The 144,179-nt window shown below is 40.3% G+C and overlaps 1 protein-coding gene across 1 annotated transcript; it reads left to right on the top strand.

Moving 5' to 3' along the window:
* The first annotated feature begins 32,950 nt into the window (after window positions 1-32,950).
* AHR (aryl hydrocarbon receptor) lies at window positions 32,951-130,592 on the top strand. The gene is made up of 11 exons (XM_065397653.1): window positions 32,951-33,006; window positions 45,219-45,406; window positions 92,476-92,591; window positions 102,315-102,404; window positions 104,388-104,511; window positions 109,813-109,943; window positions 110,369-110,571; window positions 112,832-112,941; window positions 122,570-122,711; window positions 123,533-124,793; window positions 130,437-130,592. The coding sequence occupies exons 1-11, from the start codon at window positions 32,951-32,953 to the stop codon at window positions 130,590-130,592; spliced, it is 2,577 nt and encodes an 858-aa protein (XP_065253725.1).
* Window positions 130,593-144,179: the final 13,587 nt, after the last annotated feature.

Below are 144,179 nucleotides of genomic sequence, written 5' to 3'. Positions count from 1 at the left end.
GTACAGCAAGGGAGTACTGTCAAGAGTAGGAAGTACCTCCCACGAGACCCAGAGTGTGACTGTACCCTGCGGCTCTCTGATTGGCCAACTGCCCCTACTTAACCCCAGGGGTTGTCCCAGGAAGTTGTCTGGGCAACTTTTCAGACCTGGGCCTGCTCCAATGCTAGACTTTACCTTGTGTCCTGATCTCTGACCCCGATTCCTGCCTCTTGATTCTAACCTGGTACCACCCCTGATAGTCAGTCTTCCACCCTGGCCTGACTCTGACTCTTGTTTACGGGACCTGCGTTGTGACTCCTCCCACTGTTGCCTGTGACTCCCGTGCCTATGCCATGGTCCATTACAGTATAGTATGTTCATTGTGACAATTGACAAATTATTTGGAACACTATCCAAGGTATTGCAAACTTTAGATCTAAGTCAAGAAACACTCAAGCATGTTCTTCAGTCCATCCCTGTTCAGGAAAGCATGTACTTAAGTACCATGGTCTTCAACAGAGCCAAAGCATGCACTTAGAGATAACAGCATGTTTAAGCACCCTTCCTGAATAGGGATACTTTCCTGAATCAAGGCCTTGAGAGGTGGGGTTGTGGAATCTATTTTTATTAAGTGACAAGGCTAACATTTTAGAGTTCAAATAACCATTAGATTTATATTTTACTAGAAATGGGCCTAAGCCACAAAATTCAGATCCAATTTTCCCCTAAGCATGAGCATGTTTGGAGCCAGTGTTTTTGGTGAAGTACATTAGATGTATAGAACCAGCATTCATTTTTCAGATCTGGATTTGAATTTCTCCAAAGTTTGGGTATGTTTGGATCCAAGGTTTTCATCTGAGCCTTTTCTAGCTGTTATGTCTTGCTAAATGGTGTGTCTGTTTATCATCTTGCTGTAACATTAGATCCTTTTGGACCGTTTTACTATTTAAATTTTTTATAGAATTCTTTCCTACTTGGCCTTTTTCTTTGTTCCTAAACATCTTCTCAGTTTCTGGATATTTCTGTTTTTCAAAAGAAAAATAAAGAAACCAAGGTTGTGGCCTAGACATGCGCTAACATTTTTCTTGAGACACCAAGTCAGATGCCTTCAATGAATTTACTGTGACCTGAAAGATTGAATCTCTTCTTGGAACTTTTATGAATTAAGAATCTGTAAAATCATAACACAGTAACTACTGGCATTGTTGCTGAAGAAAGAATGGATGTGGATCTGAACTGCTAACTAGGCTTGCCAATCTTGTCAGAGTAAAACAAGGAAGGATAGAAAATGAAGAAACCTGACAAACTCCCAGAAACAGAGCTCATTTAATTATTTTTTCTCATTCTTTTCCTTTCATGTTTGTTTGTTTTCCCCTGGTTTTGTCATAATAATAAATAATTGAATGAAGGGTTTACTCTATTTAAATTATGAGGAGGTTACACAGTTATATTTTCAACCTTCCTTGTTGAGTAAGAGAATTACTAAAATAAGAAACATTCAGAGTAAACTTAAGACACTGTAAAGGTATGTAGTTAAAATACAGCCTCTTATTATGACATAAATTGCTGAAGTGGAATAGGAGAAGATGTCACTGTTATTGGTAGATTGACTGCTTTGGGACAGAGATTTTTTTTGATCCTAATGAAAGCCTTTGCTTCCCTCTGTTTCAGCTCTCTACAGAGCTGAAACCCAGGGACACTGTGTCCCTGTATATCTTATTCATTCTTCCTAAATGTCTATCATAAAGAAAGCACCCATCACCCTGCTGAGATGTTAGGAGACAAAATGAATGCTCAATATTTCCCCTGAATACTTTCCCTACTGTCCCATTGCCACATATAGCAATCAAAGGGGACAGCACCATGGTCTCCAGCTTGGGAACTGTCAGTGGCTGAACAATTCTATATCCAGTGTACTAGCTTACCAACTCAGAGGGACTCCCCCACCAGAATTTGCATAGATTTCCTATGCTGTGGATCCCTGGCAGAACATGAAGCTTCTAATGGCTTCACATTACAAGAGTAGGTGGGTCCAGGATTTAAATTAAGATATTTTTAAAAAGATATTATCACATTGTTTACACCTTAAAAGGTAGGATTTTTTTTAATATAACAGAATTTAATACAAGTAAAATAGTGTATTTTTTCCACACAGTGTCATTGACAAACACAAGACACAGACTAAAAAAGGGTCATGCTAATAACTGAGACCCTGAAATGTCAACTCACATGCCCTAGCACCGTGTTTTTTTCATGGTACGGGCTCGCTGAAATGTAAAAAGAGTAGAGAGACTATATAAATGATGGAAAGTAAATTAGCCTTTAAATATATACTTTCACTTCTAATAATCTAACGTCTTATTGCTAACACACATAGCAAATTTTGTTTTTAACGTATTAATCTCTCTCTTGGAACTGTCCCATTGGAGCATATAACGGAATTTACCTGCACAGGAAAAGAGACTGTTTTTACAATCTCTTTAAGATAATTAATCCAAAATTAAGTGAGAATTTGCAAGTTTGTTACTAGAATGCCAGAGCTCATACAACATTAACAGATTTGTTTAATGTATTCCACTAATGCAAACATTTATTGTTATGATTATATTTGTTTAAAAAAATCAGGACTTTCTTTTCAGTTAGATACTCCACAACTCTGAATTGTTTTAATGCACAGTAGCTTTGATCAACATGTTGATGAATTACCATAGGTAAAGAAATGTAAGTAGAGTCATTTATACCTTATCTTGCTATTTACTGCATAATAGCTACAAATGCTTCCTAAGGCATCATATGCAAACTCATTTTATGAACTCTTTTTGGTTTAGAAAGCATGATTAGCTGTGCAGGTTTCTATTTCATTAATTAATTTTTTTCTTATTTGTAACATTTTCTAATACTAATTCTGAATTTTATATTCAGAATGTAAAAAACCCCTATAATATTATGATAAAGAACCCAAAATATTAAGTCCACTTTTGGGTCGGAGTGTATTACAGTAGCTTTTTGCAAAGGGAGAACTTTGCATCGGTGTTTGAAATTGTATTTTAAGTGATTGTAAAGGTTACTGGGACAAATCTTGTTGCCTCTTGACATACTGGTACCTTTGAAATATACTTAAAGAACAGAAGTTACCACCATTGTCTAAATGAGGATATTTACGCATCATGATTTATATGAGGAAGAATTAATCTTCACATTTATAGGACTATGTATAGTAGTTATGCCTAGCAGTGCTCTATTAAGCATTCAGCTCATTAAGCCCAAGGGAATTACATATTATGCCAAGGCAATTTGATTAGATGTAACCAAAGGACAGCAGAGACCTAATGAGCTAAGAGCTTGAAGTGAACATTGTTAAATCTGTAATGGACCTTAATTAGAGAAAAATGCTTTTTAGGACACTTTTTTTCTTCTTTAAATCTTTTTATAAACATTTTGATGCCTATCTGCTCTTCTACTGTGAGACTTTTCTACCAGTTAAGTCAAAAGTATGAAAGGTGAATAAACTTTCCAGGCCAAGTTGAATATTCAGACATTTCATTTTATGCTTAATACTCAGTTCATGGTCTCTACCAGAAATTGTGTTTCCTGGGTTATATGCAAAATGTTTAGTTAAACTGAAGCCATCTGAAATTTAAATTGTTTGGGACAATTGACTTTAAGGCTATGCATGAATTGCTATATGACAAATAACACCTACTCACTGCAGTCTGGCATCCTACTATAGCATGAACTATGAACAGAAGCTGGCTCTGATTTCCTCAACGTAATCTGAACTTGAAGCAAGTGCAAAACCTACAAGCCTGCTATTGGTCTGCTGCAAGTTGAGGAGACAACAGACGTGACAATTCCTTACAATAAGTTGTAGTAGCATCACTGAAGTAATAAGTAGGCACAGAGAACAAACCAATGAGTCCCACAGAGGGAGCTGGGTGAACTGGAATCAGCACCTTGAATTCACACAGAATTAAAAGAGCAGTGTGGTCCAGTGGGTAGGGCATCACACTAGCTACAGTACATTCACTTTCAGTATCCTTGCTTTAAAAAAAAGTAGATAACCATTTCATCCCAACCCTCTATGCCATATTTATTCCTCCATAGACTTTAATATCTCCTGAAAAGAACATTTCTGCCAAGACTTTAAGGATCATCACAATTACAACATTACACACCCTCTTTTCTTGTCCACTCTGCCCTTCATGCCTTGTTCTACATGGGTCTTCTCTGCAAAATTTTGCAAATAGTGCTCATGTACTCATTTTGAGACTAAAATCTACCTTCCTTTCCATTTTAATGGTATCCTGCTATCTATATTAAGTGATCTCTTTCCCCTCCCTCCCCCCCCCCCTCCTATTTTGTGGCTTGATTCTGCTTCTATTAAAGTGAATGGCCTGGGTCTCGTTAACTTTAATGGTATCAGGATGTTACCTTTAATATTTAGTGGAACGTTCCCATCTTATTATCACTTTCCAGAATGTCCTAACTGTACAGTAGAATATAGGTTTACATTAATCATCATTAAGTTAACCACATTTTTTGCTTCAGTGGGAAGTTGTTCTAAGGCTTCTTTGGACATTCCCCTCCCAACATTAATATTGGAAGTTAGTTATATTTAATGTTGTCAGTCTTCCTTCTGACTCCTAATTCCTATCATTACTTCACTATTGTGTATTTTTCACTTTACAATAAAATTGTATAATATTTGTAGTTGTTTATTATACTTAGATTTTTATTTCCTCTAAAGGACTTTCCAGGGACTTCAGTTGGTAAGGATACATTTACTTTGCACTAAAATATGACAGAACATCCTTTAGCTGTAGGGCTGTCATCTCTTAGACTTTGTTCTCCAAGCCAAAATCACTTCACCATAAGCTTCGGATATTTACTTCACAAGATGCTTACCCTGTGTTACGGTATGATGGTATTGTTGGTGATGCAAGTCTCATTCTGACTACATTGCAACATTTTTGAAGATATTTTGGGACTGTGGTAAATTTCATGTATACTAGGCTTGTAGGACATGGGACGACCCTGACAGAATTGTGACATCCCTAGGTATCCAGTTGATGCAATTCACATATGACCACATCTGTTCACTTTCTCTGATGAGTACTCTTCTCTTTCTGCATGCAAGAGCTCACAGAGATGCTGTGGAGCAGATCCTACACTGTGGGAACCATCGGATCTTATACTATGATTCAGTGGCAGGTTGGCAGGAAAGAGAAAGGAAAGACTGTAGTTCAAATGAACATAGGACACTTGAAAGGTATGATGAGAAACCACTGATGTAAAATCAGCCTCTGGACAAAGCCCACTCAGTATGTACTGAAAATATAAGAGGTTTTTAAAAACAAAATTACAGCTTTCATAAAATTTGAGCTCAGTATCACTAAACTATACAGCAAACACATCCCCTACTTTTCCCCCTCATCCACACCCCCACACACTAGATTAACCAACCATTGGTTAATACTAGAGCTGTGTGAAATATTTGCTTTGAACCTCAGGCCGACTTTAACTTCACATTGGGTTTGAGGTTTGATGAATTTGCAAATCTTAGCTAATTCTTACATAAGCCTGAAAACATCAGCTGAGGTTGTTCAAACAGATGGGAAACCAATGAACTTCCCTCCATTTTGCCTGATCTCTCAAGCTCCCTGCAACACCTCCTAGAACCTCACCTCCTCTTAACACCTTAGATGTCTACAAGAAGCACAAAGCATCTCTATGCTTCTGCTTCCATGACCCAAAGGCATTCTGACAACAAAGGAAAAAAGGGAAGGGATTTTTTTTTTGTGGGGAGGGTAAATTGAGAGGGAGGAGTTGACTAGAGAATTTCTCTTGGAAGTGCAAAATTCAGTGAATGTGAACCTAAAGCAAACCCATTTAACTTAGAGCGCTGTTCTCCGTCAGAGCTTGTACAATACATTTCTCTATCTGGATTTGATGATTATTTTATTACTGTTGTTGTTGTTGTTATTATTTGTATTGTGGTAGCAGGAACCACCTTGAACTAGGGCCCCATTGTGCCAGGCACCATACAAACACAACAAAAAAAGTTGATCCATGTTAAAGCCAGGTGAAATTTTTTATCTGAAGCTTTTTGGGAGGGGGAGGCAAAAATGCAAATACAGCAACACTGAAACATTTTGCAAATTCAGGTCAGTTTCACCAATATGTTTGTTTTTTTTAAATATTCTGAAAACTCCAGCCGATTCATTTTGACATTTTTGACATGACACATTTCAATTTGTCAGTGTGAAATGACTTTTTGTTTAGAAATTTCCTTCAAATATATATTTTAAATAATTAAAAAGTTAAATGCTCTAAATCTAAACAAAATGTTTAATTTCAAACAAAACTTTTTGTTCAACACTGAAACAAAAAAAATCCATTTTTGATTAACTGAAAATTAAAAAAAAAAAAATTTTGGTTTGACCCTAAAGGCATTTTTTTTTTCAATTTTTCATATTGTCCAGTGAACCAGAAAATCCTTTATTTGCACAGTCGTATTCCTTGTCCCAATGAACTTACAGTCTAAGTAATTGATGGTGTCTACACGTTTCATTTGCTTTCCCAAGTTGATTAGTCTTGAGTCCTGACCTATGTTGAGATTTTCCGTGGCCTGGTGGTACTTTCCCTTACAGTTTCTGAGTACCTGTGATTTCCACAAAGTGCACTGCTAACAGAGATCTTTAATTAGGCATCTTTGCTGCATGCATTCTTGTAAGTTACTTAATATTCAGCCTGAAGAGCATGACAGTTTCACTAGTTGAACATATAAGTTGTTTGCATTGTTGAGATACAGCTTGTAGAGCTTACACACTCTGCTGGCTTTGCCAGTGTATTGTAATATCCCATCCATAGCAAATGTTTCAGGAAAACAAGTTTTTTAAAAAAGAAAGAGGAGTTCTAGTGTGTAGTCATGAAATTACCAGCTTTTAACATTCCTTCCTTTAGAACTACTAAATAATGCACAACAAGATGCTGGAAAGAAGGATTTTCTGGTCTCACTCATGCCCCCTTCTCCTCCCATATCTCATTCACTCAAAACATATCACCCAGTCTCCTCTTCCGACCACATCAGATTTAAATATCTTGTCCTCCCCTTCAAGGCCCTTCATATCTCTGACATTTCCTACTTATCTGAACCTGTTTCCTATTGCATCATTATTTCCCCTTCTTCTCTGCCAGCCTCATCTACAGTTTCTCACGCTTGTCTCTGTACCTTCTTCCATGCCACTGTTTACTTACAGAATGCCCTCTCTGAACTGATCCATAAGGCTGCATTTTTACTCCTTCAAACATAATCTTGTCACTGTCCAACATGAAACAGTGTTAAGCAGGTTCAGGGTTTGGTGTACAGAGACCTTAGCCTGCTTAGGGCCACAGCAAACACATTATGATATTCATGCCAAAGATTAGAAATCTATTAATTGAAACATTAATCTATTAATGGAAAAGAAACAAAACAAGGCACAAAGCATTGAAACTGGAATTGAGTGATTATGCAAAACAAGCTTAATCAAACCCCTTGGAAGTCTCTTGTTAGAGAGAGTGAATATTGGATCAAGTCTCTTATTCTGACAAACTTATTTGGAGTTGGAAACGATAACCACTTTCCTGCTTTAGACAAAACAGACAGACACAGAATGGAGAGAAGAGATAGGATAGTAAAGATGGGGGAAATACAGCATTTTGTTGATGTTCTCAGGATACAGTGTGGCTGATCAGTCATGGGTGGATGCTTTAGGCTGGTAGGTCAGCCACAACAGCTATTGCTGGGGACCTTGGCTAACCTCCCATTTAGGGACATCATCTGTTTGGTCCTTCTAATGACAGGCTGTCTCATCTCACCATGCTGGTACCATACAGTGCAGTTGATTTCTGGATGAGGTGAAAAGCGGAGAGAGATAGGGCAGGAGGAAGATTGTGTAGGGACAGAAAGGAATACATGAGAGAGGTGAAGACAGAGCAGGATCTCATATGTACCAAGCTGGTGCAGCAATGGTGGGCAAGCACAGGAGCAGCGGAAGCGCCCTAAAAGTGTGTGTATGTGGGGGGGAGGCACAGGCACCCAAAACGTGGCCCCGATCCCCTGTGCTGCACTGTGCTGTGCAGCCCCCGAGGTGCCACCCCTACACCACCCTTTCTCCCCAAGCCTCCGCCCTCACACCACCCATTCCCCTTGAGGCCACGCCTTCGCACCACCCCATCCCTCGAGCCCCCCCCCATTTCTTGCCCTCACAGCTGGTAAAAAGTGGGGGGCACGGTCCCCCGGCCCTCCCTGTTCCAGCGCCACTGGTCAAGGATTCCCACTGAAGTATCGAAATCTGGTGTCACAGCAACCATCCTTCAGCTGCAGCTGCAGTGATGGTAAAAAGTTCCCCTTTTCTCCCTCTTTTCAAGGGTCCCCAGAAGGGCAATGGATGGAATGGTCCATCTTCTTATTATTTTGCCCATCAATTGGGCCTAATTTCTGAAGCACCAATTTTAAATAAAGAAATAAATGGAGATATCCCATCTCCTAGAACTGGAAGGGACCTTGAAAGGTCATCGAGTCCAGCCCCCTGCCTTCACTAGCAGGACTAAGTACTGATTTTGCCCCAGATCCCCAAGTGGCCCCCTCAAGGATTGAACTCACAACCCTGGGTTTAGCAGGCCAATGCTCAAACCACTGAGCTATCCCTCCCCCCGAGGGAGGGATAGCTCAGTAAATTTTGATTTACTTCCATTCCTCTTGTTTACTAGTCCTAATCTTATCAGAGTCTTTGAGTGGTATCAGTAAAACCCATTCTGTTTGTTATTTCAGTCTTTGCCTCCTTCTTATATCTTTTTTTAAATAATTTTATATAACAGGTCATTGTGACAATTATTACAACATCACTAACTTGTCACAATTAAGTATTGCACTCAGATTATTACTAGAGAACAGTATAGAATGGCAATATGGTGACTGGCAAGATAAGAGGTTTTGGACATTTTAAAAAGTTAACACTGAAGCATTGATGCTAAAATGTTTTGAGATGAACAAATCTTAAAATCTCAGTTGATGCAAACTCACATGGATTTGGGAGCTGTTCTTCCGCAAAAGGATTGTCCACTTGCCAAAACACTGCCTAAAACACAGCAAAACACTTCAAATCACCAGAGCCTGATGAAATGCAACCTAGAATACTCAAGGAGCTGACTGAGGAGATATCTGAGCCATTAGCAATTATCTTTGAGAAGTCATGGAAGACGGGAAACATTCCAGAAGACTGGAAAAGGGCAAATATAGTGCCCATCTATAAAAAGGGAAATAAGGACAACCCGGGGAATTACAGACCAGTCAGCTTAACTTCTGTACCCGGAAAGATAATGGAGCAAATAATTAAGCAATCAATTTACAAACACCTAGAAGATAATAAAGTGATAAATAACAGTCAGCATGGATTTGTCAAGAACAAATCATGTCAAACCAACCTGATAGCTTTCTTTGACAGGGTAACAAGCCTTGTGGATGGGGGGAAGCGGTAGACGTGGTATATCTTGACTTTAGTAAAACTGTTGATACTGTCTTACATGATCTTCTCATAAACAACCTAGGGAAATACAACTTAGATGGTGCTACTATAAGGTGGGTTCATAACTGGTTGGAAAATCATTCCCAGAGAGTAGTTATCAGTGGTCCGCTGTCATGCTGGAAGGGCATAATGAGTGGGGTCCCGCAGGTATTGGTTCTGAGTCCGGTTCTGCTCAATATCTTCATCAATGATTTAGATAATGGCATAGAGAGTACATTTATAAAGTTTGCAGACGATACCAAGCTGGGAGGGGTTGCAACTGCTTTGGAGGATAGGATTAAAATTCAAAATGATCTGGACAAACTGGAGAAACAGTCTGAAGTAAATAGGATGAAATTCAATAAGGACAAATGCAAGTACTCCACTTAGGAAGGAACAATCAGCTGCACACATACAAAATGGGAAATGACTGCCTGGGAAGGAGTACTGTGGAAAGGGATCTGGGGGTCATAGTGGATCACAAGCTAAATATGAGTCAACAGTGTAACACTATTGCAAAAAAAAGCAAACATCATTCTGGGATGTATTAGCAGGAATATTGTAAGCAGGACACAAGAAGTAATCCTTCCTCTCTACTCCGCGCTGATTAGGCCTCAACTGGAGTATAGTGTCCAGTTCTGGGCACCACATTTCAGGAAAGATGTGGACAAATTGGAGAAAGTCCAGAGAAAAGCAACAAAAATGATTAAAGGTCTAGTAAACATGACCTATGAGGGAAGATTGAAAAAATTGGGTTTGTTTAGTCTGGAGAAGAGAAGACTGAGAGGGGACATTATAACAGTTTTCAAGTACATAAAAGGTTGTTACAAGGAGGAGGGAGAAAAATTGTTCTTGTTAACCTCTGAGGATAGGACAAGAAGCAATGGGCTTAAATTGCAGCAAAGGCGGTTTAGGTTGGACATTAGGAAAAACTTCCTAACTGTCAGAGTGGTTAAGTACTGGAATAAATTGCCTAGGGAGGTTGTGGAATCTCCATCATTGGGGATTTTTAAGAGCAGGTTAGACAAATACCTGTCAGGGATGGTCTAGATAATACTTAGTCCTGCCATGAGTGCAGGGGACTGGACTAGATGACCTCTCGAGGTCCCTTCCAGTCCTACACTTCTATGATTCTATAAACAGAACAGCACATGTATTCAATCATATGATTCTATGATTCTAAAACACAACAATACTATGCTCAGACTGAAGAAAAAAGAAAGCCAGCAGTTGTTTTCAGTTGTGAGTGTTTTCACAAATGTTTATGGGCAGAAATCAGTAAAGGAAGAAACAGATGATGAAACTGTTTCAGAAACCATTAAGCAAAGCGCCAACTAATGTAATTAAACTCCAAAAGTACCTAGATCCTGCCACCTTTACACTGATTAGTATCTTACTCCTTAAGTAGACCCATTAACTTCAGTAGGACTATTGGCAAAGTAAGATACTACTACTCACTGTGAGCAGGAGGAGCAGAATCTGTCCTTAAATAAATTATTTCTTGGAATGAGGGGAATTAGAAGTAAGGAATTAGAAGTAAGATACTATAGGTTTCTGCAGAGGGATAATAGCTATGCTTTTTCACCTCATGTCACCTATGAAATGATCTCAGCTACAAGAGAAAACATGGATAGGGCCACCCACTTGGCCTGATTATTTTTTTTAAGCAACAAGCTTGAAAAGGACAGATTTGTTTGCACCTGTGTGCCTCTGTACTTATGTTGGGCTACACAGATTGAAGGGATTGAGAAATACTACTGGACTAAACACAAATGATTTCTATGCTTTTTATAGATGAATGTGATCTAGGTACTCAGAGTGGAATTCTTTTGCATGCAGGAGATTAGTGGAATGTGGTGTGGGTTATAATAAGGAATACAGTTCCAAGATCATTTTATCATTTCTCTCATTTTCATATGTGAGTTTTATAAATATTATGCACCTGCATCTGTATACGTTTCTGTATGTATGCATATGTCATGCCCTCAGTGTGGAAGAAATGAAATTGAAGTTGTACAACATACTAAATACTGGTAATACTGCCTGCTCTTAGGACATTTGAATACCAAGGAAATCAATTAAATGCATACAAGTAATAATATTATTAATGGCTACAGATATATTATAGGTTTCAGAGTAGCAGCCGTGTTAGTCTGTATCCGCAAAAAGAACAGGAGTACTTGTGGCACCTTAGAGACTAACAAATTTATTAGAGCATAAGCTTTCGTGGGCTACAGCCCACTTCTTCGGATGCATATATTATATTTACTTCTTCCAAAAACTTTGGACATAAACTAGGAATGCATTGGCAATGAGGGGATGTCTATTTGTTGAAAAGTCTGCTCTAAGTCACGTCTCTATACAGAATGCTGGTTGACATTAGAAAGAGTTCAGATTATTTTTTCTTTTCCGTTTGAATGTCAGCACATATTAATCAGTGAAGTATGGCTTGTTACATCTACATCATGCAGCTTATACTGATTACAGGCAGCAGTTACAATAAAGCTGGAATGGACCAGAAGAAGTTATCTGACTGCCATTAATGTAAGCAATCAACAGTTTCATAATCAAGATTAATGTCACTAATCACTTGTGTAAAAAATGTTGTTATTGTAACAACTACTGGGTAGGCCATAGAAGGATATCCGCTAGTCACAGCCAGATCTTTATTTAGGCCAGGGTTATACTAGGAAACTAGGTCTGTTTAACAATGTCGCTCTGGGGTGTGAAAAATCCACAGCCTGACACGACACAGTTAAAACAACCCAACCCCTGGCGTAGACAGCACTAGGTCAATGGGAGAATTCTCCCTTCAACATAGCTACTGCTTCATGGGGAGGTGGAGTACCTATGCTGATGGGAGAACCTGTCACCTGTCGGCTTAGGTAGTGTCTCCACTGAAATGCGACAGTCGCACAGCTGCAGTGATGCACAGTATATGCAGAAAATAACCCCACCCTTTTAGTTTATTCTCAGGTTTCCTTTAAAACGAAGCCATTGTTTTTAGCTGGTTGCAGGGGGATTCACACCTGGGGAGAGACACTTATTTTTCCATGTGAGCCTTCCCCTGAAGGTTCTAATGAGGGAGGCAGTTTTTAAGTTTCACCAGGTGGTCTTTGCCATTAAAGGGCCACTGATGGATGCTACCGAGGGAGATCGTCCCCTGAACACCAAATTATCGTCCCTCCTCCCCACAGCCTCCATTTTTTCTGGACTGCACTGATTGGCTCTGGAGATTGGCACAGCTTGTGTTGCTACTAACCACCCTACTGCAGACTTTCTCTTACTGGAAGCCTCTATCAGGTCCTGTGCAGGCGTTCCTGTTTGAATCTAGCTCTGTATGCTTCTACTGAAACTATGTTATATTCTCTTTTATTTAGTGTTTGTTTTTTCTTCCTTTTCTGCCTCCTAAGGAGACAAATTTCTCTAAATCCTCAACTACTGTCATTCCCCCTCCTCTCTTTCCCAATCACCCTTCACTCTGACTCCATGATCACTTCTCTCTCCCTTGTCCTCCATGCTTGTTTTCTTTACGCTTTGTCTACCCTATACTCTAAGGTCACTGGATGAAATTCCAAACCTATACTGACTTCCTGCACTGGAAGTTTGTTCTTTCACTCTTTCTTCATCTGTGCTCTGTTCCTGGCTAGGCAGTTCCACTTCTAATCCCTTATCCATCCCCAGGCTTCCACCCCTTCTCCATTTGGGTCTCCTCCTTTATCTGTCCTTATATGTCTATTTAGGCTTAAAAAAAAATAGTGCCTAACACAAAGGTATCTGTATTGTCATTTGCACCATGCCACTAGTAGTTCTTGTGGCAGAATGGAAATTTTCTGTAATAATTTGTTTGAATACTGTGTATGCCCCAGTTTCCGCTATATGCTGCTTTGTTAACTAGGTGGTGGGAAAAGGTTGTTTACTCTCTGCAAAGATCAGAGATACAGGTGTGACTGATGCCTAGCTGACTGCAGCCTAGGCCCCATGTCCATGGAGAGTCAGAGAAGGCACTGGCCACTCCAATTGCCTGGACATTTGGTACCTAGCAACTGATGATACTGGATGGCCAACCCCTCTGCAGGAAGCCAGCCATGTTTGCCCATGAATAATAACAAAGGACCGTGGAGCGGCAAGGTGGGGGGTTGTTAAGTGTGGGCTGCTGGAAGGTTGAGTGTCTCCTGAACTGGGACAAAAGAGGGGTCAGAGGGCTGTGGGTTGACCAAGATAGACCATACTGTAACTTACTTCTCTCTGTGCTAACCAAGGACTTTTTACGCTCTGTTCCAGACATCTAATAAACCCTATTGCTTTTACAACACTGGCTGAGAGTCACTACAGATGCTGAAGGTGGGGGTGCATTGCTCCCTGTGGGTGTACAAGTCTCTCTCAGGTGCCCAGTTCAGGAGGACTTGCTGAAGGGGGCTCATAGTGTGAAGCAGGGGTGCTGAAGGAACTTAAGTTCAGTCCAAGGAGGCTGTGAAGCAAAGTGGCTAACCCTAGTGAAAGAGTGATACCCTAAGGGGGGGGTCTGGAACACTAAAGGGGTCCTCCCAGGGACTGTCCCAGAGTAACAGACCAGTGGATCCATGACAGTTCCAAATGCTGTTTCCCAATAATTAAGCAGTTGAGACAATCCTAAAATATGAGTTATACATATAGCATATTAATCAATTCTGAAATATTAGATCCATTTTTGAGTCTAGTATTTGTGTAATACAGATCATGTGCTGACCTGTGTTTAGTAGGTATGAAAATCTTTCTAGTTAAGAAAAAAGGTAACACTTATTTGGGGAAGTAATATTGATTGGGAAAGCAGTTCCCTCTGTGGCACAGACATATGAGCTTTTGAGACATACATTCTTGAAGAATGCGGTGTGCTGTTGCAGCATTCTAAATTGTTTCAAAGAGGTTCTGATTATCAGGAAAGTCTTATTGGATCTTATTCCTGTGGATGAAGAGAAAAGTGGCCATACAATTTTTCATTTTTAAGTAAGTGCTGAAAAAGCTGTTTATCCAGCAAACATTAATCTTTCAGTGAGTTGATCAAAACATTTGTCTTGAGACGTATATCATGAAGGAATGTGTGGTGGGTTCCCGGGTCTTAGTTCAAAGAATCCAGGACACAAGATGTTTAGCCAACAAACACAGACACTTTATTGGTGTTACCAACACATAGACATAGAGATAATACTGCTGTTATACATGAGAGTGTAATCAGTGGCAGATTAGACACTGGGCCAATGGGGCCCGTGCCCAGGGACCCAGCCAATTGGGAGGACCCAGAAAAATAGGTGCTTCCGTGCTTGGACCTACTCCACACTCCCGGCGCTCCTGCCGGGGAGCAGGGTCATGGCACAGGGACTTGCCTTGCTCCAGCTGCCCACCCGCCCAGCGCTTCTGCCGTGGAGTGGGGTCGGGGCACGGGGCTTTCCCCGCTCCACCCACCCAGTGCTGCAGCCATTCCCTGGCAGGAGCACTGGGTGGACAGTTGGAGTGGGGTAAGCCCCGGTGCCCCAACCTCTCTCCCCAGCAGGAGTGCCGGCAGGTGGATGGGGCAAGTCCCCATGTCCCAACCCCGATCCCCGGCTGGAGCACCGGGAGAGAATGGGGAGGGGAGCTGCAGGCAGAAGGGGTGGGGAGGGTCCCCCACTTGCTCTGGCCCAGGGGCCCCACAAAACCTTAATCCACCCTTGAGTGTAATTTATCCTAGCTTTCTGGGGTCCAGCTCCTGGTCACTATTTTTTTCCATCAGGGTCCCACCTTGCCACAGCTACAGCATATAGGAACTCTTTTCCTTCTGGTAGACTCCCCAGCTTTTTATCAGCCTCTCCCTGACAAGCTTCCATAGCCATATGAAAAGGTCATCTGTCTTTCAGCCAGCTAGTCAAAAGGTAGCTCCCTCCCTAAAGGTGCTCCTAGTTTCTCTTTCCCAGTTGCTTTCTGGGTACCTCAGTAGTCAAGGGTTTGTCCTCCAAAGGTCTATGACTGTCTCAGTAACTTCCGGAGGTAAATTTATACTCTGAAGTCCTAGGGTCTGAATTTTCTATTCTGCTGCATGAAGGCTTTGACCTTTTATCTATTTATATACACACACAAACTCACTTTCAATGTAATCCATCCTTGAGGGCAGGAAACCTCTTGCATGACAAAATGAATTTTAAGGCTGAATTCCAGACTGTAGTTATTGGGATAGTTTGGAATGTTACAATGCACATGATCCTAGTTACTTCTTGCCCCTACTCAAAGGTGGGGCATCTTTCTCTCACAAAGTCACTCCTTTCAACTCCCATCCCTTGAATGCAACTTTCTGAAGAACTTCAGGAATGTTAAAAACTTCTCTCCTTCATAGGAGAATCCTAAGAGTGGATCCATCATAAAAGCAGATATAATAGATTTAAGTGCTGATAAAGTTCCTTACTAGTAAGTGTTTTTGAGAAATTTCTCATGATTGTGTTTTTACATGAATTTATGAGCATCCTTGGGAAAAATGATCAGGATTAATATATTGCAGTAACTGAATGACAGTGCATTTCTGAGAAAAGATGAGAGAGGTCTCAGTCTACTGGTCAGAAGCAGCCATGAAGGTATCCCACTACTTCCTTGTCTGCTTATGTTGCCAAATTGTCACAATAGATCACAATAGAAAATAATGCTATATATTGTATACAAGTAGTAGACTCATATAAAGGCAACCATTTGGGCAACATAACCATTTGGAACTCCTTACCTGAGGAGGTTGTGAAGGCTAGGACTATAACAACGTTTAAAAGGGGACTGGATAAATTCATGGTGGCTAAGTCCATAAATGGCTATTAGCCAGGATGGGTAAGAATGGTGTCCCTAGCCTCTGTTCGTCAGAGGATGGAGATGGATGGCAGGAGAGAGATCACTTGATCATTGCCTGTTAGGTTCACTCCCTCTGGGGCACCTGGCATTGGCCACTGTCGGTAGACAGATACTGGGCTAGATGGACCTTTGGTCTGACCCAGTACGGCCTTTCTTATGTTCTTATGTTCTTATATTCACTTTATCACACTGATACATCCTAAGAAGGGAAAATTGAAGGTGGGCCTATCCCGTGAGATCTTTGGTTATTGCATATATTAACTGTTTTGTAAGTCATAATGTTTAGATAGAAGTGATCACAGATCTATGCCCAATTATCTGAAAGGAGATTGTCACTTATAACAGGAAATCAGTGGCATCCTCCCGAACTGTTAAAATAATCTGTTTTCTTCAGTTTGTCTTTGAACTAAAGATCTTGCTGAATCTGTTGTCTGTGGCTAAAATTTCAGGACAGAAGATATTGAATTAATAGAGCTCTATCAGGAGCATAAAACAAAATATGATGAACAGACTCATTATTTGTAGTTCCACATATTTATATGGCCATTGGGTGAAACACTATGGCAGGGATCGTCAACCTTTGGCATGCGGCTCGCCAGGGTAAGCACCCTGACGGGCCTGGCCGGTTTGTTTACCTGCCGCGTCTGCAGGTTTGGCCAATCACGGCTCCCACTGGCCGCGGTTCGTTGCTCCAAGCCAATGGGGGTGGCGGGAAGCGGCAGCCAGCACATCCCTCAGCCCGCGCCGCTTCCCATAGCCCCCATTGGCCTGGAGCGGCGAACCGCAGTCAGTGGGAGCCGCAATCGGCCAAACCTGTGGACGCAGCAGGTAAACAAACCGGCCCAGCCCGCCTGGTGGGCTGCGTGTCAAAGGGTGCCAATCCCTGCACTATGGGCTACAGTGTTGTCAATATACCTATGACTCCCAGATCTACATCATCTTCTCATTTAGCATGGATAATATTGTCTTCTTGATTTTCTAGTCTGAGGGAATTAGGGGACCGGATGAAAAATAGGAGGCTCACACTCAATTGTCAGAAAATAGCATTGACCTTGAATAGAGAGAGGAAGTATGACAATCTAACAGTGTTGAGATGAGTTCCTGTCTGCATCCTGTAAAACTTGCCCATACCGGTATTGCCCTGGCCTCTTCTTTTGTCATTCAGTGTTGCACGCATTCTAAAGCAATATGCATTTCCTCACCTTTTGGGGGCGAAGCCAGACTTTGAGGCACCTGCTCCCCTACTTGGTGTAAACTTTGCTTGTGCCAATCAGAAACGAACACAAACAGGTTTTGGGCCCCGTCCCCTATGACACTTCTATGATGTCATAGTTGGTACTTTATGGGCTGCCTGCCATGTACAGGCAGGGAGAGGAGAAAGAAAATCGAATCCTGTGTATCCTGTGTACACCCGTAACCGAGCCTGATCACCTCGAAGCCTCTCTCTCAGCTCACGTGTTTCAAACAGAGTTTCTACGTTTGCCGGTCGTTATGCGTTGGTTTGTATTTGTAAGTATCAGTTATTACTAATTGCTGCATCTTTGTTTATAAATATTGTTAGTAGATATTTTAGTCATTGTGTATTTTAAGTTTCATTAACTCTATTAGCTAATCAAACGCTGCTCCCTTACCCCTTGTAATTATCCCCAATAAAACTTTAAATTGATTAATTTTAGTTGTGTGTGTGTGTGTGTGTCTGCAGTTTGCATCGTGACCCATACTCTCCTTGCATCCCTTACCAATATAGTCTATTGCCACGTGCAGCCTGGTAAATAACAGGCCTGCATTTTCTTTCGCCCCTGCGTGCCCGTGGCAATCCACATGGCGTCACGAACAGGATGCAAGGGAGTTGGGCCATGCCCGTGGCACGCTGCAGACCGCGCAGATGATGAAACTGAACAGTTCCAACATTTGCAGTTTCACCTTTTTACTAGCCAAAATTCGACTGATCCAAAAATAGAATGGATCTGTTCCCTTGGCTCGGGTAAAACTCTAAAAGGCTATACTGTACCATTAACTCTGGCAGATATGGGATGCCTCCTTCGGTGCCACCCGAGCTTTAGGTGTCAGCCAGCCGATTGTTCCCTACAGCCTCAGTACACGGAGACTGTGGAGAACCTCGGTGCTGCAGATCCCTCTCAGCTTTGGAGAGAGTGTAGCCGCATTGTTAGAAAATCCGGAGGTACCGTTTCCAAATTGATTCCCCCACCTCTGGTAATACCTGCTGATCCGGCACACAAATTATTATGCCAGATGATAAAAGAATTAGATTTAATTAAGAAAACCAAAAAATTGCGACCCGATGAATATAAATCTGAGGATGTTTCTACCGTCCTGTTTAGCATGATATGCAAGGCCCTCGATCTGTGCTCTGTCCTCCACGGGGGCACAATGTTTGCAGTTAAACAGGCAGCCCCAGGCTCTCCTAAAGATGATAATGAGGAGAAGACAGAAAAGGTAGAGCCCATCACTACCTCCCCCTCCCCAAGTCCCTCTCAGAAAATTTTGCCACCCCCATATGAAGCTTCTAAAACTCCTCTGTATCCAGCTCTGCCAACAGCCCCAGAATTTACTGAATCTGAAACTGTAGCAGAAGCTTTGCCTATTGCAATAACTAAAACTAAAATAGATGCACAAACAGGCAACACCACGCGGGTTACTGAACTGCGAACACGTACTAAGGCCGAACTTAAAGAGTTTTTAAAGGAAACGCAACGAAAAGCCGATGAGGCACCTATGGTTTGGGTCGGGCGGCTAGCCTTAGAACACGGAGCAGAATTGGTGGACCGTGAGGAGGCTGGCATCTTAGCCAAAACGGCCAATTGGGCACGAGGCTTCCCGGGTCATGCTTTATTAAATAATCGCATTTGGCTTACAGAACCTCAAGCCTCTGGCCATCGAGAACCTATAAAAGCCACCATTCTCCGGGCCGGCAAGTACCCTAACACCTACTTAGTGGCTACAAGTACCCCCGGTGACAAGCTAGTTCATCATAACTGGCTCAGCAAATGTAGTTCTTAATAAACAAACTAATGCCCCTGAGCAGGGCTTGTATTATTCTGTTTTACAGGTTATGCTGCTCTCCCTCACAACATCTTTGCCCACGGAGCCCTTAGGAGAAGGTGGACTACAAACCTGGTTCGCCGCCTACTGGGTGCAGGAGGAGGTCAGCGGAAACCAGTCCCTGTCCGCACTGAGTCCAGAAGATTGTCTTGTTTGCTCCACTCAGTTCTCACCTAAATATCCATTACCCTTTCAATTTGTACCAATAGTTTATAATTTTTCTTCATTTAATATTTCTAGTGTGAATTGTTCTTCCCCCTATGTGCAGCGGGCTGCTTCTAGTGTTTGGAATAATTGTTCTTCACAATTTAATTCTTATGTGTTTCCAGTTCTTAATGCTTCAGGTCGAAGTGATCATAGCTTTCCTTTAATTGAGAGTATTAGAGTTCCAGCATCTCATTGTTGGGTTTTTGTTGGTAATAGTTTAACCCCAGCCCCTACTTGGGTTGGTACTTATTCTAATTGTTCTATGTGGAGTTTCTCTTATGCTAATACCTCCCTAACTAAACCCACTCTTAATTTTACCTATCCCCCTCCCATTAATTGTTCTTATCGTCTTAATTATAATATTTTTTTTGGAACCTTCTATACTTCCATAACACATACATATCTGTTTCATGCCCAGCATATGCATCATGCTGAGGCTGCATGTATCAATCGTGCATCCAGCTTTTATTCTGTAACCAATAATGGGTGGAGCCATACCACAGTTTCTTCCTTAAGACCCGGTCATTTTTGGATTTGCTGTAATGTTGCATTTGCTGTGCTTCCTCCCAATCCCCGGGGTATATGCACCATTGGCACCCTGTATCTACAGGGCGGAGGTATTTATACCTTGCCATCTAGCCACCGACACCATCGTAGTACCCACTCTTTTTGGACTCGTTTGCAAACAGCAGCTTCCTCCCTCGCCTCCTCTATTGTTAGTTTTAACCCTGTTGGTTATATGATGTTACGTGATCAAGTGCTGTTTCAATCCCTTGCTATTGAAATGCTTGCTAATACTACGGGCAAGGGCCTCTCCTTAATTAATCAGCAGTTAAATTCCCTTGTTCAGTATAGTATTCAAAATAGATTAATGATTCAATATTTTACATCATCTTCTCATTTAGCATGGATAATATTGTCTTCTTGATTTTCTAGTCTGAGGGAATTAGGGGACCGGATGAAAAATAGGAGGCTCACACTCAATTGTCAGAAAATAGCATTGACCTTGAATAGAGAGAGGAAGTATGACAATCTAACAGAAGCTGTGACCTCCCTGTTCAGAGTACCTGTCCTCTGGTTTTCTAAGGAGGAGGAGCGCAACCTCAGGGTTTTTTTGGACTCATTCTCAAAGATACCCAGGGACAGAAAAAAAAAAAAGAAAACAAACAACCTCCCCCCCTTTTTTTTTCATCTTTCTTCCTATGCTGTAATTTAATTGTTAACAAAAACACTGTATGGAGTCTGTAAGCGAGGTAGAGTGAGACTGAATGATGCAATATAATAATTAATTACAGAACAGACTGAATCTCTTAACTGTTCATTTCCAGACATTCTAATATTTGGATTTTTTTGAAAAAGAAGTGTAGCAATTGCTTTGGTGTATTAGCTGGATGCTAGCACATTTTCAATCTTAAGTCTCTTTTAGTTATTCCACCCCACACCCCGCAATATATAAAAACTTTGATTATGGAACAAAAGCTTTAACAAATAGATGGTTCTCACAGTGTGTTTTCAGTATTTCTTTATATATCATATAGAAATTTTTAAAAGGACAAAACATTTCTTTTCCTTTTTTGGATCAACTTTAGAGGCCTGGAATGTGATTAGCTCATTATGGAGTTTATGGTTTACTTTACTATATAAATTACTATACTTTGGAAATTTCACTACTAGTGAAATTATGTGGATTAATAAATGATAGACTGGACTCTTTATTCTATTTTGAATTCATAGACTGCTGCAGAAACCTTCAGAAAATGATAGAAAAGGAGACACTAACTTCACTAATTGATTAGCACACGTTAGTCTGGACATTGACTCTGAGATTAAAGATAGTTTTGAATTAGCAAGTAACAAAATAGTCTGGTTATCTGCTTCACTATATATTAAATCCTCTCTTAAATGTTAGTGTCTAATTTCTACTGTACAGCTAATTCTTGAAATAATACTTCTCAAATAAACATTGAGAGTCCACATTGAAACCAATACAGCTCATTGTCCAGTGGTGCAAAGAATCAGGAAAATCATTTTAGCTGCAGCTGAGCAGTTGAAAATTCCTCTGCTGTAGAGATATGTGGATTAGAAGGCAGCCAGTGACTGATTACATGGGAGAGAGTCAAAGGACACCATAGGTAATGAACAAACTAACCTCAAACTACACTAACTGAACAGAAGGTATGGTATTATAAAGATACTTGTAAACACCCATTTGTGATAAAAAATTTGGTATTAATGTAAAGCTTTTGGGGGATAAAATTTTTGACATGGATGTTAAACCTTATGATAATACTACTTTTCAATTACTACCTGTAAACAGGTTTAAAGATTATCACAACAGAGAAACCATAAAAAAACCTGGTTTGCTGTGTGTGAATGGGGAAACTGAGGCACACTGCTTCATGGCCTTAATGGCTGGATGCCAAGAGAACTATAACACAAACTGCCTTTGAGCTAGTCAGTGACTAACCCTCTTGCAGTAAACTAAGGGGGGAGGTGTGACGTTCTGTACCTCGTGGGAACACCCTATACCCCCATGTTCATCCTTATAATATGATTGTGTGGTATCTAATGCAAAGTTTGTCATGTCGGGTGTCTTTGGAAGGCTCATGATGTACTGAGCATTGTTGTTATGGTAATGTTATAGTAATTGTTGTTAAGGTAATGTTATAGGTTGTAATTTCATGTATATAATTATGAGACTGAAAATGTGTCCTCATGGCTTAAAGCAAATCCAGGCAAAAACTCCCCAAGAGCAGAGGGGCAGTTCAGACCTCATCAGGGCATGTATGGGACAAACCCAACCGCCTCACAGGAAGAAAGAACACTGGCCTAGGCAACAACAACAACAGAACGATCTGTTGGACTCTCGAGTGAGTCACTCCCCTTCCTTTGGTCAGTTTTGGACTGAGATGAGGTAATGCTCACCTGACTCTGAAGGGGGGGAGGACAAAGCCAAGAGGGAAGAAAGAATATGATAAAAGGGAGAGATGTTTGCCATCTTCTAGACGTCTTCCACCTCCATCTACAGACATCATCACCAAGCAACTGAAGCGCTGATCAAAGGGGACAGCCTGGTTGAAAGGCAACCAGCCAGTCTGTGGTGAGAAGCATCTAAGTTTGTAATGGCATTGAAAGTGTTAAGATCAGCTTAGAATGTGTTTTGCTTTTATTTCATTTGACCAAATCCGACTTCTTATGCTTTGACTTATAATCACTTAAAATCTATCTTTGTAGTTAATAAATCTGTTTGTTTATTTTACCTGAAGCAGTGTGTTTGGTTTGAAGCATGTCAGGGACTCCCCTTGGCATAACAAGCCTGGTACATATCAATTTCTTTGGTAAATTGACAAACTCATATAAGCTTGCAGCGTCCAACGGGCATAAATGGACACTGCAAGACGGAGGTTTCTAGGGTTGTGTCTGAGACCGGAGATATTGGCTAGTGTCATTCGGCTGCATAATCCAAGTAGCTTACATGCCAGAGGCTGTGCGTGAACAGCCCAGGAGTGGGGGTTCTCACAAGCAGAGCAAGGTAAAGCTGGCTCCCAGAGTCAAGGATTGGAGTGACCTAGCAGATCACCAGTCCAGATAACACCAGAAGGGAAGTCACAAAAGGGAAGCTGCATCATCTTTATTTTGTCTTCAATCCTGCTCTTCAACTCTGAAATAACTTCTCTGCAAACTGAAACTCTGAACAAAGGACTGAATGACCCATCCATGCTTTGGATTTGTTCCAGAGGGACTGTCAAGCCAGCACACTCACCAACATTGCTAAGAACCTGATATATGGACTTTGAAGTCTTATGCATGTATCTGATTGCTTTACCATTGAACAACTCTCTCCTTACTCTTTTCTTTTTTAATAAACCTTAATTTTTAAATACTAAAGGATTGGCTGTCCGCATGCTATTTTGGATAAGATCCAAATTCATGTTGATCTGGTAATGTGGCTGGCCCTTTGGGACCAGAAGAATATTTTGTATAGTGAGCAGAATTTTTAAATAACTTCTCACTGTATTAGACCTATTGGCTGATTAGGAGCCAGAGAACTGGAATGCAATAGAGGGAGTGTGTGATTCCTTTTTTAGCTTCTTAATAACCAGTGTGGGAAATCAGGAGCATAGTTTGTGATTGATTGGTGAGTCTAACTTCACTGTTAATCACCACGTTTGGGAGAATCTGCTCTCCCTTTTTCAGCCTGCCCTGACCTTGGCATTTTCAGTGAAGGCTATCCCAGGCACCCCGGATCACAGTACTCACCATCCAAGCTGGAAAGTATCCCTATTGTACAAGGTACTACACATACCCCAAAATACCCAACCCCAAAAAGCTTACTATCTAAAAGGTATCTTCTCTTCTGGATTCCCAGTTATCATCTTCAAAAGTTCCAATCACACCTGCCTTAAAACAAAATAGTTGTTCAGACTTGACTCCATGGTGACTCTGATACCTAAGAATTGTTTTTCTCTGTTCCTAAGCAGGCTGTTTCCTCAATTCATCTTCTTCAAGTCACTCTTTCTGGGCACTCCTTTCAGGTAGGTAACACACTGAGTACACTTACCATATTCTAAAATACCAATGTTTGTAACTGTTTAGTTAGGTTTTAGGGCTGGTCCTTATGGATTACATCTTTATATCTATATCTATACAGTATGCAGTGTTCTAGCCATGGTTTCCCCAGGATATTAGAGAGACAAGGTAGGTGAGGTAATATCTTTTACTGGACCATCTTCTGTTGGTGAGAGAGACAAGCTTTCAAGCTTACTATCTAAAGCTTGTTTCTCTCATCAACAGAAGTTGGTCCAGTCGGAGATATTACCTCATCTGCCTTGTGTCTCTATGTCTATATTGTCATTTTTCCCATATTCTCACTTTGGATATTTACTTGTTTGGCTTCATATGAAGTCCAGTGGAAAACAGACAGTGTTTGTCATTCATACATTACCTGCAGTTTGTGATACTTCAATTAACAAAATTTTACTATCATGGTAATCATGGGCAGGTTAAAATTCATGAACCTATAGCTATAATTAGTTAAATTAGCTCAGGTTTGTTGTTACAGAAATGAAACACCAGCATATTAACTGACTTGTCATTTCCAATTTAGATAATTCTTTTTATATAATTAATCTTGCTGTGTGTTATACCCTTGCCTCTTAATGAGAGCAGAAAGGAAACTGCAGCCCACTAGTTGGACATCATAAATGTAAGCTTGTGTTAAGCTCTCTAAGACACATTGTGTTAAAGTTAGAAGCCTACTCGGCAAGAAAGACATTTTAGTCAAAGTAATTCAATTTTAAAGCACATGGAAAAAATAATTGCCAATACTGATGTATCTTGTTTTACAGGTTTTTGGTACAGCAGTGCCTGAATCACATGTTGTTCATTATTTGTTGACAGGCCTAATGATTTTACTGTTGTGATCAAATGCTTCTGGTTTCCACACACAACTAAGGCAGTTGTCTTCCTCCCAGTGAGGATTCTTCAGCCCCCTTGTTCAGGAGTCCTTAGGACAGATCTGTCTTCCTCCCCTTCTGAGCTGAGTTGCTCACTTTTAAGGTTCCTTCCCAATTGGCACATGCTCTGCGCATCTGCAGGGATGGGGTTATCTGGGCTCAGTATTTAATTCCTTCAGGACTACTGAAAGGTTTATACATCCCGTCGCACTCTCACATCCTCTTACCCCATACCTCTCCTCTCCATAAGTATACCACTTAGGGCTTGTCTTCACTACCAGGGAGATCCACGCTGCTGCATTCGATGCAACAGGAGTTGATTTAGCGGGTCTAGTGAAGACCCACTAAATCAACAGCAGAGCGCTCTCCAGTCGACCCCCGTACTCCACCTCTCCGTCTCCTGTCAACGCAGCGCAGTGAAGACACCGGGGTAAGTTGACCTAAGCTACGTTGACTCCAGCAACGTTATTCATGTAGCTGGAATAGTGTAATTTAGGTCGATTTACCGCGATAGTGAAGACAAGCCCTTAGTTTTGAAGACAACAGACATTATTTTAAATATTGGCATATGGGAACAGCCACGAGGGTGGGGGGAAAAAAAGGAGTAAGCTGCTTTTCTCCTGTGCCCACAAAAGTGTGATTGTCTTAAAAATTGGTGATTATATAACTTAACCAACTTTTGTGTATTTTGCAATCTAACTAATAACTATTATAAGAGATTCTATAAGGGAAATAGTCATAGAGCAACACAGTACAGTGTAGTAGGCACAACATCAGTAAACTTGTTTGTTCCTTCACTTAGAGAAATTTTTCTATCTTTAGATACACATCTTTTTCCTTTTTAAGTTTTAAAGAAGAGGGAGGCAGATGGTTCTTTCCACATCCCAGATGCCTCAATAAGCTTAGAGCTTCTGGGCCTTGCTCTCGGTTACATTAAGGGCCTTTTACAGTTTTGGGGAGCATAAAAGGAACTAAAAGTGTTTGTAACTGGCCCTTGAGAATTCTCCTTGCACAAAGGACCTCCATGGCTAGTGCAGAAGTGGCATAAAGGTTCTGGCCTGGCCCTGCTCCCAGCCCATATCCCTGCTCCTTGAGTTGGGTGAGTGTCAGGGGAGTGACCAGAGCACACCGCACTACAGAAACTCTCTGTTTCTTAGGTTCCATGAAGAATAGAACATAAGTCAGATCTGTCCCAAGATAGCCCCAGCATACAGGGAGCACAAAGGTGGCTTAAATTCACCGTGGACATCTCTCCCCTACCCCTTTCCTATGTGCTTAGTTCTCCCCACCATGGCTGAGATGGATTAATTTCTGTAGGTTGCATGATGCTAGCTGGCAGAAACAGAGATTTGAATGTGGCTTGAATAAGTAGGACAAGGGTTACAGATGAGTCAGTTGCAGGTTTGAGCAACATGGAGAGTGGTGGTGATACTGATGGTGACAGAGAAAGCACAGTAGACAGGGTTTAGGAGGGATGGTTAGGAGTTTGACTTTGGACATTTTAAGCTTAAATTGATGGTGAAACATCCAGGCAATGTCAGAGACAGGGTGAGATGCCAGATTGGATGAAAGAGGCAGGAGTATACAGGTAGATTTGAGAGTTGTCTACATGGAGATGGCAGCTGATACCATATGAGTACATGAGATCATCCAAAAAGAAAAAAAAATGAAGAATGATAAAAGTAGGGGTGCACGGCAGAGCTCTGTGATACCATTACAAACAGTGGGTGAGGAGGATTCACTCAAAGAGATGATGAAGGAACAGTCAGATGCAGGAGAACCAGGAGAAAACAGAAATGCAGAAGACTAGGGTGGAGGATGATATGGATGGGGTGATTGATGGTGACAAAGGTAGCAAAGAGGTCAAGAAGGGCATGGATATAGTAAGACCTTGGAACCCAGCTGAGAAGAGGTTGTTAGAGACTTTGGTGAAAGCAGTTTAAATGGAGTGGGTGTAGAAAATGGACAGGAAGAGATCAAGGGAAGAGTTGGAGGAAGAGAGTTCAAGGCAATGATTGTAACCACGGCTTAGCATTGAAGAGGAGAATGAAGACCAAGTGGTAGTTTGAGAGGTAGGTTGGGTCATGGAATTTATGTTGTGGATGGGGGAGATCACAGCTTGCTTGTATTTAGAGGGGAAGGAGTTAGATAATAATGAAAGGTTAAGGATGGAGGAGGCTGTAAGGGGGATATGGGAGTTTATTAGGCTGAAAGGAACGGGGGGCTCATGATAGATGGAGGGTTTAAAGGACAACGGGCAAGAAACCTCAGTTTTGGTCACAGGGGTGAAAGAGGAAAGGGTATAAGAGGTGAGAGACAAGGAAAGAAAGAGATTATAGTGCATCATGTTGATCTTTTCATTGAAAAATCTTGGGAAGATCTTGTGCGGAGAGAGACATGGGTGAATGGGTTTGAGGAGGGAGTAGAAGGTGGTAAATAGGAAACAGCTATCATGGACATAGCAGTCAATTTGAGTGGAGAAATAGGTCTGTTTGGCCAGGAATTTGATAAAACTACTGGAGAAGAGAACAAACTTATGCTCAGGAAACACTTTTTCTTCTGTTATGCTTCATTTAAAGTAAGTTTCTGCAAGCTTTATTTGCCAAATATATATTTTTCTAAATATAATTTTATAACTTACTTTGGAATTTGCTGCCTCTTTTTTATTTTATTTTAGCAGTCAAATCAATACAGTGGCTTCACTATATTTTGCCTCAGACAGATTGAGAGGTAAAGCAATTGAGCCACCAAAAAAGACTGATGTGTTTTGTGCTATTTAGATCGCAATTTCCTCCGTACAAGGACTATATCTTCTCTGTTTTGTACAGGACTGAGCATACTGTCAATACTGAACAAATATGGTACCAACAATCAGCTACAGGGAAGCTGAAGGATTCCTGAAGCATAACTGTACAGTTTTGCAGTTATGGAATTCCATGCATTGATTGGTTCTGGCTATCTGATTAGCATAATCATTGTATCGTTATCTCTCAGTAAGTACACAGCATATTAATACCTGTACTAGCTAATTACATCTATCAGCAAATCCAAAGAGAAGGATTTGCATAATCTTGTATTGTTTTTAATAACCATTGAGTGAATATGCAGATGTTGTTACTGGCTGTTTTTGCCCCTTATACTCTGGCTGTCTCTTGTAGTCAGATTTAAGCCATTTAGCCAGCACCAAAGACATTGCCTCAGCTTCTCACTCCTTGTAGCTTAAGTAGAGAACTCCAAAATGAACAATGCTGGGGAAACCCAAAGGCAAAGAAAATTTCCCTCCAAACTGCTGAAAGGAAAAATGTGTTTCTCTTTGACTCATTTCCCTCCTTGGGGCCCAGTCATGCTTCCATTGAAACTAATGAGAAATTTGCAGGTGATTTCAATGGAAGCAGGATTGGACTCCTTTTTTCTCTCACTACAGGTCAGCAGGGCTCTTGTTTCAGCAAACACTTATATATATTTTGTTTTACATTGGGAGATTCCTGCCCCTGCCTCAGAGTTCTGACACAAACTGTGTTGTTACCTGGGAGGAGAAGAACCTTGCTGATCTGTAGCAAATGAAAAGATGAAAATGAGGAGGAGGGAAGAAAAAATTATCAAAGTTAGGGCTGTCAATTAATTGCAGTTAACTCAAGCAATTAACTTGATAAAAAAGTTATTGCAATTAATCACAGTTTTAATCACACCGTTAAACAATAATAGAATACCAATTGAAATGTATAAATATTTTGGATGTTTTTCTACATTTTCAAACATTAATTTCAATTACAACATAGAATAAAAAGTGTATAGTGCTCACTTTATATTATTATTTTTGATTACAAATATTTGCACAGTAAAAAGATAAACAAAAGAAATAGTATTTTTCAATTCACGTCATACAAGTACTATAATGCAATCTCTTTATTATGAAAGTGCAATGTACAAATGTGGATTTTTTGTTACATAACTACGATCAAAAAGAAAACAATGTAAAACTTTACAGCTTACAAGTCCACTCAGTCCTACTTCTTTTTCAGCCAATCGCTAAGATAAAGAAGTTTGTTCAAATTTACGGGAGATAATGCTGCCCACTTCTTATTTACAATGTCACCTGAAAGTGAGAACAGGCATTTGCGTGGCACTTTTGTAGCCAGCGTTGCAAGGTATTTACATGCCAGATATGCTAAACATTTGTATATCTCTTCATGCATCAGCCACCATTCCAGAGGACATGCTTCCATGCTGATGACACTTGTTAAAAAAAAATGTAATAATTAAATTTGTGACTGAACTGCTTGGGGCAGAATTGTATATCTCTGGCTTTGTGGTTTTACCCACATTCTGCCATATATTTTGCACTATGTCAGTCTCGGATGACAACTCAGCATAGTTGTTCAATTTAGAACCACAGAATCATAGAATCTCAGGGTTGGAAGGGACCTCAGGAGGTCATCTAGTCCAACCCCCTGCTCAAAGCAGGACCAATCCCCAACTAAATCATCCCAGCTAGGGCTTTGTCAAGCCTGACCTTAAAAACCTCTAATGAAGGAGATTCCACCACCTCCCTAGGTAACCCATTCCAGTGCTTCACCACCTTCCTAGTGAATTTTTTCCCCCTAATATCCAACCTAAACCTCCCCCACTGTAACTTGAGACCATTACTCTTTGTTCTGTCATCTGGTACCACTGAGAACAGTTTAGATCCATCTGCTTTGGAACCCCCCTTTCAGGTAGTTGAAAGCAGCTATCAAATCCCCCCTCATTCTTCTCATCTAAACAATCCCCGTTCCCTCAGCCTCTCCTCATAAGTCATGTGCTCCAGCCCCCTAATCATTTTTGTTGCCTTCCGCTGGACTCTTTCCAATTTTTCCACATCCTTCTTGTAGTGTAGGGCCCAAAACTGGATGCAGTACTCCAGATGAGGCCTCATCGATGTCTAATAGAGGGGAATGATCACGGTCCTCGATCTGCTGGCAAAGCTCCTACTAATGCAGCCCAATATGCCGTTAGCCTTCTTGGCAACAAGGGCACACTTTCGACTCATATCCAGCTTCTCGTCCACTGTAATCCCCAGGTCCTTTTCTGCAAAACTGCCGCTTAGCCAGTCGGTCCCCAGCCTGTAGTAGTGCATGGGATTCTTCCATCCTAAGTGCAGGACTCTGCACTTGTCCTTGTTGAACCTCATCAGATTTCTTTTGGCCCAATCCTCTAATTTGTCTAGGTCCCTCTGTATCCTATCCCTACCCTCCAGCGTATCTACCACTCCTCCCAGTTTAGTGTCATCTGCAAACTTGCTGAGGGTGCAGTCCACGCTATCCTCCAAATCATTAATGAAGATACTGAACAAAACCGGCCCCAGGACCGACCCTTGGGGCACTCCGCTTGATACCAGCTGCCAACTAGACATGGAGCCATTGATCACTACCAGTTGAGCCCGACAATCTAGCCATCTTTCCATCCACCTTATAGTCCATTCATCCAGCCCATACTTCTTTAACTTGGCGGCAAGAATACTGTGGGAGACTGTATCAAGAGCTTTGCTAAAGTCAAGGAATAACACGTCCACTGCTTTCCCCTCATCCACAGAGCCAGTTATCTCATCATAGAAGGCAATTAGGTTAGTCAGGCATGACTTGCTCTTGGTGAATCCATGCTGACTGTTCCTGATCACTTTCCTCTCCTCTAAGTGCTTCAGAATTGATTCCTTGAGGACCTGCTCCATGATTTTTCCAGGGACTGAGGTGAGGCTGACTGGCCTGTAGTTCCCCGGATCCTCCTCCTTCCCTTTTAAAGATGGGCACTACATTAGCCTTTTCCCAGTCATCCGGGACCTCCCCCGATCGCCATGAGTTTTCAAAGAAAACGGCCAATGGCTCTGCAATCACATCCGCCAACTCCTTTAGCACCCTCGGATGCAGCGCATCCGGCCCCATGGATTTGTGCTCATCCAGCTTTTCTAAATAGTTCTGAACCACTTCTTTCTCCATAGAGGGCTGGTCACCTCCTCCCCATGCATATTTGACAAAATGCAAAGAAGGTGAATGTGAGATTTCTAAAGACAGATACAGCACTCAACCCAAGGTTTAAGAATCTGAAGTGCCTTCCAAAATCTGAGAGGGACGAGGTGTGGAACATGCTGTCAGAAGTCCTAAAAGAGCAACACTCTGATGCAGAAACTACAGAACTTGAACCACCAAAAAAGAAAAACAAGTCTCTGTTGGTGGCATCTAATTCGGATGATGAAAATGAATGTGCATCAGTCTGCACTGCTTTGGCACATTATCGAACAGAACCTGTCATCAGCATGGAAGCATGTCCTCTGGAATGGTGGTTGAAGCATGAAAGGGCATACGAATGTTTAGCATGTTTGGCACGTAAATACCTTCCATGCTGGCTACAAAAGTGCTATGGGAATGCCTGTTCTCATTTTCAGATGACATTGTAAATAAGAAGCGGGAAGCATTATCTCCCATAAATGTAACCAAACATATTTGTCTTAGTGATTGGCTGAAGAAGAAGGACTGAGTGGCCTTTTGGCTCTAAAGTTTTACATTGTTTTATTTTTGAGTGCAGTTATGTAAAAATAATAGTGCAACTTACAAATGTAGAATTATTTTCAGGATAAAGAGATTGCACTACAGTACTTGTCTGAGGTGAATTAAAAACGACTATTTCTTTTGTTTATCTTTGTAAAGGGCAAATACTTGTAATAAAACGAATAATATAAAGTGAGCACTGTAGTACACTTTGTATTCCGCATTGCAATTGAAATCAATATATTTTAAAATGTACAAAAATCCAAAATATGTAAAGAAATGTTATTCCATTATTAACAGTGTGATTGAAATGGCAAATAATCATGATTTTTTAATTAATTACTTTTTAATTGTTTGACAGCCCTAGGCAAAATGCATGATGATTCTGCCTGAACAGCTGGACTTAGCAGCACTTTAGCAGCCCATGTTGCTTGTAATTTCCCCCGCCCCTTTAAAATGTAGGCTGATAATGGCTTCCCCCCCTTAAGCACAGTCTGGACTCTTATCTTTCAGAATTTCATAGGTGCAATCACGGGTCGGGGGGGTATGGGTCCCACCCAGTGCAGGCCTAGGCTCCACCAGCACACTGCTCCTTCCTCCCTGCGGTGGCTCACACCTGCTGTCCCAGCTGTGGGCGGCCCTTGAGTTAATGTAGGCGGGGGCGAGGGGAGGCGATGGGGGTGCACAGCTCTCCCCTTACACACACAGGCAGGGTGTTTCCTTGTGGTTGTCATTGACGGCGGTAGCTATTTTGTTGGGCGTCTATCACCTCCCCCATCTCGGCGGGCCGGGCTCCTGCTGGGTACCTGGGCTGCCGGCTGGCCATAGCAGGCTCCGTCCTGGGGCCTCTCGCCGGGCGTGACCTACCCAACATGGCGGCGCACGCCGCCCCTTCACGTAGGCAGCCGCCGGAGCCTCCTCCGCGGGGCGGGGAGAGCAGGGGGAGGCTGGCTCCGAGACCGCGGCGGCAGCGGTGGACGGTGACAGACGTTTGCCCGGCCCGCGGCGGCCGCACAGGGACAGAGGGATCTTCGCACCCGCCCGCAGCGGCAGCAGCCTCGGGGTGCGCTGGCCCGGCCCCCACCTTCCCGGGCAGGAGAAGCCGCCGCTGCCGGGAGCCGGGCTGCGGGAGCTGGAAAGCCCCGGCCGCCCCCGCCCCTATCTTCGGGGGCGCAGCGGGGTTGGTGGGTGACGCCGGCGCTGATCACCTGGGCTCCCCGCCCTCCCTTGGCTGGGGGAGCAGCGCTCGGCGCGCTGCAGACGGGCAGGGCCGGGCAGTTTCGGGCTGCGGCGCCGAGCGGGGTCGCTGGGGACTCGCGGCGGCAGCAGCAGGATGAACCCCAATATCACCTACGCCAGTCGCAAGCGGCGGAAACCCGTGCAGAAAATGTAAGAGACGAGCTGGGGCGCGGGGGGGGGGGGGCTGCCGGGCCGGCTTCGCTACTGGTCATTGCGGGGCCGTCAGCGGCTCACCCAAACCGGCGGGGTTGGTGGGTGACGCTGGCCGCGCTCTGCGCCCCCAGCCTCCTCTCCCTCTGGCCCGAGCGTCCGCTCTGTAGCGGCTCCCCACTTCCCCGGCGCCGGGTGGGTGTCTGCAGCCCCCGGCGCCGGGTGGGTGTCTGCAGCCCCCAGACTCCCCGGGGCTCTGCGCTTCGCTCCTCGTGGGCCTCGGCAGCTACGGGTTTGCCTGGTTTGTCTGGGGCGCTGTTTGGGTTTTGCCCAGGGACGCAGCCCCAGAGGCAGGGGGCACCCGGGGCCTGTTCGCTGCAATGCCTGGTGCCCTTTCGCGGGGGGCTTTTCTTCTCTGTCGGCGGCTTTGGGTTGGGACCCCTGGCAGCAGTGCTGGGTGTGCGCGTGACTTCTGGGGAACCAGAACCCCCCCCCCACCCCCGCAGGGAAGTCTGTAGTTAACTATGTTAGGAGTCCTGTTGTGAACAGGCACCGATGACCCAGTTGTATAAGGATGGTGATTAAAAGGCAGAATGAGGGCTTGGGGGAGGGGAGGAAGGAAGAAGAAATGACTTTAGGTTTTAGTGTGGCTGGGTTACCTGATCTAGACGAGGCGGCATTTAAGGTGGCAGTTCCCTAGGGATGGCTACAAAGCCCCCACCAGCTAAAATAATTGTTAAATGACAGATGCAGCTTTTTAAATGTCTTATTGGTCACAGTGCAAAGATGGAGCAGTTTCTTAGCAGTGCAGTGCTTAGCTGTGCTGCTTAGGACTTGTGGCATGTGTATGTGCAGAAAGGCACGTTGTGCTGGGTGCACGGCTGACCCTGGTCGTCCCCATTTGGATGGGTTTGTAACTTACCATTCACTCCCTGCAGTAGAGTATTTCACAGTCGGTACTGTGATTTTTAACTAATAAAGCACATTTTATTACTTCAGCTATGTATGAAGTCTTACACATCAGATCCTGGACACCGCCTCCCCCCCCCCCCCCCCCAAATGTAGTAATCCTGAATGTGGATGTCTCTGACAAGGTGCCTGGGACATTTCAACAAAGGGCATGACAGTAGATTATGTATAATTATGTTATCCTGTTTGGGAATATTTAAAAAAAACAATTTTCCTTAATATTTTTATTCTGCCAAAAGATTGATTATATTTTATGGTACTTATTCATTTAGCTCCAAACAAACACAAAAGTCAGAAATTACTGCCACATCTTAAAAAGAAAAAAATACCTCTTAATATAGGGCCTAATCCTGAAAACCCTTAGTTGCATGAGTAAAGCTAATTATATCACGCAAGTATAGATAGGATTGGGCCCAAGGTTGTACCTGCTTCACTAAAAGATTACTTTAATCTGAAATGACTTTCAGCCTAGAGGAAATTGTTAACTTTTACATTTATCTATTACATAAAGATGCATATATTAACTACTTTTATAAGTAGTCTGATTAGCTGCTTTTTTCCCCCCTGGCAGTTTATTTCTTATTGACTCATGGCCAAAACAAAATTTTTACTCTTTTTTTTTTTTTTTTTTTTTTTATTGCACTTGTTTTCAAATAGCATTACTGAAAAAAACTATTAAAAAGTAAAATCATACACTAAGTTTAAAAGAGTTGTTCCTTGTAACATACTAGTAAAAGAGAGAAACATTTTGGGACACTGCATGTAAGCAAGTTCCTTTATATCATTCAGCTCCCTGTTTTGGATCAGTTAATTGAATGCATATTCAATCACAGCTGTTGTTGTTAAAATATTTTTACAAATGGATATTTTGTTTTAAATGAAATTTTACTATGTTTGTGGAGTGAATAAATCAGTGAAAAGCAATATATGTGATGATTTCTACCAACACTCTGCAGAAGCGGCAGTAAATGTGAATATAACTTAATGTAAATGTGGCTAGCCTCTTCCATGCTAAAATATAGAAGTGTTAAAACAGTTCAAAACTATAAATCTATATTTTTGAAAGAAATAGTTGCCCTATTTCAAGATATACAAGTATATAGGAAATGCTTTTTTTCTACAGTTATGCGCAAGCGCAAATAACTTCCCTGCTCTGTTTACATACTTTCTTAGACTAATCCTTTAAAGTACACACAAATCTTAATTTAAGGAACTATTGTATAGCTATTCACTCTTTCTGATTAGAGTAGTCTTAATGCTTTGTTTCCTAATAAATTCTGGTCAGATCTGAAAACTGTTTCTATTTTTGTACCTCTATATAAAAATGTCTGACTCTCAAGCTGCTTAGTCTTCCATATTCTTTATTTTCATTTGCCACACTTACCTTATTTGAATCTGAATATTTTCTTTTTTTATGTATATCAGCATATGGATGGAAACTAAGTTTAATATTGGTCTTGAGGTGTCCTTGTCATAAAAGAACTTCTCTTTTTAGGACTGAAAGGGAAAAATAAACCTTTCTTAATTTAAGGTAAACATTTTTGTTTTTAATCTAGCCGTAATTTGGGCTTCACCTATAACAGGTTTAAAAAAAACCTCCTACTAATCATATTATTTGCTACCCTGCTGGACTGACAAATAATTTGTGCAAGATTAATTTCTGTTTGTTCAGTGTACCATACTTATTTCCCTCTCTTTATGCTTAATTTTACATTCATTTTGTATTTATACTCTGATAGCAGTCTTGGGAGACACATTATCTGCAGGCCTGAGGGTTCTGATTTTCCCAGTTAAAAACTGATCATAGTTCATACTCTTGGCCAAAAAGAGAGAAAATGCTAGAGTAGCAGCAGATTATCAGATCTGACTTTTAAAGAGGTTATGAAGCTTGTTCGTTATTGTAAAAAGATCTAGCTTGCCTCTGATTCTCCTCAAATTAATATGTAGGACATTTGTAGGATAACTGCCTTGAAGTTAGCTTTCTTGCAGGCAAATTTAAAACCTCTTGAAAAAATAGTTTAAAATAGAAGAGCTGACATACTATTATATGTAGTGAGGTAATGTAGCTTGTTTTTTACATTCCTTTCATATAAGGAAGAGATGAAATTTTTGTTGAATTGTGTATTTGTGCTTCACTTGCCATATTCAAAATTCTGAGTGGAGCATGAGTGATGTATTGTCCGTAATACAGACAACCCATTTGTGTGAACAACTTTTTTCCTCATCTATATAATGATGTAATGTTCACAAGAAAGTCTAAATGGGAAAAACTCTGATTTTTGTATGGAAAATAACTAATTGAAAATCATGGTAGTAATTTGAAGCCAGTTCAGAAAAAAAACACTCCTATTATCTACAGTGTAGAGGACAGAACCCCACAGGAAATCTTGGGCTATTACCCTGACAGTACAAAGTATTGGAATATTATCCTTTCTGTAGAGAGCTACCCTATCACTGTAATATGTATAAAAGGAAAATATACTGACTGCATTTTTGGAGAAACACAATACCTAGTTTAAATGTAGGAATATCCGCGTCTTTTGTTAAAGAAGAAAAATGCATGGTAAACAAAGAGTGATTTCACCTCCTACACCCAACTAAATCTTGCTATGTATTAGGGAACACGCACTTTCTTGGAACCTTTTCTACTTTTATGTTTGTTTTTCCTCCATGTAATTCTTTCTATTTTATTGATTGAATGATGTGGACTCCCCCCTGTGGTCATTTTCCTATGGGTGTTAACAAAGATTTATTGAGGCTTGTATCTTTTTAAAATTTTTCATATGTGTTAAATTCAAATTCTCAAGTTTTCTGGGTTTTTATTAATCACTGGAATATCATTAATATATAACAAGCCATAGAGTTCATTTAATGCAAAACAGGATGGAATGCAAGATCCACAAAGTTAGATTTGTTGTAAATAGATTACGTGCATTTAATCCCCTTCCCCTGATGTTAAGAATTTATATGTATTTAATCCTTATGATGTCTTTAGATAAAAAATATTTTGTATTTAATATACTTTAACATTTTGTTGTTGTTGTTGAAATAAAATACACAATAAACACTAAATGGGAAAATGGTGGTGGGGGGCGTTAAGAAGTTTAATTGCCATATACACGCAAACTAGAATGCCAGTTAAAGCTAATTGCATGTTTCTTAGATAATGAAAAATGAACAAAAAATATAAGTGATTGGTTTTGTCCAATGCTTACTTACATGGATTCTCCATATACAATGTACCTGAAAAATGTTTGCTTTATTTGGCTGTCTGGGTAACCCTTCAGGCTAGGATTAATAAACAGTGGTTCAAGAGGCAGCGTAGAGATAATTTCCCTGTCATTGCTTTTTCTTCATCTATAGATAGGTGTTCACTTTCCAGGCTCATTCTGGTACCATTCATTATCTCTAATTGCACTTAATACAAAGAGTTAGTATACAGTAGGTGTGGCCAAACTTACTGGCCCTCTACGTACGACAATCTTCAGAAGTTCGAGAGCCAGAGCATGCCTGCTGGGAGCCTGGGGTTTCAGTCCCACTCCTGCTGAAGTCCCGAGCCGCAGCAGGTGTGCCCTCGCGGGGCTGAAGCCCCGAAACCCTCCTCCCCGCTGGACAGAAGCCTCCACCCCCACCACCCTACTGCAAGGCAGAGGTCCCGAGCTCTTCCCCCCCCCCCCCCACCCCCAAACCCCCCAGTCTGGTAGGTGGAGAACTGAGGGTGGACGGGGCTTGCGAGCAGCACTTTAATGGTAAAAGAGCCACATGTGGCTCGCGAACAGTTTGGCCACCCCAGGTATACAGTCTTTCTTTTTAGAAACAATGCACATTCATTTATAGTTTCGGTACTTTAGATGGATGGTTTGTAGCAGATAGCATTTTAAGATGCTTCATATTTTTAATTTCAGTTTTATTATGTACTCTGCTTCTTTCAGAGAGACATTAAAAAGAAAACGTACATAGCATATTAAGAATGTTTTCTAAATATAGCGAAAGACACTATCTTGGGAAGCAAAGAAAATTCTTTCCTTCGTGCACAACCATGGTATATGATTTTAAAAGCTATATATTGCAATCTGTTGGACTTGGCACAAAACTTCATTGTCAGTGCTCTAGTAGTCTCTCCTCTTGCTCTGGCTGTTGCAGGCAGTCTTTAAATCAAAATGAACTGTTAAGAGGAAGCCAACAGAGTGGGTGGGTATTGAAACATACTCCCTAGTGGAGGACAAAAGGTTACAGCAGTGGTTCTCAAACTTTTGTATTGGTAACCCCTTTCACACAGCAAGCCTAACCTTGTGACCCGCTGAGGGGTCATGACCATCAGTTTGAGAACCCCTGGGTTACATAGTCCTACCACACCATTGACAGAAGAGTTAGAACAGCCTGGTCCTTTAAAGCTACTTGGAAGCTCATTGGTTCTGTCACACCTGAGGGCAAACCACAAAACAGGTTTGCTGCACCATTGAGAAAGATGTGCCCCAACTTCAAATCAAAGGGGTCAACAGTCTACAGAGAGAATACCCATCCCATCATCCTTTACTCCTACCCCGCACATCAGAACTAGAGTGTAATGTTAATGTTGAATATGGTGGCAGGGAGAATAAAAGAAGTAAATCATGCTTAGAGTTTTTAGTTCCTCTGAGTGGAGTGGTATTGTTTGAGAATGGTGAACATGCATCACTTTTGGTAATAGACAGATGTGGTGTAAATAACAATTTTAGGGGAAAAAAACATGTCTTTGCATATGTGGTTGAGACTATAGGGAGACATCATCCTATTTTAATTTAGAAGGGCTTTTTTGTTTAAATGTGAATTTTTTCAATGACCATGCATTTTATGTCCATTTCAATGCCGTTTATTCACGGTCCTTAAAATGTTATGTTGCTTTGTTCATTTCTAAAATAAAATGGTGTGTATGTACATGACACATTTCTTACACATCTTGAATTGTCTGAACTAAATAATAATGCACAAAAATAACACCCCAATTTTTGTAACATTAAGGATGGGTTGAAAAACATCTGCAGCACATACTACCTCAAGGATTAAGACTGTCAGCTATGTGACAGATGCCTGTGCCACCAATCTCCTCAAAGGCCCTCTGTTTTTTAGAGGAGTAAAACAGTTGTGTATTATATTCAGGGATCCCATTTTCCATGATAACAAAACAAAATTCTCCGATAAAAATCCAGGGTTTTTTTTTTTTTTTTTTTTGCTATTTAAAATGAAACACTGAACTTTAGGTTCCATAGCCACAACATACATAGGTATCCCTTGAACACAGTGTTTTACTGATATACAGTAGAAGCCCAGTTATTCGAGCCTCCATTATCCAGCTCTCCGGCTCCGGGCTAACAGCAGCTGGGACTCTGGTGGTCAGCCCTGAGCAGTTGCGGCACCAAGTCCCCCCACCCCTCATAAAATAAGGGATCGAAAGTGTGACAGCGTACCCCATAAGGCTTTATGGGTGGGTGTTTATAAATGTATGTATGATATAACTGAAATATGTTTTGTGCTGTATGCTTGCTTGATTTCTAAGTAAGCTTGGTGAGGCATTTGGTCAGCTTCTTTAGGAAGGAATTTGCCAGGTTAAGTACCTGATCGGGAAACACTTGGGGAACAATGCATCTTGGAATGCTCCAATCCACATAAGAAGTCTTCCTGGAGACATGCAAGATACCATGTGGACAATGGCGTCGGCCTGTAAAGACTGTCATGCAGGGGCATGTGACTTGCCCAGGTGTCTCCAAAACTCCATCTTGGAGCTGGACTTTGCATAGGAGGGAGGAGGGGGGTCTCCTCCCACAAGAGAGAACCTATTTAAACCTCATAGACTCATAGACTTTAAGGTCAGAAGGGACCAATATGGTCATCTAGTCTGACCTCCCGCATGATGCAGGCCACAAAAGCTGACCCACCCACAACAGAATCTTCCAGCCTGCGACCCATGCCCTATGCTGCGGAGGAAGGCGAAAAACCTCCAGGGCCTCTGCCAATCTACCCTGGAGGAAAATTCCTTCCCGACCCCAAATATGGCGATCAGCAGAACCCCGAGCATACAGGCAAGATTCTACAGCCGGACCCTCATTTTACCCGCGATGGCACGTTAATGCCTAATTGACTAAAATCACGTTATCCCTTCAAACCATTCCCTCCATAAACTTATCAAGCCTAATCTTGAAGCCAGAAAGGTCTTTCGCCCCCACCGTTTCCCTCGGAAGGCTGTTCCAAAATTTCACCCCTCTGACGGTTAGAAACCTTCTTCTAATTTCAAGCCTAAACTTCCCCACGGCCAGTTTATATCCATTCGTTCTCGTGTCCACATTACTACTGAGCTGAAATAATTCCTCTCCCTCCTTGGTATTAATCCCTTTGATATATTTAAAGAGAGCAATCATATCCCCCCTCAGCCTTCTTTTGGTTAGGCTAAACAAACCGAGCTCCTCGAGTCTCCTTTCATAGGAAAGGTTTTCCATTCCTCAGATCATCCTAGTAGCCCTTCTCTGTACCCGTTCCAGTTTGAGTTCATCCTTTTTAAACATAGGAGACCAGAACTGCACACAGTACTCCAAATGAGGTCTCACCAGCGCCTTGTATAACGGAAGCAGCACCTCCCTGTCCCTACTAGAAATACCTCGCCTAACGCATCCCAAAATCGCATTAGCTTTTTGGAGACCCCTCCATTTTGTCTTCAGCTGGCTAAAGAAGGAGCCTCTCCACCCCCCCAGGATACTTGAAAGAAACTGAAACAAAAGACAGAGACTACAGGGGTTGTGAGAGATTGCTGGACCCAGGCTAAAGGGAGATTAGCCTGTAAAAGGGAGCATTCTGGATCTGGTGAGGAACTTATCTGTATTTAGTTTGATTAGGCATAGATTTGCGCATTTTATTTTATTTTATTTTGCTTGTGACTTACTTTGTTCTGTCTGTTACTACTTTGAACCACTTAAATCCTACTGTCTGTATTTAATAAAATCACTTTTTATTTAGTAATTTACTCAGAGTATGTATTAATACCTGGGGGAGCAAACAACTGTGCATATCTCTCTATCAGTGTTATAGAAGGCGAACAATTTATGAGTTTGCCCTGCATAAGCTTTATGCAGGGTAAAACGGATTTATCTGGGTTTAGATCCCATTGGGAGTTGGGCATCTGAGTGCTAAAGACAAGCACACTCCTGTGAGCTGTTTTTGGGTAAACTTGCAGCTTTAGGACAAGTGATTCAGACCCTTGGGTCTGTGTTGAAGTGGACTGGAGTGTCTAATTCAGCAAGACAGGGTGCTGGAGTCCTGAGCTGGCAGGGAAAACAGAAGCAGGAGTAGTCTTGGCACATTGGGTGGCAGCTCCCAAGGGGGTTTCTGTGATCCAACCCGTCACAGAAAGCTCTTTGCCAATTCTCCTGATTATCCCAATTTTTGATTATTCGATCTGGCCTCGGTCCCAATTAGAACGAATAAACTGGGTTCCACTGTAAATTTAAAGTGCATTCAAAAATAGACCACAAGAGGGGGAGTTTGTGAGCACTGAATAAGTGACACTGGTACTTTCAGTAAAATGTAGTTAATAGTTATGGTTTTATTTTTTCACAAATGAAAAAGTAAAGATTCTCTGTAAAAACGCAATTTCTGTGTTTTTCTGTGTCAAATGGATTTTTAGGATCCCTGCTAATATTCACTTATCTTTAGGTGCTCAGCAACTGATCTTATTCAAAACTGTATTTTAATTTACTTTTATTTTTAAGTCAGGAATGTGTATATCGGAACCTGCTTTGGCCTCATGGTATAAATTAAGGCTACAGCCCTTTGGTTTTTTGTGTGTGTGTGTGTGTGTGTGTGTGTGTGTGTACACAATCTAAACTCACACATAGTAAGGTATGTGATTAAAGACTATGCTGCATAGAAGAACAGTGAAAATACAGTTCAAATAATACTTTGACAACTCTGTTTTTATTTTGACATTCTATGACCGCACTTGTTTGTCTCTCAAGTATTGAAATATTGAAAGATTTCCGTTCAGCTGTAATAGATATTAACAAAGCAAGGAACTCTGGCCGTTTGGTTTATTGAGATCTCTCACAGCTGTACCTAAACAGTAGAGAAGCAGGACTGGAAGGGCAGTCTACTGTTAAAGTAGTTTTAACAATCTTAAAATCTGCCCCTGCTTTCTGGACTGTTTTTGTAAAAAGCACATATACAAGGATTAATCTTGACATAGCATTCAATTTTCTTCAGGGATAACTTGCTGTAATGCATAGAGGGTGCAGCACTCTATCTAAACGAGGGGTTCGCGGACTTCATTGCACCATGACCCTCTTCTGACAACAAAAAATACTACATGACCTCAGGAGGGGGGGGACTGAAGCCTGACACCACCTGAGCCATGCTGTGGTGCTGCCCCGGGCAGGGGGGGCCAAAGCTGACAAAGCCCTGTTCACACCAATGTTTTTTTCACACCCCTGAACGACAGATGTTTTACCGACAAAAGTCCAGTGTAGACAAAGCCTGACTACCAGGAATCGGAGGCTACAAACTATTCCACAGGAATAGCAGACCTGGTTGACTGACTTAAAAGTGTACGAGTGGGGTAGCTTAGTCCTGCTGTACTTGCAATGATTGTACTTCAAGCAATAGGTTTTTTAATCTGGCTCTGTATTAACTGGCAGTAATGCACGTTAACAACTCACTCAGTGAGGCTTAGTGTTGCTAATAGGGATTGTTAAGGAAATGTTGGGTGACTTTTAGTCTGTTGTTTGGCCAATATTAAAATCCAAACTTTTTGTTGTGTAGTCTGTTCCTCTCTTCCCCCCCCCCCCCCCAAGAATTATGCCAGTTGTCATGATTTGGGTACACGAATGCTTCCCTAGAATAAGTAAACATTATTTGGTTCCTTTTATCTGAACAAAAGCTTTACAGAATTATTTATAAACTAATATTATCTGGGGTTGTGGTGAACTGCAGGTAGCCTGACATCAAATGGCATTAGAGAGATATTGGGCTCAGAGTGGCCCTCAGAAAGTCAGGACTCCTAATTGAGGTAGTTCTAATACTGCCCGTAACCAGATATTTATTTCACTGTGTATTTTAATTGATGACACACCCATACGTGGTGTGCTGGTTTTGCTTTGGATAAGTTTCTGTTTAATAGACATAATTTTCATAACCCTTTTTATTTCTCCATCACTTCCCTCTTGCCCATTTCTGTACCATTAACCTCCATCAGAGCAGTGGGGAAGCAGATGCTTTATTTCTGCAACAAACTTAGCTTTAATGGTAGTGAATTTATAAGTGTGATGGTGGTTGTTATTCCTGGGGCTTTCGTATGTGTTGTCAACATTCAGTACCGTAGCCCCTATCAGATTACAAACTCTGCGTAAGAAAAGGGGTGTGTGTGTATATATACACTCCTTCAGTGTATAACAGCAACACATCATCATTTTTATAGCTAGAGTGAACAGTTGAGACAAATTTAAGTTTTCCCCAATCAAGAGGTAGTGGACAAGTGATACTGGTATAAGAAGACATGGTCCTTAAAAGTAGATTTGGAAGGCTTAGATTTAAATTAATAAATATTGACAATTTTATGATTTCCCCCCCCCCCCCATTAAAAAAAAAAACCTACCCCCCTCCAGCGGATACTTAGTAGTTGGAACTGGAAGACAGAGAAGTCTAAAAACACATGATATATTTAACTATTTGATGTCAGTTCTGTCTGTCATGTATTTAACTGGAAGTGATGAAATTGTTTTACAGTACAAATCATGTTTTCACAGTGGTATCTAAATTTCATTACAGGAGGTTTTTAAAATTTCTAGCCAGTGCAGAATATTAATTTGATTGAATGCAATACTTGGAAATAAATACTGCCAAGACTACTTAAACTAAATGAAGCACGTAGGCATGAACAGAGTTTGCAGACAGCATGTCACACACAACCAACATTCATGTAAAGGTAATCTAAGTAGTAGCAAACTGACTTTACAAACTTATTACACAAAAATGAATCAATGATTGATCCCTCTGTAATTAGAAAACTTTATTTTAAGCATACATGGCATGTGAGCGAAGCTAATCTGTTGAAAGACTCAGAATTTATTTTTCTAATAATAAAATATAATTTCATATAATATAAATGTTCCCTATTCACAACCTTGCGTGTAGGAAATTTTGGAGTGAGCACTGGGAATTTAAGGTGGGTGTTAATGGAAACTAGAAGCAAGATTACATAAACACCATAATATAATTCATAAAAGAACACTATTGCTTTGTTTTGGACGGTATACTTCACCAATTTGTCATGCCATACTTACTGTAAATGTTGAAGAGTATGTTAGTGCTCAGTATGTTGTCAACTGTAAGTGGATTTAATGAGTTGATTTACGTATTCCCACCCCCAAAAATCTCATTACAAGCATTCATAGTGACTCCTTCCTCAGGAACTCCCCAACATATCTTCACCTGTCTCTCTCCCAGATTGGAAGATATCTGGGGCAGGGGCCATCTTGATGTTTTGTGTCTTGGACACCAGCAAAGTATTCAGCACTGTACAACAAGTTGTTAGAACTCTTGCAGTGTTAAGCAGAAAATAAAACACTGTATAAAAATTAAGCATACATTGAGATATGTTGCACTAAAAGTGAACAAGTGTAGATGCAAGAGTACAATTTTACACAGAATATTAATATACTGAAATACCAGTGTTGATGTATAATATAAAGTACACCTCTACCCCGATATAACGTGACCCGATATAACACGAATTCGGATATAACGTGGTAAAGCAGCGCTCCGGGTGGGCGGGGCTGCGCGCTCTGGCGGATCAAAGCAAGTTCGATATAACGCGGTAAGATTTTTTTTTTTTTTGGCTCCCGAGGACAGCGTTATATTGGGGTAGAGGTGTCTTTGGCACATTGAGTGACATTTGAGTTATTTTTTTCTGAACAATAGAACAGTTTATTATTAAGTATCTCTCAACTTTCAAACACTTAAATCTGCTGCGCAAACAGGACTCTTAGATGCCCACCTGACTTTTGTTTTTCCTAGCTTCAATCTAAGTAAATTTTTGCTGAGGAATGTGCAAGTCATGTTGGGGAAGCATATTACATGTTAAAATGTAAAAGATTTGTGGTGGTGGGCATCAGCTTAATGGCAGAGCTTTACTACCTTTCTGTTTAAAAAAAAAAAAAAATTAAGACAATATAATTTTGAGAAAAAATATGCATTTTTACTGTGTTTTGTTTTTGCCACAGAGTAAAGCCATCCCCATCTGAAGGAGCCAAGTCCAATCCATCCAAGAGACACAGAGACAGATTGAATGCAGAGTTAGATCGCTTGGCTAGCCTCTTGCCTTTCCCACAAGATGTTATCGCCAAACTGGATAAACTGTCTGTGCTTAGGCTTAGCGTGAGTTACCTGAGAGCCAAAAGCTTCTTTGATGGTAAGAGATTAGGATTAAATTTTTCTTGGACTGCTTTTAAAATACTGTTTGGTGCTGTACGTTACTTTCACCTGTTTTAGTATTTAAAATTGTTGACTGTATCTATACTTTAATGACATGTCAAGTTGTGTAGTGAGGTAACTGTACAACATCAGTTGTCCAGTTTCTTGAAAACCAAATGTATCTATTTACATTTCACTTAACTCGTCATCTTGCATTTGGAAGCAATATTGCCTTTAATGAGTCTTCCAGACCTTTTCCTCAAACTTGCAAAGGTTTTGAGGAGATGAGATAAAATTGTTGAACTTTTTCAGATGGATTTCCCATCAGTTGGATGTTTTCCTTGATGCTGCAAAGATAATTTTGTTATGAATAAAATGAATGAACACCTGCAACCCCATCACATAATTGGTTTATCATCTAACGTGCTTGAGGAAGCTAATTTCTGAAACTAATGGAGGCAGATTCTCTCCTGTGCTCAAGCTGTGCTTGGCAAAGGAAAATGGAGGGGGGGAGGGAAACGTAAGGAACCAGTTAAGGTTCCCTAGTTCTGTGGGCTGGTCTGCATTGACCCTGGTTCTGGTTTGAGTTATAGCATTCTTGGAGCTATTCTGTGTTGGGCCAACAACATACGATAACCCCCACACCAGCTGAGAATTGGTGGAACGAAGCTCTGTGCCGCCCTTTCATTCCCTGGCCTGCCCCCTTGGCTGAAATGGAGTGGTTGGCTTAACGCCAGCTGAGAGCTTCCCCTACTGTGGAAATTCTTATCTGACCAGTTGTGGCCAGAATCTGGCTCTCTTATGACAGTGCAAAAGAACCATGCCCACAAAAAAAATAGTTGATTATTATATCACTTGCTGTGATAGTATTGAAGTTCTAATTGCATGTATAATTAAAGTTTATCATCCATATTAGTATAGGAATTGAGCTTAAAATGACGCTAATCTTTTAGTTGAAAGCCTTTTCAGCAAAATTGTGTGACATCATTTTAACCTCCTCTGTCTTTAACACCACACTACAAGTGTAATGTGGTCTGATATGATTGCTCACTACCTTTGATAATCATGCTACTGAAGTCTATCTTTCAGATAGTTTTGCCTTTTTCTTTTCTCCAAAGTACTTCCTCTAGGTCAGTGGTTCCCAAACACTTTCTCTGTATAACCTCATTTTCAGTTGTATTATTTTCTGCAACCCCAGACAGCATTGACACCATTTTCAAATGGCATCCTCCATGCAGCAAGACCTTGCACGCGCTGTACACCTAATATCACACTGCATAAAGGGTGCCGTTTTGTTTTACAAAATGGTGTCTTCCTCACAGCATTACCTTGTACACGCAGTGTGTGCGAGATCACACTGCATGGAGGGTTCCATTTTGTTGAGCAAAATAGCATCCTCCATGTGGCATGACCTTGCATGTATTTTGTAAAATGCTGTTCTCCACACACTTGGAATTGCTGCCACCCTATCTGCTAAGGGAGCAACCTCACTTGGGGTCGTGACACACAGTTTGGGAACCACTGCTCTAGGTTGCCTTGACTGGTTGTTAGCAGTCAGCAGTCCCACATATAGTGTGTGTATTTTATTATTGATAACTAATTTTGCAAAGTGTCTTTTTTTTAAAAAGTTGAGCTTCTTTGTCTTTCTCTAAGTAAACAGTTGATGCAGTGCTTTTTGTGGTAAATCAGGATAGTACAGCATGTGACATTTGTTCAACACTACAGCTTGTCAAAAAGTTTGGTGGAACAATTTCTCATCATATCACAGGGTGGCTGGCCCCTTTAAGGGGAAATAGTGCCTCAACCCATCTGTGTTAAGATTAGTTCAGCTTTCCAGGTAGGCACGAATGAGGTCATGCAGTTAACTCAGGTGAGGGCTGGGGAAATAGAGGAGGAACAGACAGACTCCAGAAGGAGTCTTTGTGGAAGGGAGCTCAAGTGGAAGCTGGTAGCACTCCAGCTAGGAGGCCCAAGCACAACAGAAGCCTGGAAAGCTGTAGCTGGCTTGAGGAAGCAGTTGCAGGTGCGTGCTGCAGGGAATGAGACCGACTCTAGTGGAGAGTAAAGGAAGTTGGATTGGGTCCTGGAAGACCAAACTCCTGACTCAGAAGAAGACACACTGAACTGAGAGACAGACTGAATTTGAACCCAGCACTGTGAAGAAGGGCTGGGGACTCCTGATTCAAGGAGAGGGACACTGAACGTGGGTGGGGGCCTAGAGGGCCACTGTTTTAGGACTAAATAAATTAGATCCCCAGAAGGAGTGTGTGTTTATTACCTTTGGACTGTGATCGTGAGTTATTGAGGAGCCCTGTGAGAGAAGGGAAACTGAGACATTATAACAACGAGGAGTCTGTTGGCATCTTAAAGACTAACAAATTTATTTGGGCTTAAGCTTTTGTGGGTAAAAAACCCACTTCTTCAGACCATGCATCTGAAGAAGTGGTTTTTTTACCCACGAAAGCTTATGCCCAAATAAATTTGTTAGTCTTTAAGGTGCCACCAGACTCCTTGTTAGTTTGTATCCACAAAAACAACATGGCTACCTCTCTGATACTTGAGGCATTATGTCATCCTTGGCCATGAGAGTGTGATTGGGGGCAGCCGGCCTGTGACATATCAGAAAATGCTGTTTAGATGAAATCAAGATCTCATAGGACATACCAATTTTCATTGAAATTTTACAGCAGTTTTTTTGAAATACTTCATTTTGATAAGATAGAAATGCTTTGTTTTGACTTTTGTTATAATTTATAATATAAAAGTTGAAACAAAACACTTCAGCCTCATCAAAACAACAAAATGTTTCTGAATATTTTGTTTCACCCAAAATTCCAGGATTTTGACTTTGTCCTGACTTAGGCCAAAACCAGATTTCAGAATTTCCCATTACAGTTTTTGCAGTTTTCAGCCTGCTCAAGAACATTATGTGGTCTTTCAAGGTCCAGAAATTGCCCAGGGTTTTTATGAATCCTGCACAGACTTATGGGTCTTAATCCAAGTTCACACTGTATAGTAATATGCCAAAAGCCTCATATTCAGCCCCCTACTTTTGTCTCATATATGTTTGTGTCTGACTAGCTTGGATGTAGAGGTAGTTTCCATCCATTTAAAGTGATTAATTGGAAATAGTTTTCTTGGCACCAAAAAAAGCCTGCATGCACTTTTGGATGTAACATATCTATAAGTAGATCCAGATTTGTAGCAGGGTTGTATAGCACTGAACAGAAAATCCCATCTTTTTGGTTGAAAGCCATTTCGCACAACAATATATATTCAGCACATTGTACTAAGAGATGAACAGTTGCAGCTATATGCTTTGTATTTAATCTTGTTGCATAGTAGTGAGCTTTTTAGCAGAGTTCTGATTAATTTGCCTGTCTGTAGTGAATATGAATTGTTTGTTTTCAAACTACAAGAAATATGTGCATGTACTGCAAGTTACAGCAGTAACTTTGAATTAGTGTGTTCATATTCGGAACTAGAATTATCTGAGACTTGAAAAATTTGTGCACGTTGTACAACACTAAGGTGTCTTGAAGTCTTGAAAAAAATGATAATGGGAGATAAGTTTGAAAAGAGGAGTCATTTTTGGATATAAATTGGATTTATTAAGAACAAATTTAAGGATATCTGACTATACTATAAGGAAGGTAACATTGAAAAATGGTACCTGGATTTCATGAAAGATAACTCCTATTATTTCTTATGCTGGTGACTTACTGTTGCAAACATTTATTTTTATCTTACCCCCTCTTTTTGCTCACCTTAGCTTAACGTATGGTTTATCACTGAATATCTTGCGGCTTCCCAATAAAGGAATAGAGTTCACACTATCAGGATTTTAAATCTTTAAAAGGCTAGTGTGGCTGCTATTTGGTGTATTTGATATGTTTTTTTAAAAGTTTTCAAACTCCTTTCTCCTTTCATGTATTGTTAGACTTTAGGTAAACTCCTCTGGCTCAACTAGTTGGGTATTTAACTCATTGTCCTAATTGAGGAGAATGGAGCGGTGGGGGGGGAGTGTCACCTGAACAGTGTCTGATCTAATTTCTACTGAAGTGTGTAAATCTCTGCTCATTTGGAATGTTCATGACTATCTCTGGTGACAAAAATAAGTTGAAATTTTATTTAAATTTCTCCTTGTTAGAGAAGACTATATAGATATGTACATGGCTAATAAAGCATTGTCTTTAATCAATCTGAGTAATAAACACTTTTTTTTTTTTTTTTTTTTTTTAAGAGTCCTACAACAGGGCAATTAGTGTTACTTTTATAACTGAAGGGCTTTGTGATATGTGAAATGGAGTGTAGGGTGTCTTGTACGTTTTGACAGAAGATTAATTATGCATACATTTAAAATTGCGTGTGTGTGTTTGTGTATGTGTGTGTAATATATAAAAAAAACAGTTTCTTAAATTACAGGATTAAAAAAAATCATTTAAATTTTCATCCTGTTGTGCTTGGCAGTCTGTAATTTCAGCAACTAAGTGAAGAGCAAAGAAATTCTGACCTTCTAGTCTTCAACACAGTTGTTTGTAAATATGTAGCACCCATTTATGCTATAGTTTAAACTCTGTTAGATGTGAAAAGAGAAGCATGACCTGTGTTAAAAATATTGCTCATCTTTTGTGGTGGTTCATCTTACATTGTGACTAGTGTCTTCATTTATTGCTTCGGATGGAATTGTGAGCATAGGGCTTTTTGTACCATTTTTGTTAACTCACTACCCTACTGACTAAATGTATCTTTAAGACATTCTAAGAGCATTGTGTGGTTGGTAACTCAGAATCTGTCTCAAAGTTTTTAAAGATTTACATCTATAGTGTTACTAATAAAAGTGAAGAGTACAAATAAATCTAAATGTCTAAGATTCAGACAGATGCAATATTAGGAGTAGGGAATAACCCTAATCTTTTCACTGTTTAAAAGACGTTGTGTATTAATTATAGAAGTTGCAACAGAGATTGATCCACCAAAGGAAAAGGTCTGGATTTCTGTACCACGTGAGTTTTTCTGACATAAAGTGCAGTTTAAAACAATGGTGCCCTTTATAGTGTCTCATATAGAATATGAAGAAGAACCATACTTTGTACAGTGAGCTGAAATACTCTGTATATAAAAGAAACCTGTTAAATGAAAAAGTTAGCATTGTGATTGTCATGTTATTAACACAGCATGCTGAAGGGAAGGGAAACGTTAAATGAATAACAGGATGCAAATGGGGGTGTATGTGAATTCCTGCGGAAAGTAAAATATAAACGTGTAATCATATGATCTTGCTTGAAAGGAAACCCAAGTTTTTGCTGTAACAATAGATATTTTTTTAAAGAAAACACTTGCATTTTTCCAAGTTTAAATAATCCAGAGTGGATGTCTGTTTTCTGAGTCATCTTAAGTTGAAATAAAGTGTATTTTAATAGATCTTCTTATTTAACTTTTAGTCTCTCAAAGCCATGGTTGAAGAAAGAGTGAGCGCAAGAAGCTTTTAATGTACTTGTTTGCTTCTCAGATATTAAGGAGATGCAGTAGTGCTTCCATAATTAAAGTTGTAGGAGTCATTTCAATAGTCCTGAAATTAAGAAACCATTGAACTCAGCAGATTTACATAAAAACGTACTCTGTTACAGAACTAATTGAGAAGATGCACTTAATTTCTACAGTATTATAATTAGAGGGTAGTCTCCTGTGCCTGCCTCAGTGATGATGATTATATTTCATCTAAACAAGTGACACTGCAGGTTTGTAAATAATACAATTAAGTCTGATGATATTCAGCAGTTGGTCATATTCACGTAATGAGCTGCCATCAATCTGAATGGAGTACAAGTAACCCACTAATCATAACCAAAAATATCCAAAGGCAATTGTTGACTGCATTATCTATAATTAAATTCATTTTTCCTCCACAATTATAAGGGTGAGACAGTTGCATAACTTGGAACAAGCTGCCTATGTTGCCAGCATAATACAAAAGAACTGTGCTATTGGTTGAATTGTAATTTTAGATATGTATGTCAAAAGATCTTAGAAACATTTAGCATGTTGCTTATATGACTGGTGTCTATTATTTCATTTTCCTATAAATTCCTGTGGTTTTTAATAAGCACTCTTCTTTTTGTTGCTATTTGGACAGTATTCTGCTGTCATTGAAGAAAGTTTCTATTCAAAAGTAGTGTCTTATGTCATATGCAAGTGACTTTGGCAAGCCCAGCACAACGTAAAGTAATTACTTTTTTCATTAAAGTTGCACTTCCTAATTTTACTCTGAAATGTAACACACATTCTTTGGTGTAGTATGACTTCATTGCGCCTCTTGTCAGCACATAAATAATTTTTTGTTGTTGTAGTTTACCGTTTGTACTGTGGTAGGCACCATACAAATATAAAAACAGTACCTGCTCTGAAGGGCTTGCAGTCTAAGATGAGCCAATAGATGTGTACAACAGATGGGAAGCACAAGGTCACAATGAAACTATTCAGAGCATTGTGATGAGCAGCGATCTCACCACATTAGCTGCTTAACTGGTAGATGTAACTCTTTTGTCAAGTGTTAGACTGCATAAAGGGCTGATTTCAATATGATGTCCAGGATTACTGCTGGGGTCCTTTTGAAAATATATAAAACAATTGGTTCAGGTCTCCTTTCCCACACATTCATAGGGTTTAAGGCCAGAAAGATCCATTAGATCTTGTCTGACCTCTTGTATATCACAGACCATTACATTTTACGGTTATCCCTGTATTGAGCTTAATAACTTGTGCTTGATTAAAGCATATCTTCCAGAAGGATATCCAGTCTTGATTTGGAAACATCAAGAGATTAGAGAATCCACCACTTCCCTTGGTAGTTTGTTATAGTGGCTGATCACTTTTACGGTTTTAAAAATGTGTGCCTGATTTCTAATTTGAATGTATTTGGTTTCAGCTTCTAGCCATTTAGTAACCAGTATTATCTCATGTAAAGGTACTTGCAGACTGTAATCAAGCCACCACTCAATCATCTTTTTGACAAACCGATTGAGCTTGTTAAATCTGTCTCTAAACCCGTTTTCTCTAGCCCTCAAATAATTTTTGTGGATCTTTTCTGTACCCTCTCCAATTTTTCAACTTCCTTTTTACAATGTGGACACTAGAACTGGGTGCAGTGTTCCAGTATTGGTTTCACCAATGCCATATACAGAGGTAAAGTCATCTTGCTGACTACTCCAGTGTTTATACATCAAGGATTTCAGTAGTCCTTTTTGCCACAGCATGGCATTAGGAGCTCATATTAAGTTGCTTGTTTACTATAACCTCTAGGTCCTCTTCAGAGTCGCTGCATTCCAGGATACAATCCTGAAGTCTGGAGGCTTGGCTTGCATTCCTTGTTCCTAGCTGGATAACTTGGCATTTTTCTGTACTAAAACACATTTTGTATGAATGGGCCCAGATTATGAAATGATCATATTGCTCAGTATGACTGCCCTGCCCTCATCATTATTTACCTCTCCACCAATCTTTGTGTCGTTGGCAAATTTTATCAACAATGTTTTTATATTTACCTCCAGATCATTGATGAAAATGTTGAATAGTATCGGGCTTGGTACCAATCTCTGCAGAACCCCACTAGATATGCCCCTATTTGATGATTTCCCACACTTCAGGTTCAGGAAATCAAACGCTAAAACTTTGGCCACCTTTAATAGTGTATCATTTACGCTCTTACAAGCACACAGAAAAGTCTTTGGGAACCTGAAATACAACTACTTGTATTTGGGCTAAAATATTTGAATTTTAAAATGAAATTAAGCAACACCACAACACTTCTGAGCGAGAGGAGTTCCTCCAATTCCATTTGTTGTTCATTATTAAGGCTACGTTTTTATCATGGAGATTGCGGAAGTCACGGAATCCATGACTTCCAGAGACCTCCATGACTTCAGCCCATGGCAGTGCGGAGCTGCGAGGTGCCCCGAAGCTTCCAACCAGGGCCCGCAGCTGCCCAGCCACTGGGGCCATGGGTGCTGGAGCCTTCTCCCTCCTCATTTTGTCAGGGATATTTTTAGTAAAAGTCACAGACAGGGCCCGGACTTCCGTGAATTTTTCTTTATTGCCATGACATGTCCGTGACTTTTACTAAAAATATCCCTGACAAAATCTTAGCCTTATGTATTAGCTATTTGTTAAGGCACTTATTCAAAGCACAGCCCTCACAAACCTAAACCACATTCTCAAATATAGTTTAACTTGATAGTAGTCAAAGGGGTGCAATATGGACAGTCTCTCCCTCTGGTCCACCTCTACCAAGTACAGCCTAGCCTACTGGTCAGATTTTCTCTAGCCTACAGCAATCAGCTGCTATCCTCTACTGCCAGCTCCTGTCCAGTCTGCAGCTGCCATTTCACCAGGTTGGCTCCAATCCAGACAGCTTTAATACGGTGCTGGAGTGGGATAGAGCCTCTCTCACCAGAGCAAAAGTCTCCAGAAGAAGTCTCTCCTCTAACCGTATTGTGCCTGACTTCCAGATCAGGGTAGTCATTTTCCTCATTGAATAATGTTCATGAATTCCTACATTCATTATATCATGCCACATATATGCAGTTACATAACACTTTTAATACTATTTAAAAGAATGAAACACAAATTCCAAAATAAAAAAACGTAAAGTGCTTAATAATAATAATAATAATAATAATAATTAATGGAGATATCCCATCTCCTAGAACTGGAAGGGACCTTGAAAGGTCATCAAGTCCAGCCCCCTGCCTTCACTAGCAGGGCCAAGTACTGATTTTGCCCCAGATCCCCAAGTGGCCCCCTCAAGGATTGAACTCACAACCCTGGGTTTAGCAGGCCAATGCTCAAACCATTGAGCTATCCCTCCCCCCCTAGCTTCATAAACTCCTTATGTAAATTAGACCTGGAAGTAGGTAAGTAGCCCCTCGATTTCCTCTTTTTAACCTAGAGGGGAGCCAGAGAGCCTAATGAGCAAACTAAGCTGGTAGCGGGTTTTTTCCTTCTCACCATAGAGGAAGCCCCAAGAGCTGTTCCTAGCAAGCACCTAGTCCTGGGGCTTACATTAGCATCTGTTCATCTTCCTTTCTTAGCCACAGCTTTGGATTTTATTTGTAATTCTGGAAATGTTTTAAAAATAAACACTTCGTTTACAGACACTATTCAGGTTTTTAGGTCTAAATTCCCATGACCATGTTCCCCTTTTTGAAAGTTAATTTCCTGGGTCCATTGATTCAATTTAAAGTTACATCCTAAATTCAAGTTGATTTGTTTCTTATTATGAGTCTGACATTTTACTGCCTCTGACATCAGCACTAGCATATGCTGCTGCCCTCTTAAATCCAACATTGTAAAAACTAGAGCTTTCCATTCTTTCCACAACACTTCTTTCATTATTGGTGACAAATTAAGTATTCTCCCTTTCACCCAAGCTTACAACCTGTTTTCTTTCCTACTCTCTTTCCTCCCTCAAACATCCAGCCTCTCTCCAGCTCCATTGTTCTTCCAAAGTATCGCCTCTTCAGGCACAAACAGCCTTGTCTATTTCTAAGACATCTTCTGCATCAACTACTGCAGTCCCCTTTCTTGCACCTCACTTCTCATCTCGCCTCAATCCAGTATTCCAAATTCCATGGCATTGATGATTATAGTAGCACCTAAAAAACACAACTAGGTTAGCCCCCCCCTTGTGCTTGTTGGTCAAACCATAATTGACAGCCCCTGCTCCAAAGAGGCGTATAATCTAAAATGTCATGGTACATAAAGATCTTTGTTGAAATCCTGGTCCTATTGAAGTCCATGCCAAAACTCCTCATTGACTTTGGGACAGGATATCACCCCTTGAACTTTTTCTTTGAACACTGTTTTAAAAATAATTCCTTGTAATTCTAAAGATCACTCTTTGCAGGGGGTGGGGAGAGAAGGCAGGAAAAACACTTAATCGTGTTAAAAATGCAAATATCTTACGTAATTTTAAAGATATAATAAGCAGTTAAGGCTGAAACACCTTTTCATGCTTTGTGTTTCTGTTATGACTCAGCATTTTCCTGTTACATATACTTGTTAACAGAAATATCGGCGTTTTCCTGTTTGATTTTTATCTAGTCTCTGATAAGGAAATAAGATTTGCTTGTATGGTTAAGCTCTGTAGATGTTTATAATTCTGGCCATTTATAACATAATCTGTTTCATAGGGAGAAAGAACTTCAACCATTAAAACTACTGAGTAAATATTTTAATGAAGCTGTTACTGTTTAAAAAGTGGTTGCTTTGTGAATAATTTTAAAAGTTTAGAGCAATCCCAGACAAGTACTTCATTAAAATGGAGTTAATTAAGATGATCAAAGACATTAATAAACACTTTTAAATCAATTTATAGTATAGATTTTAGAAGTATTAGTTTAGCTAATGGGTTAGTTCATAACATGTATCTTATCCGCAAACCTCAAGGGAAAAGATTTCAGCTATCCAGGACGTCTAAAATAGTAGAAAAAAAATATTAAAAAGTGCTCTTCCAGTATTTCTAGACTAAATTTTGTGTTGATTAGCCTTGATTCATTTGTTTCCTACTGCAGAGATTATAAAAGGAAGTCTTCCATCCTTGTGAGATAATGGATTGGATGTCAGAATAGCTACAACTTTTTTCACAAGACATTCTGTTCAAAACAAAATTTACCATTAAGCCTGAAGTGAGATGAAGTACAGTAACTCCTCACTTAAAGTCATCCTGGTTAATGTCGTTTTGTTGCTGATCAATTAGGGAACATGCTCATTTAAAGTTGTGCAGTGCTCCCTTGTAATGTTGTTTGGCAGCTGCCTGCTTTGTCCATTGCTTGCAGGAAGAGCAGCCCCTTGCAGCTAGCTGGAGGGGGCTTGGAACCAGGGTGGACCGGCAGCCCCCGCATCAGCTCCCCACTCTCCTAAATTCCCTGTGCAGCAGCCACCAGCAGGCTACCAATTGCTGGCAGTTCAGCATCCCTCCCCCCCCGCCATGTGCTATTCCTGCCCTCTGCCTTGGAGCTGCTCCTGGGAGCCTCCTGCTTGCTGTGCAGGGGAGTGGGGGAGCTAATGTCAGGGTGTCCCCCTCCCCCCTACTCCTGCCCCCCGCTTACCTCTTCTCCATGTAGAGCAGGGTGGGGACAGGATAGGGCTCAGGATGGAGAGAGCTTGCTGCTGTCTCAACTTCCTGATCTGCTTCATTGTCGAACACTAGCAGCAATTTACATTTTCCTTTCTACAAATGGAAGCATGTGGAAATTCACCTGCCAAAAATTCTGTAACGTTTCTCAATTATTACTCAATGGAAAGAGAAGCCCAAATTTAAGACATTGTTTCTATAGTTGTTAGGCATATTTAATAGATCAAATCCATCATTTTTTTTTCTATCAAGACATTGTATGTCAGACCTTTATATTTAAGGGCTGTGTATTGAAACTATCTGAAGTTTTTTTAAAAGATGCTGAAAATAACAATTACCAAGTGATTTGGGGGAGAACTTTTCTGCTGATGGAAAACTAGAGACCTAGAGTGGAGGATACTGTTAGTGACATGCTAAAGTAGACTTCATGTCTGGCAAGGTACATAAACCACATCCTCCAATGGTTCTAACACCTCCCCTCCCCCCCCCACAAATTCTTTTTAGTGTCTGAAACACTTATTAAATTATGTAATATAGTCTTAACATATGTAACGTAGTCTTAATATAGTCTGATGTTAACAGTTAAAAATCTTAGTCCTATTAACTCAGGCTGATATTGTCGTCCCGCAAGCTAATCAAGGTCAAGATAGATCATTACTTGAAAGGGAGGCACCTCAGGAAAATCTGTGGTGCTTCAGAAAACAGCTTGGGTGAATCAGCTGGTGACCTTTCTTTTTGAGGTATTAGTGGGACAGACCTCAGTGCCTCCAGTTTTAAAATAGTATGCAATGGCTCTAAATTGAAAGCCCAAGAAAGAGTCCACAGAATTGAATTTGCTGTGCAACTGCATGTTTTTCATAAGCACCTTTCTGTTTTTAAAAGAAGGTAAATAAATGAAATGCAAACCTGTATTATTTCAGTGTTGCATGCATAAAAATCAAGAATTTCTTAATCTGTGATTCCATCATCAAATTGCTCAGCCTCGTGTATAAAAATAGACTAAAAATAAAATTACTTAAATTAATTGATACCAATTTTGTCTATGGTCATGCTTCTAAATATTTTTTGTTCATATATAGTAGAATCTCAGAGTTACAGACACCTTGGGAATGGAGGTTGTCTGTAACTCTGAAATGTCCGTAACTCCGAAGAAGATATTACGGACTTCAGCCACTGGAGGGTTGGGGGGATTTGGGGCTGCAGTCACCAGGAGGAGGGGGGTGTCAGGGCTTCTGACCCTCAGGAGCACCAGCGGCTCAGGGCTTCAAATCTGGGGAGAGAGCTGGGGCTTGGGGCTTCTGCACCATGGCTCTGTTACTGGCTTCTGCCCCGAAGGGGGCACTGTGGCTCAGGGCTTCAGCTTGGGTTCCCCACAGCTCTGCTCCCAGTTTCAGTGGTGGGGGGAGGAGGGTGCCGAGGCTCAGGGCTTTAGTTTGCTGGGGCTAAAACCAGTGCTCCCCTCATAGCTAAAGCCCCAAGTCTGAGCACCCCTGTGGGGCTGAAGCCGGGAACAGAGTCACAGGGCTGAAGCCCCGAGCCCCAGCACCCCCCATGAGACTGAAACCGGGAGCAGAGCCGTGGGACTGAAGCCCTGAGCCCCAGCGCTCCCTCCAGATCTGAAGCCCTGAGCCCTGGTGCTCCCAAGTGTCAGAAGCCCTGACTTCCCACACCCTGCAGCTGCAGCCCTAGCCCTCCACCCCCTTGGCTAAAGCCCCAAGGTAGTAAAGTATTTGCTGCTTTTATGTGTGTATCTCCACTGCTGCCTGATTACTTCTGGTTCCAGAGGATTTCTGGTTGACCAGTAAGTCTGGAACACTGGTGTTCGTATCTTTTAGGTTCTTCTCTAGTACACGTTTCTAAAACACAAATACTATAAATGACCTTCATTTCAAAGGTGGGCATTTTGTAGACTGTGGTGACTCCACTGTGTAGGTAGGTGTTCAGCACTTCTGAAAATCCGGCCAGTAATAATTACATGTTGAGCTTCTGTAGCACCTTCAATTCAAGGATTTTCAACAAGTTTTACAACAGCCAATGGCTTATTTCTCACAAAACCTTTGTATGGTACAGCAAATATCTTTATTTTACTGGCAAGGAAACTGAGTCACAGAAAGGTAAAATGATTTATTTGTTCAAAGTAATACATGGTATATTGTAATACACACCCTCATCCAGTAATGATTTTATATTGCAGCAGCATATAGAGATCCTAATTTCTTTCCCTTCATGGAAAGCTTAAAAAAAATAAAGGCTCAAAGGAATTGAGTAGTTCTGCCTGCCCTAAGGTCTACTCTTATTTGTACATTTTATTGAAGTTTTGTAATAGATTTGAAAAAAATCTAGTGACTACAAACTTGATCAGATACCAGATCTAATAATAAACTAATATTACATTTAGCAGTACTACATACTCTCAATGATTAAAAAATGAACACTACTATGTTACCAAATGGTATCCAAAATATTAGTTACCTATTTTAATTACAAAAACACTGCAGTATTTTAAATACCATGTTGTGATAAATGTTCTCCTTTTAATGGAGACTGTTCTTTAAATAAGCATTAATTGTAGAGTTCAATAGTTATTAATACTACCTACATAAAAAAACCCACAGATAAGTGTCCATAGTGTTCATTTTAAATGAAAGTTTAAAGGTTTGTATCAAGCCCTTGGAATCTTCAGAATACTTGCATAAATAAAGCTTGCAAAATCCCCAAATACACTCCATGGGGGGGGGGAGTCAAAAGTTAACTCTTCAGTCATGTCTTGTCACCGGTTTTACATGACTGAGGAATTTCATAGCTGCTGCATTTTTTCTCTCTGTAAAAATAAGGTTCTAGATATAAAGAAAGTGATGCAGTTCCTCTACCATTTATTATAATATTGGTGCAGCATGTTATTAAAACTCCTGTATGCATTACTCTATAAACCAGGGGTAGGCAACCTATGGCACGCGTGCCCAAGGCGGCACACGAGCTGATTTTCAGTGGCACTCACACTGCCCGGGTCATGGCCACCAGTCCAGGGGGCTCTGGATTTTAATTTAATTTTAAATGAAGCTTCTTAAACATTTTAAAAACCTTATTTTCTTTACATACAACAATAGTTTAATTATATATTATAGACTTATAGAAAGAGACCTTCTAAAAACTTTAAAATGTATTACTGGTACGCAAAACCTTAAATTAGAGTGAATAAATGAAGACTCGGCACACCACTTCCGAAAGGTTGCCGACCCCTGCTATAAACCATCAATGACCGTTGCAGTTATTTGTGGTATAAATTATAAATCAGGAGGGGAACTATGAGATTCTAATTGGCTAGAACTGCCCTTTACCTTACAGACCTTACTCAGTGTTTTTTAGAATAGAGGAAAAGAAATAGTATCTCATATCGTGCACTATAATTATTATAAATCACTTATCACCATAAATTTGTGTTATACAAACATATAGTAGGAAACGTTTCCTCTTGAGAGTGAAACTATGGCACAAAATGGCAAACTAGTTGATGAATACTCATCTACAACCTAGTGGTGCAAAATTCAATTATAATTGTGGCATGGCTCAAATAATCTCATAACTGGAGATATGGTCATAACAATTCTTTTCAGTTCTGGTGGCAGAAACAGATTCTCAGGTCTGTAACCATGTGGATACCCAAGTCTGATATTCTTGGTGATTCTTCTCCATCTTAGCAGATCCAGACAGTCTAGGAACCTTCCATCAAACTCACAATAAATCCAGTGCCTGATTGAAATGTCTATTTCTTAGGCTAAAAATCTGACTCTGTTGTAGGTAGTTGTACACTTGTTTTTGTGTAGCTTTTTACTGAAATATATCTTACAAATGTATTTAATCTAACATGTATTTTTGTGGTTTAACTAAAAGCAAAACTTTGAAGTGCCTTTAACTCACTCTTTCATCCAGAAAAGATTGGATGTCTGCTTTGCAGGTGCCTAACATCTTTTTCTTGTAGTAAGATTTAAGTGGAGTTTCAGTTCATATTAAGCTATTATGTTGCATTACTGTTGAAGTTCCTATATCAGTGATATAGAAAGAAACACTCATTTAGGAAAAGATTGTGGCTGATTGGACTTCTGAGTACTGTGCTAGACAAGTGGTTTCCTTCTCAGACACTCACCTTTTGCTTTGTTAAATGAAAGTGTAGATAACAGAAAAATCTCATAGGAGGGTGTTGTGGTTTTTTTTTTTTTTTTTTTTTTTAAGACATTGAATTGGCTTGAGGAGCAAAACAAGGACTTCAAGTCTAATGCTTTGTCTAAAATTTGCAGTTTTTAGCGACATGGCTGTGCTGTTACAGCAGTGCCACAAAAAGGTGAGCAGTGTCACCGCTGTTTGTCGGCTCTTCTGCTGACAAAAACCTTCCACCCCCAGCAAGCGGCAGTAGCTTTGCCGGCAAAGCGCTGTTCACACTGGCGCTTGTTGTCTACAAAACTTTTGTCTTTTGTGGTGTGTGTGTGTTCTTTTTAACACCTCTGACACTTTAACACTTTTGTCGTTCAGTTGCTAGTGTAGACAAAGCCTAAGTGTGGTTGATAAGATGGTATAAAGAAAAAAGGGGGGTTAAGTTTATTAGGCAGTGGGGAAAGATTGGGGAAGAAGGAGCCTACTCAGCCTCCATCAAAATAGAATCAGACTGCTGGCACAAAAAACAAATATGTTTTGGGGGAGTGTTTAAACTAAGAGCTGGGAGACATCCACAGAAGCTGAGAAGTACACAAGTTAGTTTTATTACTGACAACAGACTTAGAGCTGACTGGGAGTTTTTCATTGAAATGGTTTGTCAGAAAATGCTGATTCATCAAAACAAACTCTTCGGGAATGTACCAATTTTGACCAAAAAAACAAACAAACCAACAAAAACAAAAAAACCTTCTGTTGGGAAGGGTTTCTCAAGTAAGTATAGGATGCATTTTCTGATCAAAATGATAGATACAGATCCACTCCCTGCCACAGTTAACAGCTTGGTGGCTAAGGCATTCACCTGAGTTGCGGGAGACCCAGATTCAAGTCCCAGGTCTGAATCAGGCAGAGCAGAAATTGAATCTGGGTCTCCCAACTCCAGGTGCATGCTTAGATAGCAGTCTATTAGCTATTCTCAGGACAGGTTTTGCCTCTCTTATTTTGACCAGATATTCTAGGCTGGACATGAAAAAACATTTCCTGACTAAAAGTTTATCAAAACAAAACTGGTACAGTCTAGTGAAAAAGTTATATCAAAGAAAAATCATTTACTTGAAAAATTCCCAATCATTTTTGATTAGATGGAGGTGTTTGGGCGGGGTGAGGAGGAGGTGAGACTGGTATCTATGCCTATTATGTTTTCTGACAATTCCCATCATAAGCCCCTTTTTAAGGGGTTTTTGCTCCTTTCTCTGAAACTTCTGGTGCTTGCCATTGTTGGAGGGAGGACTGAACTAGATGGACCTCTGCGTGATCTTGGTGCATTGCCCTAGTCTTCACGTCTCAGGCTGAAAATGAAAAAGTTTCTTGCCTTTAATTTTCCTCTTGAGCATATGACATCTTAAAAAGGAATCCAACTCTGCTAATCTTGCCCCACACCACTACAAAGAAGATAATTTATTACTGGGAAAGGGGCCTCATCATTTGATCAAGGATTATAAATGAGCATGGGGAGGAAAGAAAGTGTGCAAGGGAGAGGAGTGGAACTTTATAGATAATAAATTAGCAGATTTTTTTCAAGAATTGTAGGTTACTTAGTTGACCCACATTTATTCACAAACAACTTAACCTTTCCTCTGATCTGTTCCTCTAAGGCAGTGGTGGGCAACCTACAGCCCATCAGAGTAATCCGCTGGGGGCGGGCTGCGAGACCGTGTTTACATTGACTGTCCGCAGCCACGGCCGCCCGCAGCTCCCAGTGGCCGCAGTTCGCTGTTCCCGGGCAATGGGAGCTGTGGGAAGCGGTGCCCAATGTAAACACTGTCTCGTGGCCCGCCAGCCGATTACCCTGACGGGCCGCGGGCAGCAGGTTGCCCACCACTGCTCTAAGCTAATTAAGCTCCTTGAACAGGATCAATGTCTGTTTTTGTTTTTGTTTTGTGTGTGTGGTGCTAGGACACTAGTGTTACTTACATAATGAAATTGCCCTACTCTGTAGCAATGACTGTCAGTATTCCTTTTAGAATTCATATAGATCATGGGAATTCACAACATTTATAAACTAACTTTCACACTTTTCATACTCTCAGATTGACTTTCAATTAGTTTAAAGATTCCCTGGTTTCTAGCTCATAACCAAAACCAACCAACCAAAAATCCACAACCATGTATTGTATAGAACCATATAAAACTACAATTCAGATTCTTGGAGAAATTCCCAATCTTCATTCCCCTGCTTCTCTAAAGGTTTGTCTGCTGTTTTACAGTTTCCTTTGGGCTGCTAGCTATAGCCAAATAGGCAGATCTACATGTTAAAATTCATTTAGAGGGTGAGGCTCTGAAATACATTTCTGATGAATAACTCAGAATACAGACTGTTAATTTCAAAAGAGGCATTTGACCAATTATTCCAGTGGGAATAAGAGTGAAGCGATTCTGCTCTCTCAGCTTTGTCTCAGGACAGTTGTAATTTGATGGCAGTTTTAATGGTTACCGGAATGTCTGAGCTACTTCTGAAATTTTCCTAAACAAAAAATACAAAAATGTAGTTTTAAAATGATGGTGTGATCCACCAACAGGACTGTTCTTTATTAATGTAGCAACAAAGATTAAAAACAGCACAAAGCAACCCAGGCTCACTGCTCTTTAGGGTCTTGTCTCAATCCTTATCTCCAGAGCTTCATCATTCTTACAGTCCTTTTTCCAGGGCTTCCCAGCCTTTCTCAGTTTTGACTTCCTCCTAGTCAGCTCCTCCTCCTTGAAGGTATCTCTCAAGGTCAACTGCTCTGACAGTTGTGGAGGGCTCCCCTTCCAGGTCCGTGCCTTTCTGCTTCCCTACCTATGAGGCAGAAAGTCTTATATACAATATCCTGTAGTACACATGACTAAGAACATGTGGCTTTCAACTACAGTTCCCGGTTCTAAAGGGTCAACTGGGACATGCATAGGTGCCTATGGCCCAGCGCCCCATCACGCTAGTATTAGGTGCTATTAACAATTCATGACAGAAACAAAGCTAACTATGATTGTATTATATGGATCAAACGAAGTCTCTATATTGGGCAGAATGCAAATTATAACACTAATAGTAGTATCTCAAGTTGTGGCAATGCTTCCTTTACCTTCAAAAGTACACTTTATAGCAATAGATGATATATAGATATTCCTCTGGGAAGATAAACAGCAAAGATTATCACTTACAGTGCTAAAAGTACCTTGTAATACAGGAGGATTATTCCTCCTTTACTTAGCAAGTTAATGCTTGGCAAATCATGTGGCTCATTTGACAGCCTTAATATATAAGAATGTTAGCTGGGGAGCAAAGGCGACAGGGCGAGCCCAATTTGTACCATCATTTTTGATGAAATTGCAGTCATAAGCCTATTATGGTACAGCCATAATAAAACTTCGATAAGTGCCACTCTTTTACCAATAACCATCGACGTAAATTAAATTCCTCCTCTTGTGGAAATCCATATCTAAATTATAAATTTGCATAATTTCCAGCAATTCAAGAAAAATAATTAACTTTTATCAAGAAAAACATAGATGAAACTATCATCTCTTTCAGTGCACTTTTTCTAAAAGTAACCATTGCCACTTTACCTAAAGTCAATATATGACTAAAAGTAATCAGTTCAGTAGCTGGTAAGTCTAAAAGATGAAATAGAGACATTCAACTCAGTGAAGTTACTCAAATGTATAAAGTTGTATCCATAAATGTTGAATGGAACAGGCAAGATGAACCATGTAACTAATTAGATTTACAAATGAAAACCAGCCAATAAATCTGCCTTTGTATTTTGATGGATGACAAATTATTCTTATAGAAAATTCATAAAGTAATTGAATGTGATTCTGAAAGGTAGATTTTGTTTGGCTGACAGTTTTTCCTTGTTATTACTGAAGTGGTTTAATGAAAATTGTTACATGTTGTCCACCAGGTCAGTTTTGTTTGAAAGCCTGCTAAAAAAAAATAGGTTGAACGTCAACACACTGTATATGGTATTTGTATTTGGTCAGTTGCACTGGTTCCAGAAAGGTACCATCTGTGGTTTTTATACCCTTTTATATAAAGGTTTGGAGTGAAATAAATGGTGCTCTGGCACCAGGTTCTGAGGGAAGAAATGCAATCGGGTACGTAAATGTAAGAGAGCAAATTTTTACTGACTTTTCCAGACTAAACATCCAAGTATATATTTTTTGTGATTCTAATGGAAAGCATTGTTTAGCTCTAATTTGTGTATTTAATCATTACATTACCTTAACCATGTATGTTTTAGAAAAGAAATTGGCACCTGTGTTTTCTGCAACCTCCCCTGCCCCAGTAGATTACCTGTTCCTACTTATAGGAGGAGAAAAACAAATCTGATACTATAAATACAGCCAGAGATCGAGATAAGCTGGAGAAATCAGTAGCAAAATATTTTAAAAATCTTCTATAGCAGGCCAAGTTTTTCTTAAAGGGAATGTTTAAGTGGCTAACCTGAGCAGTTGTCTGAACAAGATCCATTTCAGGGTCTGAGGTCTGGGCATGGTTTGTAAGAAATGTGCTCAGTGCAAAGATGTGTGGTGTGTCTTTGTCCAGCTGGCAGAAGAGAAGGGGGTTGTTGCTCCATATGGGGGTTGCCTCTCTAATTGATGGTGGAAGTGGGGAGGAAGGGGAAAGTTTACCTGGATGGAGCAGGGAGGAATAGGAAGTGGCTGGACCAGGTAGTAGGGGAAGGGAATATTTTTATACAAGGCAGCTCCACAGAAGCCCCCCCTCACTGCATTTAGGTTGGCAGCAGCGGCTCGGTAGAGCTTCAGATACCTGCATGTGCTCATCTCCTTTTTCCAGTCTCCTTAATCCTGATACAAGGGGAGGGCAGTGGAGTCCCAGCAATGGGAAGGGACAGGGCTAACGACAGCCCTTCCGGGTAGGGGGAAACAGTCTTCCCAGGTATGGGGAAACAGCTAAGGAAATGATTACCTACACCATACAATTTATTGCTGGGTATTTTCCAGATATTTTAAGTGAATAAAGTTGTGGCCTAATTAAGTCACATCCATTGCCTCCTGTCTGTCTTCTGACATGGCCGGGACAATACAGCAATATACAGTACAACCAACACCATTAGTGTCTCTTGGTGCCTCAATATAAGCAGTTACAAAAATGGTATTTTTCTTCAGCCATAAAATAGACACAGTGATCATTTGATAGCTAATGTTTTCAACAGGATGAGTTAACAACTCTTTCAGCTGACTAGGGAAAGGTTACATTTGTGGAAAAACTAGAGGCTATGCAGGGACCTCCCCCTGTTAAGCCTGAGTTACCCAAGGTGGCAACATATTGAAGTACTTTTTCTGGGAGACAGCTCCACAGCCTAGTTTTCTGTTACAGATATCTGGGACTTCTGTCTGTTTTAGCTGTAGAAAAACCGAACTTTTTGCCTTTTTAATGCAGGAATTTAATTTAGCTTTTTGCTTTTTTTTTTATTGCTTTGTCTATAACATTACATTGACAACATTACAGAATTTCTTTATTTAGCTCCCACTCTCTTAGATAGACTTGCTGTTATGTTCAAAATAGTTTTATTAGAATGTTGTGCTTACTAGAGATCAATTACAACATATGGGTTAATTTGGGGACTTTGTAAGGTTAGCTACATCAATGTTGCACACTCCTTTTGGTGGTGTGTAGAGTGCATACACTGCATGCCCTAGCACAGACGTAAATAGCAGTGTTGACTGAAGCAAGTAGAGACATGCCTGAATTCTGTGGGTATGTACCCTACACAGCTCTTTAATTCCCCAAGCAGTGCCTCCCCCATCTAAACTGCTGTTTTTAGCTGTGAAGTGACCTGCTGTGGGAGCCTTTCACCGCTACAGAGACCTGCCGGAGTCTTTTCCCCCCGTTGTGAGGAAAGGCTCTGGCATTTTCTCACTGCCTCCCCCTCTGCCAGAGCCTTTTGCTGACGCATGTAACTACGCACCACAATGTGGACATAGTCTGCTTTTCACTGCGGCATGTAGCTATGTGAATACTATGCACTGCCACAAGGGGTGAGCAGTGTAGACATAGCCATTGGGAAGGAGTAAAGGGGAATTAGCCTATGACTGAAGCTACTAAATATAGTTCTGCAAGACTTAATAGTCTCTTAAGTGATTGCGCATACTTCTCTTCCTCCCCCCCCCCCCCCCCCCGATTATGTGGTTTTGGTAGCCATATTTTGTCACAAGAATTAGTGGTAGATAATTGATTCCTGCATTAAAAATCCATTTATGCAGCTCAGTTGCGATAGTCTTTCAGAATTTTAGTAGGCTGTCCATATAACGTTTAGTCATGCTTCCATTCTAAGCAAGAAATAGTTTTATTTTTACACTAACATAAGGAATACAAAATTTTAAAATATCCCATTCCTTTGAAATGATGCAAGTTTTTCCTGTTTTTCTTTGTTGATGTCAAGTAAGAGGGACAAATGAATTGACTAAAGTGTATGAAAAGGGCTAATATAAAAAGTCATAGTATGTTTGCTAAAAGTACTAAAATATAATAGTGAGAACAGATTTTTATGCAAAGTTCTTTACAGTGTTTTAGGATCCTTACTGTAGTTTTGTTTCACCATTTATATATATATTTAGAGGCAAATTAGAAGAATTTTTGGCTGCTAGTGTAGTACTTAATTATTTTATCAAATGCAGTATGTCTCCTGCAGGTCAAGAGGGTATATCAGTATAACTTATTAAAATTATGACTCTTTTCTTATTTGCAAGCTAATGAAATCCAGAACACCCCCCCCCCCACACACACACACGGAAATAGCTGATCAATTTTCTTTTCCATTAAATCTGTTCTAGTCAAGTTGTGATACCAGGCAGGGAGGGAGGGGGACCAAGCTAGTTGCTGGCACCCTCTGTAGCTGGATTCCAGTGTGGTTGAGAGAATAAAATGAACAGTTCCCAGAGGTAAAAGACTTGGGGTTTTCTCAATGGGCCTTTAACTGATGTGATAGGGTAAGACCTTGTGGCTTTTGTGGGTCGAGGTCAGACCTCGCGGGGGGAAGAGGGGGCGGGGAGGGGACATCCTAGGATGCAGAGGGCGTTGAGTCCTAGCGGGTAGGCTAGGGAGAGCCTACCTTGCTTTATGGGTTATATGGCAAGGAGCCCTGTTACCCTGGTGCCAATTACAGGTTATATGGTAAGGAGCCTTGAAATCCCCACACTGGAACCAATTAAATACCTGATATAGGAGAGTATGGGTGATGGGCTGGTAGTGCTTCTCGTGCTAAAAGTTTTAACAGAAGTTATGGCCTGCTGCTTAATTCTATGCATGTGTTTGTCCACATCAAACGCTCTTACACTTACTGGACTAACTTGGGAATTCCTGCCATTAACTGGTCTAACTTTAGCTGACACTAACCGTAATGGCAACATCCAATCTTTAAATTCCTATCAAAAACTTTCTTACAGAAACAGCAGTTTGAGAGCCAGGAATGCAGTTAAAAGTTTCTGCTCCTTAACATGGTTTAAGTGCATGAAAAGTACAAACACTGTAAACATTGTAGTGCTCAGGCTCTCAGTTAAGGGTCCACTTTTCTCCGCAAACAAAACTAGATTTATTTCTGGAGAATAAACACAGGATTTTTGTAGAAAGGGCTCGTCCCTTCCATGTTCTGATTTGCTCTGTTATATCAGCATTGCTGTTGACCTCTAGTTCAGCTCTCCCTCAAGCCACACTTAGATTTTTACAGAACATAAGTCACTATTAGAAAATCTTCATTTGCCAGTACTGTTGTGAGACACTGCAATTGTTTCCTGTTTTAAGCTTAGGGAAAAACTGTAGATGCCAACTGTGCTAAAAGTTGGGAAATGTTGACTTAATTGTGTCTACTGGTGCTTGAGACCAGCCTGAAGTGTTAAGTATGTGATGCACAATGTTCAGTAAGGCTTGGGACTGGGAAACAAGTGTTATTTTGTACCCACGAGTAAGTCAGAGAGGAATTCATAATTCTATACAGGAAGTAGTGTTAGGAGCTATTATCTTTAAAGGGTACATCTACACTGCAAAAAAGAAAGAAACCCCCATGATAGCAAGTCTCTCGGCCTGGGCTGGAGCCTGTGCTCTGAAACCCACCCCCACCTTGCTGGGCTTCAGTGCCCTTGCTCCAGCCCAGGTGGGAACGTCTGCACTACTATATTTAGCCCATGCCGTGAGCCTGAGTCAGTTGACCCAGACTTTGAGACTTGCTGATGGAGGGCCAATTTCTTTCTGAACTCCGGTGTTGAAAAAGGGATTGATATTTTTTCTTTCATCAAAATCTTAATCTATTTTTTCAAAACTTTAAGAATCTATCACATTTGACTTTCTGTTGATATTATTTATTTATTTTTACTATATAGTTATATATCACATATATATTAACTTTGTCCTACAATTATCAGTTTATAGTGTAAAGTTGGAAAACACTGAACTTAGTTATGAAATAGTTTCCCAACCTCATCCACCCCTTATTTAAATTAAAACATGCATGTTATCAACAAATTGCTGTACTATATTAAAAGAACTCAAAGATCAATTTTCAATTCCTCCCCTCCCCCCCCCCCCCCCCAAAAAAAAACAACAACTAAAAAACAAAACAAGGCATAGCATAATTACAGCTAGGTCAATTTGAAGTGCATCTGCTCTGCAAAAAAGAGAGGGTCAGAAAAGGCCATTTACAGTCCATCCTTTAAGGAATACTCTTCAGTAGTCTCAGAGTCCATGTGTATAAATCAAATGTACAGATTAACACACAGCTGAAGACAAATACTGAATATTATTCAGTGTATAACAGACCAGAAAATTCATCAGAGATAAAGACGATTAACTTACAAAATCTACAGTGGCTCTTACCACATATAATTAAATGTATTGTTGAAAATTTTGCCTTAGCGTTCTTTGGCCCCTCTAGTTTAGCTTTCTACCAACCACTTGAGGCCCAGCTCACTTCTAAAATGGTAATTCTTTCAAACAAAAACTACTTGTGTTCAGGCTTTCCAATGTCTAACAACTTCCTTAGAGGTACAAATGGCAATCATTTCTAGGCATCATGCACAAGCAGATGAAAATTCTCATAGAAAACGCTGTGGCAGATTTGTGAGACTATATGGGAATCTTTTTGTAGAGTGGTATAGAATGCATAGTCCTTTAGTCATAACTTAGTGGGTTTCTGTACAATCTGGTGATGTGAAGGTGTGGGTGGCTTCAAGAGGCTCGAGGGTACTGTGTAATGCTATAATCTCACTAATTTATAGAACTCTTTCAAATCCCTGTAAAAACACCCCTATTTCAAAAAGATCTGCAAGCCCATGCAAGTCAAATATTTTCTTTGTGATGAGAAGTGAGACTAAAACAAAATCCAAATTAATGACAATGTTTAATCTTCCAGAGTATCTTGCTTTATTTTATGTGTTTGTCCTCCAGGCTGACAACTTCTCAGGCAGATGCTTTATTTATTTTTGTGTATAGTGTTATGCTAATCAAGTTCCTGGCACTTATTAAATAAGAGAGAACATTTGGTTGGTGGGTCTTGCAGCTGATTCAGGTGCTATTTAACCAAATATAATATTGCTTAGATTTAGAATGAAAAGTAATACAAATATTTGGGAATTTGTATGTAGTTTTTATTTAAATGGTGAACTTCTAGTGGAGAAATAACATATAATTTTCCTTTTTAGACCTGAGGAATAAAGCCTTCTGGGTTCTTTAGGGTAGATTTATTTAAATCAAGGTAACTGAAATTGGCAATTTAAATCATGAGTAAAAAACTTAGATTTTAAAGTTTAATCTCTAATTTTAGGATTTGTAAAGAAAAAATCACTTGCTGATGAGCCCCCCAAATTGTTTCTATTTGGTATACTGAAGCTGTCGGCTGCCTGCCTAAAAGGCTAACAGTGCTATCTGCTAACATAATTTGTTTAAGCAATAAATTCTTAGTAAATAAATTTCTTCCAACTTTTTACAGTCAAAGTTGATGAATGCTATTTCTGAATTATTAATCATGGATGTACTCATTAATTTATAGTACATATAAGCTGTATGGTTAAAACTAAACAAAAAAAACCTCAGCCCAGCATATTAGAATTTATAGGACAAGCTTTGCAAAGCTTCTCACCTTGGCTTGCCCCTTCCTTTTTTTCTTTAAAACATAATTGACTGAACATGGAGGCATTTGCAGATTCAGCATGTAAGCAGATTGCTTAGAGTTCAGGACTTCCACGAGAGGCTCTCCCTTTGGGAAGACTGGATTAAGTAGTCAGAGGTTCCAGTTCCCTTCCTTCCTCTCTCTAGGCTTCCTCCTGTAAGTTCAGCCTTAACTCTCTTGTTCTCTCTCCCCAATGTGTTGGTTTTTTTTAGGGTAGTTGCATACAGCACCCAACTTCTGCATGTTGCAGGCTGAGCAGTAAATTGTTAGCCCTGCCTTTGCTGTCTGTAGTTCAGTCAAGAAAGTACCTATTAGGCTTTCCAAGCCCAGCCTTCAGCAAAGTTGCTGCCTTAAGCTGTGATGCACCACATGCTTTTCTTTATTCATTCAAAGTATAAGATAAAGAGACTGATGTTCATATGTCTCTTGTATAGCTGATTTAAAAACAAAACAAAACAGGATCTTGGGGGCGGGGGGTGGGAATGGTAACCATTCATAATTCACTGTTCAGTGCAGCTAACCAAATAAACCAAGAGTACTTAAAAAGTCGTATTGTTCTCTATACATATACTTTTGGTATAATTTAAAGTATTTTCAAATATCTATCTTAGGAACTTAGATGGGCCTCGTATCTGAGCACCTCACAATTTTTAATGCATTGCTCTCTCAACTCTCAGTGAGAGAGGACCGTTTTTATCTTTATTTTACAAATGGTAAACTGAGTCACAAAGCGGCTTAAGTGATTTGCCCAGGGTTACACAGGAAGTCTGTGCTGAAGAAGGAACTCCAAGTCCTAAGCTACTCCCCTAACTACTGGACCATGCTTCCTCTCTATTTTGATAAATATTATTGACCATTTCATAACTGGATTCATATACAAGTATTTCATTTACCTGCTATAATAACACTTGCTCTGGCAACATTTTTTTAATTGCTTAAAATTGATTACTTAAATATCTAGGCAATGTCTGATTCTTCTATTCCATTGTATAAAACATCACTTATGCTAACGTGGAAATTTGTGGGTTGAACAACAGTATTTCTATTACCTGTTTCCTTTTTTCAAGTACCTATACATTTGGCCTGCAGTCATGCTATTTTCTGTTCTAATATTGTCAATCTCTGAAACTAACAATGTGAGGAGAAGTCTAATTTTTGAATAGGAGACCAGCAAGTGACTCAGGTATGTATATGTATGTGTATATATGTATATATGCATGCAGTGTTGTTGTAGCTGTGTCTGTCCCAGGATATTAGAGAGACAAGGTAGGTGAAGTAATATCTTTTATTGGACCAACTTCTGTTGGTGAGAAAGACAAGCTTTTGAGCTTACACAGAACTCTTCTTCAGGTCTGGGAAACTTACTCAAGGTTTGTGCTCACTACCACTTCAGTATAATTTACGTTGCTTGGGGTATGAATAATCCACACCCAAGTGACATAAGTTACACCGACCTAAGTGCTGGTGTAGAACAGCGCTATGTTGGCGGGAAAGCTCTCATGGAGGTGGAGTAATTAAGTCGAAAGAGCTCCCTGTTGGCTTAGTGTCTTCTCCAGATGCACTGATGGAGCTGCATCACTGTAGTGCTTTTAGTGTAGACTAGTCCTCAGTGTCACAGCTAAATACTAGATGGAACATACTGTTTAGCATAAGTAGTTAACCCATTTCAAGGGACCATTCAAGATGAAGTGGCCTGATAACACCCTTCCAGTCATAGGGAAGGAGGTGTGTTATCCAGCACTTTATCACCCAGAAAACTCTAGAAACCAGCATTTTGGGGTGGTGGACCCGGGTGGCACTCACCTTGGGCAGCTCCCTGTGCTGCCCCCGTCCCACCCCGAGTGCTGGTTCCGCAGCTCCCATTGGCCGGGGACCGCAGCCAATGGGAGCTTCAGGTGCGGCACCTGCAGGTGGAGGCAGTGCGCAGAGCCGCCTGGCTGTGCCTCCGCCTAGGAGGAGCAGGGACACGTTGCCACTTTCAGGGAGCCGCCCAAGGTGAGCGCTGCCCATATTTGGCGCCCTGAAACTCCTACCACGCCTCACCCCCTGCCCTGAGCCCTCTCCTGCACCCAAAGTCCCTCCCAGAGCCCCCTCCCACACCCAAGCTACCTCCCTCCATTGGTAAATATAGCTTTTAGTTAACCAGAATTCTTGACTAACCGGCACCCCTCAATCCCCCAACATGCCAGATAACAAAGCTTTTATTGTATCTGGGTGGGTGGGTTAGTGGGTTATAGATTGCTGTAATAAATCTAGTGTCTATTCAGTCCATGATTTTTATTGTCTAGCAAAGTTATGAATTTAAGCTCCCAGGCTTGCCTTTTGAAAGTGTTGTGCAGGTTTCCTTTGAGGATGAGGACTGATCGGTCAGCTATAGAATGATTGCTTTGTGAAAAGTGTTTACCCACAGTTTGTGGTGTTTTTGTCTTTTATCATTTTCCTGTGTGAGTTCATTCAAGAGTGTAGTGATTGTCTGGCTTCACCGACATAGTATCTCATCCAGTGCACTAGATGCCCTAATAAAAACTATCACATGTGATAGTATCTTCGATCCATGGATCTTGAAAGGTGTGTTGATCACTGTAGTGATGGAGATATATCTGCAGGTTTTGCATCTGTTGTTCTGGCAGGTCTGGCACTGCTTTGAGTTGGTGTGTCCTGGTTTGTGGGGAACTTGCTTCTGACGATGAGCTTGGAGAGACTTGGGGGGGGGGGTGATGTTTGAAAGCCAGAAGAGGGAGCTCAGAAAAGATTTTTTTTTTCTTTCCCCCCCCCCCCCCCCAGGATGTGGTCCCCATCGAGAGTGGTTTGTACTTGTTTGATACCCCATATGGATTCCATTGTGGTGTGGCAGGTGACAACTAGGAAGGGGTGTGCAGTCAGACGGGCTTTTATTTCTGTATTGAAGCAGGTTCTCTCAGGGTATTTGGTTGTCCTGTTCCATGCTGCGATCTACTTCTGTAGTGGAGTGTCCTTGTTTGGTGTAGGCAGTTTTGTGTGTGTTAAGGTGTATATCACAGATGTTCTCCTCGGAACATATTATGTGGTATCAGAGGGCCCAGCTGTAGATAACAGATTTCTGGGTGTGTTTGGGGTGGTTACTGGATCTATAAAGGTAGGTGTGGTGATCCATGGGTTGCTTGTCAGTAGGGTTCAGTTGTTGGAGCTGATGGTAGTATCTAGGAAGAAGATGCTGGTGTGGGAATGTTCCAGAGACTCTTTAATGGATGGGTGGTGGTTTTTGAAGTTGTGTTGGAAGTCTGAGGGTGTTCAAGTTGTTTATCCAGAGAATGAAAATATCATTGATATATCTCAGGTATTTCATTGGTTTCATGGTGCATTTGTCCAGAAATTCTTCAGTGTGGCCCATGAAGAGGTTGGCATATTGGGGAGCCATCCTAGTACCCATGTTCCCATGGTTTGGACAAAGTGTGTGTTAAATGTGAAATTGTTATGGGTGAGGATGAAATGGATGAGTCTGGGGATGTGTTTAGGGTGGATATCTGAAGGTTATCCATTGTCTTGTAAATATTTGAGGCAGGCAGCTATGCTGTCATTGTGAAAGATGTTGGTGTACAGGGAGGTGACCTCCATGGGGGCAAGGATGGTATTCTGAGGGAGCTTGTTAATGTTGTGGAGTTTGTGGAAGAAGTTGGTTGTGTCCTGTAGAAAGCTGGCCCTTTGTGTGGTGAATGGTTTCTAGGAATCTGAATATCGGTAAGAGTACCATGGCCAAATATGATGGGTCTGCCTGGTTTGCCTTGTTTGTGTATCTTGGGAAGCATGTAGAAGGCCTCTGAGTGGCATTCTTTTCAGAGTCAATATTGAACCACTGCTCGGTCATTTGTGGTGATAAGGGTCAGCTGCAGTATTTTACATGTAGTCTAAAACCTATGTTTTGACCATCCATAGCTATTATGTCTGTGGCCATTTTCATGAAAATAAGGGTGTTATAACCCTGGTGTCTTGGCGAAGTTCTGATTCAGAAATTTACTTTATAATCTGCCTGAATAATTTAACCCATTCTTTTATTTGAATAAGGTACACTTTCTGTCCTACCTTGTGTGTTGTAACATTTGCAACATTTAATCCAAGAAGTAGTTGTGCTGCATTTGTGAATGAAGATTATTTTTGTCTTTGAGTTGTGTTAATTAAGAAATTTTCCATTGTGGGAAAGGATACCGAGGCAGCTGAAGCATATTAATATGAGAAGTCTGCAGATAGGTTGAGAGCCACTGACCTAAGCTATCCAGACTACTGGACCAGTCTTTCAGGAATCTGATTTGTCTTGCATGCCCCCCAAGTTTTACTTCACTTTAAAACTACTTGCTTACAAAATCAAACATAAAAATACAAAAGTGTCACAGCACACGATTACTGAAAAATTGCTTATTTTTACCATATAATTATCAAATCAATTGGAATATAAATATTGTACTTACATTCTAGTGTACAGTGGCTATAAAATAGTATAAACATTTCATTGTATGAAATTTTAGTTTGTACTGACTTAACTAGTGCTTTTTATATAGCCTGTTGTAAAACTAGGCAAATATCATCTAGATAAATTGATGTACCCCCAGAAGACCTCTGTGTACCCCCAGTGGTACACATACCCCTGGTTGAGAATCACTGGCTTAGGTTGTTGGAAAGGAGGAGCTTATGCTTCTGGTTTTCCCTCTCTTTCAAAACATACCCTCATGTAGTTATGCACTAGCAGATGTATGTATTCCGGTCATTACAGGAAAACCATTAACATATATTGCCCACCTGTCACTTCTCTACTAGTCTAATGCTAAATGTGTTCTTTTGACTGACATCTCAGCTTTTTAATGAAGATACGGTGTATATTTGAATGCTTTTGGTTTACCTATGTAAATGTCTTAATATGAGAAAAGAAGTGTTTATAATCTTGGTCAGAGGCAATTGTGCGGAAATTTTCCAACATTGTACCTGTTCTTAAGGTTGCATATATTACAGCATCTTATTGATATGGAAATACATCTTCGAGTAAGCTTTCAATACTAAGATGAAATATAGAATGAGAATTTGAAAAACAGAGTATAGAAGGGAAGACTGGGAAATAAAAGTACCAGTGACCATTGTAAGATAAAGTTGCTTATTAGCTCTCTAAGAATATAGCGGAGTTCATCAAAACCTTTTAAAAAGGCTTTTCTACTTCTATTGAGGTTTCTTCATTTATTTTACTAAGCCATATCAAGTAGAATACTTAATAACTGAGTATACTGTACATAGAATGAAACACAAGAGTTCTTTGAGTTCTGTTTAGTAAATGCATGTTATTACTGGGATTCTTGTGATCTTGAAATGTAATTTCTGGGAAATTGTGGGCTGCCTGTCAGTCTTGGCTTGTGCAATTCAACGGGGCGGGGGTTGGGGGGTTCCTTCTGCCAAGTTCTTGTCTCTTGTCTTCTGATTTATAAACATACATATCCCTCGCATAGACTTGGAAACCAAGTACCAGTGGTTTGAGCTCACAAACGTAAATTTTGAAAGGGCAAGAAACAGACTTCCTTATGACAAAAATAGTTTGTTTTGTGCTAAATTAAGTCTAATATTTTTTTTCTTTAGCTGCAATCAAACATTAATTTTACACTTCTTTTGACCCAAGGTTATCTTAAAATTAAACCATTAGTGGTATATGAATCTAAAGCACCACACAAAAGCTAACCATTAGCAGTCAGCTTTCATTAAAATGTAAGCAGTTTTAAAATATATTTTTATGCCTGGGTCATAAGTCTGTTCTATTTTGTTGTCATTATGGACAGTGTGCATATAATGAATTAAGTCAAGGAGTAATTTTTGCTGACTTTGAAGTAATTTAAAGACTGCCTACTCCTTTTCCTTATTAATTTAAAATATGTACAAAGACATGTTTTTAAAGTTTAAGCACTAGGGCCCTTGGGTATTTTCTGTAGCTGTACGCTGAGTAATTTTCAAGACAATACTGACAAAATATTTACTATTTTATTTGTTTTGTAAGTCTGTTTCCATCTGCATTCTCTAAAACATTCAACAATTACTAATGAAACCTTAATATTGGCAGTTCTTTATCCTGACTAAACTGAAAATATGCAAAGCACTCTTTATTTTAGCAACCAAATAGTGCTTTATTTTAGTGTTTGTTTTAGTGACAACCCCTATTGTCAAGATTGCAAAATAGTTTCCATTGAAACCCTCTGTGTTCATACACTTTTAAAATATCTGAATCATTCACTTTTAGAGCTGAAATTTTCCTTATTTGTTCTTTGAGTTTGATTTTTTTTTTTTTTTTGGCAACGTTTGAACAAATTCTCTTTATTTTTATTATGGAAGGGTGACAAAATACATTTTTCCCATTTTCAAAGAGAAAATTCTGTTTTGTTTTTCTCAGAGTATGTGCTCATAACTGGCTATACTTTATTATAATAAAAATAAGGAGGCATGGACACTTAGGAGTATGTGCTTTACTCAGTTTTAGAAGAGGCTTTTGAAAAAATGTTATGGGTGAATGAAAATGCAGGACTGCACATGTATAGCGCAGATTTCAGTTTAAACCCTAATTGCAGCAGCTGAGAAGCTATGCTGCTGATTGAGAGGGGAATTAGTTGGAACTGTATACCTATGTACACTAGAATTTTTCTTGAATTCGTTAATTGCATGCCCAGTGATACACCCTTTATTCCCCCAAAGTGCATTTCTAGAGCTTTCTCCATTTGGATCAGTAAAAAGCCAGATAACTTTTTGAAAGTGTCTAGCACATTGTGGATGATTCCAGAAATAAATAATAATGATGTCCTTCTTTGCCCAGCTGTGACACCCAATAACTGACTCGGACCGTCATTGTCTTTCATTGATACTAGACTAGCTGGAAGCAAGTCCAGGAGCCTCTATGCCAGGGGTTGGCAACCTACGGCACGTGTGCCAAACACAGCGAGCCAATTCTGAATTGCACGCAGCCTGCCCGGTGAGAGGAGGAGGAGCTGGAAAGCGCCATGCTGGGGGAAGAAGTGGGGGAGGGGGGAAGCTTGGCTGCGGCAGGACCAAGCTTCTGCCTCCTGCCCCGGCAGGGGAGAGCGGTGGGGGGGGGGTCCCGGCCCCCTGCCCCACTCAGCCCCCCCGCCCACCGTTCTCCCCTGCGGGGGCAGGAGGCAGAAGCTTGGTCCTGCAGCAGCCAAGTTTCCCTCCTTCCCTGCTTCTTCCCACAGCTTGGTGCATTCCGGCCCCTCCTCCTCCTCCCCCTCCCCCTCCCTCTCCCTGCCGGTGATGGCCCTTGTGAGGGGGAGGGGGAGCAGAGCAGCAGCCTGCATACAGCTCTGTAGAGCAGGCAGAGAGAGGTAGGGACGGGCCTGGGGGAAGGGGGTGGAACAGGGCATATCCTTCCCAGCCCCCTGCCATGAGCCGCTCAGGACAGGGGGCTGGGAGCACCCCCACGAGCCGAGCACCCCAGCCTTCTGCCCTGCACCCCACACCCCCAGCCCTCTGCCCTGAACCCCCACACACACTCAGCCTTCTGCCCTGCACCCCACAGCCCCATCTCTCTGCCCTGCACCCCCACACACACTCAGCCTTCTGCCCTGCACCCCACAGCCTTCTGCCCTGCACCCCCACACCCCCCAGCCCTCTGCCCTTACCTCGAGTCGCCCCCAACACCCAACCTTCTGCCCTGCACCTCCACACCCCCCCAGCCCTCTGCCCTGACCTCCCCCCAACACCCAGCCTTCTGCTCTGCCCTGACCTCCCCCCCCCAACCCTCTGCCCTGCACCTCCACACACACCCCAGCCCTCTGCCCTGACCTCGAGTCGCCCCGCTCAGCCCACTGCAGGCCTAGGTGAACAGAACCCCAGGCTGGAAGCAGGCTGGCGGCATAAGATCAGCATTTTAATTTAATTTTAAATGAAGCTTCTTAAACATTTTGAAAACCTTGTTTACTTTACATACAACAATAGTTTAGTTATATAATATAGACTTATAGAGAGAGACCTTCTAAAAAACGTTAACATGTATTACCGGCACGCGAAACCTTAAATTAAAGAGAATAAATGAAGACTCGGCACACCACTTCTGAAAGGTTGCCTACCCCTGCTCTATGCCATGCCACAAGACTCTTGCAGGACACAGTGTTTGTTTTTCCAGCCCACTAACACTGTTGGGCTCCGATTCTATTTCCCTCCCATCAGATCACAGCCTGTGTAGCTTTGACTGACCACCTACCCTCAGCTTTGACTGACCACTTACTGGCCAATGACACAATTTCAAGAGGAAGACCTCTACTATCCACCCCCCCACCAATCCTTATTTTTAAAACGATGCCTCCTTATATAGTCCATTCCCAGACCAGGCAGGAGCATGTACAGAATCAAAAAGTTATTCCCTAGGTGGCTCACTGATTGCTTTCATTACTGATTCCTTTACCTTTAATTGGAAACCATTATGACAATATTAAACTTCTCAGTAACAGCAGCCATGTTTTTCATTGCAATATTCAATGAGTGTAAGTTTTAAACAAACAAATGAAAAGTAGTGTGTTGTACTCCACTTTAAGGTTGAGTCAATAATCAGGGTGGATTTGATTTATATCATTATTTAAATCACTAGTCAGGAAGACTCGATTTAGTCATGGATTTCTACATAAAAGTGCATTCTTGTTGGTTGTTCTAACCTTAATACATATTCTTCACAACTCAGATAGATGTAGGTTTCATTTTTAGAAGGTACACACTATACATTTTTAAGTGATTTATTTTGAAAACTTTTCTGATTAGTTTTACAGCTATATCAGAAAATGAATGACTGGTTATTTCATTTACCAAAGATAATTGAAGCAGATATTTATGAAGTCATTGGGAGGTGAACGATCTCCAATTCAACAGGTTAATCATTAATATTTGGAGGATTTTCTAGCCATGCTGTATTTGGAGAACATCACCAGACAGACATTTAAATTGTTTTATTTAACTACAACAATGTTATGTATTCCGGATTTTTTTCTTCAACAGCAAACATATAATATTTTAACAAAACAAGCATATGAATTTTTGAATTTAGTTAAACATTCAAGTTTTTTTAAAATCAGGTTTGTTTTAGTTAAAACTGTTTAAAATAGTTAAATGAAATATTAAAAAACCCCAACAAATTTAAATCGACTGTGTCAGCCAGGTCAACATGAGAAACTTAAAATATTGGCTTCTGCAGCTAACTCAGTCATCTTCACCTTCATTTTCCTGTTTGTTCATAATCTGGAAAAGAAAGACAAGCTTTCCTGCTTTTTCAGGTCCCAAACCATTTCTCAATTTGGAATGAATTAGTCCAAAGGAAGATAGAAAGAATTTTATGTCGGCAGAAGAAGCTACTGCTGTTAAAAGTGAGATGATCACTTCAACAGTCTCTGAATCCAAGTGCTTAAGTGACTTCCACCAGTTCACTGATGTGACTTTCTTTAAAACATCATCAGCAAACAAATATTTCTTGAATGGTTCTTATTCCCAAACTGGGTCTCTTTTACGGCCTGCTGCTATTATAGGTTTTCCCTTCTAGTGAGATAATGGTATGGTAGATATCAAATCAATGAAGGCCACACTCAGAAAGACCTCAAGACTTCTGGAATATGCTGCTCAAACAGTTTCACTTTTGTTTCTACTGCCTGTCCCTCCCTTCTCGCATTTATCGCCACACTTCTTCTCCTTGTCCAGTTCTATTCCGCCCCCAACAATCTTCTGTTCATTGAACTTTTTGAAACTTTGCACTTTTAGAGAGAGGCAAGAGATTGACTCTGTACACAAATTTGCAGAGACAATAGGGTTGAGGTCTGTAATTTCTCACCTCTACATATTTATTTATTTATTTATTTATTTATTTATTTATTTGAAAACATTTTTGCTGTTAACAAGCATATTATCTCTGGAGACACAAATCCACAGTTTGAGAACTGCAAAACTAAGCATCTCTGATGGTAGCATCTAGGCTGAGCACTGAGTCCCATAGGGTAGATAGAAAGATTATCCTAAATAATCTATACACAAGCCCCTGAAACCCCATAAGATTGGGTCCCTAATCCATGAACTATTGGAACTCATTTACAAAACTTTTCTTAAAAATTACATGAATATATTGTCTCATACTATAGAATTAGAATTTATAATCCCTATTACATTGTAGCTCAAAGATCTCTCATCATGGATCTTAATTAAAACTATCTTTAGATAGGTTTTTTCCTCAAAAAGCATTTTATCAAAAAAATCCGATTTAAATCAAAAACATCCAATTTAAATAAACAAAATCTGATTTTTATCCACCCTGCAAATAATATAGCTGCTGTGGATTCAGGTGCCAATGGGTTTGGCCCTGTTGTTTGCATGAAGAGGGGGTACAGTTAACTCCCTCTCCCATTTCTTTCCTTGGTCATCTTTAGAAAGTACTGATCCATTTATTCATGCCTCTTCCAAAGTTCTATAAAATTGTATTCCCTCATGGTGAAGGGAGCTATCAGAGTAATTATTTATCAGTTATTCTTTTGATTTGCATTTAAAAGAATCTATCCATTATTTTAGGTGTTTTCACAATAATAAATACAATATATAATAAAACTGTAAAAATATAATGGACTGTTCACAATTTACTATATTTTTCTGTGCTTCAGTATAAAGCATAATATCCCCACATCTTATTAGCCCAGCTTCCTTAACTAACTTCCTCAAATGCCTAACGAAATGGTTTGTAAAAATTAATACAAAATTAAAAATAAATGAAGAAAACAAAATGGGTGGTGTGCACTAGAAGGTGTGGGCATCCCTGGTGGTAATGGACTGGAAGAAGTGGAGGCATAGAAATCAGGGTAATCACCTGTTAGGTTTCACGTTCTGATTTTTCCAATCTATACTAAAATTAGGATTGTCACCCAGCGAAGGGCATTGGTATTGCTGAAACAATGAACAGAGTGCATATTGGCAGCGGTCATACTGACAAAATGGATGATATAGCTACAGAAATTAGAAGAAAAATTATAAATCTAGCCACTCATCGTTTCTGTGAACAAAATGTCATTTGTTGCAATAGGAGGCCAAGTGAACATAAGGTGGGAAAATCTTCCTTTTATCTTCAGTTTTTGCAGTTCTTCAAGGTAGACAGAAGTACAACTTTTGGTAACATTTCTACTAGTAACCCGAAGGTCAGATACTTGGATGAAGGAATCACACACAAATTCAAATGATAGTCATGGGAAAACTTTTTCCTACTTCTCCCAAACGTAACAAGCAATGCATGTAGTTGAGATTTGTAAACTACAGTTGATTGCTACCTAAACATACCACACTGCGTGTGTAGCTTTGCCTAGTTTCTTTGGCAGCAACTAGTGCAGGAACACACACGCGGCTTATGGAGAAGGATGGCAATCATATTTGTTGCCTTTTAGTTGCCAGTTTCTTTTCTTGATCATCTTTAGAAAGTACTGATCCATTTATTCTTTTTTCTGTTAGTTTAAAAAAAATAAAAGCTCATGCATGCTAGGATGTTGCATGTAAAAGCCTACTTAGTTATAGTTTGGTATAACATTAAGCTTACAAAGTTAATCATTCAAAAGGTAAAAAATGCAAAAAAGGAAAAGATGCATGTAGAGCAGGAGTGGCCAAACTTTTTGGCCTGAGGGCCACATCAGGGTATGGAAATCGTATGGCAGGCCATGAATGCTCACGAAATTGGGGGTAGGAGTGCGGGAGGGGGTGAGGGCTCTCGCTGGGGTTGTGGGCTCTGGGGTGGGGCCAGAAAAGAGGAATTTTCAGGGTACGGGAGGGACCTCCGGGTTGAGGTGCGGGGTGGGGGTGGTTGCAGGCTCTGGGGTGGGGCTGGGGATGAGGGGCTTGGCGTACAACAGGGGGCTCTGGGCTGGGATCAAGGGGGATCAGGGCTGTGGCAGGGGATTGGGGCGCCAGGGGCGCAGGCTCCGGGCAGCGCTTACCGCAAGCAGCTCCTGGAAGCATGTCTCCCCTCCGGCTCTGAGGCGTGGCCAGGCGGCTCTGCGCGCTGCCCCATCCGCAGGTGCCAGCCCTGCAGCTCCCATTGGCCGGGAACCACGGCCAATTGGAGCTGCGGGGCGGCACCTGCGGGTGTGGCAGCACGCAGAGCTGCCTGGCCATGCCTCCACGTGCTACGTAGGAGCCAGAGTGGGGTTATGCCGGCTGCTTCTTGGGCGCTGCGCGGAGCGGGGCAAGCCCCCGCCCCCTCTCCCTCTCCCCGGCGGGAGCTGAGGGCCAGATTAAATGGTCTGACGGGCCAGATGTGGGCTGTCGTTTGCCCACCCCGATATTGTATTCTGGCTCCATGGGGAAGTTACAGTGGTTTCCTGCAGAAACTAAAAGCACGTTTTTGGGTGGATGGGGGAGTAATTAATGCAAATCCCTAGGCAAGTAACAAGTCTGGAGAAGCTCATGCCTGAGGGAAGGGAAAATTGCATATACTAGTTTGACCTGGTTAAAGAGATCTAGAAAACAAAGAACTGAACACTGTATAAAGTAACCATAGGGGTGGAGGTCACTCACCTGATTCAAGAACTGAGATGAAGCTTCAACCTACGGGGACAGACCCTGCTAGAGGATCTGATGTACTTTGAAACCTGCTAGGGTCTCCATGCAGAAGATGGGTGACACCTGGTAAGCTAGACATTGCATATAAGCTGTTTGTTTTCAACATATGTTTTCTCTGTAATGCTGTTGATCTGAATAAGTCATACCTTGTTTTATGAAAGATGGCTGGATGCTGGCTAATGATGTCATTGCCCCTGAGAGAACAGAACAGCAGATGCTGAACTAAATCAGACCTGATGAGTCAGTTACAGTGAATTACAGGAGGAATTGCAGGCTAACTCACTCATCTAGATGGAAAGTGGCACGGGTTCTGCCCCAAGAAAGGTGACAGTTAGAAGCCTGAGACATAAGTGGAATGCCCTCAAAGGAGTCAGAGGTGCAGTTATCTCAGGAACTATGACACATGTACCATGGTGTAATGTAACTTAACTCTCTAAACACTTTCATAAAAATGTTTATTCCTATTTGTCTAAAGCATCATATTTAATTGTGTCCCTAAATATGTATTTGACACGAGAGCTAGATTCCTTTTCTCTGGACCCACGCAACAATGAACTATTTAGCAATCCATTAATAAAGTTTGTTCTGTTAATGGAGCACAAATAGAAATTTTGCTGTTGCAGATTTTTTGTTTATACCTTTACATATATTGATATATACTTCCTTTCCTTATTAACCTGATTTATTATATTTCAATTTAAATATTTGGTTTAGTTGCATTTGCTTTCTATTCCTCACTTTGACAATTTTCATAAACTCCCTTTGTCTTACATGGTTGCAGCAGCACAGAATAATTCAAAATGCTCCATACGTCTCTAAGTTAAGGGGCCATAGTTTAGCTTGCACATGCAACCTTAATTTTTGTATTTCCTGCATTGTTGCATGTTCCTGCCTAATACACTGTAGTTTTGCATTTAGTTTTATTAATAAGGGTGATTGAAAATTATTTTCAATATAATTGGATATTTTATATATATTTTAAAAAACAAACCTATTTAAATCTGAAAATATGACAAACTATGTTTAGACCTAAACTTACTATAATGCGGAGTCACAGTGCGGCTTTTGTGCTGGCTGTGGATGCACATGACTTTTGCAGCCTGACAAATACAAGAGAAGGCTCTTAAACAGAACCAAGGACCTGTATGTGCTGTTTGTTGACCAGACTAAGGCTTTGACACGGTGAATCACGGGGGCCTATGGAAACTCCTTCATAAAGTAGAACCTCAAATTATGAACACTTCTGGAATGGAGGTTGTTAGTAACTCTGAAATGTTCGTAACTCTGAACAAAACGTTATGGTTCTTTCAAAAGTTTACAACTGAACATTGACTTCATACAGCTTTGAAACTTTACTATGCAGAAGAAAAATGCTGCTTTTAACCATCTTAATTTAAATGAAACAAGCACAGAAATATTCCTTACCTTGTGAATATTTAATTTCTTTTTTTTTGGTAGTTTACCTTTAACACAGTACTGTAAAGTAATTACCTTTTTTGTTTCTGCTGCCTGATTGCGTATTTCCGATTCCAAATGAGTTGTGTGGTTGACTGGTCAGTTCGTAACTGGTGTTCATTAATTACAGTAGAAGCTTAAAGTTAACAGCTATCAAGAGAGCTCATGTACCAGCCAGAACCAGATCGCAAGCATCATGATCCCATTGTCACTCAGCTCTGTCAGGAAATTCTACTACCTGGTTAGCATGCTTTCCAGCAACACCATGTTATATGATGGTTGTTCAGCGACTGTAAAGGGCAGTTTGGCATTTGGCAGGCTCTGGAGGGACCATAAAGTCTGCCTCAGAACCAAAATAGAAGTCTATCACGCTGATGTACTCATCTCACTCCTTTATGGTTGTGAAACATGAACACTCTACCAAAGCCGCATCAAACAACTGGAAGTCTTCCACCTTCACTGCCTAAGATGCATCTGCAGCATCAAGTGCCAGGACTGATCCCCAACACTGATGTCCTTGAGAGGTGCCAAATCCCTAGCATCAAGAGCATGCTCATCAGAGCTCAACTTTGGTCCACACATAATCCACATGGAGGCTTCCCATATATCGAAAGTGATGTTCTACAGCCAACTGAGCATAGGAACCCACAATAATAGTCAAAGTGTGCAAGACAGACATTAAAACTTGGGGGATAAGTTTCACAGAATAGACCCAGATGGAGAAGTGTGTGCTGTAAGGCTGTGTCCAATTTTGAGGAGTGACATGTGAGATCTTTGCTTGAGAAGAGTGCATCATTAGGTCGATGCCTCAAACCCTCCCACCGCCAACGACTACATGTGCAGCCGCATTTGCAAATCCAGGATTGGACTTGCTTGCCATGTGAGAAGCCATAAAAACAAATAAACCCAGAACTTAATATACTAGCTGAACGCTCAATCTGTCAACGCTACGGGAGAATCCCTCACTATAATCTGTTAAAATAATGTAAATGAAATAAATAAATTACAGTACATATTTGCTGCTGAAGTTTAGGTGCAGAGAGAACATTTTCTTAATTTCAGTTGATTGAACTAGTTCAATGCGATGACTAGTGCAATCAAATTTAAGACTTTGAGTGAGAGTTGAAAAAGCAGGAAATTGTTTACTTTTTTCTGTCTGAATAGGAATTAGGTGTGAAAGGATGAGATATGCTAGTTCTAAATTCTTGAAAGACTCTGTGATCAGAAACAATCATTCAGTTCATTAGCTGTAGAGAATACTTCCTTTTTATTTAATAAATGTTAATTTTAAATGCAAAATGTTTTGATAAACTTTTTTCTCTCATCTGCACATTTAATATTAATAACAATAAATACCTACCTCTTCTGTATTAACTAATGAAAACAATTTTAAAATGTTCATTGTGGATTTTTAATTGGATTGTAATTTCCGTAGAAATAGTTTGTCACAAATTACAAAAGAAAATTTAAGAAAAGCATCATTCACCATTTTCTAGACTTTTACAAAAAGTAAAAAAATTAATCTGAATATATATTTTTGCTTAAGTAAATGTGTATTGATACAGTATATCTTTCTGGTTAGCAAAATGTACCACATTTAGTGTATATGTAGTTGCAGATCAATGTGTTTTTAACGGGTACCAACCAATGATGATCAAGCTTTCTTTAGGAAAATAACTAAAAAGTACAAATGTAAAACAAGATTCAAACCATGGATTTAAATCAATGTTTCCCGCTTGCTGATTTAATAATGATTTAAATCACTTTGATTTAAATCAAGTCAGCCTGATACTTAATGTTAAATCAATTTTTAGTAATTCTTTACTGGAACACTTTGAAAAGATCAGTTTAAATTTAAAAAAAAAAAATCTTCAGTTGGCATAAACTGTTTAAAGTATGTTAATGATTTAGGCAGTTGTTTAATATTAACTCTGTGTTCCAAATAGTGTCTTCCTTTAGGTCTTTTGAAATAAGTCTGGTTTTGATTGATTAACTTTTTATTTTGGGTGTTTGGTGGTAGTTAGTCAAGCAACTATGAACCTCCCCCTCTTCAGAGCATTTTAAAAAATAATCATTAGTTGAACTGATGACGCTATTGAAAGGGTTATGAAACAGACTAAACTGGCTCTAACTATAACTTTGACCTTTTTGACCAAATTGTGGGAGTTGTGCCAACATTTGATAATAAGCAGTTCTGGGAAGTTCTTTAATATTGAATTCCAGGGCTGCATGAGTGATGCACTAAAGATCTACTTGTGATTGATGTAATACTTGCCTAATACATTTTTAGGCTTGAATAGATTATTTACCTAATAGTAAAATTGCATAGACCCTGACTTAAGCAGAAACTTCTAAATGACTTTTTAAAATGCTCAATTAGGAGTTAGCAACTTAAGACTCTTCTTCCCACCTCAATGCAAGTAGTCAGCCTGCCTCTGCAAACACTCCCTCTAGTTGCATCTTCATCTGTAATAAGAAAAAGCTCAACTCACAGAAGGGATTTCATATGATTGTCATTCAGCTTTTCAGCCAGTGGTTGCAGGATCAATCTGCATTCACAAAGCTTTTCTGGCTTTGGAAGAGTTTGAGATCAGAGGTCTGTTTAATCCTGACTTCAGTAGACTGAAGGCCTCTGTTTTCTTCAGCCACTCAACACATACAATTCTCTTATTCCTAGAGCTTATTTCTGGTGTCTTGCAAGAACATATCTATCTTTAAATTGAGTATTTAGCCTCAAATTTAGGACTAGCCTGAAACAAAAAATGGCTTGTCTGAGCTACTGCAAAGGTGATGAGATCTGTCCAAGAGGTATTTATTCTCACTTTTTTTCCAGAAGGGGAAATTGAGACAGATCCAGAAACATACCAGATGCATGAGAGTCAGGGGCTGAGCTGGGCTTATAACTTAAGATTCATTTTCATCCAGTCCATCAAACCAAGCTGCTTCTCTGGTTTCATGGATCTTCTCCCCATAAGTGTGGGCAAAATAAGCAATATCTTGTTTTACTAACAAAAAAGCCTTGTGGTCATTCTTCCAAGGAGGAGTATGTCTTCATACTGTTACTTCCGATTAAAAGTACAGGGCAGGCAATGTTTAAGGTGGTACATCCATCATTGAATTTTGCCATAGTACAACACGATACAGCACATATTCAGTGAACATTACAGTGTAATAGTACTGTGTATCCATAGTATTTTCCATCCAAGGCCTTCAAAATGCTTTGCAAATATTAATAAATTTTCTCACGCCCTCTGTGATGTAAGTTAAAATTCTAGGTGTATTGTAAAGCCTTCATTCTGGTGATTTGTGGCACAAGCATTGTTTAAAGAAAAAGTGTGTGTGTGTGAGAGAGAGCCTTTGAGGAAGTTATCTGAAGGACTGAAGAAACCTAGCAGCTTCAAATGTTGCCTTGAATGTGCTTGTAACATGTTCCTCAATTGTCTTTTTTGCCATTGCATAGACTTTGATTAATCTAGCTGCAACATTTTCAAAGCAAAAGGTGAAAGCAAAATCAGAGGTCTGATCAGAAGGAGACACATCTCGGCATTGCTAGACTCTCGTCCAAATTGGTGCGAGGGACCTGACTCCACACACAGTATAAGGGGAGGTCTTCACCATCACATAAGTTTGGACTGCCTTTAAATCTTGTTAGTTTTCAAACCTGTGACAGATGTAGAGTTGCTTTGTAATCACTTAGGAATAGGGCTCTGCTTGTTTGACAGTGGTAAGGGGTTTATGGTAGGACTACAAGGAGTTTATTCATGCTGACATGCAGCCAATCCCTGCTTGAACAAGGGCAATATCTTCAGAGTGCCACCCATTTATTTATGCACTTGAAGGACAATATTATACTCATTTGATTTGATATCTGACTTCTAACCTCCTGTTGAGCTCACTGGGCCAATTTGTTAAGGGGAAGAATCACAGTTTGTAAACATAGGAGCATCAAAAGCCTGAGAAGAAAGATAAAGGGCTTCTGGTGGGGACACGAGACGTTGTCAAGGGAGGAAGAGAATGGTTGTTGGGGGTTGCTCTAGGAGCCAGGGAGCTGAAGGAAAGAGGGATGCCCTAGGGTCTGCAAGGGATGGCAAGCCACTGGGAAGATAGGGCTTTTATTGTTTTTTAAATACTTTTTCTCTTATGCTTTGCTGTGTTCCTACTGTTAAGATTAAATAATAACTTGCTTTATGAAAGCTTTCAGGTCACTGTATTAACCATTGGCCACACGTCCCAAAGGGAAGACTTGCAGGTATTGAATCCATTTGGGCCTGGTGAGTTATCAGCATTGGAACACAGAGCTCTGTAGTCTGGGGGACCCAGTCTATAAGTGGGAGACTCGTGGGGTTCCACGCTGAGATAAGTCAGCTCACGGGGCCTAAAACTTGAGGACAGGTACTCAGAAATCAGAGAGGAGTCAAAAGTGCAACTGCTCTTTAATTGTGATAGCCCCCATACATGCCTCTCTATTCTGCATCATAACCAGTGGGTTACAGTTCTGATAGCTGAGGCTACAGCTTATGCAATGTTTTTCTCCGTGGTGTCTGACTTTTGATTTTGTAAGATTCTTGTATCTCAAGCAGTACAAGACTATACCAGGAAGCAAGGCTTCTCAAAGTGGAAATTCCATTGTGAAAATAAAGAGCCTACCTAGTCTCCATGTATATTTAAATACTTGCCAGTTCATTTTTCCATCAGTACTTCTAGCTATGCAAATGTCTGATTTTAAAACTAATTTGCCATTTACCATTTAAGTCAGCATCTACCTACAACACAGTTTTATCTAACTTAAACTCAATTTCCCCCATATACTTAGAATTAAAGATGAGGTTATGGTTGCTAAACGTTGGCATTTTAATTGCTTCTCCGATAAAGTGTCTGTATTTAACTTGCTGTCTTCTGTAGACGTAGTACAAAACGGAATCAAGTTAATATCTTTTACATTTGCTGATATGAGTGTGAACAGATCTCGTGTTTCACTCAAGACAAATGCACACAAAACCATAAAGCTGCTGTGTTTTAGAAAAGCCATAAAAGGTCACTACCTCATTCTGCTACATCTAGGGTTTAGTGTTTACTGCATTGGAAAATTCCTGGCAATGGTAGGGTGATTATTACTGGATGATAAATCCAGGATTAAGTGACAACCAGTGAAGTTTGAGATTATAAATAGGACATATTTTCTATATTTCTATATTTTCTTATATTAAAAGAATCCTGCATGCAAATATTATAAATTGTATTTATCCACTTGCATAGCTTATGTTTACAATTTAGCTTCATATGAAAGTAGAAAAGTGCTTAGCCTGAAGCCCAATTGTTAAAAAGAAAACTTGGATTATTTATTTTTGTGCTATTCGTAAAGTTGTTGAAGATTTTCATTAAAAATAAATTACAGAGAAGCACATTAATTGTCCCCTTGTTTGTTCCGTTTTTTAATATGTAAACATTAGTGCATAATTTATTTTTTTTTCTGTTTTTTCTTTTAAATCCACGTAAGAATTATCAGGTTTATTTCTTTTTGCTGGAAGATTGGAGTTGGATGGTCAAATCACAATAAGATGAAACACAAACTACAGTCTGTCATTTAATGATTTGGAGGTTATAGGGCCAGAAGGGATGATTGTGGTCACCTACTCTGATCTCCTGTGTAATACAGGCCATAGGCCTTCCCTGAATTAATTCCTGTTTGAACTAGACTGTCTTATAGCAAAACATCCAGTCTTGATTTAAAAATTTCTAATGATGGAGAATCCACCATTACCCTTCATAGATAGTAACCAACTACTGGAGCAATCAGTTACAAATTTGCACCTTAATTCAAGTCTGAATTTGTCTAGCTGTTACTTCCAGCTAGTCAGATTTGATGTTCACAGTGATTCCTTTGGCCTTGGAATCAATGAATCTAGGTCTTATTATACCTCAGTATGCTGTTCTCCTCATTACTATTCCCCATGTAGGTATTTATAGACTGATCAAGTCACCCCTTGATATTCTTTTGATAAGATTAGTATAGTGAGCTCCTTGAGTCTATCACTATAAAGCAGTTTTTCCAGTCCTTGTATCACTTCTCTCGAACCCTCTTCCTGCAGACTTGGGAAGTCAACCGTGCATTTGGAAGGTTAGCCTCATGAATGCGAAAGCTAGAAATTTATACCCTGGCCCACAGATCTTAATTAAACATGGAATTCCACTCTCTCCTCAGGGTGAATGACACCTGCTATTATGAACTCAGGGAATAAATTGCAGATGTATAACCTCAATAATAGCAGCAGATATAATTTCCACATGGTCATCCATCTGTTATTCCCAGCCTACCAATCTCTCTTTTGTCTTATCCGGATAGAGACTCAGGCAGCTGGCTCTCATTTATGCCATGATGTCCCCCAGGTCTGAGGTCCTAGTTCAGCAAAACACTTAAGCATGTGCTTACCTATAAACACATGCTTAAATGCTTTCAGTATAGATGGACTACTGAATTGGGGCCTAGGTAAGCTTGGTAGCTCCTGCTGGATCAGTCAGGACGGAGAAATGAAGCAAAATGTCATCACCATAGTGAAAATGTAATCCGTGCATCCTCAATAATTGATTTTTCCCGCCTCCCACACTAACGACCCCCATATGCATGTTGGACAAGAGGGGTGACATGATGGAAATTTGACACAGCCAACATGAGATTGCCTTCAGGGTATGATACTGAAGTGGATGAGAATAGTGAGCACTAATATTTTTGCATCAGTAGTTCCACTGAAATCAGTTGGACTTGTGACATGAGTGATAACTGCAGGATTCATCCATTAACTTGCAGTCAAGTGTTCGCCTAGTAGGTCAAATGATTAAAAATGAATTTTGTAGAACAAGGGCTTCTCATTTTACAGAAGTGTTTGTTGTTTTACATTGATGAAACCATGTAATAATGTTCTTTGCATTTAATATAAATGTAGTAGTATTGCTGAAATCTCCTGGACTCCGCTTAGGGAAGTGTTGTTGATTTTACAGCAAAAACAGTTCCTAACTAGCTAAATGAATTTTCTTAAATTCATTTATAGTTTGAAAGAATAACGATGGAAACTTTAAGCCAGATAGGTGACTTTGGGCGGGAATTAAAGTCAATGATTATACCAATTTAAAATGAAAGTGCCTTCTTACTTTACGCATAGCAAAATGTTTGATTTCTCCTATAATAGTATGTTAAATGAAAACGGCCACATATTGCAAAGATACATATTGTAAAGGAAGTGAAAAATAAATCTCTTAAATATAATAAAGAATAAATAACAAGACAATAGGAAACTGCCATTGTGACAACTAGATTTTGACTTATTTAAAAAAGTCCCATTGACATGCAGCACAGTGTTTCTGCTCCATAAATACCAATTACAAAACCCCCCAAATCTATGTAGTTTTTCATATTATTGCACTTTGTGCCTTTGAGAGTATAGAAACGAACACAAAGTATATTAAAATGTAAGAACCTTTCATTGTGTTTTTTGTTTTTGTTTTCTTTTAACTACAGTTTAGCACTTTCATGGCTTACTAGTAAGACCTTCAAAGAAAAACTGATTTTTATTTTTTGTTTTGTTTCCATAGTTGCATTAAAATCTTCCAACTGTACCAGACCTGAGATAAATGGCATTCAGGACAGCTGCAGAATAACTAAGCCTGGAGAAGGCATACATCTACTAGAAGGAGAACTTTTATTACAGGTATGTTTTACAGTGGATATAATAATTGCTGAAGAAAGGTCTTTTGTTACCTTTAATAAGCCAGCAGTTAACTGATGGAGTTTAGGAAGAAACTTCTTATAGTCAAATTACTATGTAATTGTCCATTATGGGGTTTCTTGAACCTTCCCTCTGAGTTATCTGGTACTAGCTAATTTAAGAGACAGGCTACTGGACTGGATGAGCCACAAATCTGATCCAGCATAGCAATTGCTATTTTCCTGCTATCGGGCAATAGTCTTCCAATTCTTTCTTACTCCTTAATCTCTAACAGACTATTTAAAACAAACAAAAATACCCCCCACCAACAAATACACAAAACCATGCCTTGTATTGATGAGGGTTAAAATGCTAGCCGTCTGTAACCCAGCTTGGAGGCTATTAACTTGGGAATTTATTTAAACATTAAATTACTTTTTAAAAAGCACGTTGTAGAGCACTTTTTTCTATTTTTGATACCTTCATACTCAAGATGTTTGAATTTATTTTGGGTTCAAACTATTTTGCATGCCATGTTTTATTGTGCTATTGTGTTCTAAGTGCCGTTTTAATTTTTTTATTTGTATTTCTATTGTAAATTCAATTGTTACTGAAATTATTTGGCTTATAATAAAATGAACAGGGAGAAAATGTAGTAGGTGTCTTTGAAAAACCATCTGGACTGCAGAAAGTTAAGAATGGAAACTTTCTATATCAATTCTTAAGATATTCAAAACCACAGAATACCACAATGATCCAAAACTCTGCTCACATTTTTGTTGGGTAACTAATGCAACTAAAATGATCAGTGTAAAAAACAAAACAAAAAAGTTCTAACTGATCAAGGACCTATTTAAAGGTTGATGTGGAGCTATTTAAAGATGCATGGTTGAGAATATGTGAATAATAGCATAAGATACCACTGCTAGTTATTGAATACAATATACGGTAGGGCTTTAATTATACCTTTAAGGAACTGGCCCACATAGGGAATAATCATAGAATCATAGGACTGAAAGGGACCTTGAGAAGTCATCTAGTCTAGTCCCCTACACTCATGGCAGGACTAAGTATTATCTAGACCATTCCTGACAGGTGTTTTTCTAACCTGCTCTTAAAAATCTCCAATGCTGGAGATTCCACAACCTCCCTAGGAGATTGTCCCTCAAATTTAGAGGAATGAGGGACTGTAAATAATTTGGTGTAATGAGACTAAGTTCTAGACACGAAAAAGAGTTAATGGAGAATTCAGAAAAGACACCGTGGGTGAGATTCCATGCTGTGCCTCTGCGGGTATGTCTGCAGTGCAATAAAACCCCATGGCTGGCCCGGATCAGCTAACTTAGGCTCATGGGGTCCCAGAGCTCAGGCTTCAGTCTGAGCCCCAGTCAGCTGAAAGCTAAAAGCTACCTTTAGGCCTCCCAAATTCTGGGCTGATCTAGGGGCTGACGTGGCAGCCAGTGTAACTTATAACCCTGGTGGGTTTGTTTAACTATGGTAGCCTGTCCCTGGCTGTCTATGGGCAGCTGTGCTGCCAAGGGTCTATGCAACATTATGCACTGTGGGTCCACCTCTCCCATCCCCAGCACGCTCCACCAAGTTGAAGTTTCACCTGCAGAATGCCTCCTACACTACAATTTGCAAAGTAGACCTCAGAAGACCGCCTTCAGCTCTCTTCCTCAGTTCTATTGCAAGGGGATCTTGTTCCCAGGCTAAAAATGTGAGTGAGAAAGTAAGGAACAAACATAAGAAATGAGGGGAGAGGGCAAATAATACATTAAAGATGCTGTAATGCAAAATCTTCCCTTATTTGTTAATTCTAAAGGCAGAAATTGGCCAGTTGGGAAGTGTTAGTTTTCCAAGGATTTTACTAATATAGAAATCAGCAGGCCCATATGACACACATCGTTGGATATTACGGAATTAGATAACAAAGGTAGTGAACCATTGACACTTACTGAAAATTCACATATGATGTTACCAGAGGATTGCAGAAGACGCCATCATGAAACTGGTAAATGAAAATGTCTGTTCCCAGTAAAATAATGGGACAAACGTTGTCTTTCTATATAGAAGATTATGGAACCATGAACAGAAAGCAGCATAGCTGTATAAAGAACAGATCTGACCAGAAATAGCATTTGCTTTTGTTAAGCAGAAATGCAAAATTATTTCTTGAAGGGAATGCAATACATTTAATTCAAGAGAATAGTGCTGAATAAAGGTTAGAAAAAGAACTACTACAATTCTCTGTTAAAAAAGAACCAAAAGATCAAACATAGCTCTTATAGAAAGAACTGTTTGTTTCCCTGGGACTTCTTCCCAAATTCTTTGAACAACTGGATTAATACTAGAAGGAATGGGGAAAGGGCTGGGAGAATGTCTTTCTTTGGAAATGCGTATGAAACCTTTCGCGCTACAATTTCATCAGTTTTGGAACAACTGTATTCCAAGAGTCTAGGAACAATGTTTTTTGCTTTTTTTAACAATACAGTTTAGAATAATTTTTATCAATATATATTTGGCTGTGGGACTTGGATTGTTTGTCTGATGTAGATGATCCATGGGTGCATCTTCAAAGCCAAATTACTGTGATACACAGGGCCACATTTCCCATTCGGTACTGTAGGCATGCCTAGGGGTGCCTAAAAATTCAAATTTTGTTGCTCCTGTGTCCTGGCAGGGGGCAGGGCCAGCTGAGGGGGAGACAGCTCCACGCAGCCCTGCTGGAGCGCTCCTCGCTCAGCCTGGCAGACAGTAAGTTCCCAGCGGGACTGATGAGTGCGTCCGGGGGGCAGGGCATGGGAGAGTGGGTCTCTGGTGGGATTTATGGGGGTGGGGGAGGTCTATGTGTGTTGGGGTGCTGGGCTGTGTGGGAGGGCTGTGGACAGCGAGGTGCCTAAAAGTTACAAGTGGCGGTACTCCCACTGCCCGCAGCTTTTAGGAGCTACGAGCCCCACAGCTCCCATCTGCCACTGGGAGGCAGGGGCACCCCCGCAGCTCCCAGCTGCTGCCGGGCAGTGGGGGGTGGGCTGGAGCTCCAAGCCCCTGCAGATGGGGGGGAGCTCGGATCTGGGGCAGCCACCAGAGATGGTGTGGGGACCACAAGGTATAAATCCAGCCCTGGTGATGCATGCTACTTGGTCTTACTCTTGCAATGACTGAAAAGCTTGTTAGCATAGAAAGCAATATCTTGTCTCAGTTGGTTCAGCCTGTTACCATAGAGCACCAGTCTTCTGGACCCTGTACTGTCTTCCTATGTGGTTCCAGGTATAGTTCAAAGTATTGGTTAAAACCTATAACAATTTGTGATCTTGGACCTAGATATCTAAAACTTACCTTCTCGAGTCGTGTAATGAAAGATACCATCTGCTGAGCTGCTCTAGGCAGTACTTCATGTGACTAAAATGTTTATAGGTGATGATGTGCTCACTGGAAGATCCTGTCTTCTCTGGTTGTTTGAAAAAGCCTAAATTTGGCAATACAAGTTCAGGTCACGTTGTAAAACCTAAACTTTTGATTCACTTCTACTATCAGGGAGTAGGTAGAGGGAGGGGGAAGTGGTGTGAACGAGACAGGGTTTTTATATACTACTTTGTATTTTGGTATTTTTATTTTCTTTATAAGAACATAAGATGTCCATACTGGGTCAGATCAATGGCTCATATAGCCCAGTATTCTGTCTTCCAGCAGTGGCCAATGCAAGATGCATCAGTGAGAATGAACCAAACAGGGCAATTATCTAGTGATTCATCCCTGATCATCCAGTCAAAGGTTTAGGGACACACAGAGCATGGCCCTGCAATCTCCATGAATTTATCTATTATTTTTTTTAACCCATACTTTGGCCTTTACAACATACACTGGCAGGGAGTTCCACAGGCTGACTGTGCGTTGTTTGAAGAAGTACTTCCTTATGTTTGTTTTAAACCTGCCACCAATTAATTTTGAGTGATTATGTTAAGGGGTAAAGAGTACTTCCTTACTCACTTTCTCCACACCATTCATCATTTTGTAGACCTCTATCTTATCCACCCTTAGTTGTGTCTTTTCTAAGCTGGTCAGTCTTTTTAATCTATCTTCATATGAAAACTGTTCCGTACACCTAATCTTTTTGTCGTCCTTTTCGGTACCTTTTCCAGTTCTAATGTATCTTTTTTTTTTCAGATTGAGTGAACAAAACTTTATGCAGTATTCAAGATGTGGGCGTACCATGGATTTATATAGTGACCATATACTTTCCTAATGGTTCCCAACATGCTGTTAGATTTGTGTGTGTTTGTGTGTTTGTGTGTTGCTGCTGCTGTTGCATGTTGAGCAGATGTTTTCAGAGAACTATCCAAAATTTTTCCAAGATCTTTCTTGAATAGTAACAGCTAATTTAGACCCTTCCCCCCCCCCCCCCCATCATTTTGTATGTATAATTGGAGCTATATTTTCTAATGTGCGTTACTTTGCACTTATCACCATTGAATTTCATCTGCCATTTTTTGGCCCAGTCACCCAGTTTTCTGGGATCCCTTTGTACCTCTCTCCATTGTAGGAATAAATGATCAGTTTTCCACCCTTTGTTTCCTATCTTTTTAACTAGTTACTGATTCATGAGAAGGCCTTCCCTCTTATCCCATGACTGCCTACTTTTTTAAGAGCCTTTGGTGAGGGACCTTGACAATGGCTTTCTGAAAGTCCAAGTACACTATATCCACTGATCACCCTTGTTTACATGTTTGTTGACACTCAACAAATTTTAATAGATTGGTGAGGCATGATTTCCCTTTACAAAAGCCGTGTTGACTCTTCTGCCAACATATCGTGTTAATCTATAATTCTGTTCTTTGCTATAGTTTCAACCAATTTGCCTGGTACAGAAGTTAGGCTTACTGGCCAGTAATTGAAAGGACTGCCTCTGGAGCCTTTTTAAAAGACTGGTGTTACATTAGATATCCTCCAGTCATCTGGTACAGCGGCTGATTTCAGCAATAAATTACATACTACAGTTAGTAGTTCTGCAGTTTTATATTTGTGTTCCTTCAGAACTCTTGGGTGACTACCATCTCATCCTGTTGGTTTATTACTGTTTAATTTATCAATTTATTCCAAAATATCTTCTATTGACCCCTCAATCTAGGACAGTTTCTCAAATTTGTCATCTAAAAAGAATGGTTCAAGTGTGGGAATCTCCCTCACATCCTCTGCAGTGAAGACTGAGGCAAAGAATTCACTTAGCTTCTCTGCAACAGCATTGTCTTCTTTCAGTGCTCCTTTAGCACCTTGATTTCAAAAACTAAGAATCATAATGATATAATAAAGTCAAAATCGAAGTCAGTTAATATTTATAAAACTATCCCAACGTTCTAATTAAATATCTGTTCACAAAGTAGAAGGGTTTTAATATATGTCCTACAGATAAATTATGAACACTCCCTCTAGCACTTTTGAACTTCTACACAATTTGTTTCCTAATAACCCTAGTCACTATTTAGTTTGTAGTTGTCCTTCAAAGGCAATAACAATTCAGTTACTTGGATAAAAGAGAATAAATGTATTCCAATCACTATTCAGGTAGCAATAAATTGTCACTGATGTGTGATGATAAATTCCTAAAATAAATATTTGAATGCAAAAGTAAAATATTTAGTTTAAGTATAAAATTAATTTATTCATATCATCCATAGCCCTCAGTCAAAACCAAAATCAAATCCAACTGTCTTGTCTCCACCTGTCACAGGGTGCACTTGCTGCTGGTGGCATCTCCTCCTGGGTGCTCTGGAGATTAGCTCTGGCCAGGTTTTGTGCCCTCCCCTGGTGGTGTTTCTCCCATAATCCTCTCACCCTGTGTACCACTCACTCCAGGAACCACAGCCTCTCTTTGTGACTCAGCCTTCCAGCCACATAGTTCTCCCTTCCAGGGTATGTAATAAAGTCTTTCCAGAATAAATCAGGCAGTCCTCTGTCATCTGCCTGGTTGATGCCAAATCCCCAGTAGCTGGTAGGGGAACTCGGGCCCACTGTCTACTCTGGGTTCCAGCTCAGAGGCTCTCCAGTGAGTAGCCAAGGCCAGCAATGTCCTACCTAGCTGCTTTCCCCCTGATCCTTTCCTGGCTTCCTTCCTCCCTGGGTTTGCCAGCATCCCGACTCCCTCCTCTCAGGGAGTGACTGCAGCCTACCTTCCTGCAGCATCCTCTAGTTACAAAAACTTCACTTTCTGAGAGAGGTGCTAGAAAGAATTATGAAAGAATTAGAGAGCTTATCTAATGATTGGTGCACAATTAAGGCTCACTTCATTTGCTGGTGTAATTTTTTTTCTACTGACTAGACCATGTCTTATACAGCATCAGTGTAGTGACTGACATGACTACCAGGTACAGTAAATATACCCAGATAATGTGATAGTTGAAAATAAACTACTTAGCAAGGGTACTGTGTTTTGTATAGCACTTAGCACAGTGAGGTCCTTATACATGACCAGGGCTCCTGGTTGCTGTAATAATAAGGAAAAAAATAAGGAATTATCTTCACCAACTTTTTCAAAAGGAACATCAAGAATGATGACCCCAACATTTTTCGTTTTTGTCTATACTTTCTTTGATATTGTCATCTTGAAAATAATCCCTAAAAAAACATGAAAGGGAAAGAATCCTAAAACACTGACTGTAAATTAATATTGATGAAAACTAATTTCCTCAATGACTAGAAAAGCTAATCAGAATTAAAGGTACTTCAGTATATTATTATTTTAATTCTAAGCAGATACAGTGAACAAATACCATGGAAGTATTAAGGTGACCAGTTTACCTTTTAAATGGAGCAAAACACACACATACATAAAAGACTTACTTATACTCGAGACATCCATTGGTTAGGTTTAAAATGAAATTAGTTTTACTTTATCCAGTTTTTAAAAACAGATAAATGACATGATTAAACTGTTGTAACCAAACAAGAAATTGATGAGTTCAAACTTATGTAGGGCACCTATATGCTTACAGAACATTAAGTATTATTTTTCTAATAAAAACTTTGGGAAAGTGATTTATTTTGTATTTTATAGAAACTGAAGTTGCCACTTACCTAACATAACCCATTTTTGGCATGGACAGCCATTTCTCTCTGAACTAAGCATCAGAACCACTATAAAATATGTTGCTCCAGACTGGAGAGATGGCCTCTTCATATTACAATGAGCAAAGAATCTTTGACTTTTGGATGAAAAGGTATAGAAACTAATTTTAGCTGCTGGGCCAGAATGTAATCACACTACAGTTTACAGCATTTTTTTTAATTTTAGGTGTATTAGTACTGTATAAATCAAATCAAAAGAGCACCCAAACAAAGGTCATGACATTTTTGCACTGTATTCACTTTTAATTTATATTATCTTTTAACAAAACCAGGCACTTTACATAACTACTGCATGTCATTTAGTCAGCTATGAGAACTGAAGACTTGTATTGGTTATACTATTAATTTAACTCTGTATTCTTTTTAACTCGTACTGTCACTTATTCTTCCAGGATTAGAACCCTAATATCCTGTTTATAGGTGGAGGGCGCTTCATTTTTGAAAAGTTTTTAAACAGCTCCATAAATGTGACATTTTTGTTTTTTATTTTTTTAATTTTTTTTAAATGTAAGGTGCTCAGAGAGTCTTCAAAAAGGTAATTTAATGGACTATTTAACCTGACCTTATTAAACCCTGGTAATGGGAAGAACAAATTGAAGTAGTAACTGCACCCTAAGAGGGAGAATTTATGCAATAACAGTTGTGCCGAGGACCACGAATGTGTAGGTGTGGTGGGTAATTCTTTGTAATGAGATTCATTCTCTTACTTTAGTTTGTAAACATGACAGTATTTTATCATTCATTTACTTTGTGATCTAGAAGTTGCAAATAATAATTTTTCACACTAAAGATTTTGAAATGTGCTTATTTGAACACATTGTCAAAGTCTAACTCTAAATGCAACTATGGTAATTAAATGGCAAAACATACTTAGTTCAGTCCCTTGAGACAGCCTTTTGTTAAAATCTTGACTGGAATCCATGAAAGTAAATCAGCACCTTTTAGATGAGCTGCCAAGTCACAAATGTTCTGTTTGCTATCACAACAATCGCTGTGAACCATATTGGTTGTGAGCTCAGATAAATACCCTTTGCGTGACTTTAAATAAGGAGCTACTTTGTCTAGTTCTTCATAAAGGGAAAACTCTCTTTAAAAACATTGTTTGCTTGCAGCGTCTGCTAGTACAGAGGTTTTCAGCTGCATATTTTAAATGATCTGCAAAATGCTTTTTTAATCATATAGAGAGCTTGATGACTTACTTGCCTCTCCATGTAAGGCCTGTGTGCACTATAAGTAAAATAGATTTGGTTCCATTTTTTACTGCACATGATATTTTATCTGTTAATTGTGCAAAAGGTTTGGGTTATCTAAGCCTTGCTAAAGTTCCATTTGCACCACACGTTGGTTGGGAGAATTGTGTTGTAACTAGATCTATATTGGTTTTACAGTACTGCTCATTACCATAGTAACTCAACATCTTCAACAATAAATCGGTAGCAATAGAGAAGTTACTAGTGAACTTCATGGAGTCTTTGTGCTTTTCCCTTTTGGGGTTAAAGCTCTGAGATAATGTGTGTTTTGTTTTTATGTATTTAAGTCCCCATTCATTGTTGTACTTGTGGTGTGGACAAGCCTATAAATAAGTAAAAGGTAATTTTTAAGATGTTTATCTGTTATGCACTTAAAATTGAGAATCTATTATGCAATCTGAGCTAACCCTGCATTATTGCCTTATTTCTTCTATTATTGGGACATTTTATTTTTAATAAATATTAAGGAAAAAATTCATCCTCGGTGTAAATGACTTAATAGGACTTACTGTAGTGTTTTCCCTCAGTAGTGTTTCATCAGGAATTAATTAAACTCGATATGTAGAATATAAATAAGTTTAGTATTTCAACTAACCTTTTAGAAATTAATTTACACTTACCACATACCTGTTTGGGGTGCATGACTCATTATCAGTTCATGATTTGTAGAGGTATGACTGTCTTGTGATTTGTGGTGTAAAGTAGGAGGGATCTATGGACAGAGTTAGAGGTGAGCTGATTATCTTAATCCTGCATTTATGGACTTTTGAATATCTGAGGTTTTAAGATGTAACTTACTGTAAGTTAATTTCCCGGCTTTCAGGTATTTATTTTCTTTTGAAATTAGAGTGGCCTATTAGTTTTCCACTCTGAAGTTATTTGATAAATATTTGCATCCTTAACTACAGTTCATTGTTATAGTACCAACTCCTCTCAATTTATAAAAGCACATCTCTGCATTATTATTTTCCACAATAATAAAAAGTGCTACATAGGAACTAGGTGGTAGTGTTATGCGCTTGGAGAACGATGGCTTAAAAGTCAGTATGCAGAAATGTGTACTTAGGATTTTATATAAAATCTTTTCTTTCAGATTCAGATTGCATTATACAGAATTGCATACCTTTGTAAGGTACTGGTAAAATCAGGACTTAATTGTCTAACAGTGTAAGTAGGGAAATTTTTGATTTCTTTTAAAGTGATACTTTGTTTTAATGCATTGCAGTTCAAACTAAAGCTGGAGGTGCAAAACCAGCCAATAGGTTTATAGAAACACTGAAATTTATAGAAACGCTATTTAATCTGGAATTCTGTCTTTCAAGCTAACCGATTTTGGTGTTTTTTTTCTTTCCAGGCATTAAATGGCTTTGTGCTGGTTGTTACAGCAGATGCTCTAGTCTTTTATGCCTCTTCAACCATCCAGGACTATCTGGGGTTCCAGCAAGTATGTCTTTTTTTCTTTCTTTTTCTCCTCACTCCCCTCTTTCTCCCCTTCCCTCCCCACCCCCCAACAAGTTTTTATTGATTTCTAGAACATTTTAATTAATGATTTCCTAAGGCTTCAATGCTCATATTTAGTCTTTGATAATTTACATGGAAAATAATCTCAGTTAAATATTTTGAGCTGGATTACTTTGGTACTATACTTCTTTAGTATTAGCTGATATAGTAGAGAAGGGGTCTTGTGCCAAGCAAAATAGGAATATTTTTCCAACATTGTGTTAAGCAAGTCAGGGAACTTTCAGTTAAATTGTCTGTACTGGAACAAATGTTTGAAATCATATGAAATGCTGCACAATTTACGGTGCTGAATGGTACATCATTCACTAGAAAGGTAATTTTAATAGAAACTTTTCTTAATAAATGACCTACATATGCTTTAAGGTTAGTTTAATTATGTATTGGGTTAACTTACTAATTTTTTTTAGTTCCTTTTGCGTTTGTTTTTCTTCAAGTATAATACCTTTTTTGTAAATGACTCACTGTGTAAATGAAGGAACTGAGTTTTTGTTTAATGATAATATCACTTAATATATAAGCCAAACCAATTATGTTGTGCTGCAGAATATAAAAAAAAAATCCTGTTTAGTGGAAAATGATCATACTGATATCCGGAAGGTACAGTTGTACTTAACTTCGTCACCACCTGGGATTAATACAGATGTGTCTTGCTGGGTGCTGGATATATATGCTAGATGGTGATATATGTAGTTGCTGTTAGACCCAATAGAATCTCTTCTTACTTTTATCATCTTAGCCAATGGATAAGGGCATTGGGAATTTTAGTTTTAAAAGCAAATGCTCCAAACAAAATATATATATTTTTCACGTTACACATCTTTGTTGAAAAATAAGAAAAGTTGGAAAAACAGAGTAGGTATGAAATGCACATTGTAACTGCAAAATGTCAAGTTTGCATTTCTTATGGAATGAAAAGTAAAGCTTAAAACTTAGATTAAGATTTAAAAATTAGTATTTCTGGCAGTTTTTCTAGTAATTGTTGACTTTTTTTTAATAAAACATGGATAAAGCAAAGAACTAATTCATTTGAGCTAAACTGTTGCTTCTGCCAAAACCATCTTATATTCCTTATGTCCTTGTTATTTAGATACTGTGAGTTTATATAATGGTTGATACCACAGAAAGCAAATATTTTCTAAGAGAACCTACAGCACAGAAATTTATCTTAATTTACTGATCCTGCTTTTGGAATTCTTTTCTTAGCTTAAAAAGTTTTCCTTCAATTCTTTCAACCCCTGATGCAGGAAGTTCTTAATTTTTGGCTCGCGTCCCGTTCTTAAGCACCATTACTGCAGATGATAAGGCAGTTTAATAATTAAAGATATAAATGGACCTTAGATAGGGAAAGATTTCAGGCAAACAAAACCAACGTTCAGAGTTTATACTTGTCTTATATTTGTGAGTTTCTTTGGGACCTTGTCTCCTAGCACAACTATGCTCAAGTCCTGATTGGCACTGTACTTACTTTGCTCCTATATAAACTGGAGTGTGCTTTAAGAAAAACCATTTCATCTTTATCTCCTTTTTTTTTTAAAAAAAGAGAGACATTGTCATTTCTGTATATGGCAAAGCTGTTTTCTTATTTTTACATTTCTGTTAGGCTGTCATGGACAATGAAGAGTGAAAAATAAAACCTTGATAGGCTGAGCTTGTGTCAGAAGAAAACCAAAATATAACAGGAAGGAATTCAGTTCTAATGGGCACGACTGGATTCTTTTATGAGCATTTACAAATGATTTCATGAAACTTCTTGTTCTTAAATACAAACTTATATTATTGTATCTCTAGTGAGATGGATTGTAGTATCCAGTTCAGCAACCAGTCATGTAATTGAAGTCAATAAGATGACTTTGGTACTGTCATCAGAGATGTCTTACTCTCTCAACTTTTTCCTTTTTGTGTATAGTCTGATATTATACACCAGAGTGTATTTGAATTGATTCATACAGAAGACAGACCTGAGTTTCAGCGTCAGCTTCATTGGGCGTTAAACCCTGCACAACCGACAGATTCTGCACAGAGAAAACAAGGTGAGAATGCAATCAACTAGCTTACAGTTGCCTTTTATGTATTTGTATTCTAAATCATAAATTCTCATTTCAGATAAGCATTTAACACATGACTCTTGCATAAACAAGATTTTAGTTTCACTTTAAATGGAAAATTACAGGTGGAAAATATTGTTTTGAAGCGCAAATCCCAAGCCTTGCACATCGCATCACTACTCATTAATTAGGGTGAAATAATGTGATGCCTAGGATGGATATTATGTTTCTAAAAGTGCCCAAATGTGATTTTTATTTCATAAACTGAAGATACAAACACACACAACAACCAATCAATTTATCTAAACATCTCTGTCAGGAGGGAGGAAAGGTCTTGATCATGTCTCTTTGAATGAAGTGTGGGTGTCCCTTCCATGAAATTATGCATTTATTACACATCCTCTTCTGATATACTGAGCTTGACATCAAATTTGTTAGCTCAATCAGGACGTCATTTAAATCGTGTGACATACCTTTTCAGCACTTTTGGCCCATCTTCTGTGATGGCTGAAGGGGTGCATTTGTCACATCTTTGCACTGGAAAAGTGCATTGTTGGCTGTGGAAGAGTGGCTTTTTATTCCCTGTTCCGATATGAAGTCTCTCTCACGTACACCCCCTCCTGGGTAGGAGCAGGCAAAAGAACAAAAGGTAGCTGAATACACAAGAGGGATGGCCCTTAAAACCAGAGACTATCCTAATTGGCCTTATGAGGTAGGTGCCAATTTGATCTTTTGGATTGAGAAGCAATTAGTAATATATCTCTTACCTATAGGGACTGGCAGAGCTGCCTTTATGGCTGACTTCCTGTAATAACAAAGGAACTGAATACTACCTAGTAAAGCCACCAAACTAATCAGTATCCAGGTAACCATGTGGTTTCATAGAATCATAGAAGATTAGGGTTGGAAGAGACTTCAGGAGGTCATCTAGTTCAACCCCCTGCTTAAAGCAGGACCATCCCCAACTAAGCCATATTTGGAGATACTTTTTTTTGGTGCAACATTTTTACAATTTACATTATTTGGAAAACCATCCAAAAGTTGTACACCTCTACCTCGATATAACACTGTCCTCGGGAGCCAAAAAATCTTACCGCGTTATAGGTGAAACCGCGTTATATTGAACTTGCTTTGATCCACCGGAGTGCGCAGCCCCGCTCCCCCCCCCCCCCCCCCGGAGCGCTGCTTTACCGTGTTATATCCGAATTCGTGTTATATCGAGGTAGAGGTGTATTTGAATTATCATACATACCAACTTCATTGATACTCTTAGATTGAGCTTTAATAAGGCTTTTGTACTGCTCTTTTTATAGCAATGCAAATGGTATTTGGGCCTTCACCATTGAAACTGCATGACAAAGAGGGCAAGGCATTTTATATCCATAGAGGACAGAAGACCTTTATTAGGTTGAAAACATTTTGGATAAGTGCATTTTGGCACTGTAGTTTTATAAATATGTGGGCCAGGCCCCATCTTCCTATTTATTATTGGATTATTTTCACTTTGAATCCACCAAACAAGGAATAATCCATATTATGGTCAATCTACCTACATAAGGAAATTTGATTTAAAATTTTACAGTTTCCCTTTAACCTTCTTAAATTGCAGACAGATGGCATACTTCAATATTTAATAAGGTAAATGTTCACTAAGCTAGGTAGGAAAAGACCAAATATCCTTGACCTGTGGTCTTGGCAGGGCAGGCACCAGCCGAGCAAGCTGGTGCTTGGGGCGGCAGCTTGTAGGAGGCGGCATTCTGCCCAATCCTAGGGCGGCACGGCTGCTTTTTGTTTTTGTTTTGTTTTTTGTTATTGTTCCGCTCCGGCCACCCTGTAGGGGGCAGCGGCGTGGAGGACGGGAGCGCCCTGCAGCAAGCCCGGCAGGGCAGCCCGCATCCTTCCCTCCCAGCCGACCGGAGCAGTGCAGAGCCCTCCCGGCAGGGGGCACGGTGGGCGGGGCCGCCTGGCAGAGCCCCACTGAAGCCCTGGCTGCACCCCTTCTCTCTCTCCCCCCGCTCCCTCTCCCTCCCCCCGCTTGCCGGGGCACATCTGCAGGGCAGGGAGTCCCCCTGCATCCTGGCTCCGGCCGCGCCGCAGGTTTTTGGTTTTTTTTGCTTTGCTGTTCTGGCCGCCGCGGTTTTTTTTTTTTTTTGCTTGGGGCGGCCAGAAAGCCAGAGCCGGCCCTGGGTCTTGGCTCATTTAGAGCTCAGTGTGCTTCACAGTTGTTGGTGTTCCTAGTACAAAACAATTTGTTTGTGTTTGTGACTCAACTAGGTTTTTATAGTGTTTATACCAGATGTGTAAATTGATCCAGATCTAGCTGAAAACATACTACAGTGAACATGTCTTTTGATTTAGTGTTGGGACTTAATTTAGCAAACAGCTGTTGTCAGAAGACATATTTGTATAGGGTGGTTTACTCTAGAGTGAAAAAGCATTCCAAGATTAAAAATTCCTTTTAACAGCGCAGAGCAACTTATAAATAATGTTGTGTGAAAAGGTAAGACCATAGCTTAACTCAGCATCAGTTTTCACTTGAATGATGGAAGTAATGCAAGAACAGAGTAGGAATATTAGTGCTATGCAGTATGTTTCTAGTTTACTTAAAACTGTTAAACTGTTTTCACACCAGATTACTTGTAAATTGGGAAAATACAGCTTTTGGTTCTCAGGTCTTTTTTTATTATTATTTAATTCAGATACATAACAAATGTCACATTTATGATCACAAGGACCCTGATATGTTAGTGAAAGCATTATCTATTTTAATTCACTTCTGATTTTTAATACCCTCATCTCATATACATATATTTGTCTTGATTTGTACTTTTAGTGACCCACAGGATAAAAGTGCTATGGACACTGAACAAACATTTTACCAATTGTGAGGCATGGTTGGAGTTAAGGGCAGAATGGAAAGGAAAAGTTCATTCAACTAGCCATCCATTTACTGGACCTGTAAATCAGAAAATTTAGTTTCTGATGTTAGAAACCATTAGTTTTCAGTGTAGTACAAACATTTCACATTTAAATAGTAAATTGTGTGTATAGTATGGTAATCTGGATTATTAACATGTTTTCATGGCTGATAACATTTTCTTCTTATATGGAAAACTGAAAACATTCCATGTATGCCATTTTGCTGTTTTTACTTTCCTTTTTTGGTTTGTTTTCATAGGGGGAAATAGTAGGTATGACAGTAAGGAAGACAGTATAAAAATGGGTTTTCCATAATGAAACATGGTTCAAAATTTCAGATGTAGCTCTGCTGTGGAGGGAGCCTGCTGTGTTAGTACTAAGAGTAAGATTAAGTCCAAGAAAGAACAAGACAGCGATTGAGTACCCTAGATCATATTATTCAGGTTACGCTATGTTGATTTCTGTTACAGAATGTTTCTATGAATTACCTGAGTTGTTAGTGTTAATGTTCATATTGCCATTTTTGGCATTCATAGTTAATTATAGGTGGCTTTTAACACCTTGAAATTAGAGTCCAGGTTTCATGACCTTTTAGATCCCTGGATCCAAAAAAGCAGTGCCAGTGTGTACGTTTGGGTCTTTTCTATTTCTAAGGAAGTTAGAAGAAACTTTCAGACATTCTTGAGTGCAGCTGTACCATGGATAGTTAAATGTGTATTGCTGAAGAGTGTTTCAAGACTGTATAAAATTACTCCCAAAATAGTGAGAGAGAGAATGGTACTGTAGCTAATGTGCAACTCATTTACTTTATTATGTTTGATATATGAGAAACAATAAATTAGATCTTGCTTGAGATCTGGAATTTAATGTTTGTGTTTTTTTATACCATCAAAATCAGTTTCCTCAATTGACTTCGTGTAGTTTTTCATTGATACTCTTAGTTATTGAATTTCTATTAGAGTAAATGCCAGAGCAAATTTTGTGTAGGTTTTACGCACCTGATTAGTTTATTTTAATCAAGCTCTTTGCACAACTCCAAAGCCACGCTGTATATACTGCATAAGAGATCTTATAGTTCTTACTAAAAAATAGGTATATCTCCACATATTATTATTATTATTATTATCTCATAGAACTGGAAGGGACCTTGAAAGGTCATTGAGTCGAGTCCAGTCCCCTGCCTTCACTAGCAGGACCAAGTACTGATTTTGCCCCAGATCCCTAAATGGCCCCCTCAAGGATTGAGCTCACAACCCTGGGTTTAGCAGGCCAATGCTCAAACCACTGAGCTATCCCTCCCCCCCCGGGAAAACTGTGTGGCAGTTTTCTCAATTGCATCTGTATGTGCATATGAATTATTTTGGTAGGTCACTTTGGGGGTGTGTGTATGTGTATATGTATATATTGCCTGCACAGAGTACTTCATTAACTGACATTGAACAGACATAGTACAGTAATTATAATGTGTAACATCATGCAGATCATATGGTCAGTTTGCAGGTTACTGATGCAATATTTTTTGCATTGTTTCGTGGACCTTAACAGTTGAAGTATAAATTAATGCCTGAATGTCACTTCACCAGCAAATAGTTATCCTAAATTGCCAACACAGTATCATTTTACCACCTCAGTTACACATCCTTAAGTTGCACATGCTTCTGATGGATAGAACTACACACTGATTTCATGATCAGCACTGTACACAACAAATCTTGCTGCTTTTGTCGTTTCTGTATTCTGCACCTGCTATTGAGACATCGCAATATATGAATAGGAGAATGTTTCTATAAAAATAAACAAACATTTAACAAGTGGCAGTGTGCACAACTGAACAGAGCAGCTGATCTGTGGCACTTTTCCTGTTGGATTTTGTTAGATGCTTGGAGAGTTATGATTTCTTAATGCAATACTAGGCGTCAACAGGAAATGCTGTAGGATTTTCAAAAGGACTCAGTGGAGTTAGGTGCCCAAGGAAAATAAATTGGAGTTGACTGCCAAACTCCCTTTGAAAATCCCACCTGTAAGGCAGTGTGGACATTGTCCATGGAGAAATATAATTTTCCAAGACTGCTTCAAAATCTGAATCATAAACTAAAAAAAGGACTACTAAAGAACAACTAGGAGGTGTGTTTGACACAATTCTACAGTATGATAAACAGTTAAACACAATCCTATCAGGAGAACTGATATTTAAACCATTTCTAGTGGTGCAGTCAATGTAGGTCTTGAGGATGTTTCCAATTTACATTGTTCATGTTCAGGTCATGACCTGAGACTTTGTTTATGGGGCGGAAGATCATTTGTTATAGATAGCCTTCACTAGGTGTTTCTCTAAAAATAACCCTTATAAATAATCTTTTCCTGCAGGAGATAATGCTTTTTCACAGCCAGCAGCCTATTATAAGCCAGAACAGCTTCCTCCAGAGAATTCTTCCTTTATGGAAAGAAATTTTGTCTGCAGATTACGGTGCCTTCTGGATAATTCATCTGGGTTCTTGGTGAGTATACAATTATATAAAGGCTTCCACTATTGCCTAAAGTGTATAAAACTAGAGAATGGCGGTAATAGTGCCTAGGAATAAAATAAAAGATTCTCTGAATCCATCTCCGCTTACATAGAGTTCAAAACAATGCAGCTTTTGTTTACTGGTGATGTTCTGTTTTACACCAGGTTTTCTGTGTTTGCTTTTTGAGATGGGTTTATGGGGTAATAGATTTCTAAATGACAAGCATCTAAGTATAGCAGCATAACTCTCTATTTTTTTATCAATTTTATAATATTAATTAAGGTCCAAAGCATGAATGTGATGGAAGTTAAAATAAGTGCCACTGTTCAGAGAAGTGTGTTTAAAAAAAAAAAAAAAAGTTTGATGCGTGAATATCTCTCTAATCTGTGATCACTATATATTTTCCTCATCTGAAGGCCATGAATTTTCAAGGGCGATTAAAGTTTCTTCATGGACAGAACAAGAAAGGGAAGGATGGCTCTCCTGTCTCTCCTCAGCTGGCTTTATTTGCAGTGGCTACCCCACTGCAGCCTCCATCCATCCTTGAGATACGAACCAAAAACTTCATTTTCAGAACCAAACACAAACTGGACTTCACACCTATAGGCTGTGATGCAAAGTAGGTACACGGTCATCTACATAGCATGTTACATTTCCCTGTACACTTGCAGCTGAAATAGATCTCTGCATCTTTAAAGTGTTTAAATGGGTACCTTTAGGTGAGCATTGGAGGTGATTGTGTATTGGGGTGGTAAGTAGTATTTTGTCATTAGGTTTTTCTCCTCCACTGCTGGAAGATATAAAGCACTTGTAGATAGAAAGGGTACTGTCTACAGATATCCTCTTCAGAAACTGTTTGATAATATCGGTGTCCTGAGCATTATCAAAACAAAAAATTGCTCTTCAGAAGTATCTTTATGAATTAGGGATAAAAGTAGCCCCTGGGAGGGATGATTTAGAATACTCTCCACTGATGAGGATGAAGTTAACCCAAATCAAAGCATCTTTCTCATTGCTTCCTCCTCCTCCTCCACTACACCCAGCCACCTTTTCAATTCAAATAGATGTAAACTACTATGGAAATGTGATTTGCAAATTAGCTATAAGTGAAACAAAATTATACAGAAATTAATCACATGAAATAATTGTTTTGCACAGTGCTTTGGACCAGTTTCCTTCCAAACCATTATTTTGTCTTCATTTTAAGAAAATAAACCCTACTACATTTCTAGATCAGCGTAGCACAACCATGCCCCAAGCATGGCAAAAAGCGCACTAAATAGATTCCTCTTACAAGATAAAATCCTCTGGCCTCTCCTGAGTTTTTCCCTTCTCCCTCCCTTTCTGAGGTCAGATTTTCAGTGTTCTCAATGCTTTAAATCTTCCCTCCCATTTATGATTGGGTAACCCTGGTCAGATTCCCCTGGACCGGTGGTGCACAATGTACAGCCAGATTATCCTCCACCCTTTCCATCAGTATGAGTATGCTTTTTCTATATTCCCCCAACTACTACTAATCCCAATAAAGAAAAGTAGATGTGAATATATAAAAGAGAAGTAAAATTTACTAGCCATGAGGTTGCTGTCTTCATCTCTTCCTCTTTCCATTTTTGTTTTTGTATTTATTATATTGTCTTACCTTCCATCTCCCATTTTTCTTGTCATTTTTATTCACAAACCACTTATTCTTTATTTTGTCTCTTGTTTCCTTTCCTTTTTATTTTCTCTCTTCCTTTTGTTACCCACATCTTTCCTTTTACTTTCTACTGCATCTTCCTTTCTTTGGATTCCCCATTTATTTGCATCTTCCATTTGCGCCCCAGGTGTCTTCCTCCTCAGTCTTTCCTTCCACTGAGCATTCCACTGTCTAACACTCTGGGAGATACCCCCAGCTCCTTCAAAATTATTGCCTCTTCCATTCTTCTTCCCCATTCCTGATAATATCCTGTTGATCCTGCTGTGGCCACAAAGGGCTCTTATAGACTCCTGTTGACTTCTATGGAGCATGGTGCTACTGCCAGCACAACTCTTGTGTTCCCTTTAGTACAGTGGCGTTCACGTCCACTCCCACACTGAGCAGCTCAGGTGAGTGGCAGCTGGCATGAAATGCAGAAGATGGAAGAGGTGTTTAATAACTGGAGGAAGGAGATGCTTAAACTTTTTTTAAGAGAAGGGGGGTTAAGAGACATCATGGGCTTCTGTGCCGCAGAACTAGAGCACACAGTGCCAGTCTCCCTTTGCTGACTCTGGTTCAATGGGACTCATGTCTTCACAGACCACCTAATTACACTATGAGCATCCCCAGACTCTTCAGTAACATAAGTGACATATTCTTGAATACACCTTTGGCTAGAATAGATGTAGAAAATTGCCCAGAATACTTATCTAACTAGCAAGGAAATGTTAGGGGGGAAATTTAATGCCATATTTAACACCTACCAGTAAAACATGGCTTGATTTGCACGCACACACAAAAGTGCCAAGCAGACTAGGGTCCCGTGGGAGCTACTGCTTGCACGGTAATTCTGAAAATTATCCCACTTATTTGCTGATACATAACAAAATACAGAATTAGGAGCATAACTTTAAATATCTATTTTTGGAAATCCTAGCCTTAATATCCAATTTTATTTTGTGAAAGCATTTCTGTATTCTGAAGTCAGCTTAGGTAAATAATAAAGGCCGTATGGCTCATGATGTATTTGCTAAATTTTGTAAGAAGAATCACATAAAATCTTGCATAAAATCTTTATTGTAAATACTGATGACATACTCTGCTATAGCAGAAATGTTTAGCCCTGATTGATTAATTCCTGTGTTCATACTGTACATTGATACACCAGTAGTGCTACAGTTTGTTTTCCCTTTTTGTCTTACAGAGGAAAAATTGTGCTGGGATACACTGAAGAAGAGCTGTGTATGAGAGGAACAGGATATCAATTTGTTCATGCAGCTGATATGCTTTATTGTGCTGAGAATCATATCCGAAGTAAGTGTAATTTGCCATCTGTGAGGCAGGCTGCTAAAACAAGCAAAGATTACATTTATAATAAAGCTGTTATGAAACATAACCAAAATTAATCTAGTCCAGGGGTTCTCAAACTGGGGGTCGGGACCCCTCAGGGGGTCGTGAGGTTATTACATGCGGGGGTCGCGAGCTGTCAGCCTCCACCCCAAACCTCGCTTTGCCTCCAGCATTTATAATGGTGTTAAATATATAAACAAGTGTTTTTAATTTATTAGGGGGTCACACTCAGAGGCTTGCTATGTGAAAGGGGTCACCAGTACCCAAAAGTTTGAGAACCACTGATCTAGTTATTTACAGAATAAACACTTTTCTTTGTACATGTCCTTCTGCTGCATATAAGTTTATACTAGAAGAAGAAATATTTAATATTCCTATCTAGACCCATTTTGGTTAAATATCCCAGTTCCTGTCATATCCTGCTGTTCACAGTTCCTGTTCCCCACAGCCCAATTGCTGCTATTTCAGCAACTTCTCTTAGGGAGATGGATTTTAAGATAGTTTTCCTGTAAGAGGCTAAAATAAGAACTTTCTATGACCTACAGGCACTTCTCTTTTACTCTTCGTTGGAGGTAATGTTTAATAATTTCCCGCTATCCCCTTAGACATCTGTAGTAAATCACCTACACCCTGCTCTTCATTGATCATTTGTAAAGCAAACTGGTTTGCTATCCCCCATTCTTTCACCCAAAGGGGTGACCAGTAGGCACACAGTCCTCCCTGATATGTGCAATCTCACATGTGTAAGTGGACCCCTGTGTCTGTTCAGAGCCCCATTAATAATCTGTCAGATCTGCCCACTCAGATCAGCTTGCAGGCTTGGGAGCCTTAAAGAACAAGTTGGTGGCACACTCAATCACCCCCACCCAAATCCAATCATGCAATGAATGTAAATATTACAAAGGTAGCTTTATTACTTCCAATTTCTGGCTGAGACCAGGATTGGAAATGGTGGCGCTGAAGGGAAAACCATTTCAAACATTTCAGAACCTCAAAAGATTTGTTTTTTAAAATGTGAGAAGGTTCAGGGAAGACGTGGAATAATTTTTCCCTACTGGTTTTCTCCACTCTGGTGCTAAGTATATTAAATGCCTCCTTATAAAATAGATTTTTTCTATTAGGGACTGTCAAGGCTGTATCCCCACTTAGAACTTTAGGGTACAAATGTAGGGGCCTGCATGAAAACTTCTAAGCTTATCTACCAGCTTAGCTCTGGTCCGCTGCCACCATCTCAAGAATTCCCTCCCTGGGAAGCCTTGAGAAACCTTTCACCAATTCCCTGGTGAATACAGATCCAAACTCCTTGGATCTTAAACAAGGAGAAATTGACCCTTCCCCCCTCCTTCCTTTCACCAACTCCTGGTGAATACAGATCCAAACCCCCTTTGGATCTTAAAACAAGGAGAAATCAATCAGGTTCTTAAAAAGAAGGCTTTTAATTAAAGAAAAAGGTAAAAATCATCTCTGTAAAATCAGTATGGAAAATAACTTTACAGGGTAATCAGACTTAAAGAGCTCAGAGGACTCCCCTCTGTCTTAGGTTCAAAGTGTAGCAAACAAAAATAAACACTCTAGTAAAAGGTACATTTACAAGTTGAGAAAAACAAAGTAAATCTAAGACGCCTTGCCTGGCTTTTACTTACAATTTTGAAATAAGAGAGACTTATTTAGAAAGATGGGGAGAACCTGGATTGATGTCTGGTCCCTCTCAGTCCCAAGAGCGAACAACCCCTTAAAACAAAGAGCACACACAAAAGCCTTTCCCCCCCCCAAGATTTGAAAGTATCTTGTCCCCTTATTGGTCGTTTGGGTCAGGTGTCAGCCAGGTTACCCGAGCTTCTTAACCCTTTACAGGTAAAAGGATTTTGGAGTCTCTGGCCAGGAGGGATTTTAGTACTGTACACAGGAGAGCTGTTACCCTTCCCTTTATAGTTATGACACGCCCCCCAAATCACAGATAGTGTTGGACGTTTGGTTCCACACTGGCTGTGATTTCTTCCTGGAGTTCTAGGAGAAAACAGAGTTAACAAGACACATGTACCTTTAGACATACTACTGATTATATAAAAACTAACAATATGTTTCATTCCAAGAACAATTGTTAACCAGTTAACTCTGGGAAACTTTCCCGGGAGAGTGCATCAGCCACTTTGTTAGAAGCTCCCGAAATGTGTTGTATTTTAAAATCAAAATCTTGGAGAGCTAAACTCCACCGAAGAAGTTTTTTGTTATTTCCCTTGGCGGTATGAAGCCACTGTAGCGCAGCATGGTCTGTTTGTAGTTGGAAACGCCGTCCCCAAACATATGGGCGTAACTTTTCCAGCGCGTACACAATGGTGTAGCATTCCTTTTCGCTGATTGACCAGTGGCTTTCCCTCTCAGACAGTTTCTTGCTGAGAAACACGACAGGATGGAATTCTTGATCCGGTCCTTCCTGCATTAAAACTGCTCCCACGCCTCGCTCGGAAGCATCTGTGGTTACTAGGAACGGTTTGCCAAAGTCTGGGGCCCTTAGCACAGGGTCAGACATGAGTGTTGCCTTAAGCTGGTTAAAGGCCTTTTGACACTTATCAGTCCACTGAACTGCATTTGGCTGTTTCTTTCTGGTTAGGTCTGTCAGCGGGGCGGCGATTTGGCTGTAGTGTGGTACAAATCGCCTATAATATCCGGCCAAGCCTAAGAAGGATTGGACCTGTTTCTTTGACTTTGGAACCGGCCACTTTTGGATAGCATCCACTTTGGCCTGTAGGGGATTTATAGTTCCTTGACCCACCTGGTGCCCCAGTTATGTCACTCTGTTTTGGCCTATTTGACACTTTTTAGCCTTAACAGTTAGTCCTGCCTGCCAGATGCGCTCGAAGACTTTTTTCAGGTGCTCCAGGTGTTCTGTCCATGAATCAGAAAAAATGGCCACATCATCGAGATAGGCAACTGCAGATTCTCCCAATCCCGCTAAGAGACCATCTACAAGTCTTTGGAAGGTGGCGGGTGCATTTCGCAACCCGAAAGGGAGTACATTGAATTCATACACCCCTGCCTGGGTGACGAAGGCGGACCTTTCCTTAGCGGGTTCATCTAGTGGTACTTGCCAGTACCCCTTGGTTAAGTCTAAAGTAGAGATGAATTGGGCATGTCCCAATTTCTCCAATAGCTCATCTGTGCGTGGCATTGGATAGTTGTCAGGACGAGTTACAGCATTTAGCTTACGGTAGTCCACGCAAAAGCGTATTTCCCCATCTGGTTTGGGAACTAGAACCACTGGAGATGCCCATGCACTGCTAGAGGGGCGGATTATACCCATCTGTAGCATGTCCTGGATCTCCCTTTGTATAGCCGCTTGGGCATGAGGTGACTCCCGGTAGGGTGGGGTTCTAATTGGGTGAGCATTACCTGTGTCAATGGAGTGGTATGCCCGTTCGGTCCGTCCTGGAGTGGCTGAGAAAATCGGTGCAAAGCTTGTGCACAGCTCCTTTATCTGCTGTCGCTGCAGACGTCCCAGGGTCGTGGAGAGGTTCACCTCTTCCACGCCACCATTCCTTTTTCCTTCATAGTAGACACCTGCAGGCCACTCCGCGTCATCAGTTTCCTGGGCTGTAAACTGGCAAACGTTTAATTCTCTAGAATAAAAGGGCTTAAGAGAATTAACATGGTATACCTTAGGCTTTATGTTGGAGGTGGGGGAGGCTATGAGATAGTTAACAGCTCCTAGGCGCTCCTGGACCGTGAATGGTCCTTCCCACGACGCTTCCATTTTATGGGCCTGGAGCGCCTTTAAGACCATGACTTGGTCTCCTACTTTGAAGGACCGTTCTCTGGAATGTTTATCATACCAGGCCTTTTGCTCTTCCTGAGCATCCTTTAGGTTTTCTTTAGCAAGGGCTAAAGAGGGTCGGAGGGTGTTTTGTAGGTTGCTTACAAAGTCTAGAATGTTAGTTCCTGGAGAAGGCGTAAACCCCTCCCATTGCTGCTTCACCAACTGTAATGGCCCCTTAACCTCGCGGCCATACACAAGTTCAAATGGTGAAAACCCTAAACTGGGATGTGGTACAGCCCTGTAGGCAAAAAGCAACTGCTGCAACACTAGGTCCCAATCATTGGAGTGTTCATTTACGAATTTACGTATCATGGCCCCCAAAGTTCCATTAAACCTCTCCACCAGACCATTGGTTTGATGGTGATGAGGGGTGGCAACCAAGTGATTCACCCCATGAGCTTTCCACAGGTTTTACATGTTCCCTGCCAGGAAATTAGTTCCCGAATCTGTAAGTATGTCGGAGGGCCACCCTACCCTGGCAAAAATGTCTGCTAATGCCTGGCACACACTGTTAGACCTGGTGTTGCTTAAGGGTACAGCTTCCGGCCATCGGGTAGCAAAATCCATGAAAGTCAGTACGTACTGCTTTCCTCTGGGTGTCTTTTTTGGGAAAGGACCCAGAATATCCACAGCTACTTGCTGAAATGGGACCTCAATTATGGGTAGGGGCTGGAGAGGGGCTTTAACCTGGTCTTGGGGCTTTCCCACTCGTTGGCACACCTCACAAGACCGGACATAATTAGCAACGTCCTTGCCCATTCCCTCCCAGTGGAAGGACTTCCCCAACCGGTCTTTGGTTCTGTTCACCCCAGAATGGCCACTGGGATGATCATGGGCTAAGCTCAAGAGCTTTACCCGATACTTAGTGGGAACTACCAACTGTCTTTGAGGATGCCAGTCTTCCTGGTGCCCACCAGAAAGAGTCTCCTTGTATAAAAGTCCTTGTTCTACAACAAACCGGGATCGGTTAGAAGAGCTGAGAGGCGGTGGGGTGCTCCGTGCCGCCGCCCAAGCTTTCTGAAGGCTGTCATCTGCTTCCTGCTCGGCCTGGAACTGTTCCCTTGATGCTGGAGACATCAGTTCCTCCTTGGACTGTGGACTGAGGCTTGGTCCCTCTGGAAGCGATGCAGGTGCTGGGGCTGTTTCCATTGACTGTGAACCGCTGTCCGCTGGTGCACTATGTGGTATTTCAGGCTCTGGCTGAGCCTCTTGGGTAGGGTTATCTGCTGCTTCCACCAGTTCAGACTCGCTGGTGCCCTCTGGCATTGGAGTTGTAGACGGGCTTGCAAGCGCTGGACTCAGTGCTGGCAATGGTTCTGGTGCTGGGTGCGTTGCCAGTTCCGGTTCTGGGACTGGCTTTGGCTGGGTCTCTGGGATTGGATCCACTACGGCTGTTGCAGTCGTTGGCAGGGGATCCGGTTCCACCACCTTTGTTTGGGTCTCTGGTAACACAGACGGGGTCCTGGTGGACGGCTCAGGAACAGGGATGGGGGTGGAAGCTTGCTTAGCCTGGCTGCGGGTGACTATTCCCACCCTCTTGGCTAGCTTCACATGGTTGGCCAAGTCTTCCCCCAGTAGCATGGGAATGGGATAATTGTCATAGACTGCAAAAGTCCACATTCCTGACCAGCCCTTGTACTGGACATGCAACTTGGCTGTAGGCAAGGTTACAGACTGTGACACGAAGGGTTGAATTGTCACTGTAGCCTCCGGGTTGATGAGTTTGGGGTCCACTAGGGATTGGTGAATAGTTGACACTTGTGCCCCAGTGTCCCTCCAAGCGATAACCTTCTTGCCGCCCACTCTCAAGGTTTCCCTTCGCTCCGAGGGTATGAGAGAGGCATCTGGGTCTGGGGATCTTTGGTGTGATTGGGGTGTAATGAACTGTAATCGGTTGGGGTTCTTGGGGCAGTGAGCCTTTATATGTCCCAGTTCATTACATTTAAAACATCGCCCTGCTAAGGCATCACCGGGGCGATGTTGGTTGCTGGAGACTGGTGTGGTGGGGTGAGAAGGCGTCTGGGGTTTCCCTTGGGATGTGGGAGGGGCCTTGGGTTGTCCCCGGTGATAAGGTTTTGTTTCGGCTTGCCCCTTCTGATATTCGCTCCAACTGCTACTAGCTTTTTTCTTTTCTGTCACCTCCACCCATTTGGCTCCAATCTCCCCCGCCTCGGTTACAGTTTTGGGCTTCCCATCTAGGATGTACCTTTCTATTTCCTCAGGAACACCCTCTAAAAACTGCTCCATTTTTACTAGGGAAAGCAGATCTTCCAGAGATTTAACATTTGCTCCTGATACCCAGGCATCACAATTTTTGTCAATGTGGTAGGCATGCCGGGTAAATGACACATCTGGTTTCCACCTTAGGGCTCTGAACCGCCGACGGGCATGCTCGGGTGTTAGCCCCATTCTGAGTCTGGCCTTGTTTTTAAAAAGTTCATAACTGTTCATGTGTTCCTTAGGCATTTCAGCCGCCACCTCTGCTAAGGGTCCACTGAGCTGCGGCCTCAGCTCTACCATGTACTGGGTTGGAGGGATGTTGTATCCAAGGCAGGCCCTTTCAAAATTTTCTAAGAAGGCCTCAGTATCATCGCCTGCCTTGTAGGTGGGGAATTTCCTGGGATGGGAAGTGGTACCTGGAGAGGAGTTGTTAGGATGGTCTGATGCACCCTGCCTAGTCCTTGCTGCTTCCAGTTCCATCTCTTTTTCTTTCAGCTCCATCTCTCTTTCATGGGCCTCCTGTTTGGCTTTTTCCAGCTCCATTTCTCTCTTGTGGGCCTCCTGTTTGGCTTTTTCTTCTCTTTTATGGGCCTCCTCTTCAGCTTCTTTCTCGAGTTTTTTAATTTCAAGCAGTCTCTGATGTTTTTTCTCATTGTCTTCTGCTTCTAGTCTGGCCAGTTCTATTTTGTTAGCTGCGTCTTTGGTAGTCATTTTCCTGTTTTCTTGTGCTGGGTCACACCCTCTGCAGTTGACTGAAACTGGGATGTATTTAGCTTAGGCTCCTGCTGAGTGCTGCTGAGTTAACAGAGACTTTCTAACTAGCTACTTCCGAGGATGTAAAAAGAAAAAAAAACAATTCAGCTTGTAAATTACCTTTACTAGATCAAAGTTTGCTCACTGATTGAACCCTTCTCTTAACAAAGCCCCTTGTTAAAAAAACTTAACACCTCTGCCTTCAGGCAAGGAGAGATAAGATATGCATCTACCTTCAGCTCTGCTCTCCAAGCAGCTAGAAGGAAAAAAAAATCTCTTACTGGCTTTTGGGTTTAAAACGATCCCACCGCTGTGCCACCATGTCAAGGCTGTATCCCCACTTTGAACTTTAGGGTACAAATGTAGGGGCCTGCATGAAAACTTCTAAGCTTATCTACCAGCTTAGCTCTGGTCCGCTGCCACCATCTCAAGAATTCCCTCCCTGGGAAGCCTTGAGAAACCTTTCACCAATTCCCTGGTGAATACAGATCCAAACTCCTTGGATCTTAAACAAGGAGAAATTGACCCTTCCCCCCTCCTTCCTTTCACCAACTCCTGGTGAATACAGATCCAAACCCCCTTTGGATCTTAAAACAAGGAGAAATCAATCAGGTTCTTAAAAAGAAGGCTTTTAATTAAAGAAAAAGGTAAAAATCATCTCTGTAAAATCAGTATGGAAAATAACTTTACAGGGTAATCAAACTTAAAGAGCTCAGAGGACTCCCCTCTGTCTTAGGTTCAAAGTGTAGCAAACAAAAATAAACACTCTAGTAAAAGGTACATTTACAAGTTGAGAAAAACAAAGTAAATCTAAGACGCCTTGCCTGGCTTTTACTTTCAATTTTGAAATAAGAGAGACTTATTTAGAAAGATGGGGAGAACCTGGATTGATGTCTGGTCCCTCTCAGTCCCAAGAGCGAACAACCGCTTAAAACAAAGAGCACACACAAAAGCCTTTTTCCCCCCCCCCAAGATTTGAAAGTATCTTGTCCCCTTATTGGTCGTTTGGGTCAGGTGTCAGCCAGGTTACCCGAGCTTCTTAACCCTTTACAGGTAAAAGGATTTTGGAGTCTCTGGCCAGGAGGGATTTTAGTACTGTACACAGGAGAGCTGTTACCCTTCCCTTTATAGTTATGACAGGGACTCTTACAAACTTTTACTTTTTTATTTTGCAGTTCCGTTTGTGTCTAGGAATGCAATTATTTCACCACTGTATGTACTATAAAAGTGACCGTTGGATCGCAAGATGAAGCAGTGGCAGATAGATTTTTTTTGAGAGAGCATCTGAAAACTATGTATTTGAAATACTCACTGTTATACTATTTTCATCATATTAGAGATATAAAACAACTAAACATGACCCAGCCTAGAGTCAAAGCAAATGCTCTGTGTGTGGTGGTCTTGTTTTTCATTTTATTTTGTGTTTTTTGTAATTGCGTTTGCCTTTCTGCTAGAACACAGAGTTTAGGATTTTGTCATTTATGTGCTGTTGTATTTAGCAGTCCCTGCTATTGGCGAAATAATGGACCATGGTGCCATTAAATACTGGAATTTTTTGTATTGAATTGTCTCAGTGCCTGGAGTGACTCTCAGCAGAACATCCCTTTGGCATTCCAGCCCCTACTTACCACCCAGGCAAACTGGACTTTATGGTGTAAGGTTATTAAAACCAAAACTAACACATGTTAGGTTTTGATCACTCACCTCAGGTTACTGGATACTTCAGGATCTAACCAGAAAACAACGCTGGTAGCCAATCTATAGTAAACTAACTACAGATTTATTAATAAAATAAATGTCATTAAAAAGGTTAAATCAGATAAAATACATTACAATTGAATCAGAATATATAAGCCCAGTCGATAGCAGAGATGTAATGTCTGCTAATATCCATAAGTCTCTCAGGGCTTTCCCAAAATTAGCTTTTTGGGGAATCTCAGTCCAGAGGCTCAAAACTCCCCCTGTTTAAGTTCAGCCAATCAGAGAAGGCAGAATCCTAGTATCACTGATGCAGCATGAGTTTTCACCAGCTGAAGAAGAATAAGTAATACAGACAGCTTGTGAATCTCCATTGTTAAACGAAGGACCTTTGCTTTGAAGTTAAGCTTTTACTTCCCATCCATACACAAATAATCCAGTTACATTGATTTACGTAAGGTAATTGCCGGCCATTCATTTTAACAGAGATAGATAATTGAAGACAATGCAGGTAATATCATTAGTTACATACAGTATATACATATCTTTGATCTTAAGGTTGACTGCGTACAGAATACAGACAGACAAAAACAATTCGATCAACATTTTCCTTGATCTCTTATCAACATAATTGAATGGGCTGATGTCTGCTAGCCCATTTAACATCGCTTTGATACTAGCACACAATTGAATTGGCCTGATTACATTGCAGTGCCTCTTGACATGCCTTAAAAGGTTACACACAGGTGGACTGGCTAGTTCATTTTTAACTGCTGGTTTGTCAGTGTCCCATGACTATCTTAAAATTCATTGTGATTTTTGTTCGTTACCCATGGCCTAAGTAAAGCTTCTTGGCAGGCAGACCATATATTCATTTTGTTTTTATTTTACTTTCTGGGTCCAAATGGGCTTGGTTATTGCATGTCAATGGGTTTATTGAGAACATAATTCTGTAATATGGAAGCATACTATTAAGTACTTACCTTTATACTAGTATAATTAAATTGCTTTTCAAGTAGAATTATTTATATAACATGCCAAGTTTTCTTGTCTATTTCTTAACTGGAAAAAATATTAAGCAGTATATTTGACCTTTTTTAATTCTAGTGATAAAAACTGGAGAGAGTGGCATGACTGTGTTTAGACTTCTTACCAAAGAAAAGCGATGGGCCTGGGTTCAAGCAAATGCACGCCTGATCTACAAAAACGGAAGACCTGATTATGTCATTGCAACACAGAGACCTCTTACGTAAGTGTTACAGCATAGTAGTTTAGCTTGAAAACTCCCAACCTACCATCTGACATAGATCTTATTAAGATGCAGGGATTTGGGGGTTATGTTTTTGTTTTTGAATGTTCTCTACCTGCTGCAAAGAGCTTTTTTTTAAGAGTTAAAAATTGCCAGTGTTGCAATAATTCCATCTGTAAATACCTCCCTTGACATCTCAAATTGTATGCAACACTGATTATGGCAGATGCCACTGTGTTCCTCTCAGGAAGTAAATTTAATGAAACAAAGGCACAAGATCGTTCCATCCACCCTACTTCTATTTTTCTCCCCTTTTCTCTTGGAAGAAATCCAACTGCAGCTGCAGAGACATCATATATTACTCATAGGAATTAACTTCAGTAGAGTACATACTGAATTCCATTCCACTTATTATTTAGCATTATCCATACAAACCCAACGCTCACTTGACACTGAGAAATGAAAAATACCAAGAGAATTCAGTGCTGAAAGATCCATGCTCCCAGCAAATCAAGAATAGTAGAATAGGTAGTATGTAATTTAGGTTTATAGAATTGCACACATAATATTGATTAATATATGGAACATGTGGAAGTATTACAGTAAATAAACTCCTTATATCATGATCTGTTGCTCACTTTACCCACTAGAGTTAAGTTTTAATAGCCAGATTCCTCAGTGACTGGCACTTTTTAAGTGCCTACAAATAGAATAGTTTACTTTGTTAATGCTTCAATTCTAGGAAACAGAACTATACTATTTTATTGTAATTACTATAATACTGTAATAAAGTACTGTATTTTTTTTTTTGTCAATTTCAGAGAAGAAGAAGGGTCAGAGCATTTACGGAAGCGAAACATGACAGTTCCTTTTATGTTTGCAACTGGTGAGGCTGTGTTGTATGAGTTAAACTTCCCTTTGCCTAGCCTAATGGATCCCTTGCAGACAAAGGTTAAAAGCCCCCTTGGGACAGGACCTGCTGCCAAAGCTACACTACATAAAGAATATCCAAACTCAATTCTTGATGCCATGTTAAGGCAAGATGAGTCTGTATATCTCTGTCCTCCTGCTTCAGATAAACTTTCTTTCGAGAGAAACTTCTTTACGGACACCAGCGATGAATTGGGCAATGTTCTTAGCAGTGACTGGCAGGATAATCTTTTACCAACCGGAAATAACAACATCTTGAAACAGGAGCAAACCAACTGTCCCCAGGAAAGTAACTTAATGCTTACTGAAGACAGCACAGGGCTCTTTCAAGATAATAAAAATAGTGACTTGTACAACATCATGAGAAGTCTGGGTATTGACTTTGAAGATATAAAATGTATTCAGCAGGATGAGGAGTTTTTTAAAACTGCATTTTCTTGTGTGGATGATATTGGAGACATCGACATAACTGATGAAATCCTGACCTATGTTCAGGATTCCCTAAATAATAAGCCTGACTTCTTGTATTCAGGTTGCCATCAGCAACAGACAACGTTTCAGAACTCTAGCTGTTTGGTACAGCAACATTTGGATAAGCAGCAACTTAATCAGCACCAAAACCAAGTGGCTGAGCAGCATCAACAGCAGTTATGTCAGAAGATGAAGCATATGCAAGTTGATGGGATGTTCACAAATTGGAACTCTGGTAGTCGTGTGCCTTTTAGCTGTTCACAGCAACAGCCAGTGCAGTATGTTTTTTCTGACATGCCTGGCACTACTCAAGAGTTCGCTTACAAATCAGAAGTCAACCCTGCACCTCATGCATGTAGGCAGGAGTTTATGCCTTATAAACAGCCCACAACCCTGGTGCCACAGCTCTCTAATTTTACCCAAATAGATTTCCCAATAGGATGTTTTGACAGATCAAACTATCCTGGTTCTTCAAGCTTGGAGGATTTTCTCAGTTGTTCACAAGAAGTCCCCGAGAATCAAGAGCATGGAATAAACGCTCAGCCAGTTATGGTAACTTCTCAAACATGCTATGCAGGTGCTGTGTCTATGTACCAGTGTGTTCCTGAAACTCAACCCAACTCTGTGGATCAAATGCAATATAATTCTGTGATGGAAGGTCAACAACTATTGTTAAATAAGGTATGATAAAGGTCATTGTTAAATTTTCTTGCATGTTATAATAGTTTTTAGCAGGAAACTAGATGGTTTATGGGATACAGAACCTATTATCAACTAAGTCATTGGATTTGAAACTGATGCAGTTGTAGTAATGAATGAGAGGTACTGTAACTTCTGTTCATTAACCTGAAATGAGCCATGCTCAGTCCAGGTCCCAGGGAATGTGTCCATATCACAGGAACCTCTGCAAGTATAAGTGACAGATACCAATTGTAAATATCCTCCCTCTTAAACCTAGAATTAGTTCTTCGAGGCCAAGGCTGAGCAGAGTGACAGAAGTTTGGAGTATGCTTGTATCTATTTTGTAGGTAAATAGATTGCTGACAGTACAATTGTCTGGCACGTTTCATTGTCAATTCATTTTAACCATACATAGATCTATCGTACTTTAAGAATAAGAAAGGTAAACTTTCATTGTTTGGATTCTTAAAATACAAAGCTGTTAAATCAACATAATCTCACTGCTTAATTTAATGTATTTTAAAGATCACATTAACATACAAATTCTAATTTTACATAACTTGCATGGATTCGTATGAATCTTTGTCCTATATATGTGCAGGTATTGTGAGAGAGGTTCCAAACTGTGTGTCAACATGTGGTGCACCGTTAAGATGAGAAACTGGCCTATACATATTTTACTCATGAAATACCACAACATTTTTAAGAACTAAGACTTATAAATATGTTATACATGTACTTTTGTAAAAATTTAAAGTATTTCTTTTGCTCTAAATGCTGCAATGTTAAGAATATGACAAAAATTAACACAAGTTACATAAATAGGATGTGCACACAAAAATAAAAATTTAATATTAGTTAGGCCTTGATTGGTGGGACTAATTACCCTAGCGCAGGAAGTTCAAAGCAGAGCATTGACATAAATTATTTTAAGATACATCTATCTATAAAAACACAATTTTATTTTCTTTAGGAGTACTGCATACAATTTTTAGTTTAAAAAACTTCCAAAAGAGAAAACTGCTAAAACGGTGAAAAGATTATTCAGAAGCATACCTTAATTCTGCAGAAAATCCAGTTACATCTTTAGGGCACATGCAAGCAAAACCAGGAATGAATTCTGATTTTAGACTAGGAGTTATGTGCTAATTGTTTTGAATGTGCAGAGTCACTAGCTATATTGCACCTCAGTCAAAGGAGAATAATATGGCAGCAGAAAAAGATCAAAACAATTATTTCCTGTTCAAGTTCCTGATTTAAAAAAATCAGGTCTTCTCTACCTTTTTGTTTAGATTATATGCAGCAGAAAGGAAGAATTATCTGAACATTGAAAATGGTAGGCATATCCATGTTTTGCCAAGGAGAGTGCAAAACAAAATAATATAACACATTAAAATAGCGTAGCCATTCTTCAGACAACGTTGTCAGCAAAATTCGTCCTGGGTAGAATTGAGTACATTAGCAGCTTTGGAAGAAAAACTTCCAATTTCAAGACAATTCTTTGAATGTGATAGCAGCTATCTGCATTGCAGTGCATTTAAATTGTATTCTTTATTTCTATTGTAATAATGCCCAGGCACTCTAATCAAGACTGGGGCCCTGTTGTGCTAGACATGTAATACAAAGACATGATTCTTTTTCCAAAGAGTGTATATTCTAAGGCCATGATCCTACAAATGCTTGTGCACATGCATAGGTATTTTCAGAATTAAGGCATTAACTGGCATTTAACATACACAGAGCAAGGAAGAAGAATACAGAAAATGTACAGTCTATATTACATCATATCAGAAGTAAAATGAAGACTTGTTGCATTTCTTAATTCCTTCATTAATTAAATACAATATAATTATAGAATTATAAAACCTCCTTTAAAATTGAGCACAGTTCTGCAAGATTAATAGCTTCTGCTTGAGAGACCCAAGACTGGAATAGCATGAAGATACTTTGGCAAAGTTCAGTAAGGAAGCTTACACAACACTTGGCTGCACTATGTCTCACTCTAGTCGGTGCTATTAATCCTTCATAGTCCTAGATAATAGTGTTGGAAAGCATCTCCTGCGTCATCCAACTTCATCCCGTTCTAATAGTACAGGATTGTCATTAACACAAATACGCTTGAGCATTGTTATGTTGATGCCTATTTTTAATAACCAATTTAAATTTTCTTTTTTAACATGTAGGTTGTTAATTTCTCACTATAATACTCATAGCCACTCTAATTATTCCTCATTTTTGTTACTTCATTTTGAGAATTTTTCTCTTCCCATTCCTCAGCAAAAATATCATACCAGAGTACTTTAGTGGATTGTCACAGTACTAACAAAACGTACTGTCATACTTAATAGGATATTATAAATAGTTAAAATTAAATCTAGTTGTAGTCCATGAAAATGGTTAAACCACTAGAATACTGTGTTCTGATTTTTCACCTTTTTGTAGTAATGTTAATGCATCAAAGGGAGACGAGCAACCAGGACAATCCTATGTTAAAATATATTTATATCATGGCTATATTTACTGTTGTTGTCAGAAGAGTGAATGATTCCAAACAAATGGGTGTATACTTGTAGTAGTAATCACATGAAATAAGTTCCAAACCAAAGCCATGACTGTAAATAATATAAATGAATTGGAGACATGTTTACTGTACATAGGGAGGAGTTATTAATGGTTACAGTAATAAAACAGATGGAAAAAAGTGTGGACAAGCATGTTGTCAGTTACCCTTTTTACGATCCTTCCATCCCTAGTTAGTTTCTCTATGACAAGATTTACAGTGAAGGTCCAGAAGGGATGGCTGTGGGTATGTCTACACTGCAATAAAAGACATGCAGATCTGTGGCATAGCTGTGTTTGGCCCAGGTCAGCTGACTCAAGCTTGCAGGGCTATAAAATTGCAGTGGGGAGTGTCTCGGAGCTGGGGTCACAGCCTGAGCCCAAATGTTTACATTGCAATTTTGTACCCCTGTCCCCTGAGCCTCGTGAGCACGAGTCAGCTAACCTGGGGTCTGAGACTCAATGCCATGGGTTTTTTATCGCAGTGTAGACCTACCCTGAGCATATCTAGTCTGACCTCCTGCATAACACAGGCCATAGGACTTCTTTAAACTTGATTTTAAAGTTTCCAGTGATTAAGAATCTATCACAACTTTTGGAAAGTTCTTCCAATTGTAAGACCAGTGTCCTTTTAATAAACAGGGATACTCCCCCTTACTAATTACTACTATATGCTCAGCAAAGTCTGCCAGACAATGCACATATTAATAAGTGATCTCACCACAAAATGGATTTAATGAAGAACATTAAAATAATCCTGTCCTCTATCTTAGAAGGATTTTATTTTGCTTTATTTTCCACGAATATATGGAATATTTGTGCATATAATGATTTTTGTAAAATGATAGGAAGCATTACATCAATTGATTAAACTAATCCTGGGGGAAATGGGGGGGGGAAGGGAGATGATTTTGAAAAGAATTGTTGAAATGCAGAATATCAAGACTGATAACTTTTCAGCACTCTCACTTGATTTTGTTAGATGTGGTGATGACGATCATTCATTCAAAAAATCCAACTGCATTAAGTGGTGTACATTCCAATTTATAAATGAACTGAATACGCACTCATGGAAGAACCATAAAAGCTGACCACCACCACACACTCAAAAATACCACCTTAGGTGGATTTTGAAATTGTAACATTCTTGATGAGGAAATTGGTAGTGTTGAGGTGGGTTATGCTTTCCACAAGTGGGGGGGAAAAATCATACTAAAAATCTGACTTTGAGAAACTTTCAAGACCTACCTGTCTACTCCTACTGTCATTGGAGGCAGTGACAAAACTCCCATTAACTTCAACAAAAATAGGATTGTGCCCATGATCTTTGTTTACTTAACTTTCCATTTCTCTCACTAGTCCAGTGTGTTCTATTTGCGACTGACCACAGAAATCAGGATTTACCCATGTGATTTATTATGCAACATGTGCAGTATTAGTAAATAGAGTATTTACTATTACTAAAAGTTAGAACTGAACAAGTTTCAAGGCATACTCCAGATTTGCAGTGCAGAACCAAAATATATTTATATATAGCAACTCTTATTAATATTTTGCTAAAAAAGTCCCCCAAACCGTCTTGAGTAAATAGGGAAAAATAAACTTTTAACATCTTAAATATCTATTGTATATCAAATGAAACACTTGAGTCTTGTGCCATTAAGAATGCTTTACATTCAACAACTAAGCTTATTTTACTACTTCAGAAGTTTGATAATTAATTCTTCAGAACCAGTTTCAGAATTCCTGGAATGGCCAACTCCTTTTTAATTTTAGATGCCAGAAAAGTTTTCATAATCCTAAAATATTGCCTGTGATCTTTGTGTAATCTTAATTTGGGGGGAAGAAGAGAGGTGGGGGGAAAACATAAGTCCACAAACTCTGTCCTAAGCAAAAGCAGTTCTTGCCCCTGACTAGGGTCATCTTTGAGATGTATGGAAATATGAAAAATGTATTATTGGGGGGGGGAGGGTTTGAGTTCTTATCTTTCCCATAGATAGTTCTCATGGATTTACATGCTCAATTCATAAGGTGACGCATCGTCGCTATCAGACACAGTATAGGATTTTTCTATATACAGTATTAAGCTTTTAATCCTTTACTGAGTATCACATAAAAACTTTTATCGAAAGGCATGATTGAAATATTTTAGTGAGTTCAACAATAAAGAAATAGCTAGGCCATTCTCTTTAGATATTAGACATACCCAGTGTGGTGATGGTTTGATTTACTCTTTGTATTGCAGTAGTGCCTAGAGGCCTCAATCAAGGGTCAAGATCCATCTGTGCTTGATGTTGTACACACCTGTAGTAAAGACAACCCCTGCCTGTAGCTTATAGACTTAAGGCTTGTTGACAGGACCATGAGTTTGCCTTCTGTGCTTTGACTTCTGCTTATTATATTAAACATGACTGTTTTACTGTGCCTTTGTACTTCCCTCTTCACCCATCCTAATATGTTGTGTATCTCTATTGGCCCCAGCCATAATATAAAGGGCTGGTCTCCAGGAGTATTTAGTTTGTGGTAAGGTAGGGTATGAATCTACCCTACACTAGCCTATTGTGCTCCAGCTGTTATGGGTACCATGCTGATGCACATTAACGTATCATTAATGTGCCAATTTGGTCAAGTCCTATCTCAAAGAACTAAGATCTAGTCCTGTCTCAGGTCTGAGATAGGCATCCAGGCACCTACAGAAACTTAGGCACCTAGGGGACTTTTACAGCAAAAATATAGTCACCAAGTAAGTTTAGACACCTACATGGTTAGATAGCCACTTAGCATGGGTTTTGTGGATTGCAGTGGTGCATAAATCTTGGGTTTAGGCACCGGAGTCACTTTGTGGACCTGGGGCGCTATGTTAGCTGATCATGACTAGTTTCTGCTCCCTATAGAAAAAGAATTTATTTCACAATCGGAGTGGGGGGGAGGGGTAAACACCACCAGAAGCTTAGCCAGAGAATGCAGAAAGAGTCCCTGTCTATTTTAGGATTAGGAATCTCTAATTTTACCTGTGCATTTCACTAAATGCTTTTGAAGTTTTTAAAGAAAGCAGTCAGTAACCCCTGTAATTTTTTTTTCCAGTTCCAAAATGGTTTCGGTGGAATAAGCTTAAATGAAGCATATCCCTCTCAGTTAGATGTCATCAGTAACACACAGTCTGCCACGCACCTTCAGCCTCTTCATCATCCGACAGAATCCAGACCTTTCTCAGATTTGGCATCCAGTGGATTTATGTAATTCAGAGCCAATATCCCATCTCTGGTTTTTGATGGATATCACTTTGGCCTGTGAAGGAGCGCTTGATAAGGCTATGGACACTGGGCTTTAAAGCCCCAAGTACATTTTGATAAGTTGAGGCTAGTTGCACTATATACCAATAGGATATGTAATCCAAAACCTGACTTTTTTTGGGTGGGAATAGGAACTATACTTTGACTGAAAGTGTGCATGCGCTGTTGTCAGTCAGATTGAAAATGTGTTGTTGCTGCAATATGGATTATGTACTACATACATCACGTTGTAGAACATAAGATAAGGCAAATGGTTTTATTTAGAAAATAAATGGGCACTTTGACAACCTTACTTGTAATGGCACAAAGGGGACGATGTTTTCACTCTTGGATTATTGCCAGATTTTATTTTTTTTAAATTAAAATTTAAAAAGAATGATCTAAAATTAAGAGCATCAAAAGCACTTATTTTTTACTGTATACTAAGGTCTTTCCTTCAATTAATTATTTGTTATTTTAGCTCCTTTTGTTTTAATTTCCAGTTCTAGCACTTTAATCAATGGATTAAAACAAGGATTCGATATACAATTTTAGGTTTTATATAAACAAATCCATTGCATTCCTCCTTTACTGTCAATCTTAAGTGCCTCACAATTTAGCTACCTTATTTCTGAAAGGAAGCTTGTTTTAGAAAACATTCACCATAAATTAGTCATCGACATTGTGTGAACTTTTAACTAACATATACAGTGATATTGGCTTTCTTTTTTCTATAAAGTTGTTAGCAATGGCTGTTTCGAATTAGACTCAATTCTTAGTCTGCAGAGTTGTAACACTTATCTGGAGATGTAAATGTTTTACACATCGTTCAAGTAAAGGCTTTTTGTTATTCTGTACTTCATGTCTGCTTGCTTCAGGTAAAACAGGGTAAAAACAACAGAGATTTTGCAGGGGGAGGATTCCTCAAGATTAGTTTCAGCTTTCAGTGCTGAAAAACATGTGCCTTATCTTGTGTTAAAACACTTGTAATGTTCTTCAGAAATAAAAGTACAAGGCTGCTCTATGCAAATACTTTCACTAAAATGGATATTGAAAAGGGTTAACTTTTAAATGATGGGGGAAGAGCTGTCTCAATGGTAAATGGTATTGAGGTTTACTTTTGTAAAAAATTTCTTCACTGATAGTCAAAGTTCGATTGGCTGCAGTTGTTAACATTGCAGGAGGGAAGAGAGGGTCTGCTATTATTAAATGTTATCCCTGATAAATTGCACTCTAAAGGAAAAGAAGTGATCTTTTTTTTTTTTTTTTTGTGAACCCACTTGAAAAGATCTATGTGCAAAATAAAAAATGAAAAAAAAATTAGTTCAAGTTCAGAGAGATTATCCTTGTAATGAAAAGGATTTTTATATTTTTTGTTTTCAGAAAAGCTAAAAATATTGCTTTGGGTTTTTTTTATTTGAGAGAACTGTTAGAATTGTAGACACCAATGTTTGGTGCAAAATAGTAGCATAATGGAAAAATACAGAAACATGTATATGTTCAAATTATTGCATACTCTTGTGTGCTGTATAGTTCATATGTAATAAAATGTCTTTGTAAAATATTTTAAACCAGTTAATTTTAAAGTGTTACATCATATATATAAAGATGAAATGTTTACATTTGTTATGTATAATATAAATTACAGTGTAGACAGTTTGCTAAAAAGGAAACAAAAATAAACCAACATCCTCCTGGTTGGTGTTCATATTGTTTAATACAAGGACAACTGGAGTTTTTTAACTTGAGGAGAGACTATTTTGCAAAATTGTTGAAAATGCGATGGGAAAGGTTTCATTCCACTATTTGTGCAATCTGCACTGAAATAACTACAAAGCTAAATATTGTGCATTAGATTTTCATCCCATTTCTTTGATTTCTTCTTTGAAACACACTCTCCATGAGTAAAACTAATTTCCTTCTATAGTGTAATATGATCTGCTAGACAGAATATCAAATTCAGTTGTAGAATTTCAGATGCATGACGTTACCAGTTCCTTTAAATAAAGTTACCAAGGGAGAAATGGATGTCCGGGAAATATCTTGTATTAATACTCTACATTATTCAGGAAAGCCCTAAAAAGAAATTAGCTTGGGACATGAAATTAATTTTTTTAATGTTTCAAACTTAGTGATATCTCACACTGAAAACAAAAAGTTTTGATTTAATAGCATCTGGATTCACATTTTAACATTTAAATTTTTAATTTAAGGTAAGTTTTAATCAATTTCTAGAATGGCTTGCATTTCTAGTTAGTGTACCACTTTTAAGAGTGTGAATTTGACAATCTGTTATAAAGTCTGTAAGACTGAAACATTCAAAGGGGTAATGTACATTTTTACATCAGTATAAATAAAAATGTATCAGATCAGTCTAGCGAAACCAAAAACTTCTTGTTCTACCACTAAGTGCCAAGGAAGCAGCAGTACCAGTGTAGTGCCTTATTAGAAACATTAGTTTATTTTCTGTAGCTAGGCCTACCACAAACCCACGATTATGACTGTGTATTTTGAATCTACACCAAACTACTTCAAAAGTGCACAGGAATTTTTGAATTTTTTCATTAGCCCTCCAGTTCTGTTATGAGTAAGATATAACCCATTGTTAATCAGTATTACTATCCATTTTTTGTACCAGTTTTCTTGGCTTGTTTTGCTTTAAGTTCTTATTTCTGATTTGCTATGCCTGCACATGCCATGCAATACGTCTCTTGGGTTAGGGTATGTTTTTGTAGTGTTCTTACTGACCTTCAGTAATGTTTGTAAAACATAATATATGGTAATAAAATAATCATTTGAATGTAGCTGATATGTATGTTCTTTCACTACAAACAATTCTTTGTCTATCGCAGAAGCTTTGTGATTACACCACTGTGGACTTTGGAATTTCCAAAGTATTAGACACAAGCACATGTAGACAATTTGGTGCTGTATATAAAAACATACATTTGAACTGTAGTTCTGTGTCAAAATGACAGAGAATGGTAACTGGCAGCTTATCAACATTTTAAATAGCAACAATTAACTCAACAGTTGAGTTGGATTAGACACCACTTGCTAACCAAATAATCTGATACCAGGAAACCTGAGTGTGATCAGCCCAACATTTGACTTAACGTTTTTGTATTTATTTCATTTTATAGGGTTCCATATTCTGAATGAAAAATGTCCTAACATTTCCTCTGAGAAGAAAAAAAATCAGTTTTTTGAGTATATACAAACTGACCAGCAGTCATTTTAAAGTAAGAAATATGCGCATATGAGGAAAGAGTTTAAAAGGAAAACAGTTGCTTTCAAAGAGATGATTATAAATCAGTGAGAACCTTTTAGTAAATATAAAACAAAAAACCTTGATCTTGTGCTCTTTTAATAAAAAATACTGAGCAAAGTCTGCTATAAAAGGAAAAATACATTTATGCTCCTTGAATATGCCTTTCTGTAGGTGAGTTAAAGATGGCATGACCAACTCATGAATTTTCCATTTGAGAGTCATGTAGTCATCCCTAACTCTTTTTAGAAAAAGGCACTTCCCTCCACACATAGAGGAAGGCTTGAGTGATACCTAAGCCTTGTACTTTCCCTCTTCTGCTCCTCAGTACATAAAGGAATATGGCCCTTAGCATTAAAGGGAGTTATCAAAAGGAGAATATTCTGTCCATGCTCTGTAGTAGTACAACTAGTTGAATGGTGAAAGTGATCTCATATTCCTGGAGTAAGGCTGTCTGACTATTTATTTGGATAGCTGCTGGGCATTTTAAAATGTTAATGAATCTCAAATGTTTCATTAAGTTTAGCACAAATGATAATTCATCCAAACATGTTCCAAACATTGCTCTCCTTTCAATTAGGGGGTAAATAAAACCAGTACCGTGTTACTTAGCTGATCAAAAACACAGATTAATGGTGTCTAGTTGGAGTGAACAATTTGCACATAATCCACAGTCTTGAGTATTTTAACACAATTTTTGGCTAATAATTTAAAATGAAGAATACACTCAAAGGCCATCCATCAGGTTACTAGATTTTAAGACCAAAAGAGAGCATTGTGACCATCCAGTTTGACCTTCTGCCTAACACAGGCCAGAGAATTTCAATAAGTGGTTCTGCATCAAGCCCATAACTTCAGGGTGAGCTAAATCATTTCTTTTAAAAAGACATCTAACCTGGATTTTAAAAATGCGTCTTATTGCTAGCCTGAATTTGTCTATCTTCAGTGTCCGGTATCAGAAATCTTGACACTATGTAACTACTTTATAGACTAACACCAAGTCAGTTCTGAACCTTTTTTTATTAAACCAAATAGATTGCGTTTTTTTACTCTTCCTGTAAGGTAGGTTTACAAAGCTCCAGTCATTCTTGTATCTCTTTTCTGAATACTCTCCAATTTGTTAAAATCCTTTTTAAAGTGTGGACATAACTGGATACAGTATTGCAGTAATGGCATCAGTGATAACACCCTCCTACTTCTGCTTGATATTTCTCTATTTATACATGCAAGGATTGCATTTGCTTTCTTAGCCATCACATCACTGTGTTAATGTTCAGCTGTTTATCAACTATGTCCTCGTTAAGTCCTTCTCTGAGTTCGACATCCAAAATAGAGCCTCCCTTCCTATAAGTATGACCTTACATTTAATTGTATTACAATCACATGTTCTTCAAGTAAGCCCCAGCTTACCATGTGATCCAGATCACTCTGCAGAACAGACTAGTTCCATCTAGATTGAGAGAGACCCATCACTCAGGGGACTAGATGACAAGAGGGAAAGTGACCAGTACTGGGCAAGTTATTGCCAAACAATTCCCAGTAGTTACATAATAAAGTACAGCCTAGCACCTTGTGTGTCTTCCTGCAGTGTCTGGAACAAAGGGTAAATGGGATGACTCAGGTAACCACAGGCTGATTAACTTGACATTGATATCAGATAAAACCATGGCAAGGGTAACACGGACTCAATCAGTAAAGAATTAAAGGATGGTAGCACCCTTGATACCACTCATCATTTACTGGAAAATAGGTCTTCTGAAACTCATGTGGGGTTTTTTTGTTTATGAGATTACAAGTTTGGTTGACAAAGTGCATTAACATAATAGACTTCTGTAAGACATTTGACTTATTACCTATTGACTTTGTATAGTGCTAAGTGGTCTAGCTGATAGCTTGCAAATCATCAAATGGGAATCTTCATCTCATGAGGGTGCTTTTAGTGGGGTCTCCACAGTGATCTGTTCTTGGCCCAATGGTATTCAAGATCTCTATCAGTGATCTGGAAGAAAATAGCAAAGCATTGCTGATAAAATTGGGGGAGTGGAAAATAATCATAAGGTCAGGGCAGTTCTCAGGGGTAGCAGATGACAGAACAAGGAGCAATGGTCTCAGGTTGCAGTGGGGGAGGTCTAGGTTGGATATTAGGAAAAACTATTTCACTAGGAGGGTGGTGAAGCACTTGAATGGGTTACCTAGGGAGGTGGTAAAAACCTCTAAGGATGGAGATTCCAAGGCCTGGCTTGACAAAGCCCTGGCTGGGATGATTTAGTTGGTCCTGCTTTCCAACCTTACTCTATCATCTCTCCTGCTTTGTATAAAATACTTGTGTTCACTCGAGTGTAGCTGGAAGCTGTCTCCCCCAAGAGAGTGCACTAGCCACTCAACTATGAAGTTGCTCTTTCTTGCCACCCAATTAATATTTAAGTATTCTACAAAGTAGAACAGCTTCAGCAGGGGAGATTTGCAAAAGATCCAGCCCCGCCCATCTGAGGTAGTTCAGTAGTTAGGGCACTGTGTGGTGGATATGAGTTCAAGTCCCTGCTCCAAAATAAGGCTGGGCAGGAATTTCAACTTGACTCCCCCTGTCCAAGGTGAGTGTGCAAGCCACTGGACTGTTAGGACACATGTACAGAAATTCCCAACCTGCTCTTTACCGGGTGTTTTTTGTGGGGAGCCTGAGTCTGTTTGTAAGCTTGGAGCACACCTATGGGATTGGGACCCACAGGCAGTGGAATGCCTGGTTTCTCAAGCACTTCAAGCAAAGCACACTGTTTTAGGCAAAATATAAAACAGATTTATTAACTACAGAAAATTTTATTTTAAGTGGTAGGCATAAAAGGATCAAGATGGTCACCAAAGAAAATAAAAAGTGTCTAATCTATATTCTATAAACTAAACAAGATTTGAATCAAGCAATAGTCTCACCCACTAGATGTTACAGTCCTTAATGCACAGACTTCCCTCCTGAAGTCTGGACCAGTCTCCTCAGCTGATCTTCATCTTCTTGGTGTCCTGATTGTTTCCAGCATCGGTGGTAGAGAAGAAAGTTCCCCCTTATGCTGCACTGTTTCTTATTTTAGTGCCTGGCAGACACTAGCCCAGGTATGTCCTGGTGGGCTTTGCTGAGTTACAGTGAACAAGCAGCCCCTGAGTCTCAGTGATGGATCAGTTCCCATTATGTGGGGCTTGCCTAGTTGAGTCTCACAGTTGATTAATGGCCGGTCAACACCCATCTGGGCAGCAATCCTTGGCATGCCACTAGCAAACTTACAGCATGTTTTAGTAACAACCATAAAGCATAATCTCATAGCTCTATACACACTAATGATATACATATTTGGACAGAAGAATGGGCTTCAGCAGATCATGACCTTTCAAATGATGGCTTACATGGCAGGCTTTGTATGAAATATTAAACCATATATGAATAATGAATATGGGGGTTACAGGGTGCCATTCTGAGGTACAGTGTCTCTCACCTTCCCAGTGGCATTACTAGGGGCCTTGGGACCCAGATATGAGACATCCCAAATCCTGATGACATTTAGTCAGGGGGAGGAACTTCAACTGACTCAGGAATGCTGTTGAACAGGAACCCACTTGCCCCTGCAGGGTTATCATCATCCTCCCCAGATGAGGCATCATCACCACCTGACTACTATAGACCATTCCAGAACCTCCTGAGGAGAAGCATGTATATGCTCTAGATCAGGGGTCTCAAACTCAAATGACCACGAGGGCCACATGAGGACTAGTGCATTGGCCTGAGGGCTGCATCACTGACACCCCCCCTCGCTGCCCCTGGCCCTGTCCCCACTCCACCCCTTCCGTGAGGCCCCGTCTCTCCTCCTCCAAGCGGTTTTAATAAAATATATACACTCAGTAAAGCCCCCCCCACACACACACACTGCACTGGGCTGCACCACCACTCCACCCCTGCTCTGCCTCTTCCAGAGGTGGCAGGTTTGTAGAAACTTTGGTTGTGCCCAGAACCTGCCCCCCCCCCAACTCCACCTCCACCTGCTTAAGGCTCTGGGAGGGAGTTTGGATGGGGGAGGGGGGTCTGGGGTGCAGGCTATGGGATGGAGTTTGGGTACTGGGTGCAGGCTGTGGGTTGGGGCAGGGGGGTGGAGGTGCAGGCTCTGGGATGGAGTTTGGGAATAGGAGGGGGTGCAGGGGTGAGGGCTGTGGGTCTGGGGATGAGGGGTTTGTGGCATTGGAGAGGCTCAGGGCATTGGTGAGGCTCAGGGGAAGGGCAGCCTGCCCTGTCCCTAGTTGGGAGGGGGGGTACTAGGACCCTGCAGCAGCAGGTGATGCCAGAAGCCTGCAGAGCCTAGCGGAGTCAGCATGAGCTGCAGGCTCCGGGGCGGTGAGGGGGCAGCAAGTGAGCCCAGGGTACACTCGGGGGAGGTGCGTGGGAGGGGGCAGGCAGGGCCAGGGGAGAGACCCGGCCCCAAACATTGGGGAGCAGTGTGCGGGGAGCTTAGCTGCCACATAAAATAACTCGGGGAGGGGCAGGGGTGAGGGGAGTTTGGTGGTGACAGGAAGTAACTGGGGGGGGGGCGCGGGGAGCTTGGCGGGACGCAGGGAAGAGCTCTGCCGCGTCTTTGAGACCCCTGCTCTAGATTCCCCTCAAGGAAGCACAGCCCACCCCTCATAAGCTACTGAATATTTTGCAGAGTGTGGGTCTTTAGTACAGTGGCACTTGCAAATCAGTGAGGCCATCTTAGAGTAGACCATCATGGTCTGACACACTCCAGCCACCTGTGTGCTCACTCTGAAAAGAACAGAGAAAAAATACTTTGTACCAGCTAAAAGGGGTGGAATACATATTCTCCCACCCTGCTCCAAACTCTTACATGCACATTGTCTGTGGGTGTAGAGCTAGGTTAGTGCTGCTTGTTTCTTTCAGTGACAAAGAGGCCAATGTCTAGACCTCTTTGGGAGGAAGAGCTTAACTTTGGCAAGTTTACAGTTCTGCTTAGCAAACTACCAGGCTTTGATGGTAACGGATGATGGTATTAATTAAAATTCGTTTTTTGGAATTCACCAACAAAGGGCCGCAAGAACACAAACGTCAATTCCAATCAATCTTCAAAGAAGGTAAATTGATAGCCAGATCTGCCTTCCATCAGTAGATGCAACAAATACAGCTTCCTGCTTGATGGAAACATCTATGGTTATGAAGCAGACCTCATGGCTCCAATTCTCTGGATTTCCCAACCTCCAATCCACCATGGCGGATTTGACTTCTGAGGGAAATAACCTTAATGAGCAAACAGATGAATCATTACACACCCTCAAGGACACAAAAACAGTTCTTTGCTCTCTGGGTATCTTTATCTCAGCACTATGGAGAAAATACACTAAGTCTCAGCCTTACAGACAATGAGTAGCTCCCCAGCCATTTAACTACCAGAGGGCTTACAAACCTCCTAGGACACACCAAAGAATGCAGTTTAGTAAGCAAAATGTTCTCCCTTCATTCTCTTGTCATCCTCAGTCTCCCTGCAAGATGTCCTTTCGATGGGGCCTTTGAGAGCAGAAAAATCAGTGCTCCTGCCAAATCCACTCAGACTAGATTCCTTCACACCCATTTGTTGGCCACTTAGCTAACTCTTCCTCAGCCATATAGGCTCAGACAGATGGGTGCTGGAGATAATCACCACCAGTAACACACAAGAATTCCTGTCCATACCTGTCCCTCTTCAGGGACCCCTCTAATGAGAGGATTCTCAGACAGGAATTAGAAGCCTTGCTCCATCTGGGAGCTTCCTCAACACAGAGGCAAAGGCTTTTATTCAAGATATTTCCTCATCCCCAAGAAAGGGGCTGGAGACTTATACTGGATCTCAGGCAACTGAACATCTTCATCCACTGCCTGAGGTTCAGAATGATCACTCTGGCCTGTTTATTCAGGGGATTATACAAAGGTGACTGGTTTACAGCTCTTGATTTGAAGGTTGCTTTTTTTCTACATAGATATCCACCCGCACGTAGGAGGTTCCTATGATTCCCCATTGGCCTAGACCACTACCAGTACAGAATGCTCCCTTTCAGCCTTTTGACGGTGCCAAGAGTGTTTACAAAGGTATCATCATTCATGGCAGCACACCTGCGTCATCAAGATATGTCAGTATTACCATGCCTTTATGACTGGCTGCTCACAGGGAAGTTCTCAAGAACTGCAGATAGCACCCGGATCCCTGCCATAATGATTAGGAATCCCAGTAAACATAGAAAAGTCCACTTACGCAGACTATAGACCATAGGTGCCAACTCTGTGGGTGTTCCAGGGCTGGAGCACCCATGGGGAAAAATTAGCAGGTGTTCCGCACCCACCGGCAGCCAAGCTCCACCCTCTTCGCCGCCTTCTCCCCCCACAGCGCACCGCCTCCCCCTCCCTCCCAGCACTTCCTGCCCCCCCCAACAGCTGTTTGGCAGTGCTTAGGACTTTCTGGGAGGGAGGGGGAGGAGTGGGGACGCGGCACACTCAGGGGAGGAGGCAGAGAAGAGGCAGGGCAGGGGCGGGGACTTGGGGGAAGGAGGGAATGGGGGCAGAGCTGGGGTAGGAAAAGGCGGGGTGGGGCAGGGACTTTGGGGAAGGGGTGGAATGGGGTGGGGCAAGGGCGGTGCAGGAGCGGGAGAGGGGCAGGGCGTGGGACGTTGAGCACCCACTGGGCAGAGGGGAAGTTGGCGCCTATGCTATAGACCAGAGGTGGCTAAACTGTGGCTCGCAAGCCACATGCGGCTTTTTTCCCATTAAAGTGTGGCTCGTGGAACCCCCCCCTAGGCACTCCCCCACACATTCTCCACCTACCAGACTGAAGGGGGAGTTCAGGACCTCTGCCTTGCAGCTGGGTGGGGGCTTCTGCCCAGCGGGTTGCACCTGCCAGGGCTTGGGGTTTCAGCAGGAGTAGGGCTGAAGCCCTGAGCCCTCGCAGGTGCACCCCAGGTCTCAAACTTCTGAAAATTTTCGTATGCAGCTCGGTGGGTCAGTAAGTTTGGCCACCCCTGCTATAGACTTTACTGGAGTGACTCTGAATGCTATCAGAGCCAAAGCATACTTACTTCAAGACATGTTCCAAGCTATGAAGGATCTCATCACTCATTTTTGACTGAGCCCTCAGCTGACAGTGGGTTCCTGCCTTGTCCGTCCAGGACACATGGCTTTCATAGAATCATAGAATATCAGGGTTGGAAGAGATCTCAGGAGGTCATCTAGTCCAACCCCCTGCTCAAAGCAGGACCAAGCCCCAGACAGATTTTTGCCCCAGATCCCTAAATGGCCTCCTCAAGGATTGAACTCACAACCCTGGGTTTAGCAAGCCAATGCTCAAACCACTGAGCTATCCCTCCCCCCAAGTGCTTTGTGCACTTATGTGATGACCTTTGTGAGATTTTGTCTGCATTGTCTACAGGCATGACTGCAGATAGTATATGTGCCAAGCAAGCACAGTCTGGACAAACAGGTCTCTCTCCACCACAGCATTCTGATTTCATTCAGCTGGTGGGAGAATGTGTATTGGGGGCGGGGTGAAGTGGGCCTTTCCTCCTTCCACCCGCCTCCACACCTCCTGCTCATGAAAAAATTGATTGCATTGCCTCCCTGCATATCAGGAGAATATCTAGATGAGCATGGAACCCAAGAATATCCAAGTTGCACACACACCTTCTGAAACTGTGGGCAGTAGATGAAGCCTGCAAATGGTTCCTGCCATTTATTCTAACCCTGCACATTCAAGTCATGTTGGACAACATGAGAGCAGTTTATTATATCAACAAAGCAAACAGGAAGGGACAAAATCCACTTGTCTCTATACAGAAGACGTCAATCTCTAGAATTGGTGCATCCTTCGCCAGGTCACCATCTTAGCAGAGCCCCTTCTGGAGTGCACAGTACTCTGGCAGACAGCCTCAACAGACCTCTTGCATAAACCAGGAGTGGAAACTACACAACTCACAAGTCCAGATCATCTTTCAACAATGGGGATTTCTGCCATGGGATATCTTTGCATCTCAAGAGAACAAGAAATGCCTAGCCTACTGCTCCCAAGCAACCAGGAATCAAAGGCCACAAATCCAGAGTGGATATGATCATAACTGCTGACATGTGCATTTCCACCCATCCCCCTCTTACCTTGAGTCCTGATGAAGATCAAACAAGACAAAGCGATGGTGATCCTAGTGGGTCCACGGTGGCCAAGGCAGTTCTGGTTCATCAGCATCCTTCAGTAGTCCTTGTGCCCACACATCCCCATCCAGTTCTTCCCAGGCCCAGGAAAGGGGCAAGATCCTCCATCCCAACCCAGCATCTCTCCAGCTAACAGCTTGGTGTTTGGATGGATGATGAAACTAAGAGGTCTTGCGCAGAAGCTATGCAATCCATCATTAGCAATAAGAGAAAAGACTTCACAAGAAAATGTGATACAGCAAAATGGAAAAGATTTTCTATCTGGTGTCAGACTCACTGAATGGTTCTGAAATCCCTACTATTCTGGACTACCTCCTATCTCTAAAAATGTCCGGGCTATCTTTTAGCTTCTTGGCAGCTATTAGTGCCTTTCACCCTCTAGTCTTCACCCATCCTACTACTGAGAGTTTTCGGAAGGGATCTGGCAGAACCTTACCTCCGGTGCTGAAATCTATGCCATCATGGGATCTCAATCTAGTTCTTTCTGTATTAAAAACCCTCCATTCAGGCTGTTAACCTCATGCTCCTTTGCTCCTCTATCTGTGAAAGTTGCCTTTCTGGTTGTAATCACCTTAGCCAGAAGAGTAGGTCTCATGGTGGACCCTTGCTGTGCAGTCTCCCACAAGGATAAAGTTTCCTTGAGGTTACACCCTAAATTTATTCCGAAGGTAATCTCAGAATGGCATCTGAACCAGGTCATCCACCTGCCCGTCTTCTATCCAAAAACCCATGCCACCAGGACCGACAGGAAACTCCACTCTTTGGAGGGCCATTGAACTTCAGCATTCTACCTGCAAAGGACAAAACCCTTCAGGAACTCTCCCAAATTATTTGTCTCTTCTGAATGCATAAGAGGAATCACAATATCTTCACAGAGACTCTCTAAATGGAACTCAGGCTGCATCCTGCTGCGACCTCTCCCCCCACAAGGTGTGAGATCCTACTTGACCAGAGCCCAGGCTATGTTGGTAGCTTCACTCTGTGATGTTCCCCTTCTGGAGAGGTGTAGAGTAGCAAAATGGGGCTCTGTGGGTTCCTTAGCAAGACATGACAGCCTGGTACTAGCTTCTACAGCATACACATCCTTCGGGTCAGCGGTTCTCCAATCTGTGGCACAGGAGGGTTTCTTTCACCCTCCTGCTCAACGAACACTGCTTGAGAGTCACCTCGACTTCATACACATCACTCAAAGAAGAAAGAGGTTACTTACCAGGTACAGTAACTGGTATTTGAGATGTGTGGTTCCAGTGTGTAGTCCATTACCCGCCCTCCTTCCCCTCTGCTTCAGATCCTCACCCTGAAGGTTATTCGTGGTGGAGAAGAAACTGGAGAAGCAGTCAGTCCACACTGCTCTTTATACCCTTAATTTGGACACCAGGAGGAAGAAGTCTCAGGTGTGGATTAATGGACACTGCTGGTGAAAAATCTTCCAGTTCCAGGTGCACCTCAAATAGAATACGCATAGGACTCCACATCTCAAAGAACTCCAGTTACTGTATAAAGTAAATAACCTCTCTTTTTAATAGTCTTTAATAGTCTTCCAGTAGCTTCTTGAAGTAACTTGTTTACGAATCTCCTGCAGATACTGAATTTCTCAAGGCAAGCTGGCACCTATATGATCCTTGGACTTACTCTTGAGGGACAATATTTCTATAAATTGCTTGGCTTATCTATGATAAGAAAACAGAATCCACCTATTGATTTGGGATATAAATAACTTCTGCTAGCCAGAGAAGAATCCATGGTAAATGGGTTTCATACATATAAAAGGTATTCATTTCAGTTGTATGAAGTTGTAAGAGAACAGATTTTCACATTAACACTTCCAGTACTTGCTATCTATTTTCTTTTATAAAGAAAACTTTATAACTTTGAATTTTTCCTTCTCTTAGTCATGGTATTCCTTAATATATAAAAATTTTGTGGCAAAGTATAAAATAACCCCCTGGAATCGAAATCATGAGTCAATAAATAATTTGATCTAACAAAACCTTTGCTTCTCCATACTGTATTTTAATAGTATATTTTAGGATAAAATTACTTGGCACTCAACATACTAATTCATGCATAAAATGCTCTTTTATGCCCATGTT

Source organism: Emys orbicularis, chromosome 2 (assembly GCF_028017835.1).
Source record: "Emys orbicularis isolate rEmyOrb1 chromosome 2, rEmyOrb1.hap1, whole genome shotgun sequence".
NCBI classification, from domain to species: domain Eukaryota; kingdom Metazoa; phylum Chordata; order Testudines; family Emydidae; genus Emys; species Emys orbicularis.
The sequence above is the reverse complement of the archived record's forward strand: the minus strand, read 5'-3'. Positions and strand labels throughout refer to the sequence as shown.

Bases quoted from the DNA above. Each gene is read 5' to 3' on its own strand.
- AHR (XM_065397653.1), top strand. From the start codon at position 32,951: ATGAACCCCAATATCACCTACGCCAGTCGCAAGCGGCGGAAACCCGTG. The intron at 33,007-45,218 runs GTAAGAGACGAG...TTTTTGCCACAG, and splicing joins CGGAAACCCGTGCAGAAAAT to AGTAAAGCCATCCCCATCTG. The intron at 102,405-104,387 runs GTATGTCTTTTT...TTTTGTGTATAG, and splicing joins ACTATCTGGGGTTCCAGCAA to TCTGATATTATACACCAGAG.